This window comes from Carya illinoinensis, chromosome 1 (genome assembly GCF_018687715.1).
Source record: "Carya illinoinensis cultivar Pawnee chromosome 1, C.illinoinensisPawnee_v1, whole genome shotgun sequence".
Taxonomy (NCBI): Eukaryota; Viridiplantae; Streptophyta; class Magnoliopsida; order Fagales; family Juglandaceae; genus Carya; species Carya illinoinensis.
In genome coordinates, this window is record NC_056752.1 from 51,543,808 (window position 1) to 51,664,790 (window position 120,983).

The following is a 120,983-nucleotide window of genomic DNA, read 5'->3' on the forward strand; positions in this document are numbered from 1 at the left end:
AGTTAAAATTGATTCCACCGCATAATGCTTGTTAAGATGCTTTTTATTTCATAATGGGCAGCCTCCCATACCTTTATAAACCATAGCCCTCATCAGCATGCCCAAATGCTTGGTAGATTTTCCGAAGGACCCTCTCACTAGTTCTGTTTTTTTGTAATTTGTAACCAGACCATGTATTTCCCGTTTAATTTAATGAAACTTGCTTTAAAATATATATAAATATATATTGTCTTGGAAAAGACCACCTACCTACATATATTTTAAATTGTTTAAAATAGAGATTATCCATTTGGTAAAGCTCGCGTAGACCATATGCCTCAATTATTATTATTATTATTATTATAAATGAGTACATAGAAGTCACACGTCATGATATAAACATCTATCAATCAATTTATTATAAATACAAATCAATTCTCGTTATATTATATAAAAGAGACAAAAAAAAAAAAAAAAAAAAAAGATTTAAAAGCAATGGACCGGTGGGTCCGTGGTGGTTGGTGCTGTTAAACAATCAAGCAGTTTAATGGTCAGGATCCATTTAGTAACACCCTTCCACGCCTGACGCCCCGACGGCAGCCGTACAATTGCAAAAACTTTTAGGCCCTCTGTTGCTCTGCAGACTGCTGTACTAAATTCCTCTATAAAACGCGTCACGAAAACGAGATCAGTTTCCCTTCAATCACGACTGCAGCCTTTGAATCTTTGATGACGCAAATGGATGGGCCTCATGATATTCGGAACTTCCTCTTCATGCATTTTGGTAGTGCGGCGTTGTACCGTATCAATACTCTTCACCTTCCTCTTCCCTCGAAACACGAACACACGAGTCAACTCGTACGTGCCGATCCTTTATCTGTGAATTTCAGGGCTCTCTCTCTCTCTCTCTCTCTCTCTCTCTCCCATGTATACAGTTCACTCGCATCGATAATTAATTATACACTCTTTTTTAACTTTGCAACTCTCTCTCTGTCTCTCTCTCTCTCTGTGTGAAGAAGGCGGTCAAGGTATTTTACTGATCGTATGCAATATACTATAACTCTATAAGCTCCAAGCTCTTACTCTCTTCGCTTAAAGCTCAAAGCGGCACATTCAAGAACCTTCCAGACCCTGTGGCTCAGATCTTGGACTTCCAGCTTCAGACAATGAGGTGATCCATGTAATCTTATTCTTTTTTGTTTTTTTGATAGGTCCATGTAATCTTATTCTTTTCGTTGCTCTATTCCTTTTCTTTGCTATCCTTTGTTTGCTCAATATGAAGAATGTTAATTTATCAGTATAAAATGGTGACTTCTTAGGGTTTGTAACCAATGTGTACTGCTTCTTGGATCATCAGCTGTGAAAGATTTCTCAACTTCTAGATAATGTTAGAATAGCTTGTAACTTTGAATCGGTGAGTCGTTGTAGCTTACTTGGTCGCCGAGAAAACAAATGCAGCAAAATAGAAATGCATAGATCAAAATTTTAAAACCGTAAGAGTTCCATTACTTTTTTGAGTTGATACTAACAGGGATAAAGCGGTGCCTTCTTTATCGTGTGGTTGGTTTCATTGTGAGTTTTCTTTGTTTGGCGGCCGAGAAAATGCAGTGAAAGAAAACTAACTGAAATTCATTGTGATCAGCATTATTTCTGCTCCTGAGAGTGTTGAAAGGTGTCATTTTCTTCCATTTATCGGCAGACAAACGGATGGCTATAGTTTTTGACGATATGGTCTACTTGTGTAGCTTCTATGTTGCTTCAGGTGCTAAGTAACAGAGGTCTTATTTTCCTTAACATTTAATTCAATCTCGGTAATTTTAGGCTCTGTTTTATTCCTGAGAAAATGCAAGAGAGTTAAAGCGATTAGTCGTGAATCTCTCTGAATGCTTTAAGATCTTGCAAAGAATGGGGAAAGAAAATCAGATATTGCTGTTTGGCTAGTTAAATTGAGGTTACCTTTACACTCGGGAAAGTTTTGGACAAGATATATATCTATTGCTTTTTTAATACTTCTTTTTTTCTTCATGTAGAATCATTGCTCAAAGAGCTATAACAGAACATACTTGTCGAGTATATTTTGGTGTATAAGCTTCATTCAATTGTTTGAAGAGGTGCCCTGCTTATGTTGAGTAATAGATAACTATTCAAAACATGCCATTCAATCTTTCTGGTGAAGTAATATAGTGGCAGAAATCAATGGAGGAAAGCAGCAACAGAGGGGATTTTAGACAGTCACCATTGAAATCAGGTGGCAGTTTGAAGTCTACATTGTCAGGAAGGTTGACTCCCAGGAGTTCTCCTTCATTTCGTAGATTGAACTCTAGCCGAACTCCACGAAGAGAAGGTAGAGGTGTTGGAGGTGGTATACAATGGTTTCGAAGCAATCGTTTGGTGTATTGGTTGCTACTGATTACTCTCTGGGCTTATCTTGCATTTTATGTTCAGTCCAGGTGGGCTCACAGTGATAACAAGGAGGCATTTTTGGGTTTTGGAAATAAGCCAAGCAATTTTGATCAGAATTTAGACACAGAGCAGAATCTGCAAAGGGATTTGATTGTCAAAGACAATGGCTTGGCATTCAATAATGGGACTAATAAAAGTCATGATGAAGATATTAAAACAGCAGATGTGGTTTTGCGCAAAAAGGGAAATGTTGTTTCATCAAATAGAAGTAGAAAATCAAAGAAGAGAAGTAAAAGAGCAGGACGTAGTTTGCATGGTAAAGTGCATGGTAAACAAAAGACTGTGGTGGGCATTGAAGGCAATGACTTGGAGGATCAGGAACCAGAAATTCCAAAGAAGAATTCTTCTTATGGGTTGCTTGTTGGTCCATTTGGCTTGACAGAGGATAGAACTTTAGAATGGAGTCCTGAGAAGCGTTCTGGAACCTGTAACAGGAAGGGAGACTTTGCACGCCTTGTTTGGTCTAGAAGGTTTATTTTGATATTCCATGAACTTTCAATGACTGGGGCTCCAATTTCAATGATGGAATTGGCAACAGAGCTTCTAAGCTGCGGAGCTACGGTTTCTGCTGTAGTTCTTAGTAAGAAGGGTGGGTTGATGTCAGAACTTACTAGGAGAAAAATCAAGGTGCTTGATGACAGAGCAGACCTCAGCTTCAAAACAGCCATGAAGGCAGATCTTGTCATAGCTGGATCGGCAGTTTGTGCATCATGGATTGGTGAGTGCCATTTGGCAGTATACACTGTATGGTTTGTAAAATATTTTATTATATATGCTGATATGAAGAAGTTAAAGGTGAGAAACAAAGTGCATCACCATGATTCATCAATTAGACCTATATATGAATCTTTTTATTATTTACTCGTGAAAAAGATCCATTTATTATTAGAACTGAAATGTTAATTTTTTGCATTATTAACCATATGCAGGTATGCTATTTGCTTCTGTTTACTGCTTTCTGCACTCTTTGGATGCTCTTAAAATGCAGATTTGTTCTGCTTTATAATTATGAGTATCTAAATGCTCTTTTGAGGCTCTTGAAATGCATATTAACTTTTTTTCTTAGTTTTTGAAACAATTATCATGCCTCTGATACGTGTAAGGTCAGACGGTCTAAAAAACTATTGAGTATGACAAATAAAAAATGACAATAGGGACAAAATCATACCATTCTAAAGTTAACTAGTCTTCTTTGCAAATCAAAAATAGCATTTTTTTAAAGGGTTCTATTTTACTGCCATGTCTTTGTCATGATTTAACCTTATCCTGCTTCAGCTAAATACAGTCAGCTTAGTTCCTATGATGATTCAGTAATAACACCATCTAATCTCAAGTGTAGATGATTTGTTTGAAGAATCATTGGATTCCTTTGCATTTACCCCATGTTATGACTATAAATAAAGATTTTGATTTAGTTGTTTGTTTATTTGTTTCAGAACAATATATTTCTCATTTTCCAGCTGGTGCCAGCCAAGTTGGTTGGTGGATAATGGAAAACCGACGAGAGTACTTTGATCGGGCAAAAGTTGTCCTTAACCGAGTCAAAATGCTGATTTTTCTGTCTGAATCACAGTCTAGACAATGGCTAAACTGGTGCGAAGAAGAGAATATTAAACTGAGATCTCAACCAGCACTTGTTCCTCTCTCTGTTAATGATGAACTGGCTTTTGTTGCTGGCATTGCATGTTCACTTAATACTCCATCTTTCAGCACCAAGAAGATGCAAGAGAAAAGGCAGTTGTTGCGAGATTCAGTCAGAAAGGAGATGGGGTTGACAGATAATGATATGCTTCTTATGTCTCTGAGTAGTATTAATCCTGGAAAAGGCCAGTTCTTGCTTCTTGAATCAGCACGTTTGCTGATTGAACAAGAATCTTTGGACAATGCTTCTAATATTAAAAATCCAGTCAATATAGGCCAAGACCAATATAACTTAGCTAAAAGGCATCATATAAGAGCTCTGTTTCAACATTTGAATGATGTTGGAGTGTCCTCAAATGAATTACCTGCTTCAAATGAGTCCTTTTTCAGGTTGAAGTTATCCAAGAGGAAAAGCTTGCAGTCACATGGTCTCTTCACCTCTGTTAATGACACAGATGCTGTGAACTTTTACATCTCCCAAGGAACAAAGAAAATGTTGTCTGACAGTAGAGGAACACAGGAACATGCACTTAAAATTCTTATTGGGTCTGTTGGATCTAAGAGCAATAAGGTGCTTTATGTCAAAAGACTTCTAGAATTTTTATCCCATCATTCAAACTTGTCAAAGTCAGTGCTCTGGACTCCAGCAACCACACATGTAGCATCACTTTACTCTGCAGCAGATGTTTACGTCATAAACTCCCAGGTGATCAACCTTCGTGGTCCTTTAGTGATTCTAGTCAATAGAAGGTGGTCCTGGTTCTACATAATTTTTTCAAAGCTCTATTTATGGTTTTTATGTTTCAATTTATGTTGTCGGGTTTACATCAAAATACTAGCTTCAGATATGTCCCCTGCATCACCGGATACGCCCAAAGGATTTTGTTTTCATTAATATCTAGAGGAGTTCTGGCTAAAACTTGAGTGCTGCTAGGTGGCATCTGTAGCACAGGGTATATACAAGAGCATCACCGATGCAGGCTAGTCTATATTATAATTATGTGTTGAAAAATTTACTTGCATTCATCTTTACCAAATAAACGTAAGTGATAACTGACCAAGTGCTTATATATGAAGCTCACATTTCACAGAATTCAAAAAAATTATTTGATTCATGCTTCTTAATCATTTTTATGTTACACGTTAAATATAAAGCACAAGATAATCTGTATAATTCTGTACAGGGATTGGGAGAAACATTCGGGAGAGTGACAATTGAAGCAATGGCATTTGGTCTTCCGGTATGAGAACCAACTAGTTTTTTCTTGTTTTTATTTTTGCAAAAAAAAAAAAAAAGGCCTTGAAGGATGGTGTTATTTGTTCTTGTCTTGCTAGTTTACCTTCACTTGTTAAAGAGAAAGATTATCTACACTTGCAGAACTTGGGCATGCTATCTTTGTTGTGAATGCTATCTTTGGTGACATGCTAAAACCCACATGATGCTTATAATCCTCCATCTCAAACTCCACTAAAATTTGGGGTTATTAATCGTTAGAGTCAAAGCTTCTCACGTGTCCTCAACATGCAACTTCTGTTATAAAACGTGAGGCGTCAATTTGGTTATTAGAATGGTTAACTGATTTTGATTTTCTTCCCAAGAACTGCTTTACTTTGATAATGTAGCATCAGAACAATTCATAATGTTTAAAAACATTACAAAACTTGGACTATTCCCTGCGTTTGCTTATAAACCATGATCTACCACGTTACATATCTGTTGACAAGTTAGTCAATGTTCATTGACATTGCAATTTTTTATTTTATTTGTTTATTTGTAAATCTGTGCGCATGTGCTTGTTCATTTATTGGAGATGCTTTATATTGGAAGCGATCCCTCACTTTGGCAAGTCGTGTGTAAATGATTGAGACTTTATATTTCCTATTTAGACATTTTACAAGGGGATGAATCTTATTTACCGGACCTGGGTTGTCCATGGACATGCTACAGCTGATATCGTAACGAGAATGTTGTTGTTGTTGTTGGTGTTGACTTATCATTTTATCTTCGTAGTTGACTATTTATGGAAGTTTCGTGGAGACTATTTCTCGTACAATTGATCTTATTTAGATAGAACTAAAATCATTGATGGGATCTTGTAGACATTTAGGTGACAGATGAGCTGTCCCCCATGTCTTAGGGGCGTTGGTTAATGTTGCCTGAGAAGCAATGTACGGGATTGAGACCAGCAGGTCTTGACAACAAACTTCATTTTTATGGAGCAGGTGCTTGGAACAGACGCCGGGGGCACAAAAGAGATCGTTGACCACAACTTAACGGGCCTTCTTCATCCTCCGGGGCGTCCAGGAACTCAGGCCCTTGCTCGAAATCTCCGGTTTTTGCTGGAAAATCCATTGGCAAGGGAGCAAATGGGGAAGGAAGGAAGGAAGAAAGTAGAGAGAATGTACTTGAAGCGGCACATGTACAAGAGATTTGTAGAGGTTCTCGTCAATTGCCTGAAAACCAAATAACATTTACTACTGAGACATTCTAAATTATTTTATTGGTTTTTGAATATCAGAGGGTGCTGTGGGTATTAAAAATTTGTATACCATTCCTGAATTGATTTTACAGATGACTAGTTCTGGGATATTCCTCAAGAAATGAAGAGGCTTTTGATGAGTCACAAGTTGTTCAGTTTCACTAACTTGCTAGATGCTAAGCATGTTGCTCTCCGTACAGATTTCATATTTTTTTTTAAGAATAATATTATGTACAGTCACTTTTATATATTCTCTATATATTACCGATGTGATTGGTTATATTAATTTTTTTTAATACGCAATCAATCACATTAATAAAATGCATAAAAGAATATGTAAAAATGAATGCACGTAGAATTTGTATAGTTAAAAATTTTATTATATCATTTTTTTTGTATAACATTTAGAAAGTAAAAAATAAAAAACACAAAAATAAATTTTTTGAACTAATGGTAATTTTGTGGGGGGCAAAATTACATGAGGGTGATTTACTGAGGTGGTACCTTTCAAGTTTGCCACCTCATTAATTGCTACTTGATGATTAATGGGAGCCGTTCGATTAATCGCTACCTTCCAAGTTCCAACATTCACCACCAATCCAAATTCATGTTCACTACCCATAAGAAAATGTACCGGAGGAGGTGATTTCGTTACTATTTAATTTTTTTTATTTATTTATTATTATTATTTATTATTATTTAATATTTTATCATTATTTTTTCATCATTTTTTAATTATTATTTATAAATAATCTGAGATTACCTCACTATCCAAACGTAGCTAAATATATTTGGATAATAGACTCTACTATTATTTAATATTTTTATTATTATTTTTTATTATTATTTATTATTTTTTTATTACTATTTACAAATTATTAAAATTATTTCAAACCCTAAGCATAGCCTAAAAGTCGTCTGCTTATGTTACGCCCCAGCCTACCAAGCCCAAGACCAGCCCAGACCGGAACCGGTTACACCGACACACTTGCATCCCCGAAAAAGTTCCTTTGGAATTCTGGCGACACGAGACCCAAAATTAAGAAGAACCGCCTCAATTTCTTCAAGTTCAACCGACCACTTTTCCATGTATTAATAGCATGCTCAAACTAGCCTATTACAAATGGATGGGGCATCCAATTTTTAAGTCGAGAGTCAAATCCTAAAGTTGTCCTTAGAACACGAGCTTATTCTTTATCGATGATTTGATAGTAAAGTGGTCCTTGAATTTTCGGGTCCAAAGAGATGTTTTTTTTTTTTTTTTTTCAGCAATAGGTAAGAAAACGGGAAGTTCAAGTTTTGACAAAAGTATAAACATTAGTCGTTGGTGCCTTTAATACAACTATAAAAGTGTAAAATATCTTCTTTACCGCCAAGCGACGGTATGACGTTTATACGAATCAAATTTGAATGTGCAATCCGTATAATGTGTGTTTTCTATGATTAGTTTGCAAATATAGTATGAAACTTTGATAAAGGTACCGACGACTTGGGGGTGTTGGAGATTGGAGAATGTTATTAAGCCTACCTGCCTTCCACAATAGAAGATAATTGAGCCTTTGCGCATGCACTCTTTTTAAAGTTTAGTTAAGCACTTAATGAATACGATATCTTCACTACAAAAAATGTAAAATATGATGATCGAGTCGATCGACTTACAATTAGATGGAGCCAGCATGTATCGGATGAGGTATATTAGAATTCTTATGAATTATTACTAGAGTAACAACTTCTGTCTCTCCCTCCGACCTTCTTGCTATGTGAATGCGGGTGTAAAGTCCTACGTGTATTATCCTAAATAGAATAGAAAAACAGGTACTGCCAGGTATTTTAGTGTGTGAATTATGGTTTGGAGAAAAGTTTACAAGTGATTCTCATATATGTGACCTGTAATCGAGAGATTGGCTTCATAATTAAGGGTACTGAAAATTATAATCAGTTGATAAATAATCCTAAAAATATAAAATAATCCTAAATAATCTCCACATTGCTCAAATTATTGAGTAATTATAATCACATATGATCTAGCATTTGTCGGCACCGAAATGATCAGCCCAATTAATTAAGTGACCAAAATTAAAGCTAAAAATAATTATGCCTATAAATTGATCGGTGGAAAAGGGCGGCGCTTGGTCACTAGACGTTGAGAGGAAAGTGACACTCCAGGAACGATAAACGAAACGCTGACATGCAGAAGCACGTGATCAATGTAAACAGAAAATGACCAAAATGAGCTTTAAAAAAATAAAAAAAGTGACGACCAAGATGATGATAATAACAATAATAATAATATTGTTATAAACTATCTTGAATTGTATGACCACATTTATCTAGTCGTCAATGCATAGTACTGCATAGTAACTGGCATAGTGAATGGTCGACATATGTACAGTGCATAGTGCCAGCATAGTACTGCATAGTAACTAGCATAGTGAATGGTCGACATATGCACAATGCATAGTATCAGCATAGTACTGCATAGTAACTGGCATAGTGAGTTGGCCGACATATGCATAGTGCATAGTGTCAGCATAGTGCAGCATAGTAAGCTAGCATAGTTCCCTTTGTACGCCTATATATATCGTTGAATTCTTTAAGAAATTCATAAGTTTCATAACTTCTCTGAGCTCTATCTCTCTCTCTCTCTTTCCTTTTTGATAGTTTTATAACACGTTATCAGCACGAAAGTTCTGACGATTTTGAAGCTAGTAGTCCTCAACTTCAAGTAAGTTTTTCAATATATTTTTATATTCCTGATTTATATATGTAAAAAATGTCAAATCTTACAAAATTGAAATTCGTTGCTCTTGACATTTCTGGAAAAAATTATTTATCTTGGATCCTTGATGCTGAGATCCATCTGGATGCAATGAACCTGGGAGATACAATTAAAGAAGGAAATCAAAGGTCCCTGCAAGACCGTGCTAAGGCAATGATTTTCCTTCGGCACCATTTTCATGAAGAATTAAAAACTGAGTATCTAACGGTGAAAGATCCACTTATTTTGTGGAATGATTTAAGGGAGAGATATGAACACCAGAAAACTGTAATCCTCCCAAAAGCTCGTCATGATTGGATGCACCTGAGGTTGCAAGACTTCAAGAATCTTAGTGAGTATAACTCTGCACTCTTTAAAATTAGCTCGCTATTGAAATTATGTGGTGAAAAAGTCACTGATGATGACTTGTTAGAGAAGACATGTACTATTTTTCATGCCTTGAATGTGCTCCTGCAGCAGCAGTATCGAGAGCGAAAGTTCAAAAAATATTATGAACTTATATCTTGTCTTCTATTAGCTGAGCAAAATAATGAGCTTTTGTTAAGAAATCACCAGTCACGTCCTACTGGTTCTATATCATTCCCTGAAATGAATGGTACTAGATTTACATCATTCCCATAAGCGAATGGTGCATCTTTTCAAAGAAAACAAGGGCGTGGACGTGGTAGGAAAAACTATGGAAGTGGAGGTCCTAGAAGTGACCACACTAAAATGGACAATAATAGATATACACCGTACCACCAGAAGTGGTTCAACTCAGAGAAGGGCAAAGGTCCCCAAAACAAATTTTTAAAGAAAGATGAAGATGGATGCCATAGATGTGGTATGACTGGACATTGGGCTCGTATCTGTCGTACAGATAAGCACTTGGTTGACTTATATCAATCTTCTATAAAAGAAAAAACAAAGAAATTTGAAACAAATTTTACTGAACCATCATATGCTTTAGATTCTATAGATGGAGAAGATATTACAAGTCTTGATGTTTCTGATTTCTTTGATGATTCTAGTGGTAGAGTTGATCATAAAAGTGTTCATTTTTAATTAATGTATTACATTTATCTTATTATAAAATATTTTTATATTCTGCAATGTTTTGTGGTAATGAAAGTTTTATTTATTCTTTTATACTTGTTATAAATTATTGATGATATGATTTATCTGAGAATGGAAATAGAGCATCCCTGAAGGATCGTCGTAAATCAATAATTTTATTGAGTATCTCATATGAGTGATACTTGTACCAAAAACTTATTATGATTTATGCACCTGAAGTTGCATAATTGAAATTGTGGAAAGAATATATATTTGAATGAACGTCTCGAATGTGCTCCTGAAGTAGCAATATGAAATGCAAACGTTCACAATATATTCTAAATCTGTATCAGTGACTGAGTAAAATAATGAGCTTTTGATAAGAATCATTATTCACGTCTTACTAGATCTACATCATTCCCTGAATTGAATGATAATGAATTTATATCATTCTATTCCCTGAAATGAAAAAAATGATGCGTTTCATTCAAAGAAACTAAGAGATTGGACGTGATAATGAATATCTTTTTGGGCCAGAAGCTCGTATTGGAAAAGTTGTAAGCTTTCTCTTTGAGATGATATTATACAAATTATTGAATCAAATATTATGATGCATCAAAATGTGATATGATTCAAAATATTTGTATCTTTTCTTGGTTATCTTAATCATCCAAAATCAATTACGATAAGTCGAATGATTTTCATATGGACGTCCATAAAAGAACCAGAAGATTCTTCTACTATAAAGTTTTACCACCAGAAATGAAAAGAAAAATTTGCTTGAAGCAAATAAGATGAAATTATTCGACGTTATCTTGATTATCATATGTGAACCAGAAGTTCAGATGATAATTAAATTTTGGATATAATAAGATAAAAATGTCTCATATTCTAGCTGCTAAAATCTCAGCGAGGATTGAAGTCCCTGTAGGACAATTAAGAAATTCAGCAGTCTAAAGACATGTATAAAGGCATGTATAAAGGCATGTGAGACTTATCGATACAAAAGATAGAGTATCTCAAAAGAGAAAGGCACAAATAATTTGGTGCTCCTGAAGAGGCCATACCCACAAAACAAACAATAAAGTCCATCCAAATTCTCTGTATAAAATTCTTCTATATAAACTCTTGAAGAGTACCTCCTGAAGAGGTTTTTCATGAAAATGTCTTCCCTTGAAGAGGGACAGATACCTGAAAATAACGAGATATCGTTACATTTCATGAATAATGGAGAAATTATGGATAGAAATAAAATTGTTGTCGACAATGTATTTCCATATGAGATGGCAATTAACATTACTAGAAGTAATGATGAAAGTGAATCAAGAATCGTCGAAGAATACGACGTAAAATATTGGCCAAATTTGAAAGAAACAATTCCTGCAGAATTGATTCGCTAGTAAAATATGATGCATCGAGACTTGAAGTCCAAACACCTAAAGAGGTGATGCTTGTTGAATATCAGTGGGTATTTATGGAAATGAAATAAAAATGTGATATATAAATCACGAGTCAGTTTCTCAATTCCTGCAGAGTTGATATCACTAAGTAAAATGTGATAAATATGGACTTGAAGTCCAAACACCTAAAGAGGTGATTTTTGTTAAATATCAGTGGATATTTATATATATGATATAAAAAATCTGAAACTTTTAATATGAAAATATGATATAGAAATCACAAGTTAGTTTTTCAAAGAAACAATATTGATATGATTTTAAAGTGGTTGAAATCATTTTAATATTTTTATTAGCTTGAAAGTTACCGATAGTTTGGATATGCATGATTAACTGCATATTTATATGGATCATTGGATCATGATATATATATGAAAATCCCTGAAGGATAGAGAATGTCTGAAACTTCTAATATGAATACATCTAGAAATATGTATTCTATCAAGTTTCAAAGATCCTTATATGATCTAAAGCAATCCAAACGCAAATGAAAACAAGCTATTATTGCAGTTTATATATATGATTTAAATGTCATTGAGGCTCCAGAAGAGCTCATAAAAACTGCACATATTTGAAATATAAATCTGAAACCCTTGCGGCTTCAATGGGAAGATGGATGATGTTATTAGTCATGAAATATCATCTTTTAATACAATTAGTATTTCAGATTCATATTATGGATTTGATATGAAGTGTGCATTATTAAAGAAGAAATAAAATGGAGCACACAGAACATCTACCAAAAGATAGAAACATAAATATGAATATTTGTGAAATATTATTTTATTATCTTGAAGCAAGAATTACAAAAATTTGAGGCACTTTGCCTCATTCTTTAAACGCTCTTGTTCTTCAAGAATCTGCATGGCATCCCTATCTAAAGGTGTGGGCAATCGAAAATAAGATTTAAGCAAGGATTTTAAATTCCTATTCTCTTTTTTTATTGATTCTATCTTCATGTTGGACTCCAGAAGAAGTCGTTGAAGTATAGCAATATTCTCGTGGAGATCGTCAACTCCATAAGTTCTGGATTGCAGTCGCTGAGAAAATGCGACAATGGATGATGAGTATCGGGTACCGAGACTCACAAGCTCATAGATAGCTTCATTATCTGACCTACGAGTCAGATCATTATATTGCATGATAGCACCTGTGGTAGAAGCAGGAACAGCTGATGAACGAGGTGCCAAATACCTCATATATTGACTCTGAGAAGATTGCTGAGCCATTGCAGAGAGAGATTGCAGGATAACAATGCAGAAAGAAATTGCAGAGTAAAAATGCAGTATGATTACAGAAAATTGAAGAAGATGACATGCGAATGAAGATGAGCTGAATATCTCTTTTATAGAGAAAATTATGATACAACATCTCTCGTGAAGCAAGAGAAAAGAGACGAAATATAGCTTCATAGCTCAGCGGCGCCTGACAGCTGCGGTGCCTGACAGCAAGCCTGACACCTACAGAGGAGTTGAAAATCCGCGGTGCTTGTCTAATCTTAAAAGGCTGGCCACCGTTTTTATTAAAAAATGATGTTAGCGGTTTAATGTTGATGAATTCTCCACTAACTGTGTTATTTACAAGAACTCCAGAAGAGTACAACTCCAGAAGAGTAGTGATGGGCATAAAGATCCAGTTGTGATTATTTTATCAACATGGATCAAGTCCACAGTTAGTTGGATGTACAGATGCGAGTTATCTTTCAGATACACACAAGAAGATCACTGCAATTCATGAGAAGAAAGTTGAAATTGATATCAAGAATATACGGTCAAGTAAAAATCTGACAGATTTATTCACTAAAGCATTACCAACTGCAACATTTAAGAAGATTATGCAGAACATTGGAATGCAGAGGTTTGAAGACCTGTTATCATGCACTACCAACTGCAACATTTAAGAAGATTATGCAGAACATTGGAATACGGAGGTTTGAAGACCTGTTATCATGCACTTTTCAGGAGAAGTAATATATTGAAGACTTGTGCTGATTGTACTCTTTTTCCTTCGCTAAGGTTTTATCCCACTGGGTTTTCCTTTGCAAGGTTTTAATGAGGCAATTCTAAAACACTCGGTGATACACATGAATACTGTACTTTTTTTCCTTCGCCATTGGTTTTTTCCCACAGGGTTTTTCCTTGGCAAGGTTTTAACGAGACATATTCTTTAAATATGGTCATCCAAAGGGGAAGTGTTATAAACTATTTTGAATTGTATGACCACATTTATCTAGTCGTCAATGTATAGTGCCGGTATAGTACTGCATAGTAACTGGCATAGTGAATGGTCGATATATGCACAGTGCATAGTGCCAGCATAGTACTGTATAGTAACTGGCATAGTGAATAACCGACATATGTACAGTGCATAGTGCCAGTATAGTAACTGGCATAGTGAGTTGGCCGACATATGCATAGTGCATAGTGCCAGCATAGTAAGCTAGCATAATTCCCTTTGTACGCCTATATATATCGTTGAATTCTTTAAGAAATTTATAAGTTTCGTAACTTTTCTGAGCTCTATCTCTCTCTTTCTTTTTCGATAGTTTTATAACAAATATGAGATTTTAAGAGCTGATCGAAGATAGTCGAATCTTTTCAAATGGGAATATATTTAAAAAATCTGAGTTCTTTTATAAATAAAATAAAATAATCTTTCCAACGAACCATGACGAAAGCACAACCAGCGGCGGTGCAGCCAGTTTATCCAAGCAATATGATACGCACAATACAAGAAGATGCAACATGCAAAACACGACATTAAAACCGATAAGTACAAGGCCAACAAATATATATATATATACATATTATATGATATATCACATTATGCTGATGTGACTACCCATCAAATATTAAATTAATTTTTACATACAGACAGACAGTAGATACTAATAACAGATAAGTTCAAAGTTCCACTAATTAAGGATAGTTTGGTAAATGAAATTAGACAATAAATTTTCAATTTCAAATAATAATTCTGTTTTGGATGCAATTAACATAAAACACGCCTATTGATTACAGCATTTTCAATTCTGACTGTATATATACAAGTAAAGATTTAGCTTAAAAAAATAATAATAAATAAAGGGAAAAAATATACAAAAACAAATACGGTAGGGTTAAATCTCCAAATAACACCCAGCTTGAACATGTCCGGAGTAGTTCTCAGGGGTCTGTACTTTCGTCCATGCATAACATTTCAAATCCAGCATGTAACCCACGTGGGATTGGCCCAACCCAGCAGAACCAATCACCAATAACTTTCCCTGCCACATCCACGTGTAAGCGATATTGCACACCTCAGCAGGTAGCTTGCCCACCACTTGCCATTTGGCACTTTTATTCGCCACCACATCAGCTCCCCTACACATGTAAACTGCCCCGTCGTCGCCTCCGGCACAAGTGCGTGGACACTTGCCAGCTTCTAAGAAGTCCTCCTCTATATGATTCCAACACCACGTGGAGACATCGAACTCTTCGGCAGTTCTCTCGAACCTGCCTTGCATCTCTGTGCAGTAGCCACCGATGATGCGGAACTTGCCAGCGTGGAATATCGCCTTGCACTCGTCGCGATCTCCTGCCATGTCAGGTAACATGACCCACTCGTCTTCGTCCACGTCATACGCCATAGCGGATCTCAGCGCTACCTTGTTTTCGTCATGTCCACCGGCGACATAAACCATCCGTCGTTCCGAATCCGATGCGCACCCAAAGAACGTTCTGGGCCTACCCGGCATATCCGCCCCGCGCCGCCAAGTGGCAGTCAGGAAATTATAGACGAACACCGAATTGGAGACAGTCCACGTCACCGGATCCCATCCACCCATCACCACCAAATACGACCCCGTTCCGGCCAAGCGGCAAAACATCGGTAATCCGGAAGACATCTCGGGCGCCAACGGCAGCTCCCTCCAAACACCGGTTTCCGGTTCGCATATAGTAAGGCGGTGAACCGGGTGATGAACCGAACACTTTATTACGCCGGACGTCATGAGATTGGGTTCGACCCGAGCTTGGGCCATGACAATAAGTTTCTGAGCATGGCCAGCGTCCTTCCGTAGCCGGTGAAACTCCGGAAGCTGAATCTCGGCCATCCAATCTTTACACACTGATGCGATAGTCGGGAAACCCTCGTAAGAAACACGAGCAAGACAATCGCGGACAATATCGTCGGGAAGAACTGAAACCAGTTCCGTCATCAGTACTTGAAGAAAAGGCACGAATTAACAACGATTAAAAAGAACTTGGTATTGGCTATGAAAAAGCAGGGAAACAAATAAGCTGGATAATTGAAGAAGTTAGAGACCAGGTTTGAAGAGGCATTTGTTGTATGGTGCGTATTTATAAGAAGTGGCACTTGGGAACTATAAAAGCACCACAAAGGGGTCAACTTTACTTGTGTTTGGGTGTCCAAATTCCAAGGCAGGGATCTGTTCCCCATCCTTTACAGCGTGCATATTCCGCGGCGCCATGGTAATAATTAAAACAAATGGAGTTTCTAGAATTTTTTTGGATTGATCTGACGGAGACCACCGGATGGCGGATACCATAGAAACGGCTTGTAAATTTGTTCCTATCTCTCTATCTCTCTCGCAGTTTTTTTTTTTTTTTTTTAATATTGCATTGACAAACAAATACTATGGATTGGGATCATCCCAGTTTCAGTTTCGGTAAGCATGTGAGTCTTGTCTGTGACATATATGCCCCTTTTTTTTTCTTCGCCTCTTCTTCTTTTTGAAGAAAGAAATAGAAGATGACAAGGACAGTCAAATAAAAAAAGATGAGGATAATGTCCAAACTCGAACAATGGGTCGGAGTCATTCCCGACCTATAAATGTGGTCTCTCCCTCTTTATTTTATTATATTTATGTAACTCTCTCTTTTTCTTTAGATATTTTCAGATAATTGATTGAATAAAATATGATTGAATTGAAAAATAAAATATATATAGTTGAAAAATATAATTTAATTGAAATATGATTATAATTGACATAGAATAGATGAAATAGTAAAATATAATAAAATAAAATATTTAATTTTTTCAATTATTAATTACTCATTATTATATAATAAATAAATAGATAATTTAATATAAAGATTTGATGTGAATAATCAAAATCAAATTCATTTTATATTATTTTATTGTTATGTAATAAAAAATTATTATTCCAATATAAAAATTAATGTGAATAGAATAGTTAAAATCTAAATTTATTTTATATTCATAAAAAATATCATTTAAATATATATAATCTATTATCAATTCTCTTATATTTTTAATCCCAACAAGGAGAGTCAAATCGACTTATTAATTTTAAATTTTAATGAATAAGTGAACAATCATTATTCATTACGTAAATTAATGAGAGTTTGTAGACTGATTTTACGTTTAAATAAGATTTGGAGCTTTTGTGTGGACTCTACAAATTTTTTATTCTTATGGTATACCAATCGGCGTTGATGGCCAAGCCAGGCAGTCCTTTTTTTTCATTATTGGAGAAAATTTAATAACATCATTATTATTTAATATTTTATTATTACTTTTTATCATTTTTTTATTATTATTTATAAATCATTTGAAATCATCCCACTCTCCAAATGTAATTGAATCTATTTAGATAATAGACTCTACTATTATTTAATATTTTTATCATTATTTTTATTATTTTTTATTATTATTTAATTTTTTTTATTTTTTTATTTTATTATTATTTATAAATTATCTCAAATTACGTCCCAGCCCACCAAGCCCAAGACCAGCCCAGACCAGAACCGGTTACACCGACACACTTGCATCCCCGAAAAACATGAGATTAGTTCCTTTGGAATTCTAGCGACACGAGACCCAAAATTAAGAAGAACCGCCTCAATTTTTTCAAGTTCAACCGACCACTTTTTAAGTCAAGAGTCAAATCCTAAAGTTGTCTTCAGAACACGTACTTATTCTTTATCGATGATTTGGTAGTAAAATGATTGTTTTGAATTTTCGGGTCCAAAGATGTGATGCTCCAAATTTTATGTACAGACACTTAAAAATTGAGACGTCATAATGATGATAATATGAATCGCTACGTTATTATTAAGTGTTAATTGTGTATACATACAACAAATGTATAAATAAAAATATACAGCGGATAACAAAAGTCTTATAACTATCATTTCAAAACCAAACTACAAGACATAAAACTTCAAATCAATACTCCGACAGAGCCGCCTTCTCGGGCTCAACCTCCTCTTCCTTCTCGACCTCTACATCAAAATCTACGGTACCAAAATAGTGTTGCAGGTAAGTAAAGATCCAAACGCCACAAGATAAAAACATATTAAAGTCAAAACAATATGCATAAAAGAATGTCAAATGCATACAATTTATAAATCCAAATTTTTTTCCTACGCACGCCAAAAACCTATTTTGGCCCAAAACATATCCTTTAAAACCAATTCTTACTATTATCCCAGATAATGGCCCAAAAACCAAACCATCAGAGCACTGTAGGCAGGAATCGCAGGCAAGACTCTACCAACATCCATACGTGTGCACCATAGGTTGGAATCACAGGCGGGATTCTACCACTATCCCTACGCCACGTGCACCATAGGCGGGAACCACAGGCGGGATTTTACTATTGTCTCTGCTTACCACCATCCCTACACGTGCCTCTGACTCAAACCAGTCGATCCAATCGTTCACATATACCAAAAACATTTCTCGCTTGAAAGCCCAATTTTAAGTTTCAACACATGTACATACATGCAATGCACACCTTAAGACACAATTCATCCAACAAATAACAATATCAATAATAACCAAACACCCCGTCTTCAAATCCATCCGACCCCCGACTCATCGGATTCAGTCTGGAATTAACCAACTAGTCAATGAATTTATTGAAAAATTAATAATATATTTAAACCTAAAATAGAATTTGAAAAATACTTACAGCGCTATATGATATTTTTTGAAAGATCACGACGTTGCAAACGGCGGAGAAAAAGTAACGTAACAGTGTAAAATATACTGTGGCCGTGGGTTGTAAAATACTCACTTTCGAACGGGGACAAACCAAGACTTGAGATTGATAGGAAATGACCTATAGATGTTTATGAAGCTAATAGAAGTGAGTTTTGGCAATGGGTGGCGGTGGAAGCGGAAAAAGGGGAAATCAGAGTTGAGCTCATTGGTGGGGAGGTGCCCCGGCCGGAGGGGGAAGTTTTTGGGTAGGTGGTGTCGGCCACGTCGCTGGCGAGTGGCAGTTCTGGGCTGAAGAGCTAGACGGAGAGAGAGAGAGAGAGAGAGAGAGAGAGAGAGAGAGAGAGAGAGAGAGAGAGAGAGAGAGAGAGAGAGAGAGAGAGAGAGAGAGAGAGAGAGAGAGAGAGAGAAGGTGCAGCGCACACGGGAGGAAGAAGAAATAAGAAAGAAAAAGAAGAAAAAGGAAAAGAAGGAAAGGAAAAGAGAAAAAGAAAAAAGAAAAAAGAAAAAAGAAAAGATGGGGAAAAGAAATGAGATCTAATCCTCACCTCCGGAGTCCAAAAACTGATCCGACGAAAACAATTTTAAAAACTATAAAACGACTAAATTAATTTAAACACCACATCAAATTAAAATATAATAAATAACTAATAGAACTAAATTTTAAATTCAAAAACAAACTAAATTAAATTACACAGCAATAAATTCAAAATGATAATTAATATAAAGAAAATTCCACAAAACAATTATCACAACTAAATAAATCTAATTAAAATACAATAATTTAAAATAAAAGAACTAATATATTAATTAAATTAAAATATTTTTCAGTGAAAATATACGTAAAAACAAAATGTCACAAAAAAGATGTTTGTTTGTTTGTTTGTTTTTTTTTTTTTTTTTTCAATTGGTAAGAGAATGGGGCAAAAGTTCAAGTTTTGACAAAAGCATAAACATAGAAGGTTGTAGTCGTTGTTACCTTTTATACAACTATAAAAGTGTAAAATGATCTTCTTTGCCGCCAGGCGACGGTACGGCATTTATACGAATCAAACTTGAATGTGCAGCCCGTATCATGTATATTTTCTATGATTGGTTTGCAAATATGATATGAAACTTTGATAAAGGTACCGACGACTTGGGGCTGTTGGAGATTGGAGAATGTTATAGGCTACGTGCCTTCCACAACAGAAGATAACTGAGCCTTTGCGCATGCACTCTTTTTAAATTTTAGTGAAGCACCTAATGAATACGATATCTTCACTACGAAAAATGTAAAATATGATGATCGAGTCAATCGACTTACAATTAGATGGAGCCAGCATGTACCGGATAAGGTATAATTAGAATTCCCATGAATTATTACTAGGGTAACAATTTCTTTCTCTCTTTCTCTCTCTCTGACCTTCTTGATATGTGAATGCGGGTGAAGTCCTGCATGTATTATCCTAAATAAAATAGAAAAACAGGTGCTGCCAAGTAGTTTAGCGTGTGAATTATTATTTGGAGAAAAGTTTACAAGTGATTCCCATATATTTGACCTGTAATCGGGAGATTGACTCCATAATTGAGGGTACTGAAAATCATGATCAGTTGATAAATAATCCTAAAAATATAAACTTCCCATATCTTCGATCAGTACAGTAAAACATGTGTTCCACCATCCCCACATTGCTCAAATTATTGAGTAATTACAATCACACATGATATGGCATTTGTCGACTCAGAAATGATCGGCCCAATTAATTAAGTGACTAAAATTAAAACTAAAAATAATTATGCCTACAAATTGATCGGTGGAAAATGGCAGTGCTTCTTCACTAGACGTTAAGAGAAAAGTGACGCCTCAGGAATGAAAAACGAAACACTAACATGCAGAAGTACGTGATCAATGTAAACAGAAGATGACCAAAATGGGCTTAAAAAAAAAAAAAGGGTGACGACCAAGATGATAATAATAATAATAATATGAGATTTTAAGAGCTGATCGAAGATAGTTGAATATTTTCAAATGGAAACATATGACCTGATTTTTTAAATAAAAAATATGAGTTCTTTTATATATAAAATAAAATAATCTTTCCAACGAACCATGATGAAAGCACAACCAGCGGCGGTGCAGCCAGTTTATCCAAGCAATATGATACGCACAATACAAGAAGATGCAACATGCAAAACATCATAATGAATCACTATATAATTATTTTAAAACTGATAAGTACAAGGCCAACATATATATATATATATTGAAAATTCTTCTTATCATCCTCACACTTCACACACTACACTTATTTTAATTTTTTTTTATTTTTTCTATAATAAATATGTAGTGTGTAGATGATAAATAGAATAATTTAATTAGTTTAATAAGAATAAAATGAAATAAAAAATAAAAAAAATAAAAAATATTATTTTAATATATAAAGTGTGTGGTGTGGGATGATGTGTAGTATTTTCCTATATATATACACATATTATATGATATATCACATTATGCTGATGTGACTACCCATCAAATATTTAATTAATTTTTAAATACAGACAGACAGTAGATACTAATAACAGATAAGTTCAAAGTTCCCCTAATTAAGGATAGTTTGGTAAATGAAATTAGACAATAAATTTTCAATTTCAAATAATAATTCTGTTTTGGATGCAATTAACATAAAACACGCCTATTGATTATAGCAATTTCAATTCTGACTCTATATATACAAGTAAAGATTTTGCTTTAAAAAAAATTAAATTAAATAAAGGGAAAAAATATACAAAAACAAAAACAAAAAACAAATACGGCAGGGTTAAATCTCAAAATAACACCCAGCTTGAACATGTCCGGAGTAGTTCTCAGGGGTCTGTACTTTCCTCCATGAATAACATTTCAAATCCAGGATGTAACCCACGTGGGATCGGCCAAACCCTGCAGAACCAATCACCAAAAACTTTCCCTGCCACATCCACGTGTAAGCGACATTGCACACCTCAGCAGGTAGCTTGCCCACCACTTGCCATTTGGCACTTTTATTCGCCACCACATCAGCTCCCCTACACATGTAAACTGCCCCGTCGTCGCCTCCGGCACAAGTGCGTGGACACTTGCCAGCTTCTAAGAAGTCCTCCTCTATATGATTCCAACACCACGTGGAGACATCGAATTCTTCGGCCGTTCTCTCGAACCTGCCTTGCATCTCTGTGCAGTAGCCACCGATGATGCGGAACTTGCCAGCGTGGAATATCGCCTTGCACTCGTCGCGATCTCTTGCCATGTCAGGTAACATGACCCACTCGTCTTCGTCCACGTCATACGCCATAGCGGATCTCAGCGCTACCTTGTTTTCGTCATGTCCACCGGCGACATAAACCATCCGTCGTTCCGAATCCGATGCGCACCCAAAGAACGTTCTGGGCCTACCCGGCATATCCGCCCCGCGCCGCCAAGTGGCAGTCAGGAAATTATAGACGAACACCGAATTGGAGACAGTCCACGTCACCGGATCCCATCCACCCATCACCACCAAATACGACCCCGTTCCAGCCAAGCGGCAAAACATCGGTAATCCGGCAGACATCTCGGGCGCCAACGGCAGCTCCCTCCAAACACCGGTTTCCGGTTCGCATATAGTAAGGCGGTGAACCGGGTGATGAACCGAACACTTTATTACGCCGGAAGTCATGAGATTGGGTTCGACCCGAGCTTGGGCCATGACAATGAGTTTCTGAGCATGGCCAGCGTCCTTCCGTAGCCGGTGAAACTCCGGAAGCTGAATCTCGGCCATCCAATCTTTACACACTGATGCGATAGTCGGGAAACCCTCGTAAGAAACACGAGCAAGACAATCGCGGACAATATCGTCGGGAAGAACTGAAACCAATTCCGTCATCAGTACTTGAAGAAAAGGCACGAATTAACAACGATTAAAAAGAGCTTGGTATTGGCTATGAAAAAGCAGGGAAACAAATAGGCTGGGTAATTGAAGAAGCTAGAGACCAGGTTTGAAGAGGCATTTGATGTATGATATGTATTTATAAGAAGTGGAACTTGGGAACTATAAAAGCACCACAAAGGGGTCAACTTTTCTTTTGTTTGGGTGTCCAAGTTCCAAGGCAGGGATCTGTTCCCCATCCTTTACAGCGTGCATATTCCGCGGCGCTATAGTAATATAATTAAAACAAATAGAGTTTCTAGAATTTTTTTGGATTGAACTGACGGAGACCACCGGATACCATTGAAACGGCTTGTAAATTTGTTCCTATCTCTCTGTCTCGCACTTTTTTTTTTTTCCCTTCAAATATTGCATTGACAAACAAATACTATGGATTGGGATCATCCCAGTTTCAGTTTGGGTAAGCATGTGAGTCTTGTCTGTGACATATATGCCTCTTTTTTTTACTTCGCCTCTTCTTCTTTTTGAAGAAAGAAATAGAAGATGACAAGGACAGTCAAATAAAAAAAGATGAGGATAATGTCCAAACTCGAACAATGGGTCGGAGTCATTCCCGGCCTATAAATATATCTCTCCCTCTTTATTTTATTATATTTATATAACTCTCCCTTTTTCTTTAGATATTTTCAGATCATTTGATTGAATAAAATATGATTAAATTAAAAAATAATATATATAATTTTTTAATCCATAATTTAATTGAAATATGATTATAATTGACATATAATAGATGAAATAGTAAAATATAAGAAAATAAAATATTTAATTTTTTTAATTATTAATTACTCATTATTATATAATGAATAAATTAATTAATTAATATAAAGATTTGATGTGAATTGTTAAAATCAAATTTATCTTATATTATTTTATTATTATATAATAAAAAATTATTATTCTAATATAGAAATTTATGTGAATAGAATAGTTAAAATTTAAATTTATTTTATATTCATCAAAAATATCTTTTACATATAGATAATCTATTATCAATTCTCTTATATTTTTAATCCCAATAAGGAGAGTCAAATCGACTTATTAATTATAAATTTTAATGAATAAGTCAACAATCATTACGTAAATTAATGAGAGTTTGTAGACTGATATTAGGTTTAAATAAGATTTGGAGTTTTTGTGTGGACTCTACAAATTTTTTATTCTTATGGTATACCAATCGGCGTTGAGATGGCCAAGCCAGGCCGCCCTTTTTTTTCCCTACTGGAGAAAATTCGATACGATCACATCTTTAAATTAAGAAAATAAATGCCAGCAGACATGCACGTTTATTGCTTCAGCCTGGCTCTTCATTTTTCCTTTTTAATTATCTCATGATCCGGGTCCTGTGTATTATGTTATTCTCCGTCATGCAACTGCCTCATAATCTCAAATATTTGTTGAGTAATACTGTACTCCATGATATGATCTTATTATCATTATTAGATAATAAAAAATCATCTAATAGTTATAAATGTAATACATAGGATGAGAGTGTGATAACAGTATAGTGTATACAATTTTTCATATTTGTTGGGTAACAACAGTTTTTTCTCAAATTATTAAGTTGGTAGGTATAAGTTTTCTCTAATCCATTTTAAACAAATTACAGGTGTTTGAGAAATATATTATAAGTACGTACTTTTTTATAACTTATTAATTAAGTTAAGAAATTGACATAATTTGATATAATACGTTAAATTTTAAAATTATTTTTATTATAAAATAGATTTAACGGATGATATAAAATCAAATCAATTTATGAATTTTTATTAAAAAAATTACTTTATAAATTTATTTGTAGACGGCAACAGACTTCTCTCATTTTGTAAAACTCGTGATTATCTTTTAATGAGTAATGGAGAATTTTCTAAAACCTAGTTTGAAAGCAAATTACGGCAGTTTGTGGAGAAGAAGTCACGAGAAGGTTTTTAATAAGTCATTCACGTTGATTTACCAAAAGTCTTTTCTTACTAAATTTATTGGAATACAAATATATATTGAACGTTGACAATTTTTTTTAATAATCCCCGATGATGTTGAAACAGATAATCCGACATTGTTGATCTGTTTGTGTGTTTTGATTAGAGAAAACCAATACGTAACGGCGGAGATTACGATGCCAAACAATGTCTACACACGACAGATTGGGATCGGAGTACCTTTCAACGTTATCAGTTCTCCTTCGCAACCTTAATTTGTTAAATTCCAATACTTCAAATAATTGAAGTTTATCATTATGTAGTAAGTTAAAATATTACAATATTTTATTTGATTATGGTATTTCTTTATTTATTTAATAATGGGTTGACAATATGGAAATTGATGATTGAGGAATATATCTCTAAAGAGATCAGGAGTTAATAATGCCATGAAAGGCCGTGGTTGGTACTTTTAATTGAATTAAATTAAAAGAAATTAAAGAAAAATATATCCTTTTAATATTTTCCCAACATGCATCCATTTTAGTTCAGCGATTCCTAACAGACTATCTTTCTTTTTTTTTTTTTTTTTTCAGAAGACACGAAAGAGATTCCATAAGAGAGAACTGTACAGTAAAAGCTGTCTTAATTTGTTTTTTTTTTTTTTTTTTCTTTCTTTCTTTCTTTCTTCCTGGTCGGTTATGTTAGTTTTAGCCATTTGTAGATACATGAGTTTGTCGATTAAAACTTAATAAACGGCAAATCATGTTGTTATTATATAATTAAATAATCGTTCTCTGGCCAATTGAAATTATTGGTCTATGTAGTAATATCCACAGTGCATATGAACGAAACTACTTGTCTGATATCAATCCCACAACAGCTAAAATTACTGATTTGGAGTCGGCAGGGTTCATTATTGTAAGGTTTTTTATCCCCTTCTTCATCTTAAGAAAACTTTCACTCCGGCCTAATTTATTTTTTCAGATAAGATGAAATTAGTTAAGATATAAATTAAAAGTTAAATAAAATATTATTATAATATATATTTTTTAATATTATTTTTATTTTAAGATTTGAAAAAGTTAAATTATTTATTTTATTTTGTATGAAAAATTGAAAAAATTGTAATAATTAGATTAGACGAGATGAAATAAAAAAATTTTGTGACAATGAAAGATGATAAAAGTCTTGGATTGAGATCTCTTATAAGTAGGAGTATGAACTTCAAGGTATGCTTTGATTTTGCAAAGAGCTATTTATATGTAAATAATATTATATACAATTATAAGAGTGTAGGCTCCATACACTTGCTTTGAAAATAAGTAAGGTTCATAATTAAAAAAAAAAAAAATATATATATATATATATAAGACTTGTACACCCTAAAACAAGAACTATCATTTCTCTTTTACATATATTCAATGCTATATGACATGGTCTTCTAGACAATATCAAATGCTTAGGATCACTTGTATCTCTTACTCGTACCAATTTATTATGAAAGTTTTTAGCCCTTCGAAATGTCAAAATAGGCTTAAATTTAATGGGCAACATAGGCATTCAAAGTCATGGTCAAGTGTAGAGAAGAACATCATTTATTATGTCAGACCGATGTTGGCGCAAGCTCTCATGTGATTCGACACGAGAATGGAGGAATGCGGACTGCGAAGACTATCCAAATCTCAGGGACCTTGGGAAGCCGAAGACCCAAAAAATTGTGAGGAATAACGAACGATTTTGACATTTTCCAATAGAAACTGAATTTTAGAACCATTCAAAGGTTCCACCGTGGGAACTGGAAAACCTTCTGTAGACTTTGATTAAGGTCACGTGACACGCGCAACGAAAATTCGCAAAAAGGACCATTCGAAACCCACTTCTCGAATGTTTCTTGATTTTGGGTAGCTGCGTATTTCGTTTTGGCTACCCGTTCAAGTATAATTAAATGCTGTGGCCACAATTTGAAACTTTCAAAACTTATATTTATTTTTAATCTTTCACATTCGAAGATCCCTTGTCTTCCAAGTTCCGTCTCTTTTTCCTTGAGATCTTTCCGTAGCTATCATTTATTCTGGGTAACCTTGAAGAGTTGTTTAGATCTGTAGAAAGCTCCGTAATCAAAGTTAAATGAATTAAAACATGTTCTGGTAATTGTCAAAGGAAAATGATAATTATATCCAGAATTGCAACTAATAACTTTAAACTGACAATGCTGACACAAGCTATTATTTGATAGACGGCTCTACAGCCATCTTTTGGAGGTTCCCACTTATTGATTTTCTGTATTTATTTATATGTATTTTTTTAACATTTTTTAATTTTTTTTAAATTCATAAAATTATTAAAAAATACTCACTTAATCATTAAGTAAACATAAATAAATAAAATAAATAAAAAGTTCTAGCAGTAAGTCCCAACGGGAGCTACTTGCAGGAAGAGTAGCATTTTCCATTATTTGATATTCAGCTTCAATGAAAGGAGGTTAGATGCACGTAACTAACTGATGATGATCAGTTTGTTGGACGAAGAAATTACACAAGGGAAAAAAAAAATCCCACAAGAAGAACTAAAAAAATTAAATGGAAACTTTTTGAAGTAACGGAAACAAAGCAGAGTCTTAATGAAGAAGACATTGGGTGTACGGAGCTTACCGAAGAGAACGGGGGTGAAAATGTGCATGGGCTTATTGAAGTTCCAGTCCTACAGGCCTCGGATTTGGGTTTGGGGTTGGGCTTAGGCCCATACGGCTACAACCCAAGGACTTCTAACTCTCACTTGGATGTTCTTTCAGCCCCTTTCCAATCTAAGTTGAACCCGAGTGTTTCTTCAGTAGCAGCTAGGGCTGCGAAAATCAAGCGACAACATGGGAAAGGCAGGTCCGGCATATCTGGGTGTTCTGATGGAGTTCAAACGGAGGTTGCTACCATGTCTCTCGGCAGAAAACGAAAGGGCTCTTTGCTGTTGGAAGCTGTTGCAAAGAAAGGTAAGGTTTCTTGTGAATCTAATACTGTGGATTCCAAATCAATTTTATCGATGGTGGCTGTTGAACAGCCCCGTCGGTCACAATGAAATGCTTAAGTTGGAATCTCCGTGGGCTTAAGAACCCACGGAGTATTCGTACGCTTCGTGATTTAATTACGAAGGAAGCTCCCGATTTTGTTTTTTTGCAAGAAACGAAAATGAAGGCTAGACAAGTGGAGTTGTGTAAATTCAAGTTGGGATTCAATAATTGTTTTGGTGTTGATTGTGTGGGGCGGAGCGGTGGGCTAGCTCTGTTTTGGAATGATGAGTTGAATTTATCTATAATTAATTATACTCATCACCATATTCATGCAAATTTTACTGATTGTAATGGGGAAAAGTGTTTGATAATGGGATTTATGGCCATCCGGATAGGAACATGAGAATGGAAGTGTGGAAGGTATTAAAAACTTTGGGCCGTGGGGTTAATGTACCTTGGTTAGTGTTTGGGGATTTCAATGAAATCCTTGACAATTATGAGAAATATGGAGGAAGTTTACAGAGTAATACTCAATTAAGAGAGTTTAGGGAGGTGTTGGAAGTATGTGAGCTGAGAGACTTGGGGTTTGTTGGGACTCGCTTTACTTGGAGCAATTGAAGAGAGGGGGCTGGTTTAATCATGGAGAGATTGGATAGATTTCTTGCTAATTCTTTATGGTGTGATCTATATCCAAATCTTAGAGTTTATCATGGTGTAGCGGCACATTCTGACCACTCTCCTTTGTGGTTAGATATTGATGGTGTTTTAATTTGGCGAAGGGGGAAGAAATTGTTTCGATTTAAAGCCATGTGGGTGGGAGAGACAGCATGCTCCTCTATTATTGAAAATGTGTGGAGGCGTGTTGAGGATTCCGCTTCTTTGAGTCGTATTATGAGCTATATTTCTGCATGTGCAGAGGATTTAGGAGGTTGGAATAAGTCATCTTTTGGTCATGTTCAATAAGAATTAGCCAAGGCCAAGATGAAGCTTCAGAGTCTACAAACAACTGATCCTAATTGTCTGTTCCTGGCTGAGTTTATAAGGCCCGTGATGAAGTTCAGAAGTAGTTGGAAAGGGATGAGTTAATGTGGAAACAGAGGTCTCGTGTTCAGTGGCTCAGGGAGGGGGATTGTAATTCTAAGTATAAAGCTTCGGCTCGAAGAAGGAAGAATACTATTGTTCAGCTGAAGGATGACTCTGGAAACTGGAAGAATGGGGTTCATATGGATGTTTTAATTACTGATTATTTTAAGAATATTTTTTCAACAACGGACCAAGTGGAGATGACAGAGGTATTATCAAGTATTGAAAGGAAAGTAACAAATGATATGAATGTAGAGCTCTTAAAACCCTTTGTGGCCAAGGAAGTGGAGGATGCTCTCAAACAAATGTACCCCTCAAAAGCACCCGGACTCGATGTGATGTGAGACAAGTGTGGTTGAATTATTGTCCTGAATTAGGTGAGATTGTCTCTGATCTCTCTTTTTGGGATTTGGCAAACTTGGCTCGTGATAGAGGTTCTCATGATGTGTTAGCCACTTTTTTGGTAGTTGCTTGGGGAATATGGAATAGGAGAAACAAGTTCATTTATGAAGATGCATCTCTGAATATTACTACTGCTGTTAATAGTGCTCTATCGTTACAGCAAGAGTATACTAAGGTGCAGGTGTTTTCTGGGTTTGATAAAAGGATTAATCATGTTGTGTATTGGCATCCCCCTCCAATGGGTTATTTGAAATTAAATGTTGATGGTGCTACCTTTAGTGAATCTTTTTCTGCTGGGGTTGGGGTTATTTTGAGAAATCATAATGGGGATGTTGTAGTAGCTGTTAGTAATGTGGAAATGCAGGTTTTTTCAGCTGAATCTATTGAAGTCATTGCTTTGTTGAGAGGCCTATAACTGTGTGCTCAATGGGGGGTACTGAAAATCATATTATAATCTGATTCTTTGATTCTTGTCAACTCTTTGAATGAAGGTTCTGAGTGTCTAACAGAATTTGATTTTATTTTATAAGATATTCGAAGGCTTATGCATGGGTTTGAAGAAGCAAGACTTGAGCATGTTCATCGCTTGGGTAATGGTACTGCCCATTATTTGGCAAGATATGCAAGGGAAGTTGAAGACATTGTTATGTGGTGGGATTCATGTTCTTCTTTTGTAAGTCAAGCAATTTGGCTTGATAAAAACTCTATTTGTAAGGACTCTTTGATATGAATGAATAATTGTCTTGTTATAAAAAAAAAAAAGAAAAAAAAAGAAAAAAAAAAACGTGAGACACAAATTTTTTTTACACCCGAAGACACATGGGTCTTATATTGACCAATCAAAAATCGTTATAACATCCAACTGCCTATCAATTGGAACAATCTACTAGACAACTTAAACCTTCTCAGAAGATCACCCATTCTCAATCATCAATTTTTTTCATAAACTAAATTGAACAGATTGCTAAAAATATATCTAAACGTGGAAGTATCTTGGAGCCAATACCAGTTAGCAGGATTAAAGCTTAGTTGAATTCAGTATAATTCCACAGGGAAAAGAAATCAGGAAAACAAAATTCATGTACATCCTCTAATACAAATCTCTGTTTCCCAACTCAGTCTCAATTTCAACACCACTTGCATGTAAATGCTAGAATATGGAAAAACTCTAGCGGGTTACACGACCTGTTAACCCAACACGAACATGACACGATAATAGCGGGTTAGAATTTAGTCTTAACGAGTTCGGGTCAAAACGGGTTGACCCGTTAAGACACGATTGCTTAACGGGTTGATAACGGGTCAACCTATTATGACACGTTAAGAATTTTAAAATTACAATTATAACCTTATACTTAAAAGTAAAATTATTAGAATTTTAATTTTGATATTTTTATTGTTTGAATTGTAATTTTAGACTTGTAATTAGCTCTATAATTTTTATAAATATTGTGATTTTAAAATTTATATAAAATTATGCTAAATTTAATTAGGTCAAACTGGTTAATTTCGGGCCTATTCAACTAATTTACATAAACAGTTTGAAACGGTTCATATTGTGTTGTGTTAACCTATTTCGTAATATTTACTAATAGGTCAAAACGGGTTGTTACGACACGAACCATATTTTAATGGGTCGTGTTAGGGTTTGAGATTTTGACACGATAAGTTTAATGAGTTGGGTTATGGTTGAACTATATAGTATAATATACATATTTTGACATAACACGAACACGACCCGTTAACACGATTTGACATCCCTAATAACATCTAACAACACTCTATAAATAAGAAAATATGGGCATTGGTGCCACCACTACCCGTATCATCTATCATTCTAGCATGTCTTGCAAGTAAATGGGCTGTCTCATTTCCTGTCATTCAATACAAGTAACTTCAAAATTCACAAACTACTGGAGAAGAAGTTTAATTTATGCAATCAAGGAGTATAAACTTGATAAATTATAACCCCACAAACCAACGGTTACAACAACCACCATTCCAAAATCAAATAAAAAATACCCAAATTTAAAACCATCTGTTACCAACAAGTTCCTTAATCATAGTCGTTATGCTGAAATAAGCAATAATTTCTATACCTCCATACCCTATGCAACTGTAAGAAAAAAATGGAACACAATCCAAATTATTTACCAAACCAGATTAGCAAAATCAACAACTACATCCAGCAAAACCAAAACCTTAGGGCAATGATCAACCCAAACTGAACGTATAACTTGACATCTATAAAGAGCATGATTATTGTTATCAATAGCCAATTTACACTGATCACATAAATCTGAATGGAGAATTCATCTTTTCATTCAACTCACCTTAGTAGGCAAATTATCGTGACGAGCCTTCCAAGCAAAGTTCTTCAAATTCCAAAAAATAGACATCCCCAAGGGATCTAAACTGTCAACACTATCACATGCGGCTTCCAAGTTTAATAATAAATGATATACAGACGTAACATAATAGCTACCATTATTGGTCTAGACGTGCAGAAGTAAAGGAACACGCACAGTCTGATCAGCTTCATATGGCGGAAAAATCTAATGCACTAAAGCTTGATTCCATATTCTTGATTGCTGTTTAACAACAAAATACCTGTAGCATAGGAGATAAAGAACTGGGGACAGTGTGGTTCAATGGTAACTGTTGGTAATTTTTTAATAATATTTTTTTAATCGTTACTTTCTTTCCTTTAAGTGCTCGCATTCAAGTACCATATATTAATAGAAAAATACTTCTTGCACACGCCGAAGGGGACACGCCGCGTACACGGGTCCAGGTGGCATTAATGAAACGGTGTGGAGCACCAGTTCTCTGAAACGGTGCGCAGCACCAGTCCTCCGAAATCGATCAAGACCTTCATTGCCTTTCCCCCCTTCAGAATTGGTTCTTCATTCTTTCCCCCTTCAGATGAGTCTCCATCTCCATCTCCATCGAACCTCTCACTCTCCCTCTCCCTCGAAGACGCTAATCATTATGTTACTAAACTCTGGAGATGAGTCTTTTGCACGAACGGAAGCACAAATATCATGGCCCCTTTGTCACAACTCCCAGGAGATTTGCCCGGGACCACATCTCGGCACGACCCATGGAGGGTTAGGACAGTCACATGGATAGTCTGCTTGCATGTCTTGGCTCAAATCATGACACGCAACGGGCGAGCATGGAGGCTACTGATCGCGCGCAGACCATGTGTGCAGGCTTGCGCGTGCCCTTAAGCGTGCATCTGCGTGCATGCATGCGTGCCCCCACACCACCTAGCAAGGCCAGTGGCGTGCCCCCACAGGCACGGCATCCAGCGCATGGCTCCAGCCCGTGCCTAGCAGAGCAGGTTAGTGGCATGCCTCGCGGCGTGCCATCCAGCGTATGGCTTTAGCCCATGCCTTGCGGAGCAGGTCAGTGGCATGCCCACCAGGCATGCCATCCAGCGCATGGCTCCAGCCCATGCCTTGCAGACTCAGCGCCCAGGCCACCAGCCTGGGCCATACCGTGCACCATCATGACTTACCTTCAACAAGACATGCCCATCATGCCGTGCACCACCATGGCTCACCTTCAGTAAGTCATGCCTGCCATGCCCGCCATGCCGTGCACCACCATGACTCACCATCAGCTAGCCATGCCGCACCACCCTGACTCACCATCAGCCAGCCATGTCGCGCACCACCATGGCTCACCACCCAGCAAGCCATGACCGCACCACCTGACCATAGACCAACCTGACCACCGTGCACCACCTAGCCCACCATGGGCCATGCATGCCACAGCTAGCCTTGGTTCATGGCCATTATCTTGTTATTTATTTTATTTATTTAATTTTCTTTATTTATTTATTTTCTAGGGACCTATTGGGGGTTTCCAATTTGTTTTTCTTATAAATAGGACCTCCTTCATTTGCTTTAGTATCTTTTGGCAAACTCCTAAAGGGAAGACTCTTGTTTGAGAGATCACAGACTGGTGCCTTTGCACTTAGACTTTTTGGGTGCAATTCGTGAATCCCAAAGAGAGAATTACACTTTACAATTCGTAAATAAGTGTGATTCAATCTATCTTGTTCTTGCAACTTGGTGCAATTTGTGAATCCAAGTTGTGTTTATCAATCTATGAGGTTTATTCATTACTTGTGCAATCTGTGAATCAAGTATTGATTATCCTTTTTATGTGTTTGTTCATTCAAGTTCATTAGTATTTTGCTATTGTTCTTGAGTGTTCTTCATTTTGCACTCGAGTGTTCTTCATTGTTCATGCATGTTCTTCATTTTGTTCATGCATGTTCATCATTGTTCTTGAGGTGTTCTTATTGAAGTTGGCTCATTCAATCCGTCCAAGCCCCAAAATCGCCCCACACAAGTGTTAGTCCACTTTCCATAGTGGTTTGCTCCATCTTTCATGTCTTAGCCGCCTACCCCAATTGCCAATCAAGGTTCCTGTAATTTAGGAATCCTAATTGACCAATTCCATACTCCATAGCCGGCCATACACATCATCCATCATATCCCAAGATTTTAGGAGAGTCATCTCCAAGATTTGAGGGAAATCATCTTCCAAGATTTTAGAAAACTTTCTAAAATCTCTCCTCCATCAAATTTTGGCCAGCCCTAGCTATTCCCTCCACATCACTCATCTTTAATCCTAGCCACCCATCTTACCTTTTCCAAACCCTAAACACATCATCCAAACCCTAAGCCTATCTTCCTAGTGGTGCCTACACCATAGCACTCACTAGTGCCGTGCGCCCATCACCCTTGAACCACATCATCACTCTTCATCTTCCATCACTCCATACACTCATCTTAGCTTAAACACTTAACCCCACCATCTCCAAGTGGTCATATTGACCACCTTTGCACGTGAGCCAAGCAAGAGAGGAACCAAGGTTCGGCCATCACAAGGCCACCATTGGCGTGGAGGACTTGGTGTTTTGGGTCTAGACTGAGGACCCCAACACTAATTGGTGCTTTCATTGAGAGGATTCTTGTTTGGTGATTTTGAGAAGTTTCCACTTCTCCAAGAGGTAAACAACGTGATAACTCAACCTTGTAAATTTGATTGGGAAGTCCACGGAGGACCTCGACAATGTTTACTTTCTTGTTGCTTGTAAATTGTTGAATTGAAGTTTGGGGGTTGAGGTAGAGGACGGAGTAGTGTTACTTGAAGGGGTCGGCCACCCTTGAAGGTGGAGGACCCGTGGTAGGACTTGTGCTTGTGCAAGAGGGGTTGTCCATCCACATAGGTGGGCAACTCAAGGTTGGACCTTTGAGGACTTTCCCTACGTCCAAAGAGTGTTCAAGTTGCTGTCCAAGCTCCATCAAATAAAGAGTTTTCAGTTTGCAAGTCGGTTTGCAAGTGTTTGAGAAGCTAGTTTGCAAGCGCCATGTTCAGGGTGAATGTAGAAACCGAAGGAGAGAGGAGTTCCAATATGGAACGCCTTGAGATGCTTGAGGGGCATACATCTAAGATCATGGACATTCTTGGTGAGGTCAACACTAACATGGCCGAACTAAGGATGGCCTTGAATGCCACCTCTTGGGATAGCATTGAGAATAGAAGAGCCTTAGATTCTATGCGGAGAGAGAACCATGAGAGCATAGAAAGGTTGGAGATAAAACTTGTTGAAGATGGGGTGAGGTATGAGATCCCAAGGCATGAGAATGGCCATGAGGCCGAGTATGAGCATGACAGAGAGAGGCCTTTGGGCCATGATAACCGGTATGAGAGAAGACACTATGACCGTGAGAGAGATGGAGGACATCATTGTAGAAGAGATGGTGATGGTCACCATTATGATGAGAGAGTTGGAAACCAGACTTATGACCGGGGACTTAAGAGACCCAAGGTGGACTTCCCTAAGTTCAATGGGGGGATCCATATGAGTGGTTGGATAAGGTGGATCACTATTTTCGGGTGTATGATGTGCCAAGAAGAGAAAGAGTGTCTACGGCTTGTTTTTATCTAGAGGGAAGAGCAAGCAAATGGTGGCGTTGGCTTCGAGATCAATATGACAAAGAGAGGAAGCGCCTAGGTTGGACCGCCTTTGAAAAAGAATTTTTGATGCAATTTGGACCTTCACCAATTGTCAACCATCATGGGCAATTGGAAAAGTTGAAACAAGAGGGAAAAGTACACCATTACATTGAGGAGTTTCGGCAACTCCAAACCTTGGTTAGGGGTTGGTCCGAAGAGGCACTAATTGGTACTTTTATAGATGGGTTGAGACCTTGGCTTGCCAAGGAGATAAAGTTGAAGCAACCAAGAAGTTTGTAAGAAGTTATGAGAATGACGGAGATTCTTGAAGAGAGCACTCACATTGAGAAGCGTCATTCTAAGGATATGGGGAGCAAAGTTTCAAAGCCTTTGCAAACCAAAGTTCCTTGGAAAGGCAAGGAGGGAGAAGCGAGTGCATCAAAACTAAAGCCATATGAAGTGAAGAAGTTGTCTAGAGAAGAGGTCCAAGAGAGGATAAATAAGGGTCTTTGTTTCAAGGGTGGTGACAAATGAAGCAAAGAACACAAGTGTAGGGCCGGGCAAGCATATGTGTTGCTTAAAGATGAAAGCAATGAAGTAGAAGATGAGGCACATGAAGAGACATCTAGTGAAGAGTTGGAGCAAGAGGGGGCCGAATCTAGTGAATCACTAGAGGAGGCCGAATTGTCCTTGAATGCCATTTCGGGTGTACCTAGACCCGCATCAATGAGAGTGATGACATGGGTAGGGAAGTTTGAGGTGACTCTTTTGGTGGATAGTGGATCCACCCACAACTTTGTCAACTCCAATATTGTCACCAAGATTGGGTTGAAGCCGTGTGCCATAAAACCATTTGAGGTGAAAGTTGCAAATGGGGACAAGTTGAAGTGTGAAGAGATTGTCAAGGAAGTGAAGATGAACATACAAGGTGTGAGGATTGTAGCCGATCTTCATGTCTTGGCACTTGGAGGTCTTGAAATTGTATTGGGCAACGCTTGGCTTAGAAGCGTTGGAAGAGTGATCAATGATTATGGGAAGATGACCATGGAATTCAAGTTTGGGACCAAGAAGCATATGTGGACAGCTTTGATACCTAAGGAAGAGAAGCCTTGTGTGGCTTTGATATCCGAGGGAAACTACTCGTTGTGGACTACTTATGAAGAAGATGATCCTATGTTGATGGCCTTGAGTGGGGCCGAATGGAGAGTGTGGGACAAGATTAGAGAGGCCACACGCCTTGATGCATGGGTCTTGAAGATTATTGAGCTACTTGATGCCCAAGGTGGAGGAGTGGTTGGTTTCAAAGTAAGAGACGGTCTCATCTATTACAAGGGGTATGTCTATGTCCCTAATGTGCCGAATTTGAGGAAGAAGATGACTATGAAACTCTCCAAGAAATACTATGGGCCTTTTAAAGTATTGGAAAGGTTGGGGGATGTATCTTATAGATTGGAACTTCCCCCATCATCTAAACTTCACCCGGTTTTTCATGTGACTTTGTTGAAGAAGAGGATTGGGGACCCGAGCCTTATTGTGGAAGAGCTTCCAAACTTTGATGATGAGGGGAAGATGCTCTTACAACCAAGAGCGGTTCTTGAATATAGGATAGTGACTCGAGGGAGGACAAGGAGGAAGGTATGTCAAGTATTGATCTAATGGCAAGGGGTGCCGAGAGAGGAGGCATCATGGGAGGATTATGATGACATGGTGTCGGGGTATCCAAATTTGATCCTTGAGGGCAAGGATGTGCTTGAAGGGAGGGGGAATGTCACAACCCCAGGAGATTTGCCCGGGACCGCACCTCGACACGACCCATGGAGGGTCAGGACAGTCACATGGCTAGTCTACTTGCATGCTTTGGTTCAAACCATGACACGCAACGGGCGAGCATGGAGGCTACTGATCGCGCGCAGACCATGCGTGCAGGCTTGCGCGTGCCCTTGAGCGTGCATCTGCGCGCATGCATGCGTGCCCTCACACCACCTAGCAAGGCCAGTGGCGTGCCCCCACAGGCACGCCATCCAACGCACGGCTCCAGCCCGTGCCTTGCAGAGCAAGTTAGTGGCATGCCTCGCGGCGTGCCATCCAGCGCATGGCTCCAGCCCATGCCTTGTGGAGCAGGTCAGTGGCATGCCCACCAGGCATGCCATCCAGTGCATGGCTCCAGCCCATGCCTTGCAGACTCAGCGCCCAGGCCACCAGCCTAGGCCATGCCGTGCACTATCATGGCTTACCTTCAGCAAGCCATGCCCATCATGCCGTGCACCACCATGGCTCACCTTCAGCAAGCTATGCCCACCATACCGTGCACCATCATGGCTCACCATCAGCTAGCCATGCCGCACCACCCTGGCTCACCATCAGCCAGCCATGCCGTGCACCACTATGGCTCACCACCCAGCAAGCCATGACCGCACCACCTGACCATGGACCAACTTGACCACCATGCACCACCTAGCCCACCATGGGCCATGCATGCCACGGCTAGCCTTGGTCCATGGCCATTATCTTGTTATTTATTTTATTTATTTTATTTACTTTATTTATTTATTTTCTAGGGACTTATTGAGGGTTTCCAATTTGTTTTTCTTATAAATAGGACCTCATTCATTTGCTTTAGTATCTTTTGGAACACTCTTAGAGGGAAGACTCTTGTTTGAGAGATCACAAACTGGTGTCTTTGCACTTATGCTTTTTGGGTGCAATTCGTGAATCCCAAAGAGAGAATCACACTTTGCAATTCGTGAATAAAGTGTGATTCAATCTATCTTATTCTTGCAACTTGGTGCAATTCGTGAATCCAAATTGTGTTTATCAATCTATGAGGTTTATTCATTACTTGTGCAATCCGTGAATCAAGTATTGATTATCCTTTTTATGTGTTTGTTCATTCAAGTTCATTAGTATTTTGCTATTGTTCTTAAGCGTTCTTCATTGTTTTTTAGTGTTCTTCATTTTGCACTCTAGTGTTCTTCATTGTTCATGCATGTTCTTCATTTTGTTCGTCCATGTTCATCATTGTTCTTGAGGTGTTTTTATTGAAGTTGGCTCATTCAATCCGTCCAAGCCCCAAAATCGCCCCACACAAGTGTTAGTCCACTTTCCATAGTGGTTTGCTCCATCTTTCATGCCTTAGCCGCCCATCCCAATTGCCAATCAAGGTTCCTATAATTTAGGAATCCTAGTTGACCCATTCCATATTCCATAGTCGGCCATACACATCATCCATCATATCCCAAGATTTTAGGAGAGTCATTTCCAAGATTTGAGGGAAATCATCTTCCAAGATTTTAGAAAACTTCCCAAAATCTCTCCTCCATCAAATTTCGGCCAGCCCTAGCCATTCCCTCCATATCACTCATCTTCAATCCTAGCCACCCATCTTACCTTTTCCAAATCCTAAACACATAATCCAAACCCTAAGCCTATCTTCCAAGTGGCGCCTACACCATAGCACTCACTAGTGCCCCATCACCCTTGAACCACACCATCACTCTTCATCTTCCATCATTCCATACACCCATCTTAGCCTAAACACTTAACCCCACCATCCCCAAGTGGTCATATTGACCACCTTTACACGTGAGCCAAGCAAGAGAGGAACTAAAGTTCGGTCATCACCAGGCCACCATTATCGTGGAGGATTTGGTGTTTTGGGTCTAGACCGAGGACCCCAACACCCTTGCCTCTATCTCTGCCGCTTGCTTAAATACCATGGCCCATTGTTCTAAAATCACTCTAGACCCTCAAGTTCACCAAGGAACTCGGCAGCTTCACGGGTTTGTTCTTTTTAATTTTTTTAATCTAAAATTTTGGGGGTTGCTCATTGTTTGGTTGCTGAGAAATTTTTTTGGGGAAATAGAGAATTTTTTTAATCTAACAAATCGATTAGTTAGTTTATTGATTTTCGTCTCATTTTTGTTTTTTGCATGCATGAGGATCAGGAGCTCCTTGGTGCTTCTCATGGATGGTAACAACGCCACGCTTACTGTTCTGCATTGCAAGCTTCTTCTTCATCGTGCTAAAAACTCACAATTTACACAACAAAGAAAAAAAAAAGTACTAGTGTGGGCTGGAGAGTTCTGGAGAATTTGAGTTTGGGTTCGCAAACACCTCTCTTTGCAAAACAATTTGAGTTATGGAGAATCTGAAGAGGCGTAATCAATTTCTGTATTTTTTTTTAAAATAATATATCAGCTGACGTGCCACGTCAGCGATTTTGCAACGGGTACCCAGCGGCGGGTATCTATAGCAGTTCTGATATTAATATATGTTTAGTGCCAACGGGCTTGTTATAGTTGCCGTTGCTTTGTGATGGGGTATTAAGATGGCTTATTTAAGTCATAGAGGTTGGTTTTTTGTAGTTGTTAACGTTGGCCATTTATTTATTTTTATTCTTTTCCAGTTTACGTCTTTATATGTCCTGATTCCTTTTAAGTCTTTTATATATTTGTTTTGTTTAGTTCTTTGAATGTTACGATTGAAGAAAGAAAAATAATACATTAGAAAAAATAAGATAAGATAAGATAAACAAGCTAGCGAAAGTTTATATTTTTTTAGATTATATTTTCAGATAAAATAAAGGTATTTTTTTTGGGAGCTTTTAGTTTAATTATTTGTATAGAGTTGGTTCGGACTATACGATCAGTCGAGCTGTTATATCTTAGAGGAGTTAAGTCAAGATGAGTTTTGCTATACTGATTAATTTGAGATTTTATACACTGCAAAAATTTTGAATATTTTAAATGATATTTTCGTGACTTAGTTTAAACTGATTTCGTTTAAATGTTAAATTTATTGTACTTTTTATTATATTATTGTGTATTTTAATAACAGTAACTTCATACAAAGTCGGACACAAGGACCATTCGTGCGGGTCAACATCAGAAACAAGGGCCATATTGCAAGAGAAGTTGGAAAGCAGATCACAAACGTCAATACGCCATAGATGAGGGGCATTAGCAGCTAAACGGTGGCACTGAAAAGTGGAACGCCACGGCGCAATTCACAGATTCTTTATGGAATTAGAACCTAGAACCCCGACTGTATCGACAGTCAAGCGAAGACAACCGAAGGGTTAGTTCTCTCACATTACTCTCAATTGATTTTTTGTTTGCGGATGCTTGTATAAGAGATAAAATTTGACTTTCATGCTTTACTCGATACTCAATAGATCACTGGACAAACTGGAATTACCTTGCAAATTTCTGGGTCCCCTTCTACAGCAATGGTTGTGAAGCCATTCCATCTGTTTTAACTAGAATTGTAACAATGTATCAGTGATTTTTGGAGCTTGTAGCAGCTTTTACGGGCACGTTATTGTCTATAATTGGGACTGTGTATCTTTACCTATCAGCCTATATGTGGCATCTCTACTACCTTCCTCCATGGATGAGTTCAAGAGAGAATGATGATAGATTTTGTGGAAAGAAACAAACCTGGGATGGTGAGGATGGGAAAAGTAACGAAGATGAGAAGCCTAAGCAAGCCAAAGGGTGTGGTAAATGACATACCAGTACCACAAACTTCTCCAAACTTGTACTAAAATACTGTAAAATAGGACTTTCCATTGTTGCATTGTTAATCATTAGTGCATAACCTCTAGAGGTTGGCTCAATCAGCAAGGGCCGTGGTCTTGGTGGTATGGTCTGTCCAGGTCTAACATAAAAACTCTTGGGTGCAAACAATTTTTAAGGGTCACGTCATGTGATGAGGACGCGTTACACGGATCTGGGGTTTAAGGGAGTTAAAGGCATGTTGTGTTTGCATGATCTCCAAGATTCCTTGTCATAAAAAATCATTAGTGCATCATTTGAGTTGTCAGTATTGAGCTCATGTTAAACTTTTGTATGGGCAGGAAGGGGTAGTATTTGTGTTGTCCAGGGTTTGTTAATCCCGAGCGCAGCATTTTGTGATCACACGCACTAGAAATGGGAGCAGAATATCAGGCTGACTGGAACTCGGATTGCACTCTCTTGGTTTGCGCATTTCCCAACACTCCAAAGTTTCAACAAGTAGAGTCGGACTGTGGGACCATTGTTTCAAAGGGTCTCTCTCTTTCGCTCTCTCCTGTTGAGATATATGATACATGATATATTTATTATTTTTTGAATTTTTAAGCAAAATACAATTCCTTCTAATTATTTGAGACTTTTAAAACCGAAGGCGAGGAGGATAGGTCTGTGAGAAAACTCTATGATACTTCATACTCTTGTGAATTTTTGTATTTCTGTTGCTTTGAATTTATAAGCACTTGGGATTGCTTTGTATTTACTTTAGAATTAGTATAAACCCTGTTATCCAATTTGATTCTAAAGTAAATCTTTTTATATGCTCCATTTGTTGCTGTATATCAAGCAGTGACAAACTTCTAATACTGCCAAAGAGTGCTTCTCTCCTTCTAAAGTGAAAAGGTGGGCTGTTGATGACTTGAGTAGAACCATCACATGGTTAGAGAGTCAAGATGAAAAGGTACGCAACGTTTGTTTCTGCTGTTGCTGTCAGTATTTTTTTCGACATTCTAGTCATTGAAATATATGCCTGCATATTGGAGCTATTTTGACACGCTGTTTTGTAAATAAATAATACCACTTATTAATATTCATCCTGGGTTGAAAATCTGAATCCTATTGTATTTCAAATCTTAACTTGTCTTCTAGTTTATGTTAGGTTTCTTTCACTTATTTCTTCAACCTTTATGTTTTATATATTTGTAATTATAGTTTTTATTTAATTGAAATAGTAAGCTTTCCATAAAATGGTACAGTTATTGAGATAAATAAGGTTTTCTGGGGTTCAAACTAAACGTTTGATTTTGGAGAAATTAGCAGTAGTTTTTGGAATTGGAAATTCATTTATTCCCACTGTCATTTGTGTTAGTGGGATGAAAGGTGCATGATCCCATATCTTGCCTACTTCATTGTGTGTACTAAACTTGCAGAATGTGTGTTTTTTAATTGTTACATTGATCATAGTTTTTTCTTTTAACAGCCAGAGCCAAGCGAGATAAGGAAAATAGCTTCTGAAGGGATCTTAGCCTGTTTACAAGATGCCATAGATGCACTTGAACAAAATCAGGTAATTTTTCCCATAGAAAGGTTTTTTTATTTATTTATTTGATTTAGAGATCTTCCTGCAGAAAAAGCCAGTCCGCAACCTGATTTTTAACTGGAAGAAACCCAATCGATTGATTAGTACCGGCAATCTTGCTTCTCTAACAATTAAAGGAAAATGATTGGCCTTTAAGTTTACCACTCTTTTGATGGTAATTATTATTGTAAGCTCTCATGAAGGGGCATGTGAAGAGGGTATTCTGCGATTCCTCTACTTGGTTGAAGTTTTTTAGTTATGTTAAATAGCAGATTGTTGACATCAATGGAATTTATCCATAAAAAAGACAGTTTGAAAATGAATGAACAAATATATTAATAAACTAATATGTAAGACTGACAAATGTATGAAGTGACCACCTAGATATCATCAGTGAAGTGGAAATTTTCATATGGACAACAACAAAGTCTTAAGTTCAGAAGACCGGTTTGTCATTAACAATATTTAGATTTTTATTAGCATTATTTGCAACTTATTATATGTGAAGAAATAGACTCTTCTCTAACCTCTCATATAATCTCCTTACCTAAGCCCTCAGCATCTTCATTCCGTTACACATGCAATTATTTCTTTCCTTCCTGATGGCAGATACCATAGTAGCCAAATCCCATTTCGTACAATTGCTACTAAAAATCTTTCCTTGGCCCACTAATAGCCCCTGGTCAACTCACCATCTGAATGCCCACCCATTTTTCTCATGAAGCAGTTCTACATTTTATCCAAATCTGTTTGCAAATTGGCGGTAAAATAATTGCCTCAATTTTGCAGCTGGAGCCTTGCACATCTCTCTAGTAATCCTACAGCACTTTATTTTGTATATTCAGCGGCTTTTCTTTCACTTAATAGTATTCTTTTTACAGATCAAAATTCAGACGTTACTTCGATTTTCACTAAGATTAGTCTTTCAGTACCGTCAAAAGTAAAAGATTCCATAATCATTGTTGAGTGCTGATGATGTAAAATGTGCAACTAGCAGTCTTATACATACCTGTTAGAACACATCATTTCATTAAGAAAGTACAAAATCTCAAGAATGCTCTATTCTGAAATTTGTTTCCAGCAACATTTATGCGATTGCCATATTCAATGCACACATGAATTTTGATCCGTTTCCCTTGACAGTGACAACAATTTGCTCGTTGGTAGACAGTCAAGCTCTGCTGAATGCATCATGTTATTCCTGAACTTGTAATATTGTTGTCTGATCATTAGGATATCTAGTACATAAATGAGCAGTGAAACCTCATCCCTCGTGTGGATTGAGGAGCTGGCACAGCTTGAAGTTGATGGAAATGATTTAGCTTCAATCTCAAAGGAGTAACTTTGCAGACAAGCCAAGGCTTGCAAACAAATATAAGATGGGAAACTTGGCACTTTGGATGATAATCCGTCGACCAAGAAGAAAAAGCCAAAGACTGGTGAAAGGAATGGGAGAACCAAAGGCAGCACCAAGGATGCAACAGAGTAAGAAAAATAGAGCTTCCTATGAAACTATTGCGTCTAAGATCTGTAAATGATGACTTTATTCCAGTTTCTTGACAAAGGTGGTATTTTTGTGAGCTCATTGTGGATTACTATTCATATCACACCTATAAAATTATCCCCATCTCCAGTCCTACCCCGTGACTTTTGCTTGGTGGGACTAACATTGGGTCATGACTTTTTTCACCCCTTGTGCATTTAGGAATTCCAAGCAAAATCAAAGAATCTCCCTCTCTACGCAGATCAATAATTTTGGAAATTGTATAGTTTTCTACTAAAGGAGGATCATCCTTTTTTTTTTTGTTTTTTCCTTGAGCTATTACAGGAGGATTAGACGGTTGATAATGTGCTTGAATGTTTGAAGATTCAAGAAGACTCTCTTTTCAAGAATCTTTTTGATAATTTTGAGGAATGAAATAATTTAAATAAAGAATGAAAGGCATGACCCTATGTATGTTGAAGCAATCTCTATAAAGGGTATGCCTACTTGTTGATGTAGTTATCCAATTTAAATAACTAAATGATTAATTCTAAACATAACATCAAATACTAAAATTTCGTTACAGATAATATAATTTATAAGCATATTAATTATTATCCTTTTATATTTTTAACAGGACATTAAATAATTATAGAATTTTTTTCACATTTATATATAACATATTAATTGAAGGTAAGGATTAAAAATAAGGAATGATTTTTAAAAACCTTACAAATGAGAAAATTTTCATGTATAAGGACCTTGTTTAGTAGCTCTTTGAAAGATTTAAAAAATATGTTTTTATACCCTTGATTCATTGAATAGAACATAAAAGTAAGGACCAGAAGGACTTGTTTGGTAAATAGCATAAGAGTTAATGCTTAATTTTACGTCATTGATATGCGAGTCTTAGATCATGAAAAAAACACAAAAGAGAAGTAAGTAACCCCCAAACCCAACCTCGGACGCTTGGCAAATCGTTCGCAGTAGGGTTGAAGTAGCAGCAGATAAACGCCACCTCTATCTCTCTCATCGCAGCTCTTAATACAAAAGAGACAAACCCCAACTCTGCGAGACTTCTCTGTCTCTGTCTCTCTCGCCGTGAAACAATGGGTGCCTCTCTGCCTCCCAAAGAGGCTAACCTCTTCAAGCTCATTGTTGTAAGCTCCGATTCCCAACTCTGTCACTCACTCACTCTCTCGCTGTCTAGCTGTCAATCTCTTTCTACATCTTCTTCGCTGTTATTTATTACGGCACAACCGAAGTTCGTTCACTTTGTCTTGCTTATTTTCCCCACTATCCACTACCCAAAACCCTAGATTGTTTTCTTTATTATGTAGCTTTGTTTCTAGCTTTTCCTTTCCTTTTTCTGGAGAAAAATATGATTAAGCGAACTGGGCTTTGAAGTGATGGTTGGATTCGTGCTTTTAGTTTTATATAGGAAGTTAGTGGTGGGAAGACGGATAAGGAAAAATGGGAATTTCTGTTTCATTGCTTTCCGTTTTCTCTCGGCATATGTGATCAATTAACTATAGTTTGCATAATTGTGTCAATCTGCTTTAATGCGTGCTTTTCCTGTGGGATTGGATAGTTTGACTGGAACAACAAACTATACGAGTTTGGATATTGTCTCTGTTTTTTTTTTTTTTTTTTTTTTTTTTCTTTTAAATCTTTTATTTTAGATTGCTTCTAAATCGAACGAAATTTAAAGGAAGGAAAAATTGGGGACTTGGTTGGTCATGGGTGAAAATAATTAATTAAAAATGTGTAGTTTTTTTTTTTTCAAATTGTGCACAATTGCTTGAATTTTGGTTTCTAGAAGAATCATATGGATGTACTTGCGAAAAAAGGGAAGAATCAGATGGCTGGAGAATAATTAGGAAGTGTGTGGGTGCGGCCTTCAATGGATTTCTTTATTTTATGTTTGTAACTTTGATAAATGTTACTGGTTCAGTTATGCAAAGTTGAGTTTTGAGATAAAATGTATTGAAAATGTTATTTTCAACTTGAGGTACGATTTTTTGCACTATTCTACTGTGTGTTTCGTCTGGATGTGATGTATGTTATACTTGAAATGACCTTTTAGGGACAACGTATGGACATTCATATGTATATATATATATTTATATATATGTCCATATGTATTTCTTATACTATGCCACATTTCTTTTGTTGTATTTGCTTCCAGCCTATATTTTCTACATTAACAAGCAAATTTACCCCGGGAACTAAAATGAATGCGGAGAAAATTCTTAACTATAGCTTATTTTCTATGCAGAAATCGTATGAAACTAAACAGTATAAGAAGGGGCTGAAGGCAGCAGATTCCATATTGAAAAAGTTTCCAGACCATGGAGGTAATTTTCATTTCATGCACCATCTGTTTAAATTTTCTTTATTTTTGCGAAATTGAAGTACTTTTGGTTTGAGAGTTATTTTTCTTAGGTGCTAATCTGTTGGTAAGTAAATTGAAAGAGACTTGATGAAAAAAAACCAGAAATAAACATTTTCGTAAGGAGCCTGAAAAAGCTATGGGAGCTCTTTTTTTTTTTTTTATAGCATTTTTCGAGTTGATATGTCCTTTTCTATGATACCCCATTATGATAAGTAATGAGGGTAGGTGGTGTACGGTATCATACATTGCTTGGGAAAGAGAAGTTTTTGCTTTTTATAATGTTCTAAAACCCTGAGGGGTAGCTCAATTGGTCAGGTCTTGGGTTTGCTCCCCAATGGTTACTAGTTCGAGGCCCCTCAGGGCCACTGGAGGTTTACCTGACCGTTAACTTCAGGGTCTTGTGGGATTAGTCGAGGTGCGCGCAAACTGGCCCAAACACCCAAGGATATTAAAAAAAAAAAATAATGTTCTAATGGGTCTCCAATTGTATAATCGACTAATCCTTTTGAAGTATAGGCCATGTGGCTTGGGCCTTCTATTGGGGTGTTACAAATGGTATTAGAGACTATCCCAAGTAGAAATGTGGGACTTAAGCTGTGCCACCTACGACGGCGGATTGGCACGACGAGGATGTCGTGAATATTTTTTTTTTGGGGGGGGTTGTGATACTCCATTATGATAAGCGATAAGGGGAGGTGGTGTATGAGATCCCACATTGCTTGGGAAGGAGAAGTTCTTGCTCTATATAGTTTATAATATTCCAATGAGGCTCCAATTGTATAATTGACTTATCCTTTTGGAGTATAGGCCATGTGGCTTGAGCCTTCCACTGGGACATTACACTTCTTTATGCTTGTGGATGTATAGGCCATGTGGCTTGAGTCTTCCACTAGGACATTACATATTCCCTTTGGGTTTAAATTTATTTATTTTTATTTGATTTGCGATTTTCATTCCTTTATGTGGATTTATGTTTCCCTCCTGTTTACCAGAAACTTTAGCAATGAAAGGTCTAACATTAAATTGCATGGACCGTAAATCTGAAGCATACGAGCTAGTTCGGCAAGGATTGAAGGTTGGGATGTATTTCCAATTCATTTTGCGATAAAAAATATTCATTTTATGGAATCAGTTCTTTGCAATGTGATATCATACCTAAATTCTTGTCTTGATTCAGAATGACCTCAAAAGCCATGTTTGTTGGCATGTTTATGGCCTTCTTTATCGGTCAGACAGAGAATACAGGGAGGCAATTAAATGCTACCGAAATGCCCTGAGGATAGATCCTGATAACATTGAGATACTAAGGGACCTGTCACTCTTACAGGTATGTGTTCAATGCTGATCTCTTCTGTTGATGACCGCTTACTGCTGATAAAATAGCTAAGCTCTGTTCTGGTAAAATACAATGAATTTCTGGAACCATACAGGCATGGATATTTGTATTTAATATTGGCACACGGCATGGCATATACCAAATTTTCATATGCAGTATGTGCATTAGTGTTTGCTATGGTACATAATTCTGTGTTAATAGTGTTCTGTTACCACTCTTGTTTCTAAGGTTGATGTGTGGATTCTGCTTCTCTCATACTATTCCTTACTCTTGGCTATTGGGATATACTGGCAAAGCTTGGGGGTATATTTTTCTACATGTCTGTACGTCTCATGGTCATTCGAAATGAACATTATCTATTTTTTTAGTGTAATGTACTTCTCTCTACCTCTAGAGTGTTGTTCTTAAGTAGGTTGGTGCCTTTTCTCGATACCTTACATTGTAAAAGCAAGAATCAATCCCGATTTGTGTGACCTTATATGCAGATAATAAGTCTGTCCTTTTGAATCAGATATGGACATACTTAAATTTGTTAGATAAGTTGACATGATGCATTTGGAGCAAGGGAAATGACCGCGTGAGTTAGATGATTCCTCATGGTTTTTTTTTTTTTTTTTTTTTTTTGTTGTTGTTGTCATTGGGGTTTAGATTTTGTTTCATGTTTCCATTAAGTGTGCATGCTTTTATCATTTTTCATATTCGTTCGTGTAATTATTATAGATTTTTCCATTTGGCTACATTTCAGCAAATGGTTCCTTTTACCTTCCATTTTGCAGGCACAAATGCGGGATTTGACTGGATTTGTTGAGACAAGACAACAACTTCTGTCTCTTAAACCAAACCATCGCATGAATTGGATTGGCTTTGCTGTTGCCCATCATTTAAACTCAAAGTATGGTTGGATCCTTGGATTTGAAAATTAATTGACAAGATTTTATTGTGCATTTCTATTTTATTTTTTATTCATGAGTTCCGGTTACAATTGTTTCATGGTAACTGAATAATAATTGATTTGTGCATACCAAATATGATCATGGAATTCATTAAATTTGAGTCGGCTGTCCTTCTTCATTGCGGGTATTAACAATTTTATGGTATATTTCTTCATCTATGGATAGTTTAGCAGTTTTTTAAAGATATTGAATATCCTGTGGTTGATAGTAACAAGATATTTATCTTCCACTAACAAAAAGAAATAAAAAAAGAGATATTTATTTGCCATTCCATACTCATGTTTTACCATGCGCACAGTGGTTCGTTTGCTCCTTGAATGATAAAGGTGTTTTATGATTAACAAATCCATCTTGATCAGTGACATTATACGTATCAAAGTCATCATTAAACCCATGCAGACATGAACTTTTTCTATAGGATTTTATTGAGAATACAGTGAAAAGGGATTGAAAAATTAAGCCCCTGAAAGAAATCTGAGCAAATTTTCCCACATGTGGATACTTGGATGAGCTTGCTACAAAGGGCATCTCTCTTCTTCTGATGGTATTCTCCTTTGTTTGCCACAAGAATCCGAAGGAGAGTTCTATTTAAAAAGATGATAATCTCTCTTTTTTCTTTCTCCTTTTTTTTTTATAAGTGATAACACTTCATTAACAAGTGCCAAAGGCATGCCAGGTACCTTATTATCTACTTATACTGACAATTCCTTATAAACTTTATTTTGATTGCTAAATGCAACTCATATAGCACTCAATGTTCACTCCAGCAATTAAAATTTTTTGTTCTAATTTAATGAAGTAATAATTTAGATTCTCAATTTGTTTATTACTCTAATAAACTTCTGTTGATGTATCAGCACGTCAAAAGCAGTTGAAATTCTGGAAGCATATGAAGGGACACTAGAAGATGATCATCCTCCAGATAATGAACGTAGTGAGCATGGGGAAATGCTCTTGTACAAGGTATGATCATTGACTACATACATCTGCCAGCCCTCATCTATACTAGGATCCTTTTTCAGTTGTTTGATGCTTTATTTAGATCTGTATATAAGAGTTATTTAGTTTAATTGCATATTCCTGAACTCCTGTATTTTGTGATGTTTTGAACAGATTTCTTTGTTAGAGGAATGTGGATTTCTTGAGAGAGCTCTTGAGGAGTTGCACAAGAAAGAGTCAAAAATTGTAGGTGTTTTTTTATATGTTTCTGGGATGATTTTCTATTATTGACTTTGACTATTGCTATAAGGATCATCAGAGGCCAAACTGCTCATGGTTTTTAGGTTGACAAATTGGATTGTAAAGAGCAAGAGGTTTCTCTTCTTTTGAAGCTTGGTCGCCTAGAAGAAGGGGAAAAATTGCTCCGAGCATTACTTTTCATGAATCCTGACAATTACAGGTACCTTATAGTCAGTTTCAACATTGACATGGAAAGAGCCTCTATCTGAATGACTAATTAAACGAGAAAAGATCTCTGATTTACTTCGATTCTAATAATGGAATGAGCTGACCTAAAATGGCTCAATATGTTGTGATGTTAATCATTATTGTCTTTCTCGTTACTATGGTTGATTTGGTGTTTAGTATGCCCATTTATTTTTGATCCAATTACATTCTTAACTTATAACTAGGTGTTATCCATGTATACTTCCTCTGTACTTGGGCTTTGCCTATTCTTGATCAAATAAAATCTTATTTTACCTAAAAAAAAAAAGCATTTCTTAACAATATCTCTTGCCACAATTTTTCTTTTTGGTGGTTCTTGAAGTTTGGTAAAGACCAGAGATTTGTTCTCATTGAAAAGATCATTTATAGGAAAATGCAAAAAGAAAAACTTTTCCCATAGTCCGTGTGTTTGTATGCAGTTCCTTCTTCTAGAGATTAAAATCTGTAGTTGGTTTTAGTTCTATGCCTTTTGAGGACCTTAATTCTTTTGGACTGGTTATTGACCTCATGTATACTTCCCCAGATGGTGTAGATCAATACAATTTTAATCCTTGTTTAGAAAACAGTTGTCATTATGAGCACTTATAGCTATCAACAGAAGGAAAGAGAAAAATGTAAATCATGGTTGGACACCTGATTATTTTCACTTGATTGGTGATTGGCCGTCTCCAAAAGCCAGATCCACAATCAAAAGTTTTGGTCATTTTGGGCTGTTTTATGAAGCTTTCTTTCACCATATTGGTGCTGTTTTTTACTTGTCAAAAACATGATATGCGCGTCAGCTTAGGATATAAGCAACTCTAGCTCTTTTAGCAGCAAAAAATATCTGATGATCTCTCTCTCTCTGTCTCTCTCTGATTGCATATATGATATGTACATACTTACCTGCAATCACATATATCGCACACTTATGTATCTGTGTGCACACAAAAACCTACATGATTTAACTGCTCTCTGCAATTTGTTGAGTTATGCTTCAAATTCTTACTAGTGGACTGATTTTATTTTATTACTTCCATGTTAGATATTATGAAGGCCTGCAACAGTGTGTGGGGCTATATTCAGAAAATTCCCATTTTTCTCCTGATGAAATTGATCGGTTAGATGCCTTGTACAAATCGCTTGGGCAGCAATACCAGTGGTCATCCGCCGTTAAGGTAACATTGTTGTTTATTGCATCTTCCCTTTCTTTAGAATGGAAATATTATTTCCCACTGAATTTATTACAAGGGTTTCCAGGGATGGGTTTAAAATATGCCTTCAGAAATTTTAACCATCTCTTACTATCTCTGAACTGCCATCCTGCTAAATTTTGTGTGCTTTGTTGGCAGGGATTTTTCTTCATTTTAATTTTCTCTTTCTTTTGGGCGTCTCATACCTTATTTTCATGAAGACCATGTAATCAAACTTAAAACATTTGTTTTCCTTGTCGATAACCGTATGCAATGAGTAGCATTGTAAAAGGTTTTTCCCTACAAAACGAGTCCTTCCCAAAGTGATCTTGGGTCAAATAATATTTACTAACTGGACACATTGGATGACAAGGACCATTTTTTTTTTTTTTTCCCCGGTAAACAAATTTTTATTTATCAAAAGAGTAGGAATGCCAAAGAAAATAAGGGGAAAAAAAAAAGAATCTAGGGGACAGAGTGTCATTTCTTAAAATCCAAGGTAAGTCCATAACACACTCACATGTTTTTTCATATTTATTGTTTATTCTTGCTGTTGTTATCACCACCACCACCTCTGTGATGATGGTGTGCCTAATTTCTTTATATTGTAAAATTGATTTTTTAGATTTGACCCTTTTTTTCCCTGGCCTCAGAGAATACCACTCGATTTTCTGCAAGGCAACAGGTTTCAAGAAGCAGCAGAAAATTATATTAGGCCTCTCCTAACCAAGGTATTTTTGGCCTTTTCTTTTGCAACTCTTATTGGTCTGTCTAGTTTTGTGTTTAAAGTCGTAACTGTTCTTCTTGGGGGTGTTTAGGGAGTTCCATCATTGTTCTCCGATCTCTCTCCCTTGTACGATCACCCTTGCAAGGTTAGTATGACCATGCTTATTGTTCATCTGATATTAAGAGTGATATTTTTCTTGTATGTTGTAGAACTATGAGAAGCAAAATATTTTTGAGTTGGCTTATTATTGTTGCTATTGTTATTGTTGTTATTATCGTTGTGATTGTGATTGCCAATTTTGCAGGTGGATATTCTGGAGCAACTTATGCTTAAGTTGGAGCATTCAATAAGGACAACTAGCAAATACCCTGGAAGGTTATATATGCTTTTCACTCATATTATATCGTAATAGAAGCATCAACAAAGTTCTCTTTCAGACTGGTTAAAACAGTAGACAATGTTATGCATGTGGAACCCTTTAAGGATATTGCATTGGAGTATCTTGCACTTTGGATTTCCTCTCTCCCTGTTCTTGGAGCAATAAGATTAAGGGCCACTGCTATTTTCTTATATAAAATAGGGGTATATGGTATGGGCCATCCATGTAGGAAGAGTGAAGAAGTTGAGAATTTCAAGCTAGAAAGTAGAAAGTTGTGCTGGCATTGAGTATAAAAGATATGTCTATCGTGCCTTTTTTTCTCAGCATCATCTGGCATTAATTTCTAATTATTCTTTCTGCTCATGACTTGTTGCTGTTATTTCTTTTTATGTCCAGGGCAGAAAAAGAACCCCCTTCAACACTTATGTGGTCATTATTTCTACTGGCTCAGGTTGTTTGTTGTCACTTGGATGTTTAGTTGGTCTGTTTCTGTTTTTAACACCTTTATTCTGTCTACTTCGTAATATTCTTATAGATATTTTTCTCATACAGCACTATGACAGACGAGGCCAATATGACATTGCTCTTTCTAAAATTAACGAGGCTATAGAACACACTCCAACTGTAATTGATCTGTACTCTGCCAAGGTCTGTTTCTGTTTTCAGCTTCTTGTTCATCCATCTAATTTTCTTGTTCTTATTTAATTTTTCCTGTTTCTGTTGGCTGTTGAGGGCTGCTTTGTTTATGTCCAAATAATCTGAATTACCTTTAATGGAAAGTTCAGAATATGGTAATGAAAAGAGATGAATGACACATCAAGAGGAGAACACAAATTCTAAAAATTATTGATCAGTTCTGTTTTTCTTTTTTGATGCTCCAAGTATTTTAGCAAGTTGAGTAATTGTTTGAAAGCTTGTGATTCTTGTTCTTCTACAAATTAGTAATTCTGCTTGTCTTTTGACCAGAGTCGAATACTGAAGCATGCGGGTGACTTGGCAGCTGCAGCTGCATTGGCAGATGAAGCTAGGTGTATGGATCTTGCTGATCGTTACATAAATAGTGACTGTGTTAAGCGAATGCTGCAGGCTGATCAGGTTTTGAAGCTGCATTTTAATTATCTTTTGGTGAAATATGTTTTTTTTTTTTTTTTTTCAATTTGCAAGCAGTTTCTCCTGCATATATTTGCACCATACTGGGTCTGCTTTATTAAAACTTCTGCTTTGAAGGTGGCTTTGGCAGAAAAAACTGCTGTATTGTTTACAAAAGATGGAGATCAGCACAACAACCTGCATGATATGCAGTGCATGTGGTGCGTCTCTTTTTGGTGTCATGCTGTTTCTTGGTAAAAGTGCTATCTAGATTGCAGCTGTTTAATGTGTTATGTGATATTCTTTTGCATCTTTGGAAGGTATGAACTGGCTTCTGGTGAAAGTTACTTCCGTCAGGGTGATCTTGGACGGGCCCTGAAGAAGTTTTTAGCTGTTGAGAAGCACTATGCCGATATTACTGAAGACCAATTTGACTTCCATTCTTATTGCCTAAGGAAAATGACTTTGCGTGCCTATGTGGAAATGCTTAGATTTCAGGATCGTTTGCATTCACATGCATATTTTCACAAAGCAGCAGCTGGGGCTATCAGGTGAAACATTTTTATAGATTTTTATTTTAACATTAAGACAATTTTATTAAAATAAGGCGCAGAGGAATGCAAACCCCCAAGCACAGGAGAAGTATATAGGAGAGTATGCAAATAGGGATAAGATGAAGAACCAAAATCCAGAAATTCCAGAAAATTAGAAAAAGGAGAACTGTTATGAGCAATTGTCCAAAGACAGGGATTTGATGAAAATATTTTCACTCAATCATCATTTTCTTGCAATTTGAAAACTACGATCATTGCATTCCTATAGGATACACCACGTTAAGCATAAACAAAAGAAGTCACTCCCACCCCACCCCCCCACCCCCACACACTTGTGAATTTCATCTAATACCTACTCGACATCTCCAACAAGCCATTAGCTCCCCCACCCATTGAGGCATGACCCACCATATCCCAAAAGGATGGAAATTCAAGGCCACGTGGAATTACAATCTTAAATTCACTTTTTTTGAGAGAAGTAATAAATTGTATTAATCAAAGAATAGGCAAAAAGCCACGTTCAGTACAAAGAATGTCCTAGACTACGTAGGAACAATATAGATAAGGAAGTCATGTAAATTTTGGCCATTAAAGCTAATAGCAACAGCCCAAGTACAAAGAGTTCTAAAAAAGAAAACTTTCAGCTCCTCCATTGATCTCTCTTTATCCTCAAATGTCCGTTCATTGCGCTCTTGCCACACGCACCACATAATGCATGCCGGAATCATTTTCCAAATTGCCTTGATCTGGTTGCTGCCTCTTAGACCTGTCCAGCTAGCAAGTACTGCCACTACTGTTTCCGGCATAACCCAACCCAGGTCTAATCGACAGAAAACCTCATTCCACAACCCTCGAGCAACCTCACAATGTAATAAAAGATGGTCTACGGATTCACCCCCCTTCCTACACATATAACATCAATCCATGATGATCACCCTTCGTTTTCTCAAATTATCCGTTGTGAGGATCTTACCCATGGAAGCGTTCCACACAAAAAAAGCCGCTTTGAGAGGCGCCTTGTGTTTCCACAACCTTTTCCAAGGAAAATGAGATGGTTGCTCTTGTGCTAGAGCCTTGTAAAAAGTGTGGACCGAGAACAGACCTTTTATTGATGGTACCCACCACAGCGAGTCTAGGAGCTGGTTGCTTGGTTTAGTTGAATAAAGGAGGCTGAAAAAGACTTTAAAATTGTCCATTTCCCAATCTTGTGCCGCCCTGTTGAAGTTGATGTTCCACTGGATTTGTTCTCCCATTACCACCATAACTTCCGCGACTGATGTTTCTTTATCACTTGCAACCGAGAACAATGTTGGGAATAAATCCTTAAAAGTACAATTACCACACCAGATGTCATACCAGAATTTGATCCTGTTTCCCTCTCCTAAACGAAGCCTCGTATACTGAGAGAAAAACTCCCATCCATGTCTGATGTGTTTCCACAAACTCACACCTTGCGCCCCTCGCACTTCCTTAGTACACCACCCACCCCATGAATCCCCATACTTGCTTTCAATCACCAACTTCCATAAGGCTTCTGGTTCTCTATGATATCTCTGTAACCACTTTCCAAGCAACGCCCGATTAAAGGTTCTCAGCTTTCTAATGCCCAATCCCCCATTCGAGATAGGCCTACACACCTGTTCCCATCTGACTAAATGAAACTTGAACTCCTCTCCTATACCACCCCACAAGAAATCTTGTTGTAATTTCTCAATGTGAAATGCCACCCTTGCTGGAATAGGAAATAGGGATAGAAAGTATGTTGGTATGTTAGAAAGAGTACTCTTAATAAGCGTAATCCTACCCCCTTTTGAAAGGTACATTCTCTTCCAGCCCGCTAATCTTCGCTTGACTTTCTCAATCACTGTATCCAAAAGCGCAACTGTTCTCGAGGGGGCCCCCAATGGTAGGCCTAGGTACGTCATAGGGAGTGTAGTAGTCTTACACCCTAGAGTATTATCCAACTGTCTAAAACGCTGAACGCCACCAATAGGCACCATCTATGATTTTTCCAGATTCACTTTCAAACCTGAAACTACCTCAAAATAGAGAAGTAGAGCCTTCAAAACTCGAACTTGGGGTTGATTCGCCTCGCAAAAAATGAGGGTATCATCTGCAAACAACAAGTGAGAAATATTAATACTACCCCCTTCTGAGGGTCCAGTCGAAAAGCCAGTCATATGCCCATTTGCAACCAGAACTGATAACATTCTGCTCAAAGCCTCCATCACGATGACAAAGGGTAATGGGGACAATGGATCTCCTTGTCTTAGGCCTCTTGTACTATTGAAAAATCCAGTTGGACTTTCGTTTATTAGTACTGAGAATTTCACTGTCGAAATACACCATCGGATCCAAGATCGCCACCTCTCCCCAAAACCACAATTCCCCAAGATGTCAATAAGAAAATCCCAGATAACATGGTCGTACGCTTTTTCCATGTCTAACTTGCATATAATCCCAGGATAACCCGCTTTCATTCTACTATCCAGACATTCATTAGCTATGAGCACTGCGTCTAAAATCTGTCTATCCTTTACAAAAGCATTTTGAGGCTTTGAGATTATCTTTCCCACTACCTCACTAAGGCGATTTGCAAGAACCTTAGACAGAATCTTGTAGACCCCATTAACTAAGCTAATGGGTAGAAACTCCTTTATGTCCTCTGCTCCCACCCTTTTTGGTATCAAGGCTAGAAAAGTCGCATTTAAGCTTTTTTCAAACTTTCCAAACGAATGAAACTCCTGAAAAACCTTCATAAGGTCATTTTTTAAGACCTCCCAACAAGTTTGGAAGAGTCCCATAGAGAAACCATCAGGACCCGGAGCCTTATCTTTAGCCATTTTCCTTACCACTTCTAGCACCTCCTCCTCTTCAAACGACCTCTCCAGAAGATTGGCTTCCAACATCCCCATGGAATCAAAAGCCAACCCTTCTAGCTTAGGCCTCCACCCCTCCCGCTCAGTGAGGAGTTGTTCAAAAAAACTAACCTATGATTATTGATCACTTGTACATCTTTGCAATCTGCCCCATCGATCTTCAGCATCTCAATGTTGTTGGATCTCCTGTGGGAATTAGCTACCCTGTGAAAAAACTTTGTGCTACAATCACCTTCCTTCAACCATAATGCTATTGACTTCTGCCTCCAAGAAATCTCTTCTAGTAGGATGATCCTCTCAAGCTCTGCGACCAGTGCTAGCTTTTGAGCTAATTCTTCCGGATTCAAAAGCCTTGCCTCTTGTAACCTTTCTAACTCGTTTATCTCCCTTTGCTTGGTTTTCTTGAGTTCCCCAATATTACCAAAGGTCTGCATGTTCCAAAGCTTCAGATCTTGTTTTAGAGTCTTTAGTTTTCCAGCAAAAATGAAACTTGGCGTTCCCTGTATCTGGTATGAAGACCACCACTGTCCGACCCTATCCACAAAACCTTCTGATTTTAGCCACATATTCTTAAACTTAAAATGCTGACGCCTTCTTTGAATCCCTCCACAATCCAACATAATGGGCCAATGGTTCGAACACAAACGAGGCAATCTCTTTTGCCACACTTCTGGATAATGAGTTTCCCATTCCGAGGATATTAAGAATCGATCTAATCTGGACCAAGAATGATTATTAGCCCATGTGTATATTCCCCCCGCCATTGGAAGATCCACTAGGTTCAACTCAAAAATGCATTTCGAGAAATCGGACATTGCTGGGCGCATTCTTCTGTTTCCAGAACACTCGCTTGTGAATCTTGTTACATTAAAATCACCACCAATGCACCAAGGGAGATTCCACCAGCTGTGTAGACTAGCTATTTCATCCCACAGTAATCTTCGGTCTCTATCTGTGTTAGGGTCATATACACCTGCAAAAGCCCACATATATCCATCGATCACACTCCTAAAAGAGCATGCTACTGTAGACTGCCTGATAGACTCCTCCAGTTTCTCTACCACCCGTTGGTCCCACATCACCAACACCCCTCCCGAAGCCCCATTAGCTGCCAAATATACCAAATTGACATGCACACAGCTCCATATACTTCGTATTATTTTTGTAGTGACTGTTTTCAGCTTCGTCAATGTCCGCCTTCCACCCACGTAATAATTTTCTTACTTGAAGACGCTTACTGGCATCGTTGAGTCCGCGGATGTTCCATGAAAGAATTTTTGGTTTCATTTATTAGAGGACGCTAGCCTCTTCCCTTTAGTCCGATCCCTACTTGAGCTACCTTCAGAATTCATGGACCATGTTAGCCTATTGAGCTCTCGCTGTTTCTTGGACCCAATTTTCCTTTGTTGTTGGTGACCTGCTTCAATAGCGGTAAGTAATGCCATGAATTGCTCCTCATAACATTCATACTTTAGTCCCACCATATCCTTAATATCATTCACTGTTTGGAACACTCAATGTGATACACTGGAAGAATCTGGGTACATACACTTCAAAGGTATTGGGTTCTGCACCCTAAACTCCTTTTGCCCTTCCATGTTCACTTCTCCAATCACTAAACCAATATCCCCTCCATGCTCATTAAACCCCTGTAGAAGCCTGTGTGAACTCTCTTCATCTGATAAAAATAGATCACTGGCCGAATCCTCTCCTCCTTCATCACTGTTTTCCACCACCACTATCTCACTGTTCACCCCGGCAGGACCACCATCTTCTTCCCCTTGTCCCATCCACAGGTTCTGTGCAGTCTCCAGAGGGAAACAAACACTCGGTGGTAAAGGAGATTCCTCCAAGGGGTCTATCGGCGTCGTCTCTTCCAAGGGATTCTGCTCCAGAAGCTTTATGTTGGTGGGAATACCACCTTCGGTGTCGTCTGTTGGTGGGGAAACCACCATTGGCATTGTCTGAATCACTTTGTCCATGTCGGGCTCATCAGAGCTTGATTTTGCCCAACGTTAAGGAGAACGGCATGTTCTGTCGAAGAAAGAACCACCGTCGGCGCCGTCTGTTGATCGGCGTTGCCGTCGCGACGTCGCCTCAGGCGGAAGAGAACCCCCCTCTGCTCCGGACCCTTGACCCGACTCCAGTCTCCTTACCCGTGCCTTCCATTCTTGGCGGGCCGGGTATTTTGAATTGAAACTGGGCCCAGGTCCAGCCCAAAACGAGGGCCTACCTATTCCCTTCCCAGCCCATCTCGGTCCCCTTTCTCCCCTTCTTGAATTAGTACGGGCCATGGGCTTGCCCAGCCCAAACCCAGCTCCCGTATCCCCCGCCCATCCCAATCCGCTTTCTCCCCTAAAACTCACTGTTTCGTCCCTTACCTTAAATGACTCGACCACCTTCCTCACAATAGACACCTCCCCCTGCAGTTTCCTCAATTGTGCCTGCAAATCACGTACCAGTGTCAGCGTCTCCCTCACGTCTCCTCCATCCCTTCTCTCCCTAGACTGCCCTCGAGGGGCTCGATGCATAGCACCCACGCCGAAACCAGATGGCTCCGCATGCATCCCTTCCGACATCAGAGCTTCTTTGTAAGACTTCCCCTTATCTCCTCCTATGACTATGCTGCTTCTTGCCACCTGGAGACTCTCCCTCAGCGCCTCCCACAGTCTACACCAACCACGGCCTCCCTCCACTTCAGGGATAAAGATAGCACTGTTTCGTCCCCCTTCATTGTTAACCGCCACCTTAACGAAACGACCACGATTGTTCGAACACCTCTGAACAATAAAGCTCCGATACCCTTCCCTCCTTGATAAATAGAAATCTTTTCTTTTATCTGTCGCACACCCCTCCAAGGCACCCCCTAACCATTGCGCAGTTCCCAGACCGAGCAACAATTCTTGCTTAAACCTCCTTCCTCTCTCTGTGACGTGTATCAAACCACCCTCATGCACAATAGAAAATAACTTGGTATCAATCATGAACTCTTTAAAGTAACCCATCACTAAACTCATCTACGTAAAAAAACTAACGTAAAATCATCCTTGACGGCGAGAATGAAGAAATTTTCACACTTGTACGGAGAGCATAAATTTCCACAAATCTTAAATTCACTTGGAGATCTAGTTAGTGACATACTACACTTTTATGCCTATTTTGTATTTGATCTTTTTAGATGAAGTCTCATTACATAATTTAATGCATCTTTGGAGTTTCTAGCGTCAGATAAAATGTTGAAAGATATTGTCATTTTTGGGTTCAAGCTTCATTTTTGGTTCATAAAGATGGTAATCCATTGTGGATTGAGGTGTGTCAAAGGTGCAGGCATTGTGAAGGCTTCATATTATTCTGCAATTATAGTGCAGATCGGAGGTATGCTCATATTTGAATTGTATCCACGTTTTGGAGACATTGGCGAGCTGCAGGTAGTGGCCTGCTGAGAGGAGATCCTCAATGCTGAGTGATTTTAGCTTGGAGATATGATGAGGTGCTGATGCCTAGAACAAATTAAAATCCATTTCTTGCAGTGTACCAAGCATCTCAGCCAGAGATGTGGCAATGGATTTGGATAATCAGTTGGATGATATGCCATGGAATTGGTACCCATAAAGGAGCATTCAAAAAACCTAATTGGTGGATGGATTGATCAGGGGCCATTCCTCAAGAAAATTGGGGTGGCCATGTTCCATGGGTTGAGTGTTAATCTATCCTCTGGATTTGTGAAGGTATAGATGTGGGTGCAGTGGTCGTGTGCTTCAAGGGAGAAGCCTGCTGAGAAACTCCATGCATGGGAGAGATTTCCAAAAACTGTTGGCTTGGTTTGTTGAGTTGCTTTTGAGATTGAGAGTGTTCAGGTTTAGAGAGGTTGAAGTGTCCATGGATGAGCACCATGAACATTCCAGGCTATTTTGGTGGAAGGAGTATAAAAGAGTGGAGAAGCAAATGTGGTTGAAATGTGGGTTGGGGATTGCAGCCTAACATTTTCGAAGGTCAGGATGATTTTTGAATTTTTGGGGGAGGAATTGGGTGTTTGGTCTTCTTTTGTGGGATGGAGTAGTGGAGATTGCTGATAGTTATGAGTGATGGTTACCGATTATTTTGGGAGGTGAAATGGAGGGCTTAAGGAGTGATGGAGAGACAAGTTGCTAGGAACGCCACAGAGAGTGGAGAGTTTTCCTCTCTTTACCCTCAGACAAATGCCATGTGAATTTCTTACTCATTGCCTCTGAGATTGTGCTTTTGTTGCCACCTATTGTATTTTTAAATCCTGACAACTTTTGTCTCGGGTGTGTTGTATGAAACAACCCACTATTTGGTTTTATTTTGTTTCCATTATTTCCTTCCTCTATAAAAATTTTCTGAAAAAAAAAAATGTAAAATGGCTATCATCTCATGGAAATGGATCCACTAATCCCTTGTATGAAAAAGGCTCTATTAGTTCCCCAAAATGAGGTATTGTGAAAAAAGTATTAATTTCTAATGAAATGGATATAGAAACAGATTGAAGGAGGATGCTTTACTAAAAATATGCATTAGATTAATTTTTATGTTTAAAATGTGATATGGTGTTTATTGGTATGATTGTCATCATTCACTTACAGTGTAATGGAGTACTTTAATACCCGTCCTTTCTTCATAGTTTTGGTTATTGACTTTTTGAGATGTAGGTGCTATCTAAAGCTGTATGATTCTCCTCCAAAGTCAACAGCTGAAGAAGATGATGATATGTCAAAGTTGCTTCCTTCTCAGAAAAAGAAAATGAGGCAAAAACAGAGAAAAGCAGAAGCACGAGCTAAGAAAGTATTGTAGTTTGTTTTTGTGGCATCTGGGAATTCATCCTGCTTAAATGGCTTTCACCAAATGTTTTGCATTATTGTAGGAGGCAGAAGAAAAACACGAAGAATCAAGCGCTGCTGGTGCTTCTAAGTCTGGAAAGCGACACGTCAAACCTGTAGATCCAGATCCGCATGGGGAAAAGTTGTTGCAGGTTTCTTCCAATCCTACTAGTGCATTTTAAATCCCAAGAGAAATATCAGTCTGTCATTCGAATATTGCCTGCCTTCTTTAGATTGAAGATCCGTTGTTGGAAGCTACAAAGTACTTAAAATTGCTTCAGAAGAACTCGCCCAATTCCTTGGAGACACACCTGCTTTCTTTTGAGTTAAATATGAGAAAGCAGAAGATTTTGCTTGCCTTTCAGGTATATTTTCTGTTCAATTTGGAACATAGAAGCCCTCTTTTCCTGTGCCATCTTGTTTGTGAAGTAAATATTGACTTCGAATTTACACCCAAGATTTTCTTCAAATTACTAGATATAAATAGAAACTGTATCATTATTTTGTCTTGAAGGAAGGTGAGTTCTACCATGAATGAGGTTCTCTTTGTTAAGTCAAGTTATGAGGTTGACTGGATGAGCTGAACGGTTTTAGTTGCACACCTTGTAGCTCAATTATACTTCTGCTTGGACCTTCAAATTTAATTTATGATTACATTCGGTGATTACCTTTTCATTTTTCTTCTGGCTTCTAGGCTGTAAAGCAGCTGCTGAGGTTGGATGCTGAACACCCAGATTCACATCGCTGCTTGGTATGGTATCTTTGTTGTTGTACAAGTCAACTGCTGAAATAATATTCTTTTTGCAGTTTCTGCTATGGATGTTGTTGTGGGTTTGTGGTGTCAGTCTGGATGTGGGGATGTGTGTTTCTGTGCTTCAAAGTACAGAGCCCTCCTATTCCATTATCACTTATTAGCAATATCCTATGTTGCAGATTAAATTCTTCCATAAAGCAAGGTCAATGGCGACGCCTGTGACGGATACTGAGAAACTTGTATGCAGTGTCTTGGAAGCAGAGCGTCCAACGATCAGGTTCTCTGTAGATTTGTATTTTAATTCCAGTGCTGCTCTACAATATCTCATTTTCCATTAAATTTTATTACTGAATTTCTTTATATATTCTTCTTCTGTAGTCAATTGCATGAGAAATCTCTATCAGAGGGAAACGAGATTTTCCTGGAAAGATATAAAGGTCATCATAAACCTTATCTAGCTACCATCTGAGCACCTTATAGCTTATCATTTGTTGCATTGTCGTGATGCCTCCCTTTTCCTCCCCTCCACTCCCCTAATTTATTCGTGCAGATTCTTTGATGCATAGAGCTGCAGTTGCAGAAATGCTTTATGTTTTGGAACCTGACAGAAAATTGGAAGCTATCAGATTAATTGAAGAGTCAACCAACAACATGGTGCCCAAGTACTGATTCTTCCTAGTAATTGGCATTATATCTTGTTTCTATTTGACTTTGTAGATTGAATTCTTCGCATTTTCATATCTTTAAGAATGCTTAAGCATTGAAGCTCTACATGCTCTATTATTATAGAAAGGGGGCACTTCGACCGGTCAGGGGATGGAAACTCAAAGACTGTATCGAAGTCCACAAACTCCTAGGCACAGTACTTGATGACAAAGAAGCCGCATTGAGTAAGTACTTGCTTTTTTGGAGAGTGTATATGAGACAGAATGCTTGTTGAAGCAAATATGAAATATAGTTGACTATGGTTTTTTTGGGAGCCCCAAATATTTTTTTGATGACAAGGAATCTTGGTGAATGTGGGAGATCCAAATATTATTTATGCTTGATTTGTATTTCCTACATTCCCCTGGATTTTTAAGCCTCCATTGCCAGTTTCAATCCGCGACTTTAGAGATTTAAGACCAACCATTTTTTTTTTTAGGCTCCAATAGTCAGAAAAACAACTCTAATATATATATATTTATAAGTAAGAGATAAATATTATTGATCTGAATGAAATAGGCAACAACTCTAATATTTTTAAGTGTGTCAAAAGGCATACCATTATATGTGTGGTTGGCTCTTTTAGGCTTGTTATTATAATTGGGTTCGCCCTTATCTGATCTGACGTGTTTGTTGTATATGCTATTTTGATGTTGTATGTTTAGTTCTAAAATATGGTTACATGCGGGTTTATACTTATTGAAGTCTTGCTTTTTTTTCTTAAAATCATATAGTTGGTGCATACCAGTATTTTTTCCCTTTATTTAATACTCCGTACTTGATTGCTTAGCTCGTGGAGATCTTTATCAGTTGTCTTGCGTTTAGTAAAGAAGTGGACTGTATGTGTATAATATATAGCACAGGCACAGCAAACAGGGAAACTGTTTTCCAACTGCTACATAGTCCACATGGTAGATACTAACATTCTATTCAGAGGGGGGGGAACAGGAAACAAATTATTAATCTACTCAACTAAACAAGCCCCAGTTGATCTCCTAGTGTTCTTCAGGTTCAGACTAATGTGGGTCAGATATTGTAATATATCCCTGGTACTACAATCAACATCTAATTTTGTAGGATGGAAGGTGCGGTGTGCTGAGTGCTTCCCTTGCTCTACATACTTTGAGGGTAGCTGCAGCTCTGCCGTTCCAAACTTAGCATACAACCAGATATATAAAAGCTCTGAAAATGGGAGTGCAAACCATTTAGAAGGTGGTGAAACTGCAGATTCTCTTGCATCCAATGGAAGACTAGAGGCATTTAAGGACCTTACCATCTGCCCATGATGTTGAATGTGCAAGTCTGCCATGTATTTGCGAGTTACCATGTTTCAATACTAAATCACTGAACCAAGCTGAGACTGAGAAGTTGGGCGATAGGAGAGAAGGTTGCAGCACATGGAAAACTTGGAGTTTCTGTGCAGGTTATGGCGATCACAATAACTGCTTCTTTGAGATAGAATTTCTCTTTCACCAGTCATACCTCCCCAATTCTGAGATGCATTCCATTTGCAAATGTGTATAATTTTACTTTCATTGTGTTTTAGGGTTTTTCTTATTTGCTTGCTCATGAGGTTGTAGACAAAGGTGCTCCCTCGGTTTGAATCATTGTATGAGGTCTCTTCTCATCTTTTTGGGTACAGGGTAGAGCTAAAGAGTATTCTTTCCCTTTTTTGAGTACCTTGTCCTACGTGCATCATGGTTGCTGGGCGGCCTTGTACTTTGCCCATTTTATTGGTTTATTTACCTTGTATAAACATTAAATTATGTGAAAATTTTGCTGTGGAATTCATAAAAGACGCGTTACTCAGTGAACAGCTTTAGTTTCATGCTGTTTACGGAGATTAATAAAACCACTATGTGTCGCTATTTCGCTACAACTTTCCGGCTGAACAATCCAGAAACTTACAATGGGCTACTTTCAAGGCTTTCTAATCGTATGTTTTGCCTACTCAGTTTCGTAATGAATTGACCATTTTTTATTGGCTTCTTTGTGTTTTCCCCGCGTTTATCAGACGCTAGTAAGTAGCAGGTTGAGGATCACCCTTTTCAATTGAATAAAACCTTTAAAAGTTACCTGATGCTGCAGGATAATTTGCTTCTGTTTTCAGATGCGTGCAGAAACAATGCAAAGGATCAAATGGTTACTTTTAGCATTTCAATAAGAGCATTTGTAACGATGCGAAAATAGCGCACATTCCATTGCCTAATAAAGCTTGAAGAAAGAGCCAAGCCCTTCAAGGTCAAGGCCCCAAGGATTGTAATGGTTTAGTAATTATAATATACATATCTTTAGTATATATGGAACACATCTTCAACCAGAGAGTACGGGACGTGCTGCACCCATCAAGGGACAAACTAAATGCCCCCTCATTTTCTACAAAACTAGGGTTTTACAATGAGAGAAAAGAAGGAAGATGGCAGGCTAAGCAACTCGCTAAACCCTTTTAAGTTCTGTATATTATAGATATGGCTCAATGATAAACTTGAATAGCAAAAGCGTCTATACCTTAACTAATTCTGGGGTAGAAACCACCTTGCTCGAACAGTCTCAGCTGCTCTGGCTACCAAAAATGGAATCTGGTAAGGGCTTTTGCATGCGGTGTGACATTTTAACAACTGGAGTTTGCGATTTGAGCCATTATAACACAAAGCCCCCACCTATGGCTGAACCCTTTCCGTCCTCCTCACTCTAGCACTGTAATGGAGTCTCAGGCTAAGATGAGGCGACAATGCACTCACCAACCTCACTTTTACAAAGGGGACATAATGCATTGATCTTTAACCATTTGTCAATGCACTCAACGTGAAAGACATGAACGCAGGGTAGCTCCCTCAGCTCATCATCATCCACGTATTTGGCCAAGCATATACAACAAACCTGCACAAGGTAGAGAGGAAAAGGTTTTGCATTAATTGAAAAAAACAATAAGATAATGGATTATGTAGATTACCTTGAATTACTGTAACATCAAGTACATAACAAATATCAGCTTATGCATTCGTCCCATTTGAAAAACAACTTACAGAAAAAGTTCAGGAATTACTAGTAAATTCAGTAACTAGTGTTGAGTCTACAAATGCCTTGTTTAGATGTTGAGATAAGATAAGATGAGATAAAAAATCTGTGAAATGGTTTGTGAATAGTAGTGAAATGGTTTGAGTTAAGATGTTTTATGAAATTTTGGGAAACAAGAGAAAAAGTTGAATAAAAATATTATAAAATTAAAATATTGTTAGAATACAATTTTTACTATTATTTTTGTTTTGGAATTTGAAAAAGTTGATTTTTTTTTTTTTGTGTTTTGTTTGAAAGTTTGGAAAGGTTGTAATGATTAGATAATAATTAGATGAAAAAGTTGAATATTTGAAATTAGAAAATGTTTGTGTTTGAGTGATGTTTGGATGTTGAGATAAGATGAGATATCTCAACATCCAAACGAGCCCTATAGGAGTTTGAAATGCAAAGTCACTATTGCAAATTCACCCCTTAGGATTTGAGATGAGATGATGTTTGGTTTTAAGTGTCAAATATTGCTAAAGAAAGCTGATATGCAAATTCAGGTAGTTGCACAAAAACGAGTTTGAAATTCCAGTTGGGCAGAATTTTCACGAGTTTTGTGTAATCTGATTGTAATGGCCACTTTCAATTTAAATTCAGTTGTCAGTAACTCAGTTTCAAACCATGGATTAAGACACCACAAGAACCCAATATCAAACTTACTGCATCCTCTCCTGATATGTCCCGTTCCTTGTCTGTTCCCACAGCCAAGACCCCACCTTCATGCGCTCCTGTGTTGATTTCCTGATCCTCAACATTGCCTTTTTTCTTCAACTTGAACTTGTAGGTCGGCAGAGCATTTATAGATTCTGAGGTTGCTCCTCTATTCTGAGAAAGATCCTCACGAATGCCCAAAACAGAAATTATGCAAGGCAAGCAGCAACAAATCGTTGCACATAGTATGAAAGGCATGGCATATCCAATACAGCTGAAGGTAAGAAACACTATACATAATCTGCAGGCAAGACAAGAAACAGTTAGGTAGCTCAACTAGAAAAATCCCCCTAAAAATAAATCAGTAAAATGTCATTAAACCGGTACCTATACAACTTGGGAGCATCTGCGGGTGAAGAGTGACCTCCAAACATCCACACATTGCCCACAACAAACCAGACTGCAAAAAAGCAATCTAAGGCCATCTTGAAATGGTCCACCAATCCATTGAGTCTGCAAATCAGTAACCAAATCCTTCACTTTGTCACGCCAGATAATGAGTATGAAAAAGAAGAGCTTTTGTTTTGTTTTACCTTTTGGTGGGGGTGTGTTAAAGTTGAGGAAGGGAAAATACAAAAACTCCATATCCTTTTATATCGACTACTTGATTGTACACATTACAGTAAACAACAGAAAATCTACACAAGTGCCGATTTTACTCTTCAAACTACTTGTTTAGACACAAATTCTGTTAAGAGTGCTACTGATTCCACAACAGTAAACCACACTTGAGAAAACCAACCTTGCCAATATATTCTAAGAGGAATGATGGGTAAGCACAAAGCAATATTAACATGAAAACCTTGAGTTTTTACTGGTATCCTTCTATGCCTTGGTTGTCTATGACATGTGCACACATGTTCGTGCACACACACGGGGCATGAGGCTGGACAAAGCTTTCATTCAGAAGCATGGAAATTGGCTTAATATCCTGTATTAAAGGACTAAAAGCCAAAGCAATTCCTTGCACATTTGATATATTTAAGGATATTACGATAAAATTTGACGGCCACATAATAACACATTTACAAGAAAGTTTGCAACAAAGTTCAACAGTTGTTTTAAGACTCATACCGAGTTACTCTTGTTGATTGTCAATACATAACACATATCTTTGATAACCAGGACAGGAACCATGCAAACACAACATGTCAGTCAAACTCTGTCCCCATTCCACATCACATGGATCAGGTAAGCATTGACCTTTTACCAATAAGAGGTGGCCCCTAGAAATTGTTTGCACCCAAGGGTTTAAACCTTAGACTTGGGGTATGCTACCAAATTTCCAAATGGAACATTGTACTTCCCTACGTTCAGAGACTTGTTTGAACTGTTCTAGTCTATCAACCATTCTTTGGTATTGTATTATGTTAAGTGGGATTTGATTGAAGAAAGCATACTTCAACAATTGCAATGAACACTGCCACCATTACCACAGCTATCACCATTTCAATTTTCACAATAGCAACACTACCAACTACAATTTCATGAAAACAGAGATGCGGCACTGCCAGCTACCACCCCTAAAACCAATTTGTCAGTTGCTGCCACTATGACCACCACACTGCTGCCAAGTGCCAACAACACTGCTCTGTGCATATGCTTAGTGTCTGATAATTGTCTAGTCCTGATGGCTATGGAAGGATAATCTAAAAATAAAGCATTCATCCAAATGCGTCATTACATAACATTTAGATTAACTTGGAAAATTCTGCATCAATGCCAAATTTTTATTATACTGCTCAAACTATCACCAAAATAGGTCATGAGTATTGATATAACATGCCATCTTTAGGGGGAAAAAATAAAGACTTTTGCGTTATTTTTATATATTGGTTCTAATAAGCCTCATCTAACAAAAGGCAATTCAAAATTAAGATATATAACATGTCAAACCTCATTCAAAGTTCAAAATGTTTATGCTCATCACCCTAAACTATTGTAGTCACTACAAAACTACAAAACAATAACTAACAAGGAAAAACTATTAAATGAAATGAGAGAATGAGAACCAACAGTTTTGTAAATTCATACTGACTTTAAGGGACCATAAATTTTCATAACAAACCTTAACTTCATTAATTAAAATGTACTCATATTCTTTAGTTGCTAAGTACAGGGCATAGCAGCAAGATCATGATGGCTATAATGAGAGCTTGGTCTGGACAGTATTGCAAAACACAGACTAAACAACATATGATAAGTAGAAATATGGACATCCATTTGCAAAACAAACAAGCATTACCAGAGATTTGAATGCTAAACGAACAATAAAAAATGCAAAGATACCGTGTACTTAAGGTTCCACTTTGGTTGTTCCTTGAGAAATTCTCTGAGGTCTGGATATTTTCCTCATCTAGAGATTGAGTGACAGAGATTGCAGTATAAGATGTAGGTTCTGGAGTATTTGTTTGAGAAGAGCCTTGAAGTTGATGTGATTGAGTAGAATCTTGGTCAGTTCCCTGGTTGTGGTAACGATAACGCCAGTAAAGAATAGGAAGTGTTGCAACACAGCCGAAGGCATAACCCACAACCCATGCAAACAATGGAGTTTGTGGATTTTCATTTCTTGACAACGACAAAACAACGATGGATGCTATAATTTGACTCACATTGACAACTAACTCAACAGAAATCCATAGCCCAGAATTCAATGGGCTCCTACGGCGACGACCATAGCCATCACCTCTTCTCCTGAATGAGGAAGTCCTAAAGTTTAGTCTATTTGATGAAGACAGAGAAGTTTGATAAGCAGGCACTTGTGTGCTACTGGATGGTCTATCTTCATGCTGAGTTGAATCCATTCTGGCTGGCTGTTCGTCATGAGAGGAGCTTGATGAGGCATCATCATTTCTAGATACGTCAATTATGTGCTGATGAATGTTATGGCTTTCCATCCGCTCCATCAGCAAAGGGTATTGGTCAATTTGAGCGTTTCGATTTCTTTCCTGAGAGGTAACATCCATCTAAGTCAGGTGGTCAGCTTAGAAGGCAAGAAAGCATATATCCCTGATAATGAGCCTTCCAACCTTCTGCACCTCTTCCCCAAATCTCTTTATGAACAAACAAAAACTTGTCTAAAATGCTGAATGGCTTGCAACAAGATCCCAGTAACACTTGGCATGATAAGTTCTAAAACATTCAACTGTCATTCTGATTAATATGCAGGCTGCCACGGAATAAGAACCATAATCAATTTCTTTACTCAACAAGTTACACAACCGAGTTTCAATTCCAGAGACAACGTCAAAGAAGAAATGCTTCATCCATAAGTTGTAAGACATGTAACAAAAGCTTACTCAAAATGACTGATAGTATAATCAGACTAAAGGGCAGAAACATGTTTCACGCGATATTTTTTACATATTTACAAATACGTATTAGCAGACTACTCTCAACAACTTTGTGAACATCAGTACAAATAAATAAATAAAATAAAATAAAATAATTAACTCTTAATAATCAATTATATCAAGATAGATGGTCAATAACAGCAAGATTTTTACGAATAGATTAAAGCAGGCAGGCGAAAAAAATATACATTGATGAAAGAGAAGAAAAACATAGCCACCAAATTTTGGGATGGTTAAAGTTCAGAATGCATCACTTTTTCATCTATATCTAGATCCTTGGAAGAATAATACTAATCAGCACACAATAGCCCCAGATAACAGAGACCCGCTGACTGAAAACCCAAATTCACAGCATCTACGACCGAAATATAAAGCTCAGAAACAAAACCCATTAATCAAACCTTCCTTGTACAGATAATTTGTAACATATTGGACCGACTTATAAGAAATCATTAACTTTTACCGATCAAACAAGAACTGGACTGATTTATGAGAAATCACTAATAATTTAAACTAAAAATGAAATTAGCATAAATTAGAAATAAAATAAAACCCGAAACCATTATTGATTGGTACATTAAATCCGTATCAGATTCTAACAAATGACAGAATTTAGCGGGAGAATATGAAGAAACTAATCAGATAAGCTTTCGGAGCTCACTTTCTTTTCTGGTGAAATGTGATTTTCTCGAGAAAAATATAGCGCTAGCTTTCGTGCTCCATTGATTACGCAAACTCTTTTCCCTCGAGAGAGAGATAGAGGGTGGGACAGTGGGAGAGGCAGAGAGAAGGTCGAAAACAGGTGCGTTGTCTCAAGCAAGCGGTAAATTGGACCGTTGGATTATAGAGATTGACATCGAAATCGTGGGGTCTCTCTCGATTGGGAAGATTTATTTGGACCGTCTGATAATTTTGAGCTTACCCACTTCATTCATGGTTTTTTTTAATAATTCTATATACAACTGTAAAATGCCCCAATAATTATTTTAGAAAAAAATAAAATTTATTATTTAAAAAATTAATTTTTTATATGAATTCTATATTTTATTTATTTTTTTCAAAGCGATTATATGGTAATCACACAATTCAGAGTTATAAATATATATATGTATATATATTTTTTAATCCAATGTTTAGATGTTTTAAAAAAAATATGCTAATGGTTGGGTTTAATATATATATATATATAGAGTAATGCTACATACAGTCATTTTTGCGCACTCCCTGCGCACTCCACTGATATGATTGGCTGGATTAATTTTTTTTTTAATACACAACCAATCATATTACTGGAGTGTACAAATGAGTCCGTAAAAATGACTGCACATAGAATTTTCCATATATATATACATTATAAAGTTCTTTAAAATGCTCTAGATTGAAAAGAAGATGAATTCTTGCATTCAAGAGTTTCTTTTTTGTGATTGAAAAGAAATTTAAATTTACTATGTTATTTGAAAATATATTCTTTTTAACTTGTAACCAGACAACACTTTCTTCTTCTTGGTTTTGTTTATGAATGCATATATATTAGGTAGTTCTCGCCTCAGCTGGTGTATATGGTAGCAAGACATTTGAGTTTGAGTTTTTGCTCCATAGGTAGTTCGAAGGGATGTGCTCAGGAAGGAATGAAAGGCCAATTTAAATATTTAGAATATTTCAATATATCTATAAATAATAATGAAATAATTTGAGTTAAGATATTTTATTAGATGTTAAAAAAATATGAGAGGAAAAATTGAATGAAAATATTATAAAATTAATAAATTTTTTAAATATTATTTTTTAATATTATTTTTATTTTGAAATTCGAAAAAAGTAGTATTCTTTTTTATGTTTTGTTTAGAAGTTTGAAAAAGTTATAATGAGTAGATAATAATTAGATAAAAGTTTTGAAGATTTTAAATTAAAAGTATTTTATGTTTTAGTAATGTTTAGGAAGAAAATATTAATATATGAGAAAATTTGAAATCACTTGTATTGCCAAATGGATCCGAAATCTCTGTTATTATATAATACATATATTTGGGAACTTAGTTAATCCCTTGTTCAATTTCATTAAAGGCTGGTTTATTATTTCATCTCGTCTCATCTTATATAATCATTATAATTTTTTTAAATTTTTATATAAAATATAATAAACAATTCAATTTTTTTAAATTAAAAAACAAAACTAATATCAAAAATTATATTATAATAATATTTTATTCAACTTTTAATAAAATATCACATCTCATCTGAACTATATAACCAAATGAAGAAGTGTTTACTACCAAAACAATGTTTTCCAACTGATAAAAGAAGGCGACACCCTGCCATGATCCATAGGATTTTGAGAAAAGTCTCCTTCTATAGTCAAGTCAAGTCAAGTCAATGCTCAATTAGGTAAGATGAATAATGTTATATATAATTATAGAGTATATAAATGTCGTATAATTATTTTAAAAAATAGAGATATTTATTATTAAAAAATTAATTAATTTTTTATATAGATCTCATATTTGCTCACTTATTTTTTAAAAAATTACGTAATATTTATGGCTGTAAATATTATTTTTCTGAAAGATAAGTTATGTGGACTAGATTTTGTTGCATATTCCGTTACGAGGATGATCCCTGTAAGGATACCTCACCTTCCAACACGTCACTGTTTTACTAAACAGCATCTAGCCATGTCCATTAGCTTGATATTCCTCGAAGCACAACCTTAGCATTTATTAACCTGCCAATGACTTATCCCATTGGGTCAGGGGTTGTGACTTGTGAGGCTGTTAGGACCTGTTAGGGGATGAGGGGGAGAAATACCTGTTAGGACCTGTTAGGGGACGCGGTGGTCAATAAGGGACTTACACCCTTCAATGCACTTGTGACATATATGCCATCTAACATGTGAAAAATAGAGTCGACAGTAGGTAAACAAATCGCATACAACTCCTCCCTCGTTCTCTCTCCTCGAGCTGAAGGTGATTATGTCTCTCTCCATCTCTTATTATCCTCTCCATCTCTTTCTATGTCTCTCTCACCTTTAGTCACTCTCCCTCCCTTCAACTAATCCCGGCCATTTGGTCCTCTCTCAAGCCCGAAAATCTGATATCTTTTAGGTCGTTTCTTACAATAATAGCACGGACAATTTATAATAATATTTAGTGATTTTTTCCCAGGAGTTCAAGAATTTTTAAGATCCTACTGTTGGATAATCACTCGGGAAGAAGAACTTCTAGTCAAGTCAGTTCAATGTTCAAACGTGTAAAGAAATTATGGACCTGTTGGAGTCGAGAGCTAAATCGATTCTACTGTGAATAACGCAAATCTCTTACGTGTCACTTTTTTTTAATTGGAAAGTGTAAAATACAACTACACACCATATTTTATTTTATTTTTTTTCCGAATAATATATTTTAAAATAAAAATAATTTTATAATTTAATATATCATATTATACACAAACTTCTTCTCATAAAATCTTCTTGTAAGTCAAATATTTCACTTTTTTATTGAGTTATACTTTATTTATTGTTTTAGTTTATTGTGAAATATGTTGTGTGGCTATTATTATTAATTTTTATAAAATACTTTATAAAAATAATATTATTTTACAAAACTTCTTTATTTAAAAATATTATTGTGAAATGTATCGCGGAAGAAATGTGTTGTATGAGTTAATATGTTGGGCCTTGCCATTGAGCTTTTAACTCCTTAGGCTTATCTCGTTGGGCTATGTCTTCGTTGTACCGAATAGGCAAATACGGCATAGTCATATTCATTAATATATTATATTGGGCTTATCTCGTCCCCCATCTGGAAACCTCTCTAACCCCTTCTCTCTGAAATCTCTCTAACCCCCAACCCAGAGGTGCTCGACGAAGGGGGTGGGAGCTTCGTCTCCCGCTCCCCCCCCCCCTTTTTTCTCCGTTTGTTGTCTTTTCTTTTTTCTCTTTAGGTTTCTTCAAGTCAATAAGGGAGGATGCCGCTCCGGTCTGTCCAGCTGCCGATCGTCAACACGCACCCCTCCAAGGTGTTGGCCAGGTGCTGATCTACAAGCCCACCAATCGTGGTGCCTATCGGAGAGGGGCGTTGCTAGCACAAGCGGGTGGAAGTCTCGGCTCTCTGTGGCGTGTGGCTGTCACGCGCCTTCAAGGGACCGCCTGCAAATGAGTTTCTTGGCTTCTTCGGATCCTCAGTCTCCGATTCTTCAGTTTCCGAACGGCGGTGTTCCTCCTAGAGTTAGTTTTGAGTCGTGCTCGGCCTCTATTTGCCGATTGTTTGTTCTCTATTTTTTTCCGTCCTTTTGTCCGGCGTCCGGTTTTCTCTTTACATGATCTCTGCCATTGTTGGTTGGTGTCACCGGTGTGGGTGTTTCTGTTTTCTCTTTTTTGGTGTTGGTTTTTGTGTCTGTGCTTTGCACGGCCTTTGCCGCTGTGGTTCTTGTTTGTTTTTTGTTGTTCTGTTTGTTTCTTGTGAAGTCCACGGTGTGGTTATGAGTTTTTGTGGGGGCTCAATCTAAGGCAAAGAACTGAGAGCGGCGGGCGATGTTATGGCCGGTGGTCGTACGGCCGGCCTCCGCTGAGGAGGTTGCTGTGGTCTGTACACAAGCTGGGTACTCGTCTCGTGGGGGCTCGTGATGCCGATTGTCTGTGGAGGATGTGCCGCTAGAACTCATGCCGTGCTCGTGGTTGTTTTGGTTTTGTTAGTTTTTGTTTCGTTGGTTTGTCGGTTTCTAGGTTTAGTGTAGTTATATGCTATTGGACTGTTTGTTCGTAGCAGTTGTATCCTGCTTTCTGCCTCCTTGGAGGTTGCAGGGGTCCTCGTCTCTGGTCTTACAGAGCTTGTTAGAAGTTAAGACAATGTCCGTTACCTTGTGTGCAGGGAAGCTCCTGAGCAGTTGCGTTAGTTGGCTTACTTGTTAAGTCACAGTTATAACTTCGTTTATGGATGAATGCAATGAAGCATATTTCTCAAAAAATATATATATATATTATATATATTTATTCTTTTTCTTTACTTATGGGCCACCTTTGATCTCCTTTCTTTTTTTCTTTTTAAAATATATATTTTTAAAGATAAGTAAATTGTATCAATTTAAAAAGCTTAAGATATATTTATATACGGTAAAGTGCAAAAAACAAAGATTTTAAGTACGAATAATTCTTCAATAATACTATATATAATTATAGACTGTAGACCCAAAATTCTTTGGAAGTCTCGTACAAAAGACATTAGATCGTGGACGTTTGAAGTAGTAATTGGCAACAAAACCAGGTCGCTTCAAATGGTTTAAAAACTAATTGAGCAGACCATTGGATATAACAACGCATGCATATATATAAGCAAAAAGAGAAAATCATTAGGCGTCTGAATAACGTGAGACTTCTATCCAATCATGAAATGTCATGATATTAAAACTACTTATATTAGAAGTTTTGCTACTTGTATGGACAGTCCACGCGGTATCATTTTTCATGAAATAAAGTCATTGCCCAGCCCCGTCATCAAAACCAAAGTACATGGTGACTTGTATGGTATCCATGTCAGCATAATCAATAGTTTGACAGTACCACGTGGCACTGATAGATTATTCTGTAAAACGGGTCAGGTTTAAAAAATAACCAACTGACATTTTATAGAAAAAACCATCAACCTGGCCCGATTTTTCCCCATGCTTCTATTGTATCCAAACTCTTAGCCCGACCCATCTTTGCCCCCAAGTCATACGTAGTATATCAGTTTTTTTTTTTTTTTTAATTTTATTTTAAGAAGAGCCAGTAACCACTCACATAACAGTTTCGTCCTAAATTTATTAAAACTAACTCTCATTTATAATAGAGAAATATCGTAGTAACAATATGACATTTGGGGGCATACTGAATATACCACTATAAACTAGCCCAAAACCAAGTGTTAAAAAAAAGGCCAAACAAAAACAAAAAATAAAACATAACATAAGACATCCAAACTAAAGCCAACCTGCATAAAACCAAGAAAACTAAACAAAGCCAAACTAATGCACTTATTCTGTCCAAAAAAACACCTTATTAATGCCTATAACCAAATAGCCTGAAGACCAACTATATCAACTTTAAGAATCCCTTTTAGCAAATGTGGCATATTGTTGTATGAATTCCATGTATCATTCTTTTGATTTGAAGCAAACGGGCTAAGGAATCCGCTCCTTTATTGCATTCTCTATAAATATGTTGTACCTTAACTTCTAATGTAGCCAAAATAGTTTATATCTTTTTCCAATAATATTCAAGATACCGTAATCATATACCACACCTCCCTTTTTCTAACCAATGAACCACTAGCAATGAGTCTAATTCAATCTCTACTCTTCGAATAGCTAAGTCCTTATACTATTGAAGACCATAAAAAGTGCAATGAGCTCAGTTTCATTATTAGAGCCATGTCCCAATTCCTTAGCAAAAGCCCAAGTAAGATTCCATTTCTCATCTCTAATTATGCCCCCTGCACCATACGACCTGGATTTCCTAAAGAACTCTCATCCACATTTAATTTAAATCAGCCCGGGGTCGGTTTCATCCACTTCACAAAATAAAGTTTCTGACTCTTCACAGGTTTAATTAGAATAGAGAAAAAATTCAACACTTTTTTGTCTCCATCATTTATCTTTCTACTAGCACGTAAGCAGACTCCCACCCATGCAATGGCTACCTTAATTGAGCCCCAAAGAGACCAAGTCACAATAATAGAGATAAGAGCAAGTAGAGTACCTTTTTGAGTCGAATGAGCAGCATGCCAAAACCATAATTCCATAGTTGCTCGCCATGATCTCTGCGGGTCATATGGTATCCCCAGCTGTAATGAGGCACACCTCCAAATATCTACAGCAATCATCCCATTGGCGAGGACATGATCTTAATCGTCCACACACCCTTGCGTACAACATTCACACCTTGAAACTAAAGTAATGCCCAACGAGCTAATTCGACTATCAACAGTAAGGCTAAAATTAAAAGCCTTCTAAATAGTAACCGAAAATTTTTTTGAGAGCACTGAATGCCAAATCCAAGAAGTCCATTCAAATTTTGGTGCATGAACATGAACAAAATCCCAAGTCAATTTCAAGGAAAATTCTCCATTCAGAGTTGGCTTCCAAATCAATAGGTCTCCACCCTCTTTTTGTTCACCTAGGCAATTTAGAATTTTTTCCATTTTGAATTCCCCCACCAATCGATGTATAAGTCCACATCCCAACCATTTTGAAGCCGACAGTCCCTTACTTTCAGAGAGGATGTTCAAATATCTCACAAGAGTTTACTAGAGCTCCCAATTTTAGCCAAGGATCTTGCCAAAAAGACACATTGCCATCCCAAACCCGCCACCAATAATTTCCTAAAATCTTTGGAACCATACCCATAATATGCTTCCAAAATAATGTTCATTTCCGTTGGTCTACCAAAGTCACATGTTGATTTTTCACATACTTCTGCTTGAAAAAAGTAGCCCATAAAGAATCACCTGTCAAAAAATTCCAAGCAAGCTTCATAAATAAAGAGTCTTGAACTTCCTCTAATTTCTAAAGACCCAAACCCCCTTCCCGAATCGGGGAACAAATTTTATGCCAAGCTACCCGATTACACTTTTGTTTTCCATTCCAGGATCCCCAAAAAAAGTTGCTCATGAGCCGATTTAAGGCTACCATGACAGTCTTAGGAGCATGCAAAACAGAGAGCAAATGAATTGGAATACTAGTAAGAACATGTCTCAATAAAAGAAGACGGGTACCAAAAGACAAAAACCGATTCTGCCATCCTTCCAATTTATGTCAAATGCAGCACAATAAATCATCAAAATGCGAGATTTTCATCCGACCTACCATAAGAGGAACACTCAAGTACTTGACCAGGAAATAACCTTCAGAGAAAGATGTCAAAAGTAAAGAACTCCTTTTCCGAGCAACAGTAGCGTGCTTAGAAAAAAAGATTGAGGGTTTTTCATTACTCACCACTTGACCAGACCAATCTTCGTATAACGCAAATGTATCTCTGACTTTTTGAAGAGAAGATCTTCCGCCATTAACAAATAGCATAATATCATCAGCATATAATAGACGAGAAACAAGAGGTGTACCTCGAGGATGAGAGAATGGAACAATATTACCACTAGTAAACTTATGCTTTAAAAGTTAGGAGGGCATCTCCTCAACGAGGATAAACAAGTATGGTGAAAGAGGATCACATTGACACAAACCACGCCCACTAGAGAAAAAACCTTTAGCCGAACCATTCATAACCACCGAGAACCAAGGAGTCGAAATACAATTTCTGATCAAACTACAGAACAGCACAAAAAACCCGAATGAAGCCATTACATGAAGAAGTCCCAATCTATATTGTCATAGGCCTTAGCCATGTCCACTTTAATAATGGTATTACCACCCCTAACCTTCTTATTAAGCATGTGTATAATTTTTTGGGCTAAAGAAATATTTTTAAATATGCTTCTTCCAGGAATGAAAGTACCTTGTTCTGGAGGAATAATTTTATTAAGAATAGGAGATAATTTTCGAACCAGGATTTTGAAAAAAACTTTGTACACCACTGGATCAAATAAGAAACTTAGTATATCGGGTACTAGTCAAGAAAGTGGATCAAATAAGAAACTTTCTGAATTTTTACACCATTGTCGCCCAAAAGACGATATTGGTCTTATATATTATGTTTTTCCATGCTTTTAAAACGCATGCATTTGCCGAGTAATTTATGATTCTGTTTTCATGTCGATCTCTTGTATTAATTTTTTATTTGCTCTTCTTCTCGTGAAAAACTTTCCTTCATTATTGGTCACTTTTATTACACTGTTTTCACTTGGAAGATCAAAGAGACAAAAATAAATAACCGCATATTAAGGTCGAAACCCTTTATACACATATATAAATATATATATAATTTGTCTGTTTCCGGGATTTGGAGCTCGATCGGAGACCATGCACCTCGATCTATGCCAAGTCTACGTACGTACGTACCCACTAATTACTTTATCTTAGCTACATAAATCCCGGTTTCCTGCTAATTGTAGGCGCACTTTCTAGTTTTCTCTCTTCATTCCGTTAATAATTTCTCTGATCATGCAAATTTAAGCCCAACTTTTCGAAGCAAAGTACGTAATGATCAAGGTAGCTAGCTAGCTACGTACTATAACTCGTCTTTTATTATAGACTTCTTGACAAACCTTTTTTTTTCAAAAAAATTAACCGACAAGTTTTGGATGTATGCATGATTTAATTGTCTAGCGAGCTGGCAAGCTAGCTGTACTTTTGCGTGCAACCACAAAGTTTCATGAATCTAAACAACTTCCCGCGTGAATTCCCTTTTCCATGGCTAATTCAGCCGCAGATTTCCCATGTAATTAATGGCTCCAACATTACAACCATTTATGTGCAAGGTGGGTTCCAAGGAAAAGCTAGCTTACACGCTCTTGCTCATGACGTACAGTATATATCCTACTTAAGAAATGGGGGACGTTCACGTGTATTTCACATGCCCGATCGTAGGTCCAATGCATGGCCATATGGCCACCCATTACACATCTTGTTCAACGGTTGATCTGATTTTATGGTCAGCAATACAATGGTTCAACTAGCTTAATTAGTACCCTAGCTAAAGAAATTTAAAAAAAAAAAAAAATGGTCCAAGGTCGTCCATGCACGATAGGTCTCTCTCGTTAGAACCAATGAGACTGATATCGAGTACTGGTACCCTAACTCCCTAGTGACATGATCGACCGATCTAGGGCAAATCTTTACAACTTGGTTTCAGTGTCGATCGACCTAATTAAAGACAATGTGACCCAGTAATGTTCCGGAGACAACTCCATCACGTGTGCCTATGTGTAGGGCTTTGGCGCCCTTGTATCTCATTCCACTTGTCTAGCCCAAAGGAAACATATGCTGGGTTGGGAAGAAACATCTGCAATATTATTTAGTTGGGAGGCTTTGCTTAGAAAATAATAACAATAATAATAATTGGGGCCCGGTTTGAGTCGGTTACCTGCAGGCGATATATGCATGCATGTCAAATTATTTACTTAATAAGCAAATTTGAGAGAGAGAGAGAGAGAGAGAGAGAGAGAGAGAGAGAGAGAGAGAGAGAGAGAGAGCGAGTGTTGTATATCTAATCATGCCTAACATGTTCTCTGGCGACCTAGTGCTCAATGAACTTGCTATAATACTTATTCCGTCAATGTAATCTCTATGACGAATCATTTGCTAGATAGATACCAACATTAACGACGTTGGTATATATTATTTAGATAATTAGTTATTTATATGAGTGATTAATTGAAATCAGATTTTTTTTTTGGCGCCATCAATGATTCGCTTTGGCCAAGATAAAGCTTAATTACCTGATCAAAACTAGCATAAAAAACCCTATATATAACATCAATGAACCTCATCATGTCATGTGTATGTATATAATAATTAATCTTACTAGTTATTTGGTTCGCCATGGCCTGGCCTCAGATCAACGGAAAAGAAGAAAAGAAAAAGTAACCATTTTGTTTGTTTCCCCCAATGAGGCAGACATGAGATTGCACATGAATGTAGAAAAAATGAACTAATTAAGGGTTCATGTGTACATGGAGCTACCAAATTTTGAAGTTCCTCTGTACGTGGCCAGGTTCTTATTATAAAATTCTTAACAGTTCAGGCAATATATATAATAAGTCAAGCGACTTTACCATTAATGATTGAGAAATATTTAGACCAGTAGGCCAGTGATCATCAAGCATACAAACTCTTAATTTTAGAAGTATGCATGTGCTTAATTAATCCATATATAGTTAGAGACTTAGCGTAATCTAACCAAAAGATCACTGTCTTATTGTCCAGTTATAACGATAATTAAGACAATCTACTCCTTGATCTGATCATCTTCCCTTTAATATCATAACATATATATATATATATATATATATATATATATATATATAATATTGAAGTAAAAAGATCAAATGCGCGTGCACATGCATGGAAGCATGATCATGTGCGCCTACTAAAAGTGTTCATGCTTTAACTTATTTTGCTTGAAACATCAATCATGAACCATTCCATGATTATGCCTAAACTAAAATTTCAATGTGCTTCGCAGTCAATTCATCAAAGCATATATATATATATATATATAGGGATAACGCGCAAGATTGAGAAACAGATTTCGTATGATTATATAGCATTAGGTGTGTGTATATATATATATAAGCTATATCTTAATTCATAATAGAGTGGTTAGCATATATCATGTATCGATCAGAAAACAAATATTTGGGTTGATCATTGCCATTTTCTTTTTCGAATCCCACTGGACTTATATTATGCTAATTATATATCTTAATCTCCAACTGTAATTTCTTATCAGAATTGATATCACAGATATACGTACCCATGTTTCTCATGTTGCCCGTTCAGATTGGGCTATATATATATATACACGGATTTGAGAGCAGAAGCAAATTAATTAACACGTCAGTCACAATGTCAATCTAAAGTATGAAAATCGACCGATCCTTTATCAAGATCATTATATTCCTAACAGAATGAAAGAAGTAAAAGATAAGAAGTATCACTTCTTTCTTTATGGTCATGTCACTTACGGTCTATATACGTACGTATAATATGTTTAATTTGATAAAAATCTTTATGCGTTTCTAAAGTCCCTGGACATGGTGGGGGATCTCCCATGAAATTGACTCGATCCCATGCATGATGCATGGAATCTCCCACAGAAAGATCATGAACTGCGTCGATCGTGGGGTCCCCCAGGCAAGAGTACCATTTCATTCCTTGATACACGAAGATCATATATGCAGACTGCAGACACAAATAAATGATAATGTCATGGCAAGAATGAGTTTTTTTTTTTTTTTTTCATAATCATAACGCTATATGCACGCGATCCTTCATGTTCCAAAACCTATAGGGATCACATTAATTTAGCGTAAATATAATCTCATGATGAGTCATTGTTAATCATACTCAATATTTCTGTGCGTGCATGTATGAATGAATAATTCGTGACATTAAACATGTACCTATGTCTTCACAAAGTTGCATTCATCATGGTTCTCTCTAGCCGTTTATGTATATTAATTTAATTCATGTGAAGACCCCCCGAATCAGGCAAACCACATGGCTTGTTCTCAATCACCCAATCACACGGCCAAGATTAAATCCCACCAAATCACCCAAAAAAACCAGTTGCCCGAGGATCTGATGTCCAATATCCAACTTATGGTGCCGGCCCTTATTGATGTTTTAGGAGGCAAAAAGTCCCCACATATGCCTATCATGTGACCGACCACCAAGTCTTAGTTGACCTAGCTGTCATTTACCCACTATGTCCTCTCTATTCACCATGTATATATAAGAACTAGGACTTTAGTCACTTTTATTATTTATAAACCCGGCCATCAAGCAAAATTGAAGAGAGAGAGCTGAGACATAGCCAAAGTGACGTTCCAGTTAACCTATCACCAAAAAGGGAAAAAATGGAAAAAGGTGGTCTTGGACTAGAAATTACAGAGCTCAGATTAGGTCTGCTCCCAGGTTCATGTGGTCCTAGTTTAGTGGACAAAAATGATAAGAAGAGGGTGTTCTCAGAGATTGCCGAAGACAAGAATAGCACCACTGAAGAGAAAAGTACTCAAACAAAGAGTCAAGTTGTGGGGTGGCCTCCGGTGTGTTCATACCGGAAAAGGAACAGTTTTCAAGAGAAAGATCACCTGAAAAAAGAATCGAAAATGTACGTGAAAGTTAGCATGGATGGGGCGCCTTTTCTGCGCAAGATTGATTTGAGCATGCACAAAGGCTACTCCGATCTCGCTTTGGCATTGGAAGAGCTCTTCGATTGCTTCGGTATCAGTAAGTGTCCTCATTTTTGCCTTTCCTTCTATGTTTAAAACTGAGAGAACTTCAATATTAAAACACACATATATATAGCTATATGGACGTTACAGCTTACAAAAATTAACTTAGCGCGCGTCAATTAAGCTAGCTAGGTCTTAGTTCTACATAGAGACATGCAAATTTGGAATAGACGTAGTTGGAAATTAGTTTATTTTCACATTAACACATCATGAGAGAGAGGAAATCCCTGACAATCGACGTACATATCAAGCAAACTGGGAAATGCTGAAACACCGTAACAAAATCCCCACCGTAGTTTTACTTCGTAATTTAGGCATAAATCTGCAAAAATACGTCCCAACAGTCACACGATCTCATGATCATCATTATGTACTGAATAACCAAGTGATCATGGATTTATATCTTCTAAGTAACACTAGTAAGGCTTATATATATGGGTATATATATAAGGCTTATATATATGGGTATATAGCGTTTGAAAGAGGGGAAAAAAAAGGAAAAAGAAATAAGTTGACCCATTGATCAACTTACGAATGGCATGGATTCAAAATCAAATTCTAAATTAATACTACTCATCTAAATTCAACTTGTTATACTGAAAAATTGTCGAGTACTAATTTTGAATATTTTCGAGAGATAATTATTTGTATCAATTAAGTTTTTGTTAATTTTTTTAATTAGTTTTTTACAAAATTCATGATACTAGTTTGACGCACAGCACTTGAATCTAAGGTACTGCACAACGTTTCTGTCAATGGAAAATGTCAAAAATAGATTTGTTGTGGAATAAGTACTCTTTAGCTCACGGTCTGGCCACACTGATTTTTTGCAGCTTATAAATTTATGGTATATTTTTTCACATTATAGGTAGGTTTTAGAAACTAAAAGAAATACAGATTCTTCTATTAGAAGATTAATTAAAAGAAAATAAAACTAATTGTATATATAATTGGTACTGATCACAAAATACAAAAATAAAACAACGACATTAAATGCTGCTATGTATCTGTGGACAGGCGAGGCGTTGAAGGATGCAGACAATTCCGAACAAGTTCCCATTTATGAAGACAAAGATGGAGACTGGATGCTAGTGGGAGATGTTCCTTGGGAGTAAGTCTCTCGGACTCATTTATCACATAATTTATATGTGCGCAAAAGTGAATAAATATGGACTCATGCATGCGGGAAAAAATAAATTTTTAAATGGTATACTTCACTCTTTTTTCAAAATGAGTGCATAGTATTTGCATAATCTATTGTTGTATCTAACATTACTCAAAAATTAATTTTTTCATGTGAATTCTATATTTCTTGCTTTTATGATTGCAAGAGTCACCCACTCATTTTGAAAAAAAAAAAATATGAGTAAATATGGTCAGATCCGCATGAAGAAAATAATTTTTTAATGATGGACCCCAAATTTTTTCAAAATGATCAGATCGAATACGAGACAATTGCACAACTTATAACTATATCTAGCATTACTATTAGCTAGTCATATATATATAGTAATCATGGAGTGCCCTAGCTATTAACTTTTTGGATGAGTATTAGGAGCCACGATCAAGTTTATGAGTCTAATATTAATATTAAATAATCTTATATATATTATCGAAAAACTTTCACACCTAGCCATACGCTAAATAAAGATCATGAGTTTTTCTTTTCTTTTTCTCTTTTTCCTTTTTGGTGGGCCTGATCTCTCTCTATTCTTCCTCATAAAGTCACAATTGCATATCATATGATCATGATATAGATACTACTCATGACGTGTAGCCTATATATGCAGCAGTAGTAATAGCCGTGTTAATTAAGAATCAAAGTAACATTGATTCAAGTTGGTGTAAACCGGATGGCGGAAGATTCTTATTCAATCAATTCTACGACGTGCTTACTACGTTTCAAGCCTGTCCATCGAATAAAAGCATGCATTAGAGTACTTTTGTTTGGGCGTAAAAAAGAAGTCAATTTGAGTAATCAGGAGATTAATTAGCAACAATCCTATAATGACCTGGCTTATATAGATCGAGGCCGACAACAATTAAGTATTAGTCCTAATTAAATACAGTAAAAGCATATTGCTGTCGTACGTAACTCTTATCTTAATTAATTCGGTCCATAGAAGCGGCATGCCGGTCATTATGGTTGTACTTCTTGTTCTTTTGCTTAGAAATAATTAACCTGATTTTGATACTTTTATTTTCCTCGTCGATGGAGAAGATGGTTGCAAAATTGAATTAATTATCAGTTTTAGATAATAAAATGGTACTCTGCATTTTTAATGGCTTTGCATACGCATGGTTGTAGGTAGATCTTAATATATATTATTCATCACCTTTAATTATTGGAATATTTTAATTTGCAGGATGTTCATTGAATCGTGTAAGAGGCTGAGGATCATGAAGAGGTCAGAGGCGGCCAAGGGTTTTGGACTGCAGCTGATCAAGGGTTTCCCCAAAGGCTTTATAAAAGACGTGACTAAATAAATAATGGCTCGATGTTGAAAGAGTAAACTTTTAACCAGATCGATTTTCTTGTCTCCTACATGCATGTTTTTAGTTTCATTGATCATGCCCGTCGACGTACGTCGTTGTTTCTAATTTGGTTAAGCAGACAGTACTAGCTATTACGTACTTGATCTATTGTTTAAATCACGAGTGTACGTGATACTTTCATACTTTGGTGTTTAATTTGTGGTAGGAACTAGATTATCAAATAAAAATAAAAAGAAAAAAAATATTTTTTTACTATATATATGTATTGTTCTTTTAATTAAGAATCATTCAAGTTAACTAAAAAAAGTCCTATATATATAATGGAAAATACTTTAGTTATAAAAAGATTACATAAAAGTAAGCTCACAAGCTGATAGAAATTGTATTATGGTACGTCAGATTGTAAAGTCATTTTTATTATAAAATAGATTTAAAAAAATTTTATAAATTAAATCACATCAGTTTGTGGATTTATTTTGTGTAATTTTTTCGTATCAGTAAGTGTTCATATTTATATATATATATGTATGACTCGTACATGAGCACGCGGTATGTACTAGGAAACTCGAGACAAAAAAGTCAGTTCATATGTTGTAGTTAAATGAATAAAGCAAGGGATCCCGCTACCGCTCCCAATTTCTTTGTCTTTTTATTAGTGATTAAGAAAAAATTATTTCATATTATTGTAAATTTTTTTAACATTTAAAAGTATTAAAAAATAATATAAAAAATATTTTTTATAAACCTAACAGGAGCTCCTAGCGGTGGCTCTAGAAGGGCCCTATTTAAAATATTGGAGTTACGTGTACATTCTTTTTTGTTTCCTTTTCTCATGGCCGGCAACATTCAGAATTTCTAATATCAATCTAGAAAATTGTAGAGAAAATATATGAAGGTACAATACATGAGATCGCAAACAATGTATTTTGGCTATACGTACCGTGTTAATTTTTAAATATTTCCATATTTTTTTCCTTGTTTCTTTCTTGAATAAAACTGCCTAGTACTCCTCATGGAATCACTATGTATAGACTACCAATGCAGTAGTCATGCTGTAATTAATTAGAATCTAGAAGGAACATTTTTCAACATTGTATATAATTTTAATCTCTTACTTTTCGCAGTATATATATGCCGATCATGTCATGCTTAATAATCACGTTGTCTTGACTTAGTAGTGTATTATATGTCATATTTTGATCAATTCTCCCATAGTAATGATCGTTGGGCCTGAACTAATAAATACACATGAGGAGTTCTACAGACATAAATAAATTATATAAAATTAATTTTACAAATTGATCACTTAATTAATGTGATTCATCAGATCTGTTTTTAATAAAAATAACTTTATAATCTGACAAATTACATCATTAAGTCATATCAGTTTGTGAGATCACTTTTATGTAATTAATTTATAATTAGATTATTTCTTAATATGTAATCATACAAGCTACCCTAATAGAAGAGACGATCAACGTGGCATGAATACAAATATATATATATTAATTTGTCTTTTTGTTTCATCCAAAGGCGAATATATAGCTTGTTAACTCATTAATCTAAGAAATAATATCAAGGTTGATGTTTTTTTAACTAAAGAATAAGTAGTGGTACTACTGGAAGTGGAGAATTTCTAGAGCCAATTCAAGCCCATGTTCTCATCATGTCCTTAATTAGCACAAACATCATGAACTCTTTTTGTCTAGTAAATTAATATATGCACATGATTAGCTAGCGCCTAAACATCGATCGACTATATATATCTATATACAGTTTATTAATTGATCTGGCCGGCCGGTACAGAATCAAATCTGCATTCTCTATCATGTTTAGATATACGAAAACCTAACTAACTAATTACCTAATACGTACCTACCGTTGTACGTATCAGGTCAGTTTGGTTTACGATGTTCAAACTTCAATGATTAATTCTAGTTGCCCCATCTTAAAAGCAACCCAAGATGCCAAACAAAGTGCACGGCAACTGATCATCGCGTTGTTGTGAAGACTTTGACCATGCATCTATACGGAATGGATGTGTTTCCCTGCAAATTATAAACACACATACACATATGTATGATGATCAGTAGTCTGGGCTCCAAAATTCGTTGCATGAGGCCCTCCACTAGCTAGCTAGCTAGCCGGTGCATCAAAGCGTATTTAATGCATGTGTAGAATATAATAGTGATGATTAATGTGTTCGATCTGAGAGTTGAAAATCTTATTTATTGAGTTCTTGTCTGCATAAGAATAGTCAGTAATGTTCGGTTTCTATTTCTAATCAACCAACAGTACTTGATCAATTAACCCACATTTGCAACTGATCATAAAAAAATATTAATTGGTGCTTGACCAATATTTAGCCATATATATATATATATATCCACTGCATGCATGCGGGGGATCCAAGAAAGAAACTAGCTATTTATTTCCCGTCTTAATCTTTACAGTCAATGCGCGCATAAATGCAGAACAAAGACTAAACCAAGTCCAATACTCTATATATATATATATATATATAAGTCTTCAGTATGCCTAAATGCATGCATGCACTTTTCCGCAGTTGTTGAATTTAAATCACAAGCACCAAATTTTCATAGTATTTAACAGACACGAAAGGGGAGACATGGAAAAAAGCAACGAAAAGTAAGAAATTCTTCGGATCGAGAAGAAGCTCATCATGAATTGGCAGTGTCGTAAGACGGAGAGAAAGCACGTAAAACACCAAAAAGCACCAGCATCATGTGGAAAAAATTAATTTGAGTATCTATATAGCTAGCCAAATGGAGAAATCTTAAGGTACGTACTCTAAATAAATGTATTATTCCATTCACATCACAAAATATCATGTTACTTATATATATATATATATATAACTATTACTTTGTAAGCAAACAATCTATTTATAATCTATAGACAGCTTTAAATAAAATATTATTTTTTATTATATTTAAACACATCAAATTATAAGTAAAAGTCAAATTAAAATTTAAAATAAAGTCATGCTAGGCTGCCGCCCAGCAATAACTACTGGGCATGCCGCCAGCACAATTTTAAGTTTTTATATTTTTATTTTTATATATTTAAATATTTAAAAAAATAAAAAAATATATTAATATATTAAAAATTAATTTCTTAATTATTAAATAAAAAATTTTAAAAAAATAAAATTGATAAGTGGTCAAATGGAACGGACAAGTTAGTTAACTTAGTTTTATTCTTTAAAATAATATTATTATACAAGTTGTTAGTTAATAGTAACTTTATCATTTTGTTAATTTTTAATATGAATTTATAACGTACATATACATGCATATATGAAAAATTATACTTAATTAATAATTGTTGGAGACCAATTCGCATACGGCAGTGGGTCAGTATTAAATCAGCGTCTGCACTTTAGGAGACAAAAGTGGTTTCCACTTTCAAATCAGTTTACACTTAATTTCATTTCGACCATGAAATTAATAAAAGCCAGCTTGCGTACATTCTTGAATCTTGACTAAATAATTAATAATTTGGATCTTGACCATCAGAGCTAGCTACTCTAAAAAGCACGAAGTTTTATCGATCATCGATCTTTACCACCCAAATGATTCAATAGATTTAAATTTCAAACTTGATTTCTTCTACGTACAGCCTTCCTTTGGACATTAATTTCCAAATATAATCTATTGCCCGGTGAAGAAGGAATTAATTAAGAACATGAATATTATTTCTCACAAGACGGGTATGCAGGCAGGGGGCCGGTTAGATCCTAACTTCATCTTCAAAGTTTCAAACCCCATGGCCATTTCTGTCTTTGAAGCTCATGTTTTTACTCTCTCTTAGTTTGCTCACAGAACTAAAATTAAAATTAGAAAAATAAAAGGGAAAAAGACTCCTAAAAATAATTTTATATAAGAAAATTACGTGTGATCTTAAGAAATCAAGAAAGTGATATTACACGAGGAGACACGGATGATGATCATAAATTTCGTGATCATGAGCTTTTGTTCGAGTAGTATATATGCAGAATCAATTGATGTCTGCCCTACAATTTATAATATTGTCTGGTTTGCACTCCTTTGGGCTTTAGCTAACTGCAACAAATGATCATCTACGTCTATCGGTATTTGCTGCCTCTTTTCCTAATTTTGGAAAATATGTTAAAAGAATGAGCCGTACTGGGCTCCAATTAAGGAAAAAATAATTTAGTAAGTCACTTCATGCTAATTTTTTTATTGGTATCAGGTTTGTTTGGATAAAATCTCAATTAATTTTAAGGTTGTATATATACCATATAGACTCTCTAAAGAACTTCTCGCAAGTGGATTTGTAATAGTTCAAAAAAAAAAGAAGGTTTTAATAGTCTATTAAGGCTTAAAATTATGTTGTTCCCTCAACTTCCGTCCCAAGTCCCAACTATTCCATCTGACGCGGTTGATCATCCTGCACGACAGTGAGAAAGAGAGAGAGAGAGAGAGAGGAGAAATAATTCATTTTTTTTTAGCGTGTCTGATGGGACGGGCAAGAGGAACTAGAAGACATTAGGACCCGAAATACCCGGTTAATGACGCGGGACTCAAACTCACTATCACCGGTAACGTGTCTCGAAGCCCCCGTCTAGAACCAGTACAAGTCGCCACGTGCCGGTGGCTCAAAAGAGACAACCTGGCCGACAAACCAACATCATCACATGGATGTCGCGTGGGGCCTCCACGACTGAAATTTCATATGGCTTTTTCACATGGGCTCACATAAAGTCGACTACGGGGAACATGTGTGTCCCACACCTTCCGCACGTACACGTACACGGGAGTTTCTTTTCTGTGTATATGCTTAGAAGATCCCATCACAAACACAAAGCGGGTCATCGAACCAAATGAAAAAGACTGGAACCCGAACCGACACAGGGCACAGACTTTGATGCAAATAAATCACGAACACACACTTCCATCAGATACGGTCACGGAAGAAGACGAATCGCAACCGTTCTTAAACTGAACGTGTCAATTCTTTACTGGTCCATTACCCTTGCCGGCCAGATTCTCCCAGCTTGATCATTTTTTTATTATATATACAGCACACGACCAAACCTGTTGGTCACATACAATTCTGGGTCTCAAACTTTAGCACCAGGGTAAAAAGAACAGCAAGAGAGTTATCAGCCCCGCGGAGTGTGACACTATTGACAAAAATGTCACCGGAAAATAGGAAACACTTGCCGGAATCCGGTTCCACAGGACTGAATCTAAAGGAGACCGAGCTGACCTTAAGGATGCCGGGCGAGACACGGGGAGATACAGAGATCGGAGCAAAGTCGGGCACGAAACGTGGATTTTCGCAGACTATTGATCTTAATCATGATAGATCATCAGATGTTCCTGAACATGATGACAGATGTTGTGACAAGCTAGAAAACGAGACCTTGGCTGTAAAACCGCCGGCAGCGAAGTAAGATATTTATATATATATATATGAAAAAAAAAATCATCTTTTGCTCATATATGCTATCATGTTTAAGTTTTTCGAAAGTCTTTTTTTCTTATTACTTTTAGAGAATTAACCAAGTTACATGTATTTTTGTTTTTGGAATTGAAAAGCATATATATATATATATATATTTTCCCAGGGCAATAGCTACACATGCCTTAAGATAGGTTTGCATTGCATGTATAGAACTGCACCAACCTTTAAATTAATTAAGTTTTATACCGTTACCGATTTTCAGGGCGCAGATAGTGGGGTGGCCACCGGTGAGAGAATTTAGGAAGAACGCGTTGAAGAGTTTCAAGTTCGTAAAGGTGGCTGTGGATGGAGCTCCTTTTCTAAGAAAACTGGATCTAGAAATGTACAGTAGCTATCAGGAGCTACTGTGTGCTTTTGACAACATGTTCTCCTGCTTGACTATTCGTACGTATTAATTCCATTAGTATATATTTCTCTAAATTGGTACTACATACGACAGCTCTATATATTTGGATTTATGTAGAATATATATTTGTGGTAACTTAATCTTTGGGGGGTGAATTTATGCTGTACGTAGGTAATTATTTGAATGAGAAGAAGCTTATGGACACTGCAAATGGGGTGGAATATGTGCCTACTTACGAGGACAAAGATGGTGACTGGATGTTAGTTGGAGATGTACCGTGGAAGTAAGTTTCCAAACCAGACTTTTGTACAACATCAATGAATTGATTCATCGTGTCTCACGACGAGGATGTCCTGAAATCTCAAGTGATTAATATTTTTTTTACTGATCTTCCCCTTTTGATCTTCAGAATGTTTGTTGAGTCATGCAAACGGCTAAGATTGATGAAAAGCTCAGAGGAAATTGGACTTGGTAATCTTTTTATCTCGTGCTTGGGGCTACATACCTTGCTTTACATGTCTTTTACGATTTAAGATCATAGCCATTCTTGAACCAATATCATACTGTATGTACGTGTTGATTTTTTTTGCGTGTTTTTTGACGCAGCTCCAAGAACACCTCAACAATCTGCAAGCACAAGTTAAGAAAAACCATAAAGAGAAGAAGCCTTAGAGAATCAATATCGATCCTTGGAATGATGTAATTGGTTGAACAGAGGCTATTTTTTTCCTTGTTCTATACCTTTCTATATTTATTTTTGATGAAGAGTTAGGATTAGATAGGAAAAAAGTTTTGGAAAAGGAGAGATTTCTGTATCTACTAGTTGCATCGTAGTGCCAGTTTAAATATTTTGATGTTGTGGGCTTTTTTTCTCCTCATTTTCGGGTCTGTTACTTCTTCATAGAGACGCTAGGATTGTAATACTTTCACAGACTTTATACCGTCTATTTGATTTTTTTATGAGAGTTTTTGTTTTCGAAGTTGATGTAATTTAAATAAACAGGAAATCAACAAGCGCAAATCCGTATATTTTGATAGCAGATGGCAGTACTCCATGATTTATGTCCAACTAATTCATACATGGATGATCCAACGATGATAAATAGATCTCCCCCAAAAAAAAAAAACCATACTGAATCTGGGTTTTCATATTTATCTTCGAATTAATACTACTCTTTATTGTTTTATTAAACATCCTTTGGTCATTAATTCATAATATTACGTTAAAAGATTAAAAAAGTGTCGATTATTTTACCTATCTATTAATCATTTGAAGTCACGTGATGTTGAAAAGATAATAGTTTAAAGTATGATAAATGATATTTTTTTCTGTGATCAAACATTAATTTTTGCTGTGAAAACTCCTATTAGACTAGCATGTAAGAGCATGCATCTAACGTGTGGATTGACGCTTTTGACAACTTCTACAGGAAGGGGTTTAAAACCAAGCTTCCAACCCTCGAACAGAAAAACCTAAATGACCACCAAAAAACACATAAATCACTGGCGACATTACACGATTCCGAGATTTTTTCAAAAAAAATAGTGCATGGAAAATGCCAACTGATTACAATAGAATAACATTACTACATAGTGACATAGCACACACTCTAGATGCTTAATAATTTTTTGATTGCAGCCTTGCTCGCAACTATTGATAAACTAAGCGCTGTAACCTGTAGGAGCAGATGCTGATTTGAACAGATTTCATGGAGTCCCGAACAGAGGCAAAAGAGACAGCCTACTTTGTGCCAATTGAGATGATGCTATCTTGTTCTTTTTCAGCTCAAAACATTGTAAAATTATTGTGATATGATTAACTGCCATTCCTAAGCCTATCCTTCACAAGAAGAGATCATTAGAATTACCACTATTGGTCACAAACCATGCTGAGAGTGAGAGGGATTGGTCAAAACCATTCTATTCAATCCCATCCAAATGGCCTTTTTGGCCTAGCGGCCGTAAGAGGAATCGGTCAATGGGAGGCGGCAGAGTAGCTTGGCTCTTTTTCCAAACTAAATCACTAGCGCAGAGGAAGCAATGAAAACCAGAACCAAAAGAAACCATACGCATCAGACAAATAGGTTCCAATAATGCTGCAGAGATATTCGAGATACCATTAAAATTCTAAGTGAAGAATAAATGACAATTACAAAGAAAATTAGTTGATTGAATTGAGGCTTTGGCTGCCATGGTTACAAATTAACTCTTGGTTACAGCTGATGACGAACTATATGAATCGAACGGTGTGACACAGTAATACACTCGATTTCAGACTTTGGGGCTAGACATCCTTAGTTCTCTGACTAAAGCTCACAAAGCAGTTTTATAATAACCCAACCGGAGGCCACAAAATCTATAAACAAAGACTCAAAAATTTGGTGGAAAGGATATCAATGGAGATGAGAGGAATAAGATTAGACATCAGGGAGAACATCGTGGAGTAAATGGCAAACCCAGACAATACTTTCATATGGAAAGTATTAGTATCTGTTAGCAGTCCCTTGCTGTAAAGATCCAACAGCCAGTATATATTCAGAATAGTGTTTCAAGCAGTTTTGGGGACGACAAAGCCGCCACAGATTTGAACTGCTACAACAAGAAGAACTTCGTAAGAGAACTTAATGAAATTCTAATATTGTGTTTAAAACTAATCCTTCAACATGAATCAATGATACTCTTCTCAAAATGCTATGTCCCAAATACTTCTGCATTTATTTTTTACTATTCATTACCTTTTGTTGCCTATATTTCATGCGTATAGCACTCAAAGGACAACCGTTGGTGTTCAACTGTAAATCTTGCATGGCAATTACTGTGGTCTTCAAATCAGATGAGTTGTAAGAGCTATAGTGTTTTAGAGTTGGATTCTGCAAGTATATAAATGAAGTCACATTTCCAGCATATAATTTATTCTACAAAAAGTAAACAAATAAATAAAGGAGAAAATGCAAACCCATGGGTGATTTGACTGATCTAACGTCCATCTGGCAAGAAACACAGCTGATGCAGCAATGACAGAAGGAAGGAAATTCAAGAATCCATAGTCAACTAGCGAAAGTTCAGCTAAATAGTTGGACAAGTACTCCATCTCCAGACTAGGGGTCTACAAGTTTTCAATTCGATATGGACAAATTAGTTTTTTATTATTCTACAGTGCGTAGCATTTCCAGCTCAAAGGCCGGGACTGACTTAAACCAACCACGTTACCTTGTAAGAAGCCTGTGCTGCTCGAAGAAATCTCCTGGAAAAAATAAAAAGTGTGCAGAAATGCATTGGAATATGAAAATAAATACTGAAACTATCAGCAATATGGATGTCAACGTTGGGTAAGCTGAAGTACCTGAGAAAAGTTTTTGCAGTGGGAGCAAATAGCTGGAAGCCAAAATACTTCAACACTTGAATCTCCAGTTCCAATACCTGCCAATGCTCTACTCAGAACGCAGCTAAAAAAAAAATTTGGCAGACGAAATATATGAAAACCAAAAACCTTGATACAGGTTTCCAGCGAGCTAAAAGTTCTAATACTTGAAAAAGACCATCTCTTTATCATTCACATTGGATTGAAATATCCAAATCTCTATTAGGTTTACAACTGTGACCTGGATGTAAAAGTTGAAACTATTATGGGAAGAATAGGATAGTGTCTGTCAGTAGAGATGATGGGCACAAGGATTAATAGACATCACCATAAATCAGAATGAGTAAAAAAATGCATCTTAAATTATGATTTCTAGAGTCGCTTCCCCTTGACAGGACATTTTTGTCCCCCTTTTATTTAAGTGTAAGGTAATTTTTATTTCCTACAAACCCCGATAACATTTTAATGAAATCTGAGATCCAATGCATCAGGAGACTTATATTTCCCCAAGAAAAATTCAACATAAATTTCAAGTTTGATGGTGATTGAAAGCTCAAGCCAAAATGGAATCTATGATCTGTTTTCCCTTTCTCTAAATTGGCATGACTCTATGCAGCCATTGCAGCATATCAGTATTATAAGAGAATTTGTCTTCAAACGGTATTAGGAAATCAATTATAAATGGACAAAATAATTATCCCATCAAAGAAAAGAAAACTAAATGAACAATAACGTCAATTTGTTAGGACCTAAAGTGATGCAACAAACTGATTTCTAGGAAAATTTGAATAGATAGAAAACATAAAACTAGATGGTAATTTTTGGTCAGCAGGTTTTGAGCTGTAGCATTTACTTCATCATCATTTTTTTTTTCATCATTGTTTGATTTTGAGTTAAGCATTCTTTGTGCCAATAAGAACTAGGCCATACCTCCTCTCTTGTGTAAGTGTTGTCTGTAATGAGGCAGAACTCTTCCACGTGCGGTGCACAAATTTCTTCATACTTCCTTCAAACCACAAAGTGGAGAACCATAATCAGTAGATACTACAAGCTGAAAAATCATTCAAACTATTTGCATCCACCCCCTGCAGAAAACTTTCGTGTCTGACAAGTCAAAAACATAAAGGACTGCAAAGGTCATAAAAACTTTCAACCTTTACATGATATCACCAGATTAATGGAAAAAAATCCATTTATTCAAATATAAAAGGAGGAAGTTTCAAATCCTAATTGGTTTAAGATTCTAGTCTAAAATTTAGATTATAACTCTGCTATAGATAAGGGAGCTTACGAGGCAATTAGCATGCAAGAGATGCCGAGAAGTTGAAGTCTCTGTCTTTCAATATAATTTTGAGTCAGAAATGAATCAACGAGATAAACTGTGAGGTAAAGCGTATCTGACACCAACTTATATTCCTCAGATACCTGAAACCAGGATTTATCTGATTCAGAGGAGTTTAATTTTCGTTCACAAAATATAGAAAACTAGAAGATTATGCCATTGATAGTCATTAAGAAAGCCTAATGTATCCACCTAGTTACACAAACTAAAGGAGATACACGAGAAAAACATAATTAAAAGCATTGGCCCATTATTTTGATTGATCAAGTGTGCCCTGTGAATGTTAAGCTACATTACAAAAATAATTCGAACAATGACAATATAAACTAGCAGCAATAAGTGCAACAAAATGGATGTGATTTTCATAAGAAACATATTCCCTCTGCAACAATCTTTGACACAATGCAACAATATGCAGTTAATTCTAGACCAAGCCATCAAAGTATCAGTGACATTAGGTTGCAGCTTTTAAATGCAAGCGCAAAGATATGTACTAGAAGACAGCCTAAATAAAGAGATCTGTAGTAATCGTCGCAAATCCAAATATGGGCTCAATCAAACTTCAAAAAAAAAAAGTACAACAAAATTTATCATTCAATAGATCGTTTACAGAAAACTCTTGGACCAGAGAGAGAGAGAGAGAGAGAGAGAGAGAGGATATTTCAGATCTCCGCTACATCTTGTGAACCCTAAGTATTAGCATAGTGTACAAGACATTTGTAAAGGTACAGCAACATAGCCTCAGTGACAATTAATTAAGCCAAAGATAAACTATAAAGGCTAATCCTAATATAGATAGATTACAATGTATAAAATTCAAGCAAGATTTAAATGTGACCCGTCAATAATGACAGAATTCACTTTAAACCAATAAAAACAAGTTTAAGATAGACATGATGAAAATCGACCATAAATTATGAAGTACAGAAAGGTGGAGATCCCTTTGATGACAAGGTCTGCACTTGAGTTTAAGCTAGAAGTTATCATCAACATCCTCATGTGTACTTGGGCTACACCTAACTTTTTATCAATAGATTTTATTTTTTACCATAAGAAATCATCAATAGCTTCAAAAACTACAGCCCAGGGATGTGTACCTCACAAAAGAATGTGTATTTAGACGATGTAAATAAGAGAGCTCGGGTAATGACAAGATCCTGACCTCTACAAGCCAATCAACCAGAATCCCTCGCATGCTTTGAGTAATATCTCGCTGCATTGTTTCCATGAAATTAGGATATGGTCTCCGAGCAAGCTATATAGAAACAATTGATGAGACTATAAGTAAGCATCAGGTATACTTATATGATATTGATCAGCAACAAAAATGAGTAAAATGCATATAAGACAAACAATTCTATGTTGTGTTACCTGGTTTTGATCTGAGGTATTTACTCTTACCATTCTAGGTTTAGCAAGTCATAAATTTCATAATATATTTTCTTTGGGGTTAATTGCAGCTATCCATCCTAACTATGAGATCATTTGCAATTCCCACAGTAAATTATAAATTATTTTGAGATTACTTTGCAATGTTCACCCTGTCCCACCCCTAATTTTTAAAAGTTAGAAATTAATTTAGGTGGCAGGAAGCACATCGTAAATTAATCTCGAATTAGGGTGTTAGTTGTAAACACTTATAGTTTATATGCAAATAACAAATACTTCCATGGTGCAGGATAGATTGCTACAATAAAACAACCCTTTTCTTTATCTTATCACTATCTTTGGAGACAAGTGCTTACAAACAAAATTGACCAAGTCTTAATCTAACAAATCACAAGCATACTATTTGGCATTGATAAAAATGGAAACCGGTTATGGCAAAAAAAAGGATGTATCGATATCACAAACCTCAGCTACACGTAAATTGTTATATATGTCAGGAGCATACACACTGCATAATTGAGGTTCCATGTAATTTGCATCAATGTTTATAACGTCTGGATTGCTTGATATAATGACGTCCCCATAGAAGCCACCTTTGAAAATTTAACAAAATGTCATTGTTTGCAACAGGACGCTATATATGAAAGAACCAAATATAAATACTACTTTTAACAAGCAATTCTTCAGCCTTGAGATGAAACCATATGCACCAAGTTTATTACTGTATTATCAATAATATTAGAGAAACCATACCCACTGAAATATCAAATGGCTAAATCACTCACTTGAAAGATGCATGGCCTGGCAAAGAACAAGCTTGCAAGTAACATCAATAGATGGTACTAGAGGAAGTAAAAATTATCACTCAGTTTTCCTATTTCATGGTTTGATTGTACCACAAATGATTAATACTAAATAATGGCAAGTTATTGTAAAGCAAAAAACCAAACAAAAAAGGGTAATAATTAAGCAAAAATGAAAAATATTAGGAGAAAAAAGGTTCAAACAGTTCTTTCTTGCAAGTCCCATTGACAACCCAAGTCTACTCTTTGTTATAGATTATACAGGTTTAGTGTTATAGGTTACTCTGAGACCCTGGAACTGCAGAAGACCAGCAAACCATATGATGATTTTAGGAAGTGAACCTATAAAACCTGAAGTTTCGTACTTGTTTAAGCTCTCTGATTTTTTATTTGAATTGTTCTTACCATATCTGTGGTGTGAATTTTTTAAGTCTGCTCTGCGATTGGTTGGTACAATTGGCTAAGACCACATTTCACATAGGAGGGAACAAATATATAAAATCGAAAAATCAGCTCAGGTTAAGCCTTAAGAGCTTATGTAACCCTTTGAGCTCTCGCTTTATTAACTACTGCTGGATTATAGTTCCACATTGCAGTTCATGATCGTGATCATGAATGTCACTTATACTTCATTATCAGTCCATTCTGCTTACCATACCAGCAGAGTTTGTTCACGTCTCACTTTAAAATATAAGTACATCAATACACAGGATTCCCACCAAGATGGATCTCTTCTTGCAGTCTACGCAAATTGGCATGTAGTTGGTAATTTGCAGGTCAGTAATGGTTATCATGCATAGAGGTAAAAAATTGAAATAGACAACAAAACCTTTCTTTGGGGAACTTTGAGGGTGTGAAGGCACTCCAAAACTCTGATATTCAAGTAGATGATCGTCTATGCCACAGTCCCTTATGCTACTTAACTGAAGAGGCACCTTTTCTTCAAAATTAGTTGAACTTCTAACTTCTCTTGATTTAGGTTCTTGAAGAAGGTTCGCTTTCGCACCAGCTTGAAAATGTGGGCCTTCTGTAGCATCTGAAGGCCCCACTTTGCTAATGTTTGCCCGACTATTTTTAACCAGCTTGATGTTCTTAGCCTGACATTGAGCAGGACAAAAGGAAGCGTAACTCAGGTTCTGGAGTAAATTAAAGCTTTTGGAAAATACCCTAACCTACCTGCTAAGTCTTGCAACATGTCGCGATTTTCCTTTTCTTCTATAGGTAAACAAATAGCAATTTTCAAGTAAATAGAACGTCCAAAGTGATTATAAATCAATTTGAACTTAATACATTATCGACTACTGAAAGACTCAAAATCATATAATATTTTCTGGCTCAAACTATCTGAAATTTGCTAATATTCAAGCTGCCAAACTCAGCAATGAAATTGGATAACATAAGTTTGTTGTTATTTCCTTATAAGAACAGAGGTCATGAACAAAATTACATGGAATATTGACCTGAATTTTAGTTGCATTCAAGCAGCTCCCAAATGAGCCTTTGTGGCAAATATTGCTGACATCCTGCAACACAACCCTCCTCTTGCGCTGAAGACATGCATCAGTGGGAGCATGATTGCTGTTCTCATCCAAGTCTGCACCTTTTGGATTTCCTCGCAAAGTTCGCTTCTGATTTTGTTGTATAGGAGCTCGCTTCTGATTTAGTTGTAGAGGAGCTTTCAGATAAGGCAACTTTCCAGATGCAAGGAAGGCAGCAGCCCTTGCGCGTGTAAGTGGAACGGTTGGCTCCTGGCCCTTAGCAGTAACAAGGTTTTTCTCCCTCATGTTTAAAAGCCTCAGAGAAGAACAGCTCAAAGTATTAACTTGAAACCATATGAACAAAGCCTGAAACATAATTACAAAATAAATGCAAAGAAAAATTGAGAGCAAGCTGTGCAGGCATTATGTGTGCAGAAAACGGCTTGTAAACAAAGAACATGTGCTCATCTTAGGGAATATGTTTCAAATGCAACTTCAAAGACGAACCATTTCTAGTCTTAACTCATGGTAAAAATATATGCCAAACAGCCGAAGTGTTATCAAGTTCCTAATTGATGTTCCCTTGCAGTCACATCAAGTATTTTATATGATAAACTGATTCTGAAGAGTCATGGCAAAACTGGAATCTAGATGTTAATACATGCAGTATTGGCTACTGAAATATATATTTTAACTGCCATTAGAAGTCAATTTCCTGATAAAAATGGAGCAAATAATCAGATTCTGATTCGCTGTGGCAGTAGAGATCCATGGAACTTATTAGTTTTAATTACATATGGAAAATTAAAGCTCCACTAATCATTGAAGTCCTTTCAAATCTCTGAAAATCTATTGAGTCCCGTGGGTTCAACTCAATTCAACAATTGTGACTGGTTTGAAATGAGTAGCTGAATTAAGGCCGACAAAACCTTGTTAATAACAGCTGCCTGATGTGGTCGCTCAGTCAATGTGCAGGAAATAAACGGTAACAATTTTTGAACCTTGAATATACAAACAAGAACAAAACAAAATCCACACCTGACCTGAGATCCAAGAAACGATACGCAGAACAACATGTATTTAAAGGATCCAAAATAGTTCAACTTCTCTGTATTTACCCGGAGAGGAAAAAACTCCGATTGTTGCATCGTCTTTGCTAGAGTGGAAGTCCCAAACAATTAGGAAAATAAAAAAAGAAATTCCAAGCTTTATAAAGTTTTGAATTTTTTTTTATTTTCGTGCATTTTATCACCAACCATATTATCCACGCCCCGGAATTTCAAGAATCTGACATTCTAAAGAAAAATGAACCCGCATTTTCTCATCAAGCAAACAGAGGCATCAACGCCACGGCCCAGAAGTTGAAGAATATGACAAACTATAAGAAACCAACTAAACACAAGTCGATCTCTGACTCAATAGAACAAAATTTGAAAATTTGAAAAAAAGTACGGGGAAGCAAACACATACGTAAATGCATGCATTTATAAATTTATTAATGCATGATTCATGAAGGTTTGACCTGAATCTATCTTGTAAGCTCCTCCAAGAGAACAGAGATGAGAGCTTCGAGAGAAGGCCAGAGAGAGAGAGAGAGAGCGAGCGGGATGGCCTTTGCAGTTCAAATTCCCTGAGAAAAAAAGAAAAAGAACAAGATAATGAGGAGCGACACCTCAATAACCATTGTAATAATTAATTAGAAAGAAAATGGGGTTTGACTCTTTGACTTTAATAATAGAAAGACAGTTCATTGGGTGATTTCGTTCCTGAGGTCTGGGCCGTCTTGCCAGTGGCCATTTTAGGTTGTTATTTACTATTTCAACCCTGCTGCTTTAAAGTTTTGAGTCATGTGACATGTAAGGCAAAAATCTCAAACATGCAAGTTTTATATAATATTTTTGTAAAAATGTGAGTCTCAGTAGTAAAAAATAATTTTGTTTATATTTTTTTAAGATAAGGTTTACTGTTTTTACAAGAGTTTACATAAAACTTGTACAAATTAATCATTTCTCTTAACGTGTTAGCTAACTTGTTTATTGTGTGAGATGTGAGAGGGTTTTTTTGTCATTGAACGTCTAAGGTTTGATTGCCGGATGATTAGAAGATGGCTTGGCTAGGAGTTTTTGGGAGCTCTCTTTAGTTTTTAGTATGCAGTTTAATATCAGGTAATATAAAATATACCTGCTCTATAATTTAATATAAATACAAAACTCTTTGAAAGTGCTGTTGATTTTAGAGCTTTTTGAATTTGGAGATTTCTATTTTATTTACGTGAGAAGTAAGTACTTGTTTTTCATTTTATAAGTTAAAAAAAAAAAAAAAACTGTGACATGATTTTGATAACAAGATTTATATTAACGACATGAAGGCAAAATAACATGGCCGGCCAGCTGGGATTATTTGAGAGGAAATAATATGGCAAGTACCTCCTCAGATATTAAAGGAATTAATGCTAAATGCAGCAACGACCAGCTCCTATCATCAATCAACCAAATATATACAGGAAGTTGAGAGTCAAGATTTTCTCAAAAGGCACCACCTTATTTGCATCCAACTCTTTATTATTTGTTACTACATATATGACTTGCATGTTGTTGTCCAGAGCAACAGCCTGCTTGTTTTTTGCTTTTATTGTTTCGTCTCTGTTTTCAAATTTCGAATCATTGCAACGTTCCCCCAAGCATTTCCATTTTTTTTAGACATGTTTTTATGTTATAAGAATTTTGTACGTGCCATTGCGGTACCAACATCATGTGAGCGGAGCTAAATGGGAAGGGTGTAGAGTAAATTAGAATCAAAGATACGACCCTTGTTGTCAAGTTCTCGTAAGCACTTGAATTTACAGTGCGGGAGAGCTTAAAGAAAGTCACCCAACAAAAAGTTCTCTTTTATTTTATTTTTTTTTTCTTTTTTTGTTTTGTCCTGGTTACGCTGTTTCACTGTCATGTTCAGTAAAGGTTAACTTATATTGTTGTCAATGTCCCCCCACCATTGATGGTAGCCACCAATACAAACGTTGTTGTCACCGTTAAATATTAATGCAATCATGCATAGTACTCTCTCTCAGTCTCCATGCATTCTCATCGGTCATCATGATCTATCTCCCAATCAAATTCACCAAAAATCAATCATTATAACTACTCAAAATGGGCTACCTCCAATTCCATTTAGTACGCATGGTTAGTTACCATGCGCGCAATAATATCGATCCATGCAATTATTATTAGGATCATCACTAGAGAAATGTGCGCATGCCATGCGAACCATTAATTATTGTTGCCGGTATCCGGTGATCCACCTTAATTACACCGTTACTTCATCATTATTACCATAAATCCACCTTAATTAATTCTTGTATTTCTTTCATTCAAAATTTATTGCACTCGCTACTGAAACTGTCTCTTAGTTGCCTATAATGAGTAATGACCATTGATCATGGGGAGTGGGGCATGAGAACTCGATTCTCAACAATATCATCAGCCCATAAAAGCTAATGAAATATGAATATTGGAAAATGAATTGTCAGCAATATAACACATTATACATTGTGTTGGTGTAGATTTTTGTATGTGTGTTTGCGCGTAAATGTAATATGAACTTGTGATTTTTGTTAGTATAACGTACACATTTAGGCCACAATTTTATGGACAACCTGTTTGCATTCTCCAGACGCAATGAAGATGCCTTTTCGAGTTTGAATTGTTTTAAGGAGAACCATTTTTCCAACAAACCCATCCAACATGGGGCATAAAGCCCAACCCATGATGAGGATGTGTTGGACACATGGCCCAACATAAAGCTCTAGTTAAAGGCATGGGTAAATTTTGCAAGTTGTGTGCAGTTTATTGGTCTTTATGGCTGCCCAAGGAGGTGATTAGTGGCATATTAATGTTACTGCGCATCCCTTATTAATGCCGTTGCCCAACGACAATATTGGATCGGTGGATGGAGAACTCCTTGGGATAAAAGGGTGACATCTTCTCAAGGAAGGATCGAGATACGACTACCAAGCTACAAAAGAAACAAGCAAGCCAAACCAATCAGTCAACACTTCCAACGACCAATACAACGTAACACAGATTTCCTAGCCTCAGTTCTTTGGAATATACACATATGTAATATTTTTGTTGATGAATAAAGTGGCTGGATTTCCTATAAAGAAAAAAATACAACGTAACCCAATCTGGTGTAGCGCGTGTGTGTGTGTGTATAACAAACGAGTCTTCGTTTTTAGGTGTAACCTATCTAACCAATTCATTGATCTTCTACAATAACTGATAGATAGAGCTGCCATTAAACTACTTAATAGCATATTAAAAAAATTAGATATACATAACAAATAAAAAAATAAAAAATTAGAGCAATATAAACTCAAGGGTCAAGAGAAGATAGAAAAAGGTGTCCCGAGTTTAAAAACATTAATATTTTGTGGTTTTTAGAAGATTTTGTGAGGAAAAAAAAGGGGGGTAGCTCTTGGAAAAGTTATAGATTAATTTGTCGAGATCCAATGCAAGGTTCCGAGTTTTAGTGAGAACTTGAATACAGTACGTACATGTATTTAAGATTTTGAAAACTTAAAAGTGTTGCGAACAAAACTGTCCAAAAATTATACAAGACGATATTTAAATGATTTAGTAATTTATCTATATCCATTGGAACCAAAATTTAGTATTTAAATGAGATTACAAATACTCAAAATTTCTCACGTTCATTCTCTATTTTTGCACACACTACAATTCACACATAAGAGCTCTCGTTTTATAGGAGATACTCTATTAAGAGTTTTGTTATATATAAGTACAGTTGCGCACTAATCTGTGTACCAATACTGATTTATTCATACTTAAAATTTAAATTAACATTGTTTTTAATCAAATCTATTTTTTGACCAATCACATCACATTGATGTATAGATTAGTGCATAATTATACTTACAACTATATTTTTTTCTCTATTAAATATCTACTAAATATTGAAAAAGAATAGTGAGCTACAACAGTTATATAGGACGGTGCAAAGATAAACGGTGCAGAGCTAGAAATTTGGAAGGTGCAGAGCAGACTAGGTACTTTTTGGTGGTTTTCAACAACAACAACAAAACAAAAAAAAAAAAAAATCATGTTGCTTAACAATAGTTTTAGTTTTTATTAGTTTCTTGTGAGAACAAATCAACTATTGCTTATTATAAGTTTTCTTTGGAGAGTTATTTTAATTTTTTGTGAGACCAAATGTGCGTGCGAGAGAGAGATAATTGTTAATTTTAATCTTTGGTAAGATCAAAATCATCAAATGTAATGTGTACGAGAGTTCAGAGACGGAAGTTTTATATAAAAGAATGAAATGGGTGAAAAGGAGAGAGAGCTATTTTATCGAGGGATAAAACTCATCATCTTATACGTAATATCACAATTTTATATATTTTAATATTATTTTTTATTATTTTATTTAATTTTATTAAATTAAATAAATTATTCTATTTATCATCCATACATTACATATTTATTATAAGAAAAAAAATAGATATAATATATATTGTATAAAGATAAAAAGTTATTCTATTTTAATTTTGTAGGACCGAGTCTGTGTGCTTGGTAGATTTGGGTTCTTTTTATATAAAATAATGAAATCGGTTGTGCAGCCTTCAATGCATTACAATTGTCTATATTTGAAAATGATTGGATAGGAGTTGTTTTCATTTCACTCAAATGAATAATATCTAATTAATATCAAATATAAGATACTTTGTTCATTTTACATACCACTCTAATCAATTTTTTTTTTTTTTTAACTCGGTTATTAAAATACCTCATATAATATATTGAATAAACACTATTCATTTAGAGTGAAAATAGAGAGGATCATATTTTGTAAGTTTAATGTTTAATTGTCGGATCTTCTTGATAAAAGTTTATAGATTTCAACTTATCAATTATCCATCTCCCCAAATGCATTATAATTAGTGGCAGTATTAAATTCTTTCTTAAAAAGCTAAAGAGTTTTTTTTTTTCCTAAACAAGCATATTTATAGATAAACTAAGAGTTACATGATGCAAGATTTAATGAGGTAAGAATCTCCAACAATCATTCCAAAACGAACAAACGCAACACCAATAAAAATAAAAAATAGGGATATTGAGTCAAAAATTGGCTCCTACCTATTTGAATCAGTTTTAAAATAATCTAATAAACAAACTATTCAACTGTGACTAAAAATCGTAGTAAGATGGTGTGTGCTACAGCTTGCTTGTCTGGATTGACTGTAGAAGTCTTCAACAATCACTTTGTCTTGATCATCAATTAGGAAAAACAAGAACATATAAACATAACAACCAGACGCGTCGATATGCCGACATAAGACCTTCACTATTTATGGTAGCACGTGTGGTTCATGTGCCACTCTATGGAAAAAAAAAAAATAGTGGTTGGATCTGAAAAGATTCAAAGCCACTTATTTCAATGGTGCCGCATGTGACGCCAACAGAAGTTCTCTGGCGTGGCGGCGTGTAAAGCTCATGCCTGTATGAGCCTTGCGTGAGGCTCACATACTACTCTTTTGAGTAGTTTTCTTCGATCGTCAAATAGATCGGCGGCTAGAGTCTATTAATGTAGCAGGTGGTGGTCGTAGGAGGCCGATAAACAGTAGATTAGCACTTCTTGGTGCTATGGATGAAAAACAATGAAATAAATAGAAAAACTACTATAGACAACTCCGGTATTGGCCGGACAGAAGGATGCCGAGAGGAGCCAAAGCTCCAACCCTTTTCTGGGTGGAGAAACTGAAAGGATGCCGACAGTTGGGTACTCGGTAAAGAGAAAAAGACTCTAGAGAGAGAATGGTTACTTCATGATCTTGATAAAGCTACACAGCTTATTAATGCATGGTTTCCAGGTATCTTTATAGAAATTTGGTGCACCATTATTGCAGGTTATTTGTTACCCAAAGTGCATCAAAGTTGGTTACACTAAATCCTTTCCAAAAGTGTCAGAGTTTTAAAAATATTTTATAAAAATAAATTTATAAATTAGCGTGATTTGATATGGAATATATATATATATTTGTTATCTATTACAATTGCCAAGTTGTGTATCGCCCTTATTGCAACATGAAATTCTTTCTTGTGGAACTTGTTAGTTCTTAGTGTATGGTTGCCACATTTTTTTTTTTTTTAAATTGATGCATTACAAATTTTTTTAAGTTTCTAATCTTTTCGATTGCGTTACAAATGGCAACGTGAAATTGTTCATTATAGAAAAGCTTGACGCCTCTTAGTTAGGGTATAGCAAAAATCTAAAAATCTGATTCTGAATCTGACTTCACTTAGGCTCCGACAAAATATAGTCGAAGTCAAATTTTTTTTATTTTATTTTTTAGTTAGAGTTGGAGGTGTCACTTGTAACAGCCCGCTAGAAATTCAATTGTGAAATTTCTATTAACTTTAGGAACCTCGTGAAAACCCCATAAATTTTCACTAATCCATTAATCGTATAGGTTTTTGTCTAACTACATAGTTAGTGTTATTATTTACTATGGTATCAGAAGTGTGTTTTTGATTATTGGAGATAGTTAAAAGTGTCAAAATGTATTATGGTTTGTACCATTAGACTCGGAGGCTTATTTAAAGTCTTATGGCGCAATAACATTTTTTCATATTTTCGGACAAAACGTCTGTTCAAAACTGTAGATATTATTGAATAAAAAGAAATATCTTAAGGTAATTTTCATGAATATTATTGGGTAAAAATATTTTGAGTTGATTTTTATAGATATTATTAGATAAAAATATCTTAAGTTGATTTTTGTAGATACTATTGAATAGAATATTATGAGATAATCTTTTATAGATATTTTGGGTAGGAGAAAACTACACTCAACTCTCAACTCCAGCCTCATCTCTTCCATATCTCATCCATAAGTATCTCCAGCCACCTCTCCTCACGAAATTATCTTCATTTACACTTTCCATTGAAAAAATATCAAACACTCTCTCTCGGATAGCTTTTAGGAGGTCTTTTGCATACCCATTTCGAAGCTTTTGTAAGTATTTTATCATAAAGTTTCATTCATATAAGTTGTTCCTTTATGAGTCTAGTTTACATGGATATCTTATTTGCCCCATTTGAAAATCATTTGGTCAGTCAAATATTATGTAAACTATAAAAAGGTCATTCTGGGAGATAAACTGGAGAATATGTTATAATTTGGAGTTTTTGACCAAGCTAATGGATAGATATTGGTCCGAAATTTTTATGGAGTATTGTTAACATGTATATATGACTATTGGTTGAGGAGTTTTGCATGATTAAAGGTTTTGATGAAAGATTTTCTTAGATTTAGAAACTTAGAAACTGGAAGAAGAAAAACAGTTTCTGTTTTGAGAAAGTTTAACTCTTTGGTGGTCTAAACCTATTCTAATGACTTTAATAATTTTATTGGAGGATCCTAAGTATCTTATATACATGTTATATTATTATTTTGAAAATATTTGATGTTAGTTTCAAAGATATGAAATTTTATGCAAAGAGATATTCAAATAAGCCAAAGTGTGGATATTATTGGCTAAATTTATATTTTGGTTAATTTCTAACCATGTGATCTTGAATTAGAAGCTTATATATGTTTTAGGACATCTTTTTAAACCATGTGATGGTTTGGTTTGAAGATCATATATTTATAAGTCATAGATCAAGAGATTTATCAAAACTAGTTGAGGAAAAAGTTTCTGTTTTTGGACTAAATGTAAAATCAAAAACTCCAAATGTTATTTTGTGATTTTGGTGACTTTAGTTTGATGATTTAAAGCATGGTTGATGTTAGGATGATATTATGAATATGTTAGAAGTAAGATTTGATTTTTGAAATTCTTGGTGATGTTTTGATTTAAGGTCAAAACTTGTGATTCAAGTGCTTGGATTTTTTTTACAAAAAGTTTGGTGTTAATTATTAGCTTTTTCTAAATGGATGTTTTAAGTATGGTTTTGAACTTAGGATTGGAAGATGTTTGTTGCAAAATTTTGGTTTAAGCATGAGTTTTGAAGTTGAAAGGAATTGCAACAAAAAATCAAGGGAAATAGCCTATGGATGTTTCGGCCATAGTGTGTTCTTTATAGTTGTGTTTTGTTTTAAATTTTTCTGAGTTGATATTTAAGTTTAGGACAAAATTTACATGAGGAATGTAAATTTTGGAAACTTTTGGAGTTAGTATGCAAAATCCTTAAGTTATGGGTAAAACGGTCATTTTCCCATATGTAGAGAGTAAAATGAAAATTTTACTCTTTAAGTTAGTATTTTTCATATTTTAAATTATTAGTGATTTAGTTCTAACTTTTAGAATCACTAATTACAGTTCCTCGTGGTCGCACTTGAAGTTTTATAAGAAACGCGGAGATCGAGGTAAGTTAGTTTTTAACTTACTAGCAGTCTATTGTGTATGTGTGCTAAGTAAAGGAACTACAGTATATGTATGTATGTTATCATATATGTCATGCCATGCCAAGTTATCACGTAATTTTCTATTATACAGAATTTATTCTGTCATCAATTTTTATCTGTTACATAATATATTCTGTCATGTATTACTGTACATTACAAGTATGTCATGTTAAATATGTCATGTTAAATATGTTGCCTATTATATGTTATGCCATGTTACGAAATGTTTCTATCTCAAGTTGGTCATGTATTTCAAGTTATGTTCAAGTCACGTTATGTTACGTCAGGGCTTCAGTCATTTCGTATTCCAGTCACGTTTCATCTTGATTACTTATGTATGGAGTCACAGCAATTGTGGCGCATACACTACGTGAGACACAGCAATTGTGACACGTAGAATACATGGGGCCACAACAATTGTGGAGTATGTATTTAAGCAGTTAAAGAATAAGTTTCCGTAGAATACATGAAGCCACAACAACTGTGGAGTATGTATTTACACGTAGAATACATGGGGCCACAACAACTGTGGAGTATGTATTTTTCATGTTAAAGTCAAGTTTCAGATCAAGTTCATGTCAAGTCAAGTTCAGTTCATGTTTCAATTTAAATTATGTCAATTATGCTATGTTGTACGCCAAGTTATGTTTTAATTACTTATGAATTTGATTATGCATTTATGCTTTTACTGTCATGCATGCATCATTAGCTTGTGTGGAAGTTTTTTGTTAACTTACTAAGATTTGTAATCAAATCTCACTTTGGTAGTCCCAACTGCCATTCCCCCCGAATGGTAGATCTTGTTACAGGACCTGAAGGAGAATCAGGAGCTGATCAACTAGACGTAGTTGACTAAGCGACGGTGCGACGTCAATGTTAATATAGTAGTTAACGTAAATTACTACTTGTATAATGGAGTTGCATCTTTAGTACTTTTTGGATCATAACCATTTTGGACTAGTGTTGTGATTTACTCAATGGGTCTTTATGTATGAAGTATGTTTTAAGCATTTGGGATATTTTCAATTTGGTGCATAGTATTGCTAAAGAAAAAATTATCCGCTGCGAATATTGCATAATGTTAGATGCATGTTAGGAACATTGCATCTTATATGTCATGAACGGGAGCAGGTAATCTTGTGTTGCATGTCTCGACGCTTTAAATGTCCGTCCGATCCCAAACGAAATTTGGGGGCGTCACATCACTAGACCGACTCCGACTTCAAGCCTATTTGACTCTAACTTTATGTTTCGACTCCGACTCTGAATTCGACTCCAATATTATATATATGCTATAAAAATATGTATTTATCTATATATTTATCCTATATACTAGTATAATTATATAGTTATATAATTAAAACTTATATAGTTAAATTCAATAATAAACTAGTATGAGCTAATTATTATAAAATAATATATGTATATTATATAATATAAATAGACTAATGATAGTTTAGTATATATAAACATTATATTATTACTACCATACATAATCAAGTATAGAAAAAAAAGTTAAGACACTAGTATTTAAATAAGCCCATTATAGTAATTTCATAATACATAATACTAATTTATTAAAGTATAATGACATGTAATTAGACACTAGCTAGAAAATCTAGTATATAATTGAATTAGAAATAAGTTAGACATAAGTATAATAACATACAATTAGACACCAGAAAGTCTAGCATGTAATTGAGTTAGAAATAAGTTAGATATTAGTATAATAACATGTAATTAGATACTATAATATAAGCTTTGTATATAAATAAACTATACACTAGTATATAAATAACTAATAAGTCTAATATAATAAGTTAATAACAAATGATATAAATTTATTAAAATATAATAACATGTAATTAGACACAAAATAAGTTTAGTATAGAAATAAGTTAGACACCAGTATAATATAATAGCATGTAATATTATAGTCTAATAACATGTAATTAAACACTATAGTATATGTCAAGTATAAAAATAAGTTAGATATTAGCATATAAGTAAATTAGCAGTAAATGATTTAGTTTTAATTTTAATTTTTTTTAAATTGATATTTGAAAGCCCACAAAAAATTCATTTTTAAATAGGTAAAATATGAAGCTACCCAAATCTAACTTCGCTCCAATTACATTCTATTAAGTTGGAATAGGAATCGGATCAAAACTTACACAAGTTGAGTCAAAGTTTAGATTTGAACTTCGACTAAGCTTGTGCTCGCCTAGTCTCAGTGCATACATGGTCACCATGTATCTCTTTTTAGAATTGATACTTTATATTTGTCAAGTTTTTAATCGTCTTTTTTTGTTTGGGTCTAGTGACTTAATGCATGGTAACCACGTCTGTTTATTTAATTTAAAATCGATGCGTTACAACTATATATCAAGGAACAATTTTTTTTTTTTTTTTTAAATCTCCCCAATTGCATTACAATCGGTGGTATGAAGTTCTTTCTTGTAAAAACCCTACTTCTTAAATTCATGGTTGTGATGTCTCTTTGTAATTAAATAAATACATTAACCACAAAAATATTTTATAAAAATAAATTCACAAATTAACGTAATTTGATGTAATATATCAGATTGTCAATTTATTTTTATTATAAAATACATATAACATATTACATGAAACGACGTTAATTTATAAATTTATTTTTATCCAATCTTATTACAACTGTAGCAATTCTCTTATAATTAATGTGCTACAATTGTTAAGTTTACATCGTAATGGCATCATAAAATTATTTATTGTAAAAACTGTCCGGTCCACTTGCACAGTTCTACAAATTAGTTGCTTTAAAAATTTAAAATTTTCTATATTAATGACCACAAATTCTAGTAGAACGAGATACTTATAATAAAAAGTACTACAGTTACTTTTATACGCATTGCTCGTGAAAAAATAAGAATGTATTCATAAGAATGTTTGCTAAGAGCATGCTTTGGTAGCTGTTATGAATTTAGATTTTGATATAAATTTTTTATAATTCTTATTCAAACTCCAGAATTTTAGAGTAAAAAATATATAATTTCGACATTTAAGACAATCAGATAAATTTCAAATGTACAAACAGACTCTATTAAGAAAAATTGCATTTTTATAGTTTTTCTTGATGAAATCTACCTTTTTTATAAAAAAAAAAATAATAATAAAATTGCGTGAAATTTGTATATATAAGCTCTGGTTTTGAAGCAATTCAAGCGTACAAGTAAAAATAAAAGAGAAACATAAAAATCCCTATCCCCCTCAAAAACCGCCTGCACGATTGCAAAGTTAAATGATTATCAAACGGGATCTACCAGTCTTAAATATATAAATTTATATATGTCTTTTAAATTTTATTAATCAAATATAATTTTATTTATACTCTTTTTAAATATAATATACTTTTGAAAAATGATACTATGCTTTTCTGTTTTTAATTTGATCGTTTATGTATTTTATTTTATTTTTTTAATATTTTTTATTTAATAATTAAGAAAGTGACTATTAATATATTGATTTTTTTAAAATTTTTTTAAAAATATTTACAAAATGTTTGAAGTAAAAAAAAAAAGTATAATTTACTATGATGTATGCTAAGGGTTCGTTTGGATAGTGAGATAAGATGAGATAGTTTTAGATGAAAGTTAAAAGTTGAATAAAATATTGTTATAATATTATTATTGTTTTAAGACTTGAAAAAATTGAATTGAGACTTAAAAAATCGAATTAAGATTTGAAAAAGTTGAATTATTTATTATATTTTGTGTAAAAATTTAAAAAAATTATAATAATAAGATAAGATGAAATGAAAGTAATTAATACAAAAGACCATGTGAGCAAATTAATAGTAGCAGTGCCACTACCCTCTACTTTTTTTAAGAGTGGGCTACTCTATTGCTTGAGTAGTACCACTCTATTTGACTGTTAGTTAGTTTTTTTTTAAAAATAATTTTTTAATATATTTAAAATATATATATATCAATCCACTTAAAATTATTTTTTTAATTATTAAATAAATTTTTTTTTTTATCAAGCGGTATACTTGAACTGTACACATCAAAGGCACACTAGCTTTTTTTTCTTTTTTGTTATAAGATTGTTCTATGACTTATTACTCCTCCCACACTGACACCGGCCAAAGGAATCCCGAGGAATAAAAAGTTAAAAAGTTAAGGGTATTCATGGAATTTAATTTTTCCAGAAACTCCATGGAAATCTGCTGAATTATTTCGTTTGCCACGTTCTAGCTCCGCCGTTGTTTGTGATGCCATGCCACCGTCCTATCTAATGCATTTTTAAAAGACAAAATAAAGCAATAAAATTAAATGTCCAAGCGTATTTCTCCGATTTTCTCGGAGATATCTGGCAAAAACCGTGATGGTCTTCATTTTTCCCCCGAGTTTGCAAAACGATTATTGTACAGTATCTGTCTTTACGGCTTTCTGGGTTTTGTTTCCTCTTCGATAAAGGTTCCCATGCAACTGTCCGACCCTACAAAAAGGTGAAAAACTTTCGTCCACTTCTGCCAACAGACAAATGTAAGTCAAAGAATCGCACAGAGACACTGTGCATGAACTTGCAAAAGCATTAAAATAGAATAAAGTAAAATAAAAAGAAAAAAGCTTTGCGTTGTTCGGCTTATCTTTTTGACTTTATTCTACAAGGATCCACGTCATATCACATTAGATAATAGTGGGCGTCGTCAAAGCGTGCGGTACTTGATCGTTGTAGCGGAAAAAGTTGAATTGCTATCAACTTGCTCTATTAATTTCTCAGAAAACTACAGAAGTTGGACGCTCGGCCTTTTGGTTAGGTTGGTCTTGATCTTTTTAACTCCGACTTAATTTCCGGGTAAGTTAACTGAGTTCAGAATTTGTCTTTGGGGCTTTTAGGTCGGTGGGTTGTATAACAACTTGCCATTTTGCTTTAAATTGGAGCTCATTTGGAGGACTGTGGATATTGCTGGGAGAATAGGATAAGACTAAGATGGGTTCGTATGGAAAGCTTGCAAGGAGGTCTTTGGAGACTGACACGCCAGTCATGGTTCAGGTATTCAGGCTAGAATCCCCCAACACTTGTTATTCATTGAATCCTTTTGTTTTTCGCTTCAATTTATATTTGAATTTGTGTATTTTTATCGGGCGCGGAGAAAAAGATTGTTTTGTTTAGCTCGAAAAAGATTATGTTTTTGATGGTGAACAAATGGGGGGTTTTGGTTTTTGCAGATACAGGAACTGATCCGAGGAGCCAAAAGTGCCGTGTCTTTGGCTCAGGTTTGTTGTTCTAATTCCAATGTTATGTTGTTGTAACTTGTGTTTATTAAGGCGTTGCTGTTATCGTGGAGGTATCGAGAGGAGATCTTTTTTAGTGTTCCAAACTTGCAATGTGGAGGAACCGAGAAATTAGATCTTTTTTTTTCTTCTGAAAATTCGGCCGTGTTTGGTGCAGGTTTCGAAAGGGAAGTTCTTAGTTTTGAAACGTGGAGACTGACAAGGGCGCGAAAAAAATTGTTTGGCAATGCATATTCAGAAACTGATTTTCCAAGTTGATCTAGAAAATTGTCCCTCTCAGAGACTTTAAAATGAAGCTTTTGATTTTTTCTAAATTTTGTTTGAGAACCTCAAAGAAAACGGCAGGATTAAGACAGTATTTCCACCTTGTTTCATCCTTAAATTTCGTGGTCCCATTTTATTACATTACATAAAAAACGGCTATAAGAAAATTGGGGTTGTTATTTTTATATTTTTTTATGTCCCTAAACGGAAAATATAAAACAGTAAAAGTGATTAAAAAACTAAAGTTTTTTTTAAAAAAAAAAAAAAGGTTGAAAAGGTTGAAAAAACAGTTTCCAAAAACACTTTATAGAATGCGGTTTCATACTTTCTCTTCTTCCGTTATTTAGGGAGAACAATACCAAACATGCTGTAACAATATGTATACCAGGTGTGAAGTTCACTTCAGAAAACCACACAATAGATTTCTTGTTGGAACTTGAGAAAAAATAGCTGCAAAATCACAAGTAGTGCTTTAAGCCACTTTGTCTTGACAAACTTGAGCCAATTCTTGGAGTTTTTGTGTTTAAGGTTCTTATTATGAATGCAGACTTGTTCATTGGTTGGAGATTGTTAAATCTGCTGTTATTGTTTATTCAATTGGTTTCTTTTCTTGCCAGAACTTATACAATTAATTTAAAGCTGTCAGTTTTGGTGGTTTTTGCCTCCCAATTGCATCCTTATGTATCTTGTTATGCTGTTGGTTGAAACGTGCCGTAGGGAGTTGTCTATTGGAAACCACCAAAGCAGGCCTTGGATAAGGTGAAAGATCTTGTGTATGAGCCATCCATCAGTAAATACGGTGCGGATGAAGGTATCCCTGAACTCAGGGAAGCCCTGGTAAAAAAGGTATATATAACTTAAAGAATTGTATATGACGTAACATCTCAGCTGACTTTCTTTTTCAAGTAAGTCATTTTAAATGAATTTCTCTCTTCTGGTCCCAAATAATGCTGCCCAACTTCTCAGAAAAGAAATTGTTTATCTTCTTTAGCCACTTTCATCTCAAGCACCCCTCCCAATGGTTCAATTTATGGCATTTTTCCCTTAAATTCATTATCTTAATTAGAAATTGAATGTCGACAATTATGACTATCCAACTGAAAGTTGTAAGTTAATTATTTTATCTTCATTTTGCAGCTGCACAATGAAAACAAATTATACAAATCCTCAGTGATGGTTACTGCTGGTGCAAACCAGGTAGTCAAGAATCCTTTTCATTATTTTGTTTTCTCAATTTCTCTTAAAGGTATATCAGGGAAAGAAAAATTATATGATTTTTGGGTATATATGATTTTTGGATTATACCGAAGTTAAGTTGAGAGACGGGATGAGGGGATTGCTCTGTATTGTTTTATCCCTCAGCTACGGGATGAGGGAAAAGGGTCCACTTGATGTAACCTGATGCTTAGTTGTACTTAAATGAAAGCCTTCATTTGGTTTGTGGTTCGGTTCATGCGCTTTATTCTTCAGAGTATTAGGTGTTCCTAAGGCTTGCTTATCCATGATCTCATTTTTCAATTTTACAATATTTGCTTCTAAGTTCTAAGTCTCGCAACTGCTTTTAGATATGAAATAACTTCCACATGTTATGGAAGATGGAAGGATAGAATAAGACCCCTCCAAATTGCAGGTTAAGAAGTTCCCAACAAAAAGTGTGTGCATGTCTGGGTGTGTTTCCCCTTAAATGTTGTATCTGAAACTTTTTGATCAAATACTGAAATTCATATATGTTAAAAGTGATGGGTTTTCTAATTTATTTAACCCAGTTTTTCTTCAGTCGCTATAAATAATGTATCAGTTGCAAGATTCATGTTACTCATTCTATTGACTTGAAACAAAACAATGTGATTTTCAACAGTCCCATAATATCCATCTCATGAAATCTGATGCAATTTCTACCTATTGTGATGCAGGCATTTGTAAATCTTGTTCTTACATTATGTGATGCTGATGATTCTGTGGTTATGTTTGCACCGTACTACTTCAATGCCTACATGTCCTTCCAGATGACTGGCATCACTAACATACTGGTGGGTCCTGGTAATCCCACGACCCTATATCCGGATGCAGGTGTGAAGCTTCATCACCTTCAAAATTAAACAAGACATCTGCAAATTTTGACATTTATGAACTTCCTCTTAACAATTTTGCTGCTTTTTGTGTGAAATTGGATACTGTAGACATGCAACAGTTTATTAGAAAGGAAATGGGTATTATATGATCCTAAATAATTGTAACAAGTATAACAGAATCAAGTCTGGACATGTTATCTTCCATCTCAGACTCTTGGTACTTTGTTTCCATGTTTCATGACACACCTTGAGGTTTATTACTGAGTTCGTCTGTGCATTGGAAAACTATATGCATAATACAATATAGTTTGTTATTTTTGTTAAACTACCACTTGTCCCAAAAACTTCAGATAGAGGTATATTTAATTATTTATATTGAATCCTTAATACTTCCCCTCGCATGTGGGCCATTGCCAAGTTCCACCTAGATAAGTGGGCCCAAGACAGAATATTTAATTAATAGGGAGAAGTGTAGAGTTAGCGTGTGAACTTTGTGGCCTCTACTATGATATATGTTAAACCACCACTTGTTTTAAAAGTTTAAGTTGATGGAAATAGCTAGATTTCATTATTTATATCATATCATTTAACAATTTTAAAAAGAAGAACATTGGAGGATTGATGTAAATGAACATAAGATATGTGGCAGCTCATTTTTTCCGACTATCATTTCTTTGTTTAGACATTTGCCTGATTTCTATTGATCCCTAGACTGGCTAGAAAGAACATTGTTGGAAACTAAACCAGCCCCGAAGCTTGTTACTGTTGTTAATCCCGGCAACCCATCTGGGACTTACATTCCAGAGCCTCTTCTTAAGGTCTCTCTCTCTCTCTCTCTCTCTCTCTCTCTCTCTCTCTCTCTCTCTCTCTCTCTCTCTCTCTCTCCATTCTATGCATGAGTGGTCATGCATGCATATACCTATGTCCTTTTTCAGACAAATGTTGAAATAATTAGAGTTGATCAAGCCTTGGAGAGCAAGCTATTTTCTCGGATTTGATTTCTCATGAGTTTTCTAACTGTGTTTGCTCCTTTTTATGTAGAGGATATCAGATCTCTGCAGAGATGCTGGATCTTGGCTCATTATAGATAATACATATGAGTAAGTGTTAGTTATTTAACATATAATGTGGTCAAATTTCATTATGAGTAAATGTGTTGGTTACTACTTATCAGATATCTTCTTAAGATCTCTCTCTCTCTCTCTCTCTCTCTCTCAATTATCTGGTCCTCACCTAGAATTAGATCTATAGAATACAGGGTTCAAGCTATTCCATAAGTGAGTTTAATCAATACAATTTAAAATCTTTACAAAATGCAAAGAATCATGTAATATGTATATTGCTGTATATGCGCATGCACATCGGCTGCAAATCCAAATTAGATGTCTCCCTTGTATATGTCCTGTGTACATGGACCATGCCTATTTTTTCATCAATAAAATTATTGATTACTCCAAATTAGATGTCTCCCTTGTATATGTCCTGTGTTCATGGACCACACCTATTTTTTCATCGATAAAATTATTGATTACCTGTTACCACACACACACACACACACACACACACATGCACACCAAAGATTTGGGAAAGCTTGTGTTTTGCAAATTGTTTCCATATATTTATCTGCAGTTTTGTAATGTCACCGATGCTGAGCTTTGTGCCTAGGTGAAAGATAAGTAAGAATCAAACTAAGATATTTGGCTTTTATGGTTAATGAAGGTACAGAATAACTCTGTTGATGATAAATGAATTTACGTATCTAATGCGGAGATAAAGGAAGAAATTTAGAGATATGGTGGTTTTCCTGAAATTTATGTCCTTATGCATAGCCTTCATCACATAAAGCTTTTTATTGACTTAGCTTTTGTAGCTGCTGTTACGTTTGCTTTATATTTTGTTTAATAGTTGTTAGATAGTGGGGCTTTTAACCCTATAAATGTGTCTCATTTCATCCTATTTCATCATCCAATAAGATTTTAATCTTGAACAAGAACTCAGTTAAAAAAAAAAAATTTTCTATTTTGTGATGGGAACAAGGAGGATACACTTTTACATAGTTTTGCCTAGCACATTAACATTAAATTTGCTATGGGAACTCCAATTACTTTCGAAGATATTTTTCCAATTATATCTAATCCTGTTGACTTTATATTCAAGATTATCTTTTAATCATTTTTCAAGTGTTCCCTCCTGGTTGAGTCTGAATTTTATTCACAGGTACTTCATGTATGATGATTTAAAACACTCATGTATGGAGGGAGATCACATAGTCAACATATTTTCCTTCTCCAAAGCATATGGGATGATGGGATGGCGGGTGGGATACGTAAGTAATGCTTTGATCTCTCATGTTTGTTCATGTATTTAGATCGAGATATGAAAGAATCATGAACTCTTTTTGCCAAATTTTAAATGGAGCATGGCTTTCCTCAGAACAAACTGTGCAGTTTTATGATTGAAATATAAAGAGTGACAGTGAATGTACCTCTTACTCGATAAGTAGCAATCACTTTTATTTCGTAGTGTTAATTGATTTGAAATCTTATTCTTTTGGATTTGGTTATTATCCTCTCCAGCAACATGTTCCTCCCGTTCAAACAAAAAGTCTTCAAAATTGCCAGTACCTTCATTTATCTTCTTATGTTATTATTGTATTATTTTAAGCACAGATAAGCTTTGAAACCGATGAGTATCAAGACATATGCTATTCCAAAATATGACTCCTTAATTATTTCATTGTGATGACTAATCAGTTATTAAACACAAAGCTCACCTCCTTTCCTCCAAAGAAGCTGGCGTTTAATTTGTTTTGGTTGATAAATAATCTCTTCAAACTGCATATTTTACAACTTCACCCTAGGTTTTATTTTCTGAGCCTTACTGCTAGTCCAAGCTAATTATGAGTGCATACAGATAGCATACCCTTCAGAAGTAGAGGGCTTTGCAGCTCAACTCCTCAAAGTTCAAGATAACATTCCCATCTGTGCTTCAATACTTTCACAACATCTTGCCCTTTACTCCTTAGAATTGGGACCTGAATGGGTTACTGAGCAAGTAAAAAATCTTGTCAAGAACAGAGACCTTGTTTTGGAAGCGCTGTCTCCCCTTGGAGAAGATGCTGTTAAGGGAGGAGAAGGTGCTATATACCTGTGGGCAAAGCTTCCAGAGAAATATGTCGATGACTTCAAAGTTGTTCGGTGGCTTGCTCATAGGCATGGGGTGGTTGTGATCCCAGGGAGTGCTTGTGGGTGTCCAGGGAATGTTAGGATCTCCTTTGGAGGCTTGGTAGAGAGTGATTGTAAAGCTGCTGCAGGGAGGTTGAGCAGAGGGTTAGAAGAGCTGGTCAGAGATGGGATGGTGGAGTAACCCAAAATTTTTAAGGTTAATTCAAAACCTTGAAATTGGAAGTACATTTGCATTTCAATAATGGGAGCCTTAATAAAATTCGAACACTAATTTTGGTTTTGTATATTCAAAAGGTTATTTCCGAGCACATACCTTTACTTTTATAGAGTGATGTTTAATACATGCAAAATGCTTCTTTCTTTGACAATGTTCACATCATAGTTTGAAGTTTTGATGGTAGATTTGAGCAATTGTCATCATGATTAAATTCTTCACCGGACGAATGAAATGAAGTAGAATGAATACATACAGTTCCGGTTGTCTCAGAAATGATTAACCTTAACATGCTTTTCTTAGGCACTCGATGCCCTGAAGGGTTTTTGTGGCACAAAAAGACCTTGCCTCCGTAGTGACTCGACGATAGAAGGTAGTTAGGTAGGTTCAACATTCATCAAAAGCTGGATGCACTGGTTCTTGATCCATCTTATTCCCCACCATCATTACTTCTGGTTTTTTGTATATTTTTTAAGGAAAGATTTGGAGGTTTCCAATAAGAGAAATTCTACTCATAAGTCTTATACTACACACCGTACATAATTTTTTAATTCTTTTAATTTTTTTTTTCTTATCCAAATATGTGGTGTATAGATGATGAGTATAATACTTTAATTAGTTTTGGAAGAAAAAAACAAAAATTAAAATTGCAAAATTTTAAAAAAAAAATTAAGAAAAAAAAGTGTGATGTAAAGGGATGATGAGTAGCAAAGTTAGATTATAATATGTATAATATGTAAGCTCAATACAACATCATGTGATGGTGAATCGAGCATTCAAACACTTCAACAAAATAAATAAAAAACCGTTGTATTTCATCACATTTCTTTTCAATGTACATATCCATATTTCTTTTTTCTATGTTCCCA

The 120,983-nt window shown here is 35.9% G+C and overlaps 9 protein-coding genes across 14 annotated transcripts; 5 read left to right on the forward strand and 4 right to left on the reverse strand.

Moving 5' to 3' along the window:
* The first annotated feature begins 581 nt into the window (after positions 1 to 581).
* On the forward strand, positions 582 to 6,707 carry LOC122282735. 4 transcript variants are annotated; one of them, XM_043094740.1, is made up of 6 exons: positions 582 to 837; positions 996 to 1,150; positions 2,010 to 3,160; positions 3,879 to 4,789; positions 5,268 to 5,324; positions 6,307 to 6,707. In XM_043094740.1, the coding sequence occupies exons 3-6, from the start codon at positions 2,176 to 2,178 to the stop codon at positions 6,550 to 6,552; spliced, it is 2,199 nt and encodes a 732-aa protein (XP_042950674.1). In that variant the 5' UTR covers positions 582 to 837; positions 996 to 1,150; positions 2,010 to 2,175; the 3' UTR covers positions 6,553 to 6,707. The 4 variants fall into 4 exon arrangements, with proteins under 4 accessions (XP_042950674.1, XP_042950690.1, XP_042950683.1 ...); XM_043094756.1 differs by having other exon boundaries at positions 999 to 1,150; XM_043094749.1 differs by lacking the exon at positions 582 to 837 and adding an exon at positions 1,622 to 1,741 and having other exon boundaries at positions 844 to 1,150.
* An 8,055-nt stretch (positions 6,708 to 14,762) lies between these two features.
* On the reverse strand, positions 14,763 to 16,417 carry LOC122282760 (F-box/kelch-repeat protein At1g80440-like). Its single transcript, XM_043094773.1, has one exon. The coding sequence runs from the start codon at positions 16,030 to 16,032 to the stop codon at positions 14,953 to 14,955; it is 1,080 nt and encodes a 359-aa protein (XP_042950707.1). The 5' UTR covers positions 16,033 to 16,417; the 3' UTR covers positions 14,763 to 14,952.
* A 4,981-nt stretch (positions 16,418 to 21,398) lies between these two features.
* LOC122282767 (F-box/kelch-repeat protein At1g80440-like) lies at positions 21,399 to 23,158 on the reverse strand. Its single transcript, XM_043094785.1, has one exon. It carries the CDS (start codon positions 22,682 to 22,684, stop codon positions 21,605 to 21,607), a length of 1,080 nt encoding a protein of 359 aa, XP_042950719.1. The 5' UTR covers positions 22,685 to 23,158; the 3' UTR covers positions 21,399 to 21,604.
* Positions 23,159 to 44,612: 21,454 nt separating this feature from the next.
* Positions 44,613 to 64,782, forward strand: LOC122282777 (N-terminal acetyltransferase A complex auxiliary subunit NAA15-like). The gene is made up of 26 exons (XM_043094797.1): positions 44,613 to 44,863; positions 45,982 to 46,060; positions 47,091 to 47,173; positions 47,276 to 47,425; positions 48,211 to 48,326; positions 49,245 to 49,350; positions 49,501 to 49,572; positions 49,671 to 49,786; positions 50,858 to 50,990; positions 51,659 to 51,736; positions 51,824 to 51,877; positions 52,037 to 52,107; positions 52,508 to 52,562; positions 52,664 to 52,759; positions 53,078 to 53,206; positions 53,339 to 53,421; positions 53,521 to 53,751; positions 61,304 to 61,436; positions 61,516 to 61,623; positions 61,705 to 61,836; positions 62,166 to 62,222; positions 62,405 to 62,502; positions 62,604 to 62,662; positions 62,776 to 62,887; positions 63,015 to 63,115; positions 64,008 to 64,782. The coding sequence occupies exons 1-26, from the start codon at positions 44,813 to 44,815 to the stop codon at positions 64,214 to 64,216; spliced, it is 2,712 nt and encodes a 903-aa protein (XP_042950731.1). The 5' UTR covers positions 44,613 to 44,812; the 3' UTR covers positions 64,217 to 64,782.
* A 317-nt stretch (positions 64,783 to 65,099) lies between these two features.
* LOC122282783 (E3 ubiquitin-protein ligase At1g63170-like) lies at positions 65,100 to 70,878 on the reverse strand. Its single transcript, XM_043094807.1, has 5 exons — positions 70,719 to 70,878; positions 68,994 to 69,873; positions 67,032 to 67,157; positions 66,654 to 66,945; positions 65,100 to 65,810 (listed from the first exon to the last, which is right to left on the reverse strand). The coding sequence occupies exons 2-5, from the start codon at positions 69,668 to 69,670 to the stop codon at positions 65,646 to 65,648; spliced, it is 1,260 nt and encodes a 419-aa protein (XP_042950741.1). The 5' UTR covers positions 69,671 to 69,873; positions 70,719 to 70,878; the 3' UTR covers positions 65,100 to 65,645.
* Positions 70,879 to 82,483: 11,605 nt separating this feature from the next.
* Positions 82,484 to 85,690, forward strand: LOC122282805 (auxin-induced protein IAA6-like). Its single transcript, XM_043094843.1, has 3 exons — positions 82,484 to 82,936; positions 83,959 to 84,052; positions 85,308 to 85,690. Exons 1-3 carry the CDS (start codon positions 82,564 to 82,566, stop codon positions 85,426 to 85,428), a joined length of 588 nt encoding a protein of 195 aa, XP_042950777.1. The 5' UTR covers positions 82,484 to 82,563; the 3' UTR covers positions 85,429 to 85,690.
* Positions 85,691 to 90,507: 4,817 nt separating this feature from the next.
* LOC122282796 (auxin-responsive protein IAA1-like) lies at positions 90,508 to 92,337 on the forward strand. The gene is made up of 5 exons (XM_043094831.1): positions 90,508 to 90,876; positions 91,154 to 91,335; positions 91,469 to 91,580; positions 91,707 to 91,768; positions 91,904 to 92,337. Exons 1-5 carry the CDS (start codon positions 90,620 to 90,622, stop codon positions 91,939 to 91,941), a joined length of 651 nt encoding a protein of 216 aa, XP_042950765.1. The 5' UTR covers positions 90,508 to 90,619; the 3' UTR covers positions 91,942 to 92,337.
* Positions 92,338 to 93,382: 1,045 nt separating this feature from the next.
* LOC122282787 (cyclin-A2-4-like) lies at positions 93,383 to 101,350 on the reverse strand. Of its 2 annotated transcripts, none has more exons than XM_043094822.1 (12): positions 101,193 to 101,350; positions 99,653 to 100,036; positions 99,022 to 99,289; positions 97,855 to 97,982; positions 97,163 to 97,255; positions 95,950 to 96,083; positions 95,589 to 95,664; positions 94,641 to 94,717; positions 94,508 to 94,541; positions 94,254 to 94,403; positions 94,033 to 94,167; positions 93,383 to 93,886 (listed from the first exon to the last, which is right to left on the reverse strand). In XM_043094822.1, exons 2-12 carry the CDS (start codon positions 99,974 to 99,976, stop codon positions 93,833 to 93,835), a joined length of 1,473 nt encoding a protein of 490 aa, XP_042950756.1. In that variant the 5' UTR covers positions 99,977 to 100,036; positions 101,193 to 101,350; the 3' UTR covers positions 93,383 to 93,832. The 2 variants fall into 2 exon arrangements, with proteins under 2 accessions (XP_042950756.1, XP_042950755.1); XM_043094821.1 differs by having other exon boundaries at positions 93,383 to 93,889.
* Positions 101,351 to 113,744: 12,394 nt separating this feature from the next.
* On the forward strand, positions 113,745 to 120,268 carry LOC122282815 (aromatic aminotransferase ISS1-like). Of its 2 annotated transcripts, none has more exons than XM_043094854.1 (10): positions 113,745 to 113,901; positions 113,981 to 114,137; positions 114,314 to 114,361; positions 115,361 to 115,489; positions 115,781 to 115,840; positions 116,557 to 116,713; positions 117,427 to 117,533; positions 117,757 to 117,815; positions 118,933 to 119,041; positions 119,629 to 120,268. In XM_043094854.1, exons 2-10 carry the CDS (start codon positions 114,075 to 114,077, stop codon positions 120,079 to 120,081), a joined length of 1,185 nt encoding a protein of 394 aa, XP_042950788.1. In that variant the 5' UTR covers positions 113,745 to 113,901; positions 113,981 to 114,074; the 3' UTR covers positions 120,082 to 120,268. The 2 variants fall into 2 exon arrangements, with proteins under 2 accessions (XP_042950788.1, XP_042950795.1); XM_043094861.1 differs by having other exon boundaries at positions 113,785 to 113,939; positions 114,063 to 114,137.
* Positions 120,269 to 120,983: the final 715 nt, after the last annotated feature.

Bases quoted from the DNA above. Each gene is read 5' to 3' on its own strand.
- LOC122282796 (XM_043094831.1), top strand. From the start codon at position 90,620: ATGTCACCGGAAAATAGGAAACACTTGCCGGAATCCGGTTCCACAGGA. The intron at 91,581-91,706 runs GTAAGTTTCCAA...TTTGATCTTCAG, and splicing joins GTTGGAGATGTACCGTGGAA to AATGTTTGTTGAGTCATGCA. The intron at 91,769-91,903 runs GTAATCTTTTTA...TTTTTGACGCAG, and splicing joins CTCAGAGGAAATTGGACTTG to CTCCAAGAACACCTCAACAA.
- LOC122282777 (XM_043094797.1), top strand. From the start codon at position 44,813: ATGGGTGCCTCTCTGCCTCCCAAAGAGGCTAACCTCTTCAAGCTCATT. The intron at 51,878-52,036 runs GTTAGTATGACC...CCAATTTTGCAG, and splicing joins TGTACGATCACCCTTGCAAG to GTGGATATTCTGGAGCAACT. The intron at 53,752-61,303 runs GTGAAACATTTT...TTTGAGATGTAG, and splicing joins GCAGCAGCTGGGGCTATCAG to GTGCTATCTAAAGCTGTATG.
- LOC122282783 (XM_043094807.1), bottom strand. From the start codon at position 69,670: ATGGATGTTACCTCTCAGGAAAGAAATCGAAACGCTCAAATTGACCAA. The intron at 67,158-68,993 runs GTATCTTTGCAT...ACTGATTTGCAG, and splicing joins AGTGGAACCTTAAGTACACG to ACTCAATGGATTGGTGGACC. The intron at 65,811-66,653 runs GTAAGTTTGATA...TACCTTGTGCAG, and splicing joins ACATATCAGGAGAGGATGCA to GTTTGTTGTATATGCTTGGC.
- LOC122282760 (XM_043094773.1), bottom strand. From the start codon at position 16,032: ATGACGGAACTGGTTTCAGTTCTTCCCGACGATATTGTCCGCGATTGT.
- LOC122282815 (XM_043094854.1), top strand. From the start codon at position 114,075: ATGGGTTCGTATGGAAAGCTTGCAAGGAGGTCTTTGGAGACTGACACG. The intron at 115,841-116,556 runs GTAGTCAAGAAT...ATTGTGATGCAG, and splicing joins TTACTGCTGGTGCAAACCAG to GCATTTGTAAATCTTGTTCT. The intron at 117,816-118,932 runs GTAAGTGTTAGT...TTTTATTCACAG, and splicing joins ATTATAGATAATACATATGA to GTACTTCATGTATGATGATT.
- LOC122282735 (XM_043094740.1), top strand. From the start codon at position 2,176: ATGGAGGAAAGCAGCAACAGAGGGGATTTTAGACAGTCACCATTGAAA. The intron at 4,790-5,267 runs GTGATCAACCTT...AATTCTGTACAG, and splicing joins TTTACGTCATAAACTCCCAG to GGATTGGGAGAAACATTCGG. The intron at 5,325-6,306 runs GTATGAGAACCA...TTTATGGAGCAG, and splicing joins CAATGGCATTTGGTCTTCCG to GTGCTTGGAACAGACGCCGG.
- LOC122282805 (XM_043094843.1), top strand. From the start codon at position 82,564: ATGGAAAAAGGTGGTCTTGGACTAGAAATTACAGAGCTCAGATTAGGT. The intron at 82,937-83,958 runs GTAAGTGTCCTC...ATCTGTGGACAG, and splicing joins CTTCGATTGCTTCGGTATCA to GCGAGGCGTTGAAGGATGCA. The intron at 84,053-85,307 runs GTAAGTCTCTCG...TTTAATTTGCAG, and splicing joins GTGGGAGATGTTCCTTGGGA to GATGTTCATTGAATCGTGTA.
- LOC122282787 (XM_043094821.1), bottom strand. From the start codon at position 99,976: ATGAGGGAGAAAAACCTTGTTACTGCTAAGGGCCAGGAGCCAACCGTT. The intron at 96,084-97,162 runs GTCAGGATCTTG...TCCTGGTTTCAG, and splicing joins TGGTTGATTGGCTTGTAGAG to GTATCTGAGGAATATAAGTT. The intron at 93,890-94,032 runs GTAATGAATAGT...TTCTTGTTGTAG, and splicing joins TGAAATATAGGCAACAAAAG to CAGTTCAAATCTGTGGCGGC.
- LOC122282767 (XM_043094785.1), bottom strand. From the start codon at position 22,684: ATGACGGAATTGGTTTCAGTTCTTCCCGACGATATTGTCCGCGATTGT.